At 40.8% G+C, this 144,179-nt stretch overlaps 7 protein-coding genes and 2 long non-coding RNA genes across 13 annotated transcripts; 7 read left to right on the forward strand and 2 right to left on the reverse strand.

Annotated features, from left to right (window-relative positions):
- The first annotated feature begins 11,792 nt into the window (after positions 1-11,792).
- On the forward strand, positions 11,793-89,357 carry LOC309703079 (Fc receptor-like protein 5). The gene is made up of 16 exons (XM_082527783.1): positions 11,793-12,241; positions 12,976-13,055; positions 14,067-14,102; positions 14,336-14,602; positions 15,994-16,260; positions 48,834-49,112; positions 72,225-72,488; positions 72,573-72,782; positions 74,137-74,418; positions 85,233-85,340; positions 85,458-85,473; positions 85,568-85,653; positions 85,815-85,865; positions 87,214-87,273; positions 87,503-87,562; positions 87,716-89,357. Exons 2-16 carry the CDS (start codon positions 13,019-13,021, stop codon positions 87,802-87,804), a joined length of 2,112 nt encoding a protein of 703 aa, XP_082383909.1. The 5' UTR covers positions 11,793-12,241; positions 12,976-13,018; the 3' UTR covers positions 87,805-89,357.
- Positions 19,160-22,713, forward strand: LOC309702809 (uncharacterized protein). The gene is made up of 5 exons (XM_082527445.1): positions 19,160-19,347; positions 19,525-19,575; positions 20,484-20,543; positions 20,880-20,939; positions 21,093-22,713. The coding sequence occupies exons 1-5, from the start codon at positions 19,290-19,292 to the stop codon at positions 21,179-21,181; spliced, it is 318 nt and encodes a 105-aa protein (XP_082383571.1). The 5' UTR covers positions 19,160-19,289; the 3' UTR covers positions 21,182-22,713.
- On the forward strand, positions 25,126-38,166 carry LOC309702778 (Fc receptor-like protein 5). 4 transcript variants are annotated; one of them, XM_082527402.1, is made up of 20 exons: positions 25,126-25,194; positions 27,235-27,319; positions 27,478-27,513; positions 27,709-27,975; positions 28,487-28,756; positions 28,847-29,113; positions 29,202-29,474; positions 29,561-29,836; positions 32,528-32,806; positions 32,903-33,178; positions 33,290-33,667; positions 33,783-34,067; positions 35,016-35,258; positions 35,738-35,845; positions 35,969-35,984; positions 36,070-36,167; positions 36,309-36,353; positions 36,456-36,515; positions 36,734-36,796; positions 37,035-38,166. In XM_082527402.1, exons 2-20 carry the CDS (start codon positions 27,283-27,285, stop codon positions 37,040-37,042), a joined length of 3,285 nt encoding a protein of 1,094 aa, XP_082383528.1. In that variant the 5' UTR covers positions 25,126-25,194; positions 27,235-27,282; the 3' UTR covers positions 37,043-38,166. The 4 variants fall into 4 exon arrangements, with proteins under 4 accessions (XP_082383528.1, XP_082383527.1, XP_082383526.1 ...); XM_082527401.1 differs by lacking the exon at positions 25,126-25,194 and adding an exon at positions 25,229-25,324; XM_082527400.1 differs by lacking the exon at positions 25,126-25,194 and adding an exon at positions 27,104-27,154.
- Positions 45,923-48,926, forward strand: LOC309702804 (uncharacterized protein). Its single transcript, XM_082527437.1, has 4 exons — positions 45,923-46,048; positions 47,467-47,502; positions 47,727-47,993; positions 48,445-48,926. The coding sequence occupies exons 1-4, from the start codon at positions 46,012-46,014 to the stop codon at positions 48,732-48,734; spliced, it is 630 nt and encodes a 209-aa protein (XP_082383563.1). The 5' UTR covers positions 45,923-46,011; the 3' UTR covers positions 48,735-48,926.
- LOC309702785 (low affinity immunoglobulin gamma Fc region receptor II-like) lies at positions 51,634-63,349 on the forward strand. Of its 2 annotated transcripts, none has more exons than XM_082527412.1 (8): positions 51,634-51,931; positions 53,407-53,709; positions 59,207-59,470; positions 60,750-60,989; positions 61,261-61,368; positions 61,494-61,559; positions 61,831-61,881; positions 62,189-63,349. In XM_082527412.1, exons 1-8 carry the CDS (start codon positions 51,892-51,894, stop codon positions 62,212-62,214), a joined length of 1,098 nt encoding a protein of 365 aa, XP_082383538.1. In that variant the 5' UTR covers positions 51,634-51,891; the 3' UTR covers positions 62,215-63,349. The 2 variants fall into 2 exon arrangements, with proteins under 2 accessions (XP_082383538.1, XP_082383539.1); XM_082527413.1 differs by having other exon boundaries at positions 61,264-61,368.
- An 11,587-nt stretch (positions 89,358-100,944) lies between the features above and the next one.
- On the forward strand, positions 100,945-104,862 carry LOC309702820. Its single transcript, XR_014275751.1, has 2 exons — positions 100,945-104,113; positions 104,159-104,862. It is a non-coding gene; the product is annotated as an uncharacterized lncRNA (long non-coding RNA).
- An 18,890-nt stretch (positions 104,863-123,752) lies between these two features.
- LOC309703867 (prolyl-tRNA synthetase associated domain-containing protein 1-like) lies at positions 123,753-126,259 on the reverse strand. The gene is made up of 4 exons (XM_082528788.1): positions 125,853-126,259; positions 124,221-124,346; positions 124,058-124,147; positions 123,753-123,972 (listed from the first exon to the last, which is right to left on the reverse strand). The coding sequence occupies exons 1-4, from the start codon at positions 125,859-125,861 to the stop codon at positions 123,760-123,762; spliced, it is 438 nt and encodes a 145-aa protein (XP_082384914.1). The 5' UTR covers positions 125,862-126,259; the 3' UTR covers positions 123,753-123,759.
- On the forward strand, positions 125,369-126,971 carry LOC309703868. The gene is made up of 3 exons (XR_014276057.1): positions 125,369-125,479; positions 126,648-126,742; positions 126,882-126,971. It is a non-coding gene; the product is annotated as an uncharacterized lncRNA (long non-coding RNA).
- Positions 126,972-133,455: 6,484 nt separating this feature from the next.
- Positions 133,456-136,396, reverse strand: LOC309703080 (uncharacterized protein; the record flags this gene model as incomplete). The annotated part of the gene is made up of 2 exons (XM_082527784.1): positions 133,456-135,027; positions 135,484-136,396. The coding sequence occupies 2 exons, from the start codon at positions 136,394-136,396 to the stop codon at positions 134,513-134,515; spliced, it is 1,428 nt and encodes a 475-aa protein (XP_082383910.1). The 3' UTR covers positions 133,456-134,512.
- Positions 136,397-144,179: the final 7,783 nt, after the last annotated feature.

A 144,179-nucleotide genomic window follows, 5' to 3' on the forward strand; every position in this document is an offset into this window, starting at 1 on the left:
GTCACGTTTTCTGTGCAGCCTTAGTCAGCCTAAGAAGTGTGATTTCACCAGAACTGCTGTAATAAGTGAAGAGAAACACAAGGAAACTATGTTAAACTTAAGAAAGGCAAGTCTACACAGCAGGACACACAGTGTGGGAGCCAGGTTACTATAGTTCAATTTATATTTGCTGTTAAACTTATTTTGGGTAATTAGTAATTTAATAAGTAAATTCATGTTTATAGTGAAACTAAAATTATTTTATTGTGTTTTGGCTTGGTAAAGTAAAACTTTGAATATGTTCACTTTAAAGGCTAGGTTTATACTTTAAATCTATGCATCATGGATTTATGCAACTAAGTGCACACGGTGCTGAGGGGGTGGGGACATAGCAGAGGCAAGACGCTGCAGAGCCACACGGTTTTTCTACCGTAGTTTGTTTGTTGTTGAGGGTAACTTAAACCTCATTACGCCTGTAAGACAATTTACATGCTCTGAATTATATTTCTGTTTGTATATTTTCATATCGGAGTCCCGTGGAAGGTTTTTCCTCTTCAAATGAACATACACGAGTGAAGGACGGGGAAACACACAGTACCCCACAGAAACAATTTGCTTGGAAGTTCTATTTTTATAAACGAAAAGAAAAATTGCTGACAGGACTACTAAAAAGAGGAACGATGCTGCCCAGTCTATGAGTTCTGTTCAGGATGAGGAATAATGAAACTATATCCACAGACAAAACATGTTTAAGTGGACAGATTACAAACTGTACAGAGCTTCATCTGTAGACAAAATCAAAATAGGACACGTTTTTATTGCTGTCAGGTTTAAAAAGTCCAAAAGGAATCAATACTAAGAAAACTGACTTATGAACACACAAGTGTTGTAATGATCCAGGGAACACTAGAATACACACAGCTAAGTATCTGGGTAACAAGAGCAAATACACAACAGAGGCAGAAAACTGAAAAAGCGACGGAAGACTGAGACAATAACTACAAGAGGATATGAGGCGAGTAGAAACAGGTGGGGAACACAGTGGGAACAAGTAGAATTATTACAAGTTTACAAATATTATTATTACAAGTAGATGAGATGGCGGTACGGCAACAGCACGCAGCGACCACTCTGGACCAAACAGTGCTGTTTTTGTGTTTTTTCTATCGCCTTTTTATCGTGACCTCTGAGCCACATGGACACCACAACGAGAATAATCGGTGTTCGGGTTTACCAATGGCATAGGTAACACTAATGTGCGTGTTTCGAATACTCCCAGATCAAAAAAGGCATGTCACCCAAATTTGACACCAAAGAGCTCAATGATTTGGACCAGTAGGTTCGGCTACGTACAGGAGAGGCGAACTGAATGAGACTCAGACAACCGCGAGTTTTGAAAAGTTACCGGAGTTGTATTTTTCTTTTCATTTAGAAACAACAGAACATTATGATAAACATTCAAAACATTTACAAATGAAATTATTCCCTTTCGGTACCAGTACTCTCTTAATGATACCTTTTGGCAAAATCACAGTAATCACTCGATGAGAAAGAAATCTTACCTGGGTGCACCCTTTCTAGAAGTACAGTTCACATCCAACAATGAACCACAATTTCAATCATCAGCATATAAATGTTAACACTTACTTGCATTTTCACAGATTTCGTTACAATTAGCAACAGTTAATCAGCTGGAGGGTTATTTCCAACCGCTCACACTCACTTTTGTTCACATTTATGGAATGTACAGAGTCCGTGAACCCAAGTCCTTATAACAACCCACCCGCGAGTCCAGAGGGATGTATGTGAAGAAGGGGGACTACTAGTACAAAATGGCGTGGTGTGTTTCTGTTTTGTTACATCTGGCCTACCACACTCTGATGTGCAGGACAGAACAAAGTCAATTGGTCCTTCAACGGGGTTGGCTCGCTATCAATTTCAGGATCCGTTGGAATGCACCAGGAAGATACAAACCAAAGAAACAAAAAACAAAACCAAACAACAAAAAAAACCTGACCTGTCAAGGACAGTGTCATGGGACATATTAAGTTCCTCATAAAATCACAATTCACACATTCGCTTCAACTACTGGGTTTCAGTAAATTGAACAGTTTCCTACAGAACATTCCTAAACAATTATCATTAAACACTGGAACATTTTACTTGCAAGGCATTCATGAAACACAGATAAATAATGAACAAGTAAAATACTTTGCTCACCGATCTCAGAATTAGAAAGACGGAGCAGCGCGAGATGGCGCACGACCGATGAAATGGCGTCGTCTCTAACTCCCGACCTTTCTCGACTAAGCAATGTAAAAAGAACCAGCTAATTACTCGTCTTAGCAATATACAAACAATAAAATAGTTTTAGTAAACGGTGAGTGCTAACTCTCCGCCTATATTACTCTTTTTCATACCTTGTCTCAATAATTCGCCGTGTCTCGTTTCCTTACTAGCTTGCTCATGGAAGGTTCGCGAGCGAAAAAGAGAGAAGAGAAAAATCTGTGTCCTCCTAGGCAGGGGCGGCAGGCGGAGCCTGTACCATGTTTCAGCAGCTCATTGGCCTAGAGTAACACGTGTCTAAACCAGAACAGTTAACTCCTTAACTGCTGCACCTATAGTTTATTCATTATAAATGAAGTGTGCTGCTTAGATTAATGATTCTTTTCTCATTCTGGCATATTTTATCTAAGCCATACTCAAATGTGGGTTACACCCTCCCCACGTGATGGTATGCACGTCCCTGTGCATCTAAATGGCTAGACTGCATAAAGCTTGAAATGGCTTCGTTTAGGCTATTAAATACTGCATTAACAACAGTAAAATACCTTAGGTAAGGGGTTACCTAAGGTAGAATACTGCAACCTTTCTGGTGCTTGACATGACCTTTGAGATCGACGAAGAACGTCATGTTCTTCCTGAGAGCTGTTCTGTGAACCAAGCGAACTAGGCTGCTCAGTTATGACTCCTTCTTGGTCATTAGGACGCTCTAGCATCGTCTCATCCACATTGGGCAGGACTTGCTTGCTAGGTTGCTGGGTTCTCTCCACAGGATCTTCAACTTGAATGTTGGTCTCCAGCAAGCTAGGCTCAGGTAAGTCCACATGTTCGGGTAAGTTTTCAGTTGCAGTTTCAGGTAAGTTCACAACTTCCGTTTCCTCAATTTCCTCTGATTGTCTGTCACGTCCGATGGGATTGTCACATTCGGTGGGATTGTCACATTCGGTGGGATTGTCACGTTTGGCTTCATCATAAGCTGGAAACTGTCTTTGCACACTTTCAGTGCGGGGCACAACGAGAGTTGGCTTGACAGAGCTGGTAATGGAGATTGGTATCCAGGTAGGTACTGGTAAATACTCGGAGTCGAGGTCGTCGTCGTCTTCCTGAACAACAGTTTGCCTTCTGTTCCGCCGAGCTTGGGGCTTTTTGGGACTGTTTTCAGTTGACTCCGTGACCGGTATGAAGCTACAAGGAAGGAGCAGGTCTCTGTGCAATGTTCGGACTGGTCTTTCTTTCGCTTCCGGTTCAACCGTATAGACTGGTAGTTCGCCTGCTCTTTTCAGAACTACGTACACATCATCTTCCCATCTGTCTGCCAACTTATGCTTTCCCCTCAGTTTAACATTACGCACGAGAACCCTGTCACCCACGTTCAGAGTTGAGTCAACCACTTGCTTGTCAAAGCGGGTTTTATTGCGCTCAGCATTCTTTTGTGCGTTTGAGGTTGCGATCTTAAAACTCTCCTCCAACCTATGTTTTAGATCACTGATGTACTGGGAGTGCGACTTCTTCTGGGCATTCACAGGCAACCCAAATACTAGATCAATGGCCTTGGTTGTCTCCCAAACATCAGCACATAAGCGAATAGCCCGTCACATCATTCTTGGTACAATTATATGCATTTACTAGAGGTTTTACATACTCTTTCCAATGCAACTTCTCATTGTCATTCAAGGTGCCAAGCATTTGGAGAAGTGTTCTGTTGAACCTCTCAACTGGATTGGCTCTGGGGTGGTACGGCGTTGTGTGTATCTTTTTCATGCCAATAATTGCGCAGAGTTCTTTTATTGTCTTCGATTCGAAATCGGGGCCTTGATCACTTAAAAGTCTCTCTGGGACACCATAATGAACAATGAAGTTCTCCCAGAGGGCCTTTGCAACAGTGCGCGCTCATTGGTTTGGTGTAGGGACAGCTACTGCGAACTTAGTGAAGTGATCAGTCATAACTAATACATCCTTAGTGTTAGACTGATCTGGCTCAATAGATAGATAATCTATACAGACCAGTTCAAGGGGCCTGCTTGTCTTGATGTTCATGAGGGGAGCTGCCCTCTCTGGCCTACACTTCCGGCGAACACACCGTTCACACGTGTTGATCATTTTTTCAACTGACGTCTTCATTTTTGGCCAGTAAAACCGAGTTCTGACCAGGTCAATAGTGCGGTCAGTTCCTAGGTGGCCCATGTTACTGTGGAGGTGTTGGAAGACTACTGGCCTCAACTCCTCGGGTAACACGAGTTGAAAGGAGATGTCTGGACTGGTTTGCCTCTTTCGGTAAAGAACTCCATTCTGCAGTTCAAGACGACTGAGCTCATGCAGTAACAAGGGAAGCTCAGGTAGTTCTGCTCTAAGACTGGGAGGTGGGGTCTGACCAGTTTCTAACAGAGTGACTATAGCATCGAGAGCTGGGTCTAGCCTCTGTTTCTGTCTGAGCTCATCCTCTGCCATAGGCGGGGGAAGAGGAGAACCATTCAACAGCTCTTCTGCAAAGCTATCAGGGACAGCTGTAGCATGTAAGGCTAAGGACTCAACTAAAGCCAAACCTGGGCAAGTGAATGACTCTGAATCCAGGCCTGCTGAATTAACTGAATGCCTTTCGCAGATGGCCTGTACAACCTCCCTAGAAACCATTTCTTTGTCATCGCCACTGAGGTGAGTGAGGGCGAATTGCCGGATCCTTTCACTTTCCTTCTGTGAGACAGGATCATCACCTGGGCTACCATGGGGACGACGAGACAGTGCATCCGCGTCTACGTTTTGTTTACCAGCCCTGTACTGGAGTTGGAATGAAAAAGTAGACAAGGCTGAGAGCCAACGGTAACTCGTTGCATCCAGCTTCGCTGATGTTAGGATGTACGTTAACGGATTACTGTCCGTCACTACTGTGAATTCCGTACCATACAGGTAGTCGGAGAACTTTTCGATGACAGCCCACTTAAGAGCCAAGAACTCCAGCTTGTGGGCTGGATATCTCATCTCACTTCTTGAAAGTCCTCTGCTAGCAAAGGCTATGGCCCTCAACTGTCCATCCTGGAGTTGGTACAGAACGGCACCAAGGCCAATGGTACTAGCATCCGTGTGGAGGATATATGGGAGTCTGGGGTCGGCAAAACCCAACACTGGGGCTGAGGTTAGCCTACCAATGACTTGTTCAAAAGCCTCTTGACACTTTTGAGTCCACCTGTCACCAAATAGCTCTTTCGGGCTATGGTACATGGAGCTTTGTTGCTTCGTGGGTCTTTTCTTTCCTTTTCTCAATGGTGGGTAACCAGCGGTTAACTCATTCAACGGCCTTACAATATTAGAAAATCCCTGGATGAATCACTGGTAGTACCCAGCAAAGCCCAAAAATGACCTTAACTCTTTAAGGTTGGTGGGAACGGGCCAACTCATGAGGGCTTTGATCTTCTCTGCATCAGTCTCGACTCCACGCTCTGACACCACGTGGCCGAGATACTTAACAGAGGTTTGGAAAAATTTACACTTCTCGGGTGCTAATTTTAACCCAAACTCTTTCAACCGCAACAGGACCTTCTTCAGGCATTGCTCGTGTTCTTCAAGAGATGATGAAAAGATGATGAGATCATCAATAAAGACAAGGACTTCCTTAAGATTCATCGGACCAATACACCGCTCCATGAGCCTTTGAAAAGTGGAGGGTGCATTGGTGATCCCTTGGGGCATCCTATTGAATTCCCAAAATCCTAAGGGACACACGAAGGCTGTTTTCTGTTTGTCTGACTCTGACATTTCAATCTGATAATATCCCGACTTGAGATCCAGGACCGAGAACCATTTTGACCCTGCTAGAGCGGAAAAAGCTTCTTCCAGATTCGGGAGTGCATATGCGGCTTTGATGGTTTGGAGGTTTAACCTCCGGTAGTCAATGCACAAGCGAACTGAACCATCTTTCTTTTTGACTACTACGATTGGGGAAGCGAATGGTGATTCAGATTCCCGTATCACTCCCGCGTTGAGCAGTTCCTGCAGGTGCTTCCTCATGGCCTCCACATCGTGTGGATGTATTGGTCGGGGTCTGGACTTGAATGGGGTTTCATCACTAAGCTTGATGTGATGTTGCACCTTCTCTGTGTGTCCAAAATCCAATGCATGCTGCGAAAATACTTCAGGCATTGAATTTAGCAACTTTGTGACACGATTTCTCCATTCATCAGGTAAGTCATTTCCAAAGTCGAAACTGATTTCTTCAGGTTGAAAATAATTTCCTGAGTGGTCTGAAGAGTTTGACATCTTCTCTGTCTGTTCTTTACATATGACTCTGGTCACGGCATTAATGTCGGCTAGCACACGGCCTGACGGGACAACAATGTCGTGGTCGGTTTCATTTTTCACTACAACCGGCAGTTTACAAGGCTGCTTGGCTGGCAGGTTGACAAGACCAGTTAACACAAGCAAACCACTGGGCAAGGGAAAATCTGATGACGATTCGACAACTGCACATTTCTCATTAATGGAGTTGGGAATATACACCGAAGCTTCTAAAACTGCCGTCTGCCCTGCCGCCACCACGGCTTGCTTTTTACCCGTTAACTTTGCACACCCAAGGCTGCAATTGCTAGCGGATTTTCGACGTACTCCAAGGATTTTGAGGAGCGCTCTGAAACCATGGGGGACGGGCTGAAAGTTCGCACTGGACTCATGGAAGTCCGCATAAAGGGCATCTAAGGTATTTGTACCTATCAAGATCTGTTCTCGCGCCTCGGCTCGCAGAGGGGGGATAACTAATGCTAGGGTATTAACACTAATATCCGAACCCACAAAGTTCTTGGGAAAGGTGATTGAGAGTTCTACATAACCTAGATAAGGGACGGATTGGCCGTTTGCACACTCTACGTCCAGGAGATCGCCCAACGGGTTTATAGGCAAGTCTGAGAGATGCTTCTCATAAAAACTCTGAGGCACGGTTGTCACTTGTGACCCTGTATCAAGAAGACAGTTCATTTCTCTGCCAGCGATGTTGACAGTAGCAGAAGTTTTGGTTCCGACCAAACCCTTTGGAAGGTGTATAGATGGCGCTTTTGACTGAACTTCCTTTGAAAAAGCACATTGTGGCTTGGGACGAGAATTGTCTCCGGCAGCCCCCACTTGTCCCACACTGGAGGCTGGGATTAGTTTAAAGGCGGCTCATCACTGGCCCTAGTTGATGCTTCCCAACTAGATTGCCTTTCTCTCAGCTGTTTTCTCTTCGTGGCCACTAAGGATGGATTTAGTTCGTTTTCACATGATGAGGCAATATGACCGTCCTCACCACAGTGAAAGCAGTACCAAGGACGCGGCTTTGCATTGGCTTTTGCAAAGTTCTGTGTGGTCGAAGCCTTCCTTTTCGTGGGGTAAACTTCAACTTTGGCATTAACTGTGTGGCACTTTGACTTTGAGTGCTTGGGCTGATTTTGCTTTTGGCTTTCTATTTTCCAACTGTTAAGTTGTGCACTCAAATCAGCAATTTGTTTCTTTAACACATCGAGGTCGGACTCACAGCTACTTGCTGTTTGTACATTTGACATGGCCCGGTGCTTTGGATTGCTAGGGCCAGGTTTGCTCTGACCAAGATGTTGTCTCATACGACGGACTTTTGAGGCTTGCTTGTCCTCTTCCGTGCGTAGAAGCAAGAGTAGCTCAGAGAACGAAGGTGGGCTCTCTTTTCTTTGTCCTAGCTGGAGGTCACTGATGAGACTGTCCTCCCAACAGCCACGAATAAATTGCTTTAACAATTGCTTGTCAAAATTTGACATATTGACACCTCCTCGTCGCATTGCTTTGGTCAAACAGACATGTAACCTTTGCAAATAGGCTGATGGTCTTTCTCCTTCATTCTGTAGTGTGTTCATGAATCGCGCATAGAGCTCATCGCCATGTTCGACGGCTCCAAACGCAGAATCGAGTACTCTCAGGTACTCAGAGGGTCTAGCATTTGGACCTAAATGCTTAGTGACGTCTGTGGCAGGCGACAGGAGACTGTCAAGTATCCTCTGTGTGCAGTTCAAGTCAGAAACGACTGGATCACTCATGAGGACTTCAACACTTGTGCGCCAGGCGTCGCAATCAGCTTCACTGTTAGGGCGGGGAATGCGCCCAGAGAAAGCTCTAATCCTACTCGGCATGGGCGAGTGTGAAGAAACTTCACTACTGCGCACCACATGTTCAACTACCACCCGCCAGACATTGGGCGGGTTAAGCTCAAGTGTGGGATGGAACTGGGTCGGTGAGTCAAGATCGATCAGGTTTTGATTTAAGATTGGAATCGAATCCGTAGACTGTGAGAAATCGGCAGCAGGTTGACTGGGGGAATGATCACCCTGTGCATGCCTCTGTCAACAGGGGGAGAAACTGTAGGCTGAGAGGATAGAGGGGGCGCGTTTAAGTTAGCTAGCCCCTCTTTGAGCATGTTTTCTAGCGAGTGGCCACTAAGATTGGCCATTTCAGACAGTTGTCTCATGTATGCTCTGGTGACATTCCTTGCATTTGCTGCATACACCACAGTTAAACTCCTAATCTCAAACGTGACTTCAGGCTGAGCAAACCTTTGGATAGTCTGCGGCAAAAGGGGATTCAAAGTATCCATTGTGCTGGCATGATTGAATTCAGCTATCATCTGCCTGTGAAATTCAGAATGCGGATCATCTATACGGATGTGGCGGTTAACTGAACCGTGTTTCCCCAGGTAAATAGCTACTTCGTCATCGAGGTCGCTGTTAGTAAGCCCTTTTATGATTACTGCGTTAGGGATTTTAATTGCCTCTTTAAGTACTACGTCCATTTTGTCAAACTAGGTTTTGATTGTTTCTTATCGTTGTAATACTTAATAAGATGAGTCTCATGCAGTTTCACAATAACTCCTGGCTGCTGGCTCGCCAACTGTGCGCCAACTCGCCACTGTTGTGCTCATTACAGCAGTGTACATCCCACCCAGCGCTAATACTAAGGAGGCGCTCTGCGAGCTGATCAGTGAGCTCCCGAACTCACACTCCGATGGACTGTTTATTATCGCCGGAGATTTCAATCACGCAAAATCTCAAGTCAGTCCTCCCAAAATTCCATCAACACGTTGACTTTGCCACGGGGGGCAAAACATGCTGGATTTTGTTTACACAAACATTCCCAGTGTGCAGAGAGCGAAGCCCCGCCGCCACCTCAGACACTCAGACCACTGGTCTATTATGCTAATTCCGGCATACAGACCACTCATCAGACACTCCAAACTGGTTCTGAGACAGGTGGGAACTTGGCCTACTTGAGCTCTCTCTGCTCTCCAGGACTGTTTTGAGCACACTGACTGGAACATGTTCAGGGAGGCTACAACAAATGGCGACTGGACCAACTTGGAGGAGTACACATCATCTGTGACTAGCTACATCAGGAAGTGCATCGATGATGTCACTTACTCCAGGGACATTGTAATACAGACCAACCAGAAAGCGTGGATGACTGCAGAAGTGCGTGACCTGCTAAGGATTCAAGACTCTGCCTTCAGAGCAGGTGACAAGGGGGCCCTGGGAACAGCAAGGGCCAAACTGTCTCAAACCATCAAAGCAGCGAAGCGCGCGCATGGCAGAAAAATCCGCAGCCACTTCCAGGACAGCGGTGACACGCAGCGCATGGTTTGATCCCCAGAATGATGTGCTGGTGAGGAAGTTCAACCCCCATCATAACGACCAGGTTCTCTGTCTGACCTCTGCTGATGTGAGGAAAATTCTTTGCAGAGTTAACCCACATATCCAGATAAAATTCTAAGCTGCCTTGTATGAAGGCATGTATGTATTTATGTTGAAGATGCCTCGTTCTGTTTTCTCTGAGGCTGCTGTGCCCTTTGGAGCAAAAATGAATATAAAGTTTACAGCATATCTTGTCACTGGAAATTGTTTGCACTGTTTATATATTTATATTATTTACTGTAGGTATTGGTGAAAAAAGCTTTATGTTGTGAAAAACTGAAATCTGGACATTAGAATTGTTGTGCCTTATTTTGTTGATCTTTTTACATATATTCCTTTTGAAAATGGTCAAATTTGTATATTTATTTATTTCTGTTTGTCTGATAGCATTTATTTATAAAATAAATCGGACATTTCAAACAGTTACTCGCTACTTGAGTAGTCTTTTCGCCAAGTACTTTTTTACTCTTACTTGAGTAACTTTTTTGACAACTACTTTTCACTTTTACTTGAGTAATAATATTTTAAAGTAATGCTACTCTTACTTGAGTACAATTTTTGGATATTCGACCCACCTCTGATACGATGAGGAAGTATACTCAAAAACAAACTACTGATAATCAGTTATAATATTTAAATCCCCGCTAAGATGGATCAATTACAAAAAACCTATAGATACAAGAGTAAATTTTCCCAACATGGCTGAAAATACTATTTAACGTGCAGCTTTAGATGACAAACTCATTATACACATAAAACAAAATCTCTACAAACTCTAAAAGACAAAATGCAGCAACACAATCAGGGAAACACACAGCAGCAGGCCTCTCTTCATCCCTGTTTAGCACAGGTGAAAAACACATAAATAGGTGTTATAATGGATAAAAGTCAGATTCAATTACTATTTTTCCCTTTAAAAGTAATCAAAAGCACTTTGGGGACATTTAGCTCTAAGAACTAACACTTAGTAAAGCAACACCAAACTTAAACTTATAAGTTAGTACAGGGAGAGGACCTACAGCGAATGTGCCTTACCAGTGTGGAGATCATGCAACTCTGTCTGGGAACCTCCACATATGCAACATGTTTGCTAGCGGTGTCCCACTGACTAATGCCCCCGACAACATTGACATGTGGAACCTTATTATTACAAAAATTCAATTTAAATAATAAAAAATAAAATCTATGCAATGCAGTTTTGTGAAAGTTCACTGTGACTCACACACTATTACATAGTATATTATAGCTCCAGCTACATACTACATATATACATATAAATATATAAATAACATTATGATTTATGATTTGCTTCAAGATATGTTCTCTAACTGCACCTTTAGAAGCTAATGTCTTCCGTCTCATTCTCTCCGTCACTACCCAGAGCTTGTGACCACACAAGGGTAGGAAGATAAATCAACCTGCCAACAGACAGCTTCACTTTCACACTCAGCTCTCACTTCACTACACCACACTGGTCCTGCATCCATATCACTGCAGATGTCACACAGTATCATCCAATCCACCTGCCAATCTCCCACTCCGCTCTTGCCACAAGATCCTTAAAATCCTGTGCTTTGGGCCAGAACTCATCCCTAAACCACAGTTATGACTTCAACAATTATCCAGTGTCAATCACGGCTCAGAGTTGGAGGTGCTGATTCTCATTCCCTCCTCTTCACACTCAGCAGCAAATCGCCTCAATACGAGCTCGAGTCCACCATCTTATGAAGTAAAGGGTGCAGGAAGCACAATTGTGTTTCACCAATAACTGTACGTTATCAGATTGCCATGCTAACTCTGCCTTGCTGAACTGCTTGCTTCCTCTTATTGCTTCCTTTATTTGACTTACAGCGTTAATTCTGTAAAACACATTCAAGTATATAAACAGCTGCTTTGTTTGCAGCTGTGCTCTGCTATCTAAAAATTTAGCCATGGAAATGAGTAACTAAGTGTGTAAGTGTGCTTTTTAGTTACTAAGTGAAGCTAAAAGGCACTGTCGTTATTTATTAATACAGCAGTTACAACTACTTGTAAGAAAACAGAGAGGAGCTGAGAAAGGGGGCAGGACTTCATCTGGTCTCACGGTCACTTCTGGTTAAGGACACATTTCTATTTTAACTAGTGCACGCTTACTTTCTGTGAGTAAATTTATGACTAATCTAAGATGTCACCACAGTGGAAAGATATGTTAAAGGAGTCTGCATTAGTTCAATGAAATAAAAATAAAATTACTGTCAGTTCTTGATTTCACTGCTGTGTGGGAAAGTGTGTGGATTACCAACATCTGCTGTGAACATTTGCTGTCAGTAAGTATGACATCTCTGTTTATCAGCTGGTATGGGGGCTCACCTCAAATCTATTTAATGTATATTTGAAGCAATGTAATGATTTTGTGCATCAATATTTAGTGTATCGTCATCTCCTTGTAAAGGAGCAGCAGCAAACTCAATGACTACATCTGTGACAGGAAGGGAATGGTAAAAGTTTATTGTCTTGGTTGTGTTTAATCAGTTGTCTTCATTTATGCATCTACTGCAGTTTAAAACGATCTGAATGATGTATACATGTAGTGTTTATGAGGGTAATTATTACTGGTGATAAAGCTCATAATAATCAAACCAAGCATACAAGCAGCAGACAAAGGCAACAAAATATCCGTCGCTGTTACTTTAATATCTAATGCCTGATAGATACTTGTTAGCAATCTGAATCTGAACAATGTTTCTCGTTGTGTTTCTGGGCTGTAAAATGAACTAAAGTACTTCACAGTTAAATCTCATTTTGGGCACTCAGTCAAGCTATTATTGTTTAGTTTCAGTATATATATATATATTTTTTATCGCCATTCTGATAAAAATCTGCCTGATATGTTTCTGCAGGAGAGTATAAATGTATCACATGATGTGGTGGTCAGACTATGTTAAGTTGTTATTTCTGTGTAAAAGGAAGGAAGCAGAGAGAAGAAGTATTAAAAAGTCATTGTTTCCTTCACAACTCTTTGGTATCTGCTGTGCTGCTGCTTCACTCTCTCTCTTTACAGAAAGTTGTAGAAGTTTTCAGACGTGTCACTGCTGGATGTGAGGATGGGAGCCACTTTGCTCTGTGAGCTGGGCCTATTCTGTGAGTACATCACTGACTTCTATTGTTTGATTCATACTGATCCATAAACATGTTTTAGTAAGAAGAACAGAGCATCAGTCATTTGTACCATTGCAGGTCATGTGATCAGAGGACTCTCATGTTTGTTACCAACATGGTTGTTTGTAGACTGGATTAGATTTTAGTGCACTGACTCAGATCAGAGTTGAGCTGGTTTAGTTTATCTAAGAAAGGTTTGTTTCTCCATCAGTGATATTTTGATGCTTTTGACATCGTAATATAAAATGTAACCAATCATGGTTACATTTTATTAAACACATAAAGGCAGTAATTAAAGCCAGTGCTAGATTTAAAAATAGGCCTTTTAATGCAGACTAACAGAAATTTGCTTCCTTAGTCCAGGTAATCCTACTCCTGACTAAATGAAACTTGCTTCCTAAAGGAAGATTAGAGCTCATCCAGCCATAAATGGAGATTAAAAAAAAAAACTCCCAGTAGGCAGGTTTAAATGTAGAAGACACATAAATTAGTTAAAATATGTCAATGTTGATCAACAAATACCTCCTTCTAGACAAATTCTTGTTGACAGAAGTGACCCACTGCAATTTGTCAATGGCATTAATTTTTGAGATTTTTTTCTAATATACAAAGTAAATACTGGGGAGATCATTTCCCTTTTGGAACCCAGTCTTTCACTGGCTGCCCAAAGAGGATGGCCTGTACCATTTCAGGTCATATGATCAGAGGACACTCATGTCTGTTATCACCATGTTTGTTTGTAGACTGGATTAGATTTCAGTGCACTGACTCAGATCATAGTAGACATTGAAAATCTCCAAGTGTTTTAAGGAGCTTGGTAAGAAAGCGACTGGACTTTAAACCCTAGTGGGATTGTTCCTTAAGAAGGTCATTAACTGACTATTGATCATGTGCCTCAAGAAATGAGACACATCATTACCAACAGCTTTTTATTTATGTTTCATTTTGGTGTCTTTAGTTTGATAATATCTGAAGTTTCTGTCTTTATTGTAGTGCTCTGTACGCTCCTCTGCAGTGGACACGCTCAAGGTGACTGAACAGTTTTCCTTTTTCAATTTCTTCCTTTTTATTTAATAAAGATTATTCTCAACCTGTATGACTCTAATGCAGATCCTATTTGTGTTTCTTTTTATTGATTTATCACTGTATTTTCATTTTGTGTGAATATAAATAAAGTGTTATCAATCAATGTCTTGCCTTGAGCATTAAATAAGTGTTTCAGATTGTCTGTTGTCTGATTGTCTGTTTGTGTTGGATTCTAGCTGCTGTGCTAACTATTGAACCCAAATCATCCAGTTATTTCATTGGAGAGTTTGTTACCTTCAAGTGTGACATGAATGAAGGAAGAGACACTGACTGGTATTATGCAATCAACAAGGATGGTCGAGACTTTGTCCGCTACAGTGAATACAAAGTCTACACATTAGAAATGGGATCTACAGATCGCAGTGGTAAATACCAGTGCTATGGCAGCTCAAAGTGGTCAGATTATACAAAGAACAGTAATACTGTCTCTGTAACTGTATTAGGTAAGTCCTCAGTGATTAATAATGTGATGACTCCAGTTAAAATACTCATCTGAATTATAAAAAAATATGTGTTTAATAAATGTTTCATTGAAACTATTTTATTTCCAATGTATTGAAACTTTAAACTTTAACCAAGATCCTTGCATTTTACCTAACTTTGTTGACAGTACACACTACAACCAAAATACTCAGACAATATATTTTTTGTCATTACAACATGTGCATGTTTTAATGTATAACAAGAATAACTGTGGATGAAATGTAATTTAAATAATGAAAAAAAAGAAACATCAAATCTCCATATAATTTAAGGTGACGATGTTTCTGTTATCTAAATGTGAAACCAGGCAGATCCCTCTGAACCCATCGTGTGTTTCCTTCAACAGTGAACTTCATTAGTTTACATTCAGTGTGACTTCTTCAGGCCAAAGAATGGACAAACATTTGTACTGTGCTTATTTAGAGATCTACAACCTGAATTACCCGACTAACCTCAAAATTGTAGCTCTCTTACTATGTCAGAAAAAATTAAAATGATCTTAAACTGTATTTAAAAAATAAATTTAATTAGGATTAGCATTCAACTTTATTGTCATTACACATTTATAAATACAGGGTAAGGAAATACAGTTTGCATCTGATCAGAGTGCAAGAGTAGTAAGTGCTAAAAAATGGGAGCAATTATATACAGATAAGGGTAGTATAAATAAATGGTGGGATAGTTATGAACAGATTATATACAGAGAGAGCAAATATACAGATGACCTACAGACATATGTACAGATATACAGATGATCTATATAGTATACAGATGTTCTGTATTGCTATACAGACGGGCAGAAATACAGATGTACTATGAACAAATATAAAGCTTTGCTAAATATATACAGATGTGCTACATATGGTAAACAGATCTACAGAGTGCTATGAATATATTCACAGTGGAAGCGTAGCGCTCTGAATAGACTATAATAGTAAACAGTGTACGCACTATACCAGAGACTATACTGGTTCAGTGTCCTAAACTATAGCAGTAACCAATGTAAGCATATGGTGAATGTTGAGAATGAATGACAGTCATGATCATGGTCATTAGGAGGGATAAGTGGGTGTGGATGGAAAGGTTCAGCAGGGGACTGAGTTCAGTAAGGTGACAGCTGTGGGGAAGAAGCTGTTCATAAACCTGCTGGTTTTAGTCTGTAGGGTCCGGTAGCGTCAGCTGAAGGGGAGGAGCTGGAAGAGTTTATTGGCAGGATGAGAGGAGTCCCTGAGAATGATGCGTGCTCGGCAAAGACATCTCTTCTTGGAAGTTGGAATTTAAATCAAATGAAAGCATATTTTAAAATGTTGTTCAATGGCTTTGTGTTTTCTTTTTGTCTTTTTGATAACAGAATATAGACCCTGGGCCACACTGACAGCAGGAACAACAATCATACCAGCAGGGGGCAGTGTGACTCTGACCTGCTCTGTGCAGAGCTCTCATGGATGGAAATATGAGTGGTTCAGACGAACCCAAACAACCTATGAAGGTAAAATCAGAGATCAACAAAACAGAGATATCAGAGTATCTGAAGGAGGAATCTACAGCTGCAGAGGAACAAGAGGAAACCCAGTTTACTACACTTATGAAAGTGATGATGTCACCATTGAGAAAACCAGTGAGTTCAGTAATTTAGTTTGAAATATACATTCACTCATGATTATCAAACATACAATGTAAAGTTTTCTGTGTTGATTTCATGTTTCTGTTTGTATCTCAACTGTTAATATGTGTAAACAGTTTCCAATAAAGTTGTTGTAAAACAACAACCCAACTGGCCTCAGATATTCAGAGGTGAGACGATCACTCTGACATGTGAGGTGCAGGAAGGAGGTGAAACCACTGAGTGGTGGTATGAATGGAGACGACCCAGGACACCCCCACAGTGGACACACAATAATGATGTGACATTCAGAGTTTCTGAGTCCAGCAGTGGAGACTACATGTGTAAGAGTCGACGCAGAGATGACTCATATTCTTCAACAGAGTGGAGTGAAGCCTTCACATTGTCAGCATCAAGTAAGTCATGTTTGTTGTGTGATCTCCATTTGACAAATGTCATAATGGTCAGCACAGGATGAATTCAATGGTCTACAAAGCATGTTACATTGTTAGTCAGACAAAGAGCTGCAGCTGATAGTAGCCTCATTGTAGACAGTTTGTCACCACTTTGTGTCATGAACCTTCAGCTGGTATAGAGACGCCAATGCTGACCTGCTGCTCCATCACCTGAGGACAATAATGACAGAAAAACAAAAACAGAAAAAAACTGACAAGGTGGAAAAATTTATTATTACAAACAAACACTGAGGTGATGTCTGTGGAAATACAAAGTGGACTAAATGTGTGGGCTGAAGATGTAGCATATTAGCGATATTAAATTAGCCAACATTAAGAGATAGTAAGATTAATGTTTTTTCTTTAATTACTAGTTTTCTTTGTGATTACAAGAAGTAATGCAATATTTTCCTGGTTCAGTTTCATTACTCTGGGGTGAGGCATCCTAGAGAGAGAGAGATTTGGTTGCATCAATCAACATTTTTAGTGACTGGTTTGTTTTGCCAGCTGAGGTGAACTGTGTGAAAAATGTTCTTCTTTCTTTTTTTGTCATGAAATTGATGCTTTCAAACACTTTATTTAAGAACAGTGGTGGATAAATTAATGCATTTTGTTGTATTAATGGAACAAACAGTGATGTGGAAGTTTTTGATATTAGTGTGTATGTGTTCAACAGGAGGTTTATAGAGACAGAGATATGTTGGTATGTTTCTTCTGATCATGTATGAAGAAGACTATTCCCTAATCAAAGCAAACTTATGATGAAAAAATATGCTAAACAAATGAAAATGCTTTATGAAAGTCTGAAATTAGAAGAAATCTCATAAATAAGTTCTGTGTCTTCTGTTGTGGTAATAAGAAGGAATCACACAGAATAAGCACAAGTATTATTTTATAAATCCAAAGAAGAATCATAATGAAACAGAAAAAAATAAACACTAAAAGAATAAAATGCATTATAGGCATCTGTAAGATTACTCATACCATTTCAGTTTAGTCTTATTCCTTCCTATGTGTTGTTGGAAACTGGAGAGCAGGTTTACAAGAGGTAACATCAATGGAGACAACATCAGGGCCGTGTGATCCCTCATGTGGGGTATATATTCATATTTTCTTTGTGTCTTTGTTTAAACTCAACAGCAGATCAACCAAAGGCCCAAATAACTTCTGATATGAGAGACATCCCAGCAGGGGGCAGTTTGACCCTGACCTGCTCTGTGAACTCATCATCATCATCATCTGGATGGAAATACTACTGGTACAGAGATGAGAACTCGTCTGAACCTCTGACCACACAAGATGCAGTTTTCCACTCAAATGGACAAATCAGTGTCTCACAGGAAGGACTCTACAGGTGCAGAGGAGGAAGAGGAAACCCAGTTTACTACACAGAGGACAGCCAGTCAGTCAGGATTGATCGCAGGGGTGAGTTTTTTTCTTCTTCTAGAAACACAAAATGTGAAAAGTTAATGATCTGACATTTACACCTTTAGTGGATGTATGAATGGAAAACGACCAAACTTCCAACAAAAATGAATTCAGGAAGTTAAATATGCTTTTAAAACCCGATGATGCAGAATACAACTGTGAGGGGAGAGTGCACACCAGGGTTCAACAGATTAGCGTGAATACTTCAGTTTGTCAGTATTCATTATGTTTTTATACAATACTTAGAATAGATGAAGATGTGAATCTACTTCTATGCTCACTCATCATCTACTGTATAATTATAATGATAATTATATTACTGAAAAATTCACAGTGTCTGCAAACAAACGTAAATGTTCTTCTGAGCTTAAACATATTAGCACAGAGCTTTAAAGTATAAATACAAATTGATAAAATAGCGATATATACTTTTGTCTCTGTAAAGCTGACATTATGTATTTGAATTAGAAAACTATTCACAGAATTTATCACCACTTGCATGAATCAAAATATGCTGCTGGTTTAAAGACCTTTGTTCATAAAGGAATGATAAACAGGTGATGTGAAATTCAAAAGGTTTTTTTTAAATCACTATTCAGGTAAATAGTCACCACAGAGAAATATGATAGTAAAACAAATAGAATATTTTCAGTTATTATTAGGAATAGTGATATTGTAAATAATACTATATTTTAAAATGTTCCCATGTGAATTATGTTAATAATCTGTTTAAATGCATCTAATTAAAGCCTGGTATTATTACAGCAGCACCTGAAAGCTCTTCATTTCTCACTCCTTTGATCGTTGGACTCGTTTGTGGAGTTTTACTGATTCTTCTTCTTCTGCTTTTGTGTCGCTTCAAACAGTCAAAGGGTGAGACCATTAACCGTCTGATATTAAACTGAATATGATGTAAATAATAAAAATCACAGATGTATCCTGAACGCTCAATGTAAAATTTTGCACCACAACAGGTTACAATAAAAAATGTAATTGTCTTTTCTTACAGATTCATTCTTTGTCAGGTTGGTTCAAATCTCCCCTCTCCTGTACTAGAACTACATCCTGTGTTTCTTATTAAATCTATTGGTTTACTACGTTTGTTTTTTTTGTTGTTTTTTTTGTTCCACCAGGACTCGGAGCACAAATCAGAGCTCTGCAATGAACCACATGATCAAGGATGAAGCTCAACACAGTCAAGATAACTCTACTGTCCAAGGTCAGCCTGATCCATGACAAGTTTTGTTGTTGTTGTTGTTGTATTTATTAATTTATTTACTGACGATTTTTAAACTCCAGGTCCAATATATCTGTTTCTAGTTTGCTGATTTAGAAGATAATCAAACCCATACATAAGAAATTCAATTTTTAACCTAACATTGGCTTGTTTTTGTAGGTGATGCTTGTGTTTATGAATCAATCAAAGACCATGATGACACACAAAATGGTAAAGTAGATACAGTAGCATTGACATATGAAGACTATGTGATTATTTATGTTTAAACATTGAAGTTTTAGAAATCAGCTGCACACAGATAAGAAAACAAAGAGGTTGGACACTTGGTCCTTCCAGTGTAACACAGGGTCAGTTCAACTTTAAGATCAGTTTGTCCTACAAAACGTAAACCACTGTGAATCTGTTTTATGAATCCATCTCATTCCTCCTGACTAATTGTTTTCTAGTTTCACTTTTTGCTGGTGTTCCTGTCACTACTAACAGTATGAGACAACAACCAGTAATCAACCTCATGTCTTCATTTTTTAACTCTTTGCTTATATCCTTTTTTTGTTTGGTTGTTTTTACATTTCAGAGATTAATATTTTTTTCTTTATTTTGGTATAATTGTTTTTTAAATGTCATTATGTTTTGTTTTCATTTTTCTTATGCCAAGTTATGTATTAAACATCATTGTTATTATTGTTATTCTAATATTTTAACCTAGAAGAATCACGTGGAATTAATTTCAGCGCTGTTTCAGATAAGAGATTAGAAGAAACATTTGAGGAGTCTGTTGATTAGAGCACATTATCTTGTTTTAAGAGGACATAAATTGTATGAGTAGTGCAGGAGTATAGAATGGCAAAGATGGAGGAAAAGTGAACGGTGATCCTTAAGGTTTGGATTTGAGCTTAGTGGAAGGGTCATGCTGAGCAGGGTTGACCTGATGTGACACTGACTTGAGGGTTGACAGGTTTTCATAGAAAAGGTTTTTAAACATGACAGAAACATCTCATCTTTAATAGACCTTCAATAGGTTTCTATGATCAGTGTGTTGTTGACTGACAGATATATAAATGTAATGAAAATGAACACACTTAACCTTTTATCCTGATCATCTGTCCGTCCTCTCTCAGATGACAGTGTGCTGTATGCACAGATCTCCCACGATAGATCTAAAACCAAGAAAGACAACGGTGAGTAAAGTAATATAATATATAACTTTTTTCTTGACTTCATTGACTACACCATTATTTCATCATTTTAAGAGGGTTATAATGATATCAGTTAGATATCATTGGATTATAGGGTCACTGACCTTAATAACCAGGGTGGAGGAAGCTTGAAGTGATCTGACACTGAAATGAGATTTAACAGTAACAGGTTGTCATAAAATCTCGTCTTCAATAGAGCGAAAATCTCCTTCAGTCTGTTCCTGTGATGAGTTACTGTAGGTGTTAACTGACAGAAAATATAAAGGAAATTAAAGCCACTCATTTTTTAATGCTGCTCATCTGTCCATCCTCTTTTAGATGACAGCCTGTTGTACGCACGGGTCTATTACACTAAAGCGAAACCTAAGAGACACAAAGGTAAGTAATGTAATAAAATGAGTACCTTATTTCTTTTGTTTTGGGTTTTACACGTTTTACACACCAAGGAAAACCGTATAAATAAATCAAGTTGTCACTTTGAACAAAGAGGCACTTGCAATGACATTTGACAAATCATTTCTTTATTTGCAGGAAAACCAGCTCCTGCAGCAGCTGATGAAACAGTTTATTCTGAAGTTAAATCACAAACAGCTCTGGGTTACTGTGCAGAAATAAAATAGCTTACATGTTGCTGTAACGATGAACTTAAATACTAAAGTTTTTAAGTTTTTAGGGAGTAAATTTAGTTCTAAATCACCTTTAATGACTGAATTGTGCTGCACCATTTCTTTCAGATTAATAACAAGATCTGCAAAACCAACCGGATCAGTGACAAGACTGAGTTAATTCCATTAGAAGTAAAGAGCTCATTGGAGAAAATGAGATTATGCACTGTTTTGTAAAATAAAATAAAGTCAAACAAACTTTCTTTCATCATAATAGCACCAACTGATGATCTGGCTTTGAGACCAGGATGCTTTTTAGAGTCGTTTTACATTTAGATTGCTCAATAAATAAACAACAAATAAAAAAATAAAAATAAACAACATTTGGAAATGAAAGTCAACAACCTACAGAGGGCTAAATGCAGAGACACATCAAAGTGACAAAATAATGCAGCAGGTTTGTCCATTTTGTCAAATGTTCATTGCACCAACTCAGAATGATACTCAGTTGTCAGTTTGGCCAACGTGTGCTTGTGTGCATGCCTGACAATCTTGGAGCATATGAATAATGAGTCAATGGTGTCCTGGGGATCTCCTCCAAGATCTGGACCAGGGCATCTGAGCTCCTGGAGAGTCTGAGCTGCAGCATGGCAGCTTCAAATGGAGAGAAGCATAATGTCCCAGTTGGATTTTGGTCAGGCGAGTGTGGGGACCAGTCAGTGGTATCAATTCCGTAATCCTCCAGGAACTGCCTGCATACTCTCAACACATGATGGTGGTCATTATCATACCAGGAGGAACCCAGGACCCACAGCACAATAGGGTCTGACAGTGGGTGACAGACTCTTGAGCATGCACTGAATTGGCATCCTAGAGGAGTTGGACATCCTGTACAACCTCTGTAGCATCCAGGGATCGTCTCACCCTGCTGTACCTAGTGTTAACTACATTTTCTGCTACTTCATCGAGGATAGACATTTGAGTGATGTGATGCTAAACACTGATTAAAAATAATTCCTTTAATTTTTTTTGAGCAGTGCATGTTTACAGATGTTTCCTGTATTGTTTCTAAAATCATTTGATGTGTATGATAAGCATACATGTTTCTCTTCCCCTGCATGAATTAAGCATCACTTGACATTTTTCTATAAAGTTGCTTTTCTTCTTTTAACAGCTTTAGGAAAAGATCAACTTTAAATTTTATTTTATGGAAGCTGCTTGGAGAGCTGCAATTGTGTTATATGAATATGTGTTTCCTATAAGATATTTAATCTCAAATATTGTTACATCTACAGTCTTGTTTGTTGAAAAACAATTTTTCTTGTTTTCTTGTTTCTGCGCTTCATTGCTCCAGATAGATCTAATTCACACATGGCTGATATCATCCACATATTTTAGTTTCTGTCAGTGTAAGATTTAGTTCTTCCTCCCAGCTGTTACCAGGTGCTTGTTTAAAGCAGACTTTTTATTTTAAGGTGATTATCTTATAAAATAAAGCATTTTGAGGCGGCTATTATTGTGAGTTGTTGTTAAATAAACAAAATTGATTCAAATTGACTTGAACGTTTGTGTTCTAAACACTAAAGTAAGTTAAGTGCTATCAGATCATACATGGCTCAGAGTGGGGAATGTTCATGAACAGCTGTACATGGGAAGAGAAAGACAGAAATAATAATTATATGTACAGTGTGACTACAGGATTTACTCTACTGTTAAAAATAGGAGCCTAGATATTGATCTTCAGAGGTACCAACAAATACACAGATTACTGTCTTGCAACTGCTGATGCCTTGGGTGTTGATGAGGGTACTTGTTCATCAAACACACTCAGTGATACAGTATTTATTTGTTTGTTTATTTGTTCAGTTTTACAACAAATACATCATCTGGTTATTTTATAAAAATAGAAAGATTGTCTCATTCTTGGCTTTAAAAAAGGAGCAGGATTGTGAAAGTGTTTAGACAGCAGATATGATGATTCAAAGGTAATAGATAAAAACACTAATAATTACAGTACATCAATTTAAAATTATAATAATATTCTAATGACGTTTTGACTGTCTCAGCTTAGAAAGAACACCCAATAAGTTATTGCACTCAGTAACTGAAGTAGACCCGTAGACTTTTGTTTTCAATAACTTTCATAGTGTAAAAGCCCTTTGATTACTTTATCATTTCTTACTGGTCTATATCCTGTTCTTTTTGTGCAAATACAACATGCCCAGTGTGAGTCATCTACTCATCCATCCATTTGCTGTAGATTAAAATTTCCATATTCTTCGGTCACAGAGGGGCTTGAACCTCTCAAGGCAGGGTGTAACCTGGAGAGGTCACCAGTCTATCAGAGAGTCAACAGAGAAGGAAAGAGAAAATCACTCACAGCTCCAGGGAATTGCAAATCACTGATTGACCTAACATGCATATGTTTGGAGGAAGCAGACGTACTCTGAAAGAACCCACACAGGTATAGAAAGAGCCAATCCAGACTCTAGTGCAGCAGTGCCACTGTCAAGTTAAATGCTGCTGTTCTCTGACATGAATACCTCGTCTTCCATGTAGTTCCATGGTAACAAGGTTGTGCCAGATAAACCCAACAGTTTCCTGACGTGGTCCCCAAGTTTCTCTTGTGATGGCCTGGCTTTTGTCTCTTTCTCTGTCTCCTGTTGGTGTTTGTGTGTGTGCTTGTGGACATGTGTGGACATTAGTGATGGGACGTTCTGTATCGAGGCTTCGGAGCGTGTGTCGAGTAATGGAGGGGGCGTTTCCGCGAAGCGCGTATCGAGGCTTGCTTCATTTATGGGAGGAGCTGAAAATGATGACGTCCGAAGCCTCGCTGCCCGGCTGTACCACGTGACTGGTTCATGAAGCGGTTCGAACTTTGCCGCAAATAATCATTTTCCATACTGCCAGCATAAATATACACAGTATACTGCCATCACTACAATATACATGTTTTACACACTCCTTTTGTTGTTGACATTTACAGGCTGTGTGCAAAATGCCACACTCTTCAAATTCATGCCAGCTATTATTTTTACGTCCAGTAGGTGTCCTGCTAGAGCAAATGAAGCTTCATGAAGCTTCGCGTTGGGGTGAACCAATTGGATGAAAAGCTCCAGTGCTTCATGGGGCTTCATCTGCCCATCACTAGTGGACATGAGCTCCACTCATTTTCTCTGCTGCCCCATTGGCTGCTCTCCTGTAGAGGATCAGCTGATCAGATTCACCTGCTTCACCATTTCTAATCAAGCTCAGTATTACGACGGAAGCAGATACTCAGCTGTTGCCATATTATTGTGTCAGTGAGATATGTGCTCTGCTTCTTTCTTATATGAGTTTCTGTTTGTCTTTCAGTGGAATAATCAGTCTCTCTGTGTGTATCAAGCCCCCTGAGTTTCAAACAACAGTGCTTTCCTTGGAAAGCCTCAATACTTTCACCGGTCATTAACAAGAGACTAGAACTTGAAAGAATGCTGAGGTGGCAATTCAGCCATTTGATTCATGTCACAGCAGCTCATGAGTGAATGAACGTGGTGCAATAAAATTGCTTTAAGAAGTAAATTATTCCAAACAATTACATTTATTGTAAAATTACATTTTACAATAAATGTAATTATTGTAATTTTACAATTACAATAAATGTAATCCAACAAGACTCCAACAAAGACAGAAAGTCAAGATAAAGTGAGAAAGCAAAGCTCAGGGTAATCAAATTTAGAAATGTCAAACAAATAGTCATAAGTAGGGTTAGGGCACAGGTGTCAAACCCCAGGCCTCGAGGGCCGGTGTCCTGCAACACAGCTGATTCAAGTGGCTAAATTACCTCCTCAACATGTCCTGAAGTTCTCCAGAGGCCTGGTGATGAACTAATCATTTGATTCAGGTGTGTTGACCCAGGGCGATATCTAAAACCTGCAGGACACCGGCCCTCGAGGCCTGGAGTTCGACACCCTGGGGTTAGAGGTTGTAACCTCAGCATGCAGTCGAGTTCAATAATTTCTTGCTAATGACCTACTAATTTTATTCAGGTGTGTTGCAGCAGGGACACATTTAAAAGTTTCAGGACAGTGGCCCTCGAGGACTGAAGTTTGTCACCCCTGCATTAGAGATTCACCAGCTGCTTTGTCTGTTTCTATTCACACGTGAACAAACCCGTCTGTGAGTGGGTCTATCATTCTGCCGATCCATGACATCGCCACCAATCTAATATTGTCGTACAACTAGGGTTAACCTGAAAGCATTATACAGGACACCAAGTGTCTATTCAGCCTAGTTATAGCTTTGCTCCAAGTGTGTTTTTGAAGGGGGAAAAACCTCCGATTAACAATCTTGCGACCTCAGTAAAGTGCTATCATCAAAGCACATGGTTTTGGGTAAATTGTCAGTGGGAGCTAACAAATAATTGTTAATAACTTTCAGCTTCAAATATAACAACATTTTAAAATACAAACATACTAGAAACATATATGTGAGGAGTAGTCATACACAAATAAATCACTAGATACTGAGGTACAACCCCAGGCTTGGGTGACTTTGGTATATTGTATTCTTTTGATGTTGCATTTTGAGTTTTGTATTTGCTAACTTAAAGATTTTATTACTAGTTCGTTTAATTGAATTTATATTCTCTGCACTTAGTTTTAGTTATCTGGGTTCTCTTCCTGGTCATAGTTAGTTATATTTTGTTCCTCTTTTTCACTCATCTTGCTTAAGTCTTGTTACGTCAAGTGTCAAGTTTTGATGTTTGAGCAACAAATATTTATCTGTGCCATGTAGTATTTTTGTCCTTAAAAGTTAAAACTGCATATGTTACAGCTGTACTTTTCTAACCTGCATTCGTCTGCTACTGTGCATGACATTTAATTTTGAACATAAAATGTGGTATTTTTGCTTGAGAATTCTGGTCGTGGGATGAGTTTCTCTGACAAACCTGCCACGCAATGGATGACTATGTTGTTCCATTTGTCATTCTGATTTCCTAGTAGGTGAAACAACTCATATATTTCAGTATCTTAGTTGTAGTTTTTTAATGCAAAGACCTTTATTCCACTGTCTTGCATGAAGCAACTATTTTCTAACATTTCACTCTACACTTCCTCATTTATATATATAAAAAAACACAACAGCGGACTTTTTATTCAAAACCACAGGAGTGTCAGATGCTGTAATACTTTTATAAACCCTGTTGATCTTTAACTGTATAGCATTTTTAATTGCACATCTTTCCTGAATGCATTATAAATATATAAAGAAGTTTCTTTGCATACGTATAAAGCTCAATGTCTGAGATGATGTCAAAGCCCTGATCTAGCAGCACATTGCAAGGTGTGAAAAAGAAGTTGAGCTCATCAACCACATGCTAACCGTCAGTGTCATGGTCCCCTAGTCCTCCTAAACTTCCTGCTCCAAGTTTAGTTTTTCTCCCTATCTCTCTCTCTCTTCTGTGCATGTGTGTCTGTCTGTGGGTGGGACCCACTACAGGTTCCTGCCTCTGGCTGAATGCAGCTGCAGCAATCAGCCACCCACATCATCTCATCAGGAAGCCACTACATAAAGCATTAGCTGAGGCTCCTTCTTTTTTCTGTTTTTTTTTTTTAAAGCATTGTTGTTCTAACAATCTGCCCCTGAGAAAATCTACATTCAGGCTTGAATTTATTTGCTACCTCCTGTTTGAACCCCAGATTTTAAGTAGTCTAAGACATAACAATGATAAGTTGTTCCATTTTTTTTCTTTGAATTTGTTTTTAAATTAAACCGTTGGTGACATTCTGGTGATCTTAAAATCCTACGACAAATCACTTTCCCAAACATTATTATCTGAGCAGTTACAATTTAGTTTCAGAAGCAGGGATCATATATCATGTCAGCTCTGCATACTGTCCACAGTAAAACAGGAAGTGTCAACAGTTAAAAATAAGATCTGTCATCAGTGTCCTAATGTAGGGCTAAAAGAGAAGTAGCAGTGAAAGGCTGAACACATAAAACGAGGTAGCAGAAAGCCTCTACTCCCATAATCAGGTGAAACATTACTATTTTCTCACATTCTCTGTTTCTCACTTCTGTTTCAGTGTTTCTGTTGTCAGTAGCAGTGACAGAATTTCAGGCTCATTGTGAGGATGGGGCTCACTGTGCTCAGCGTGCTGTCCTTATTCTGTGAGTATAAGTAACTTCCTTTATTTGACCGATAAAGACTGAACTATATTGAGTGCTAAATGTTTGTCCAACTATTGATACTACTGGTAAAATTCTATTCATTAAAAAGGCTTTTATTTGCGACATGTGACCACTGATGATTGAATGATATGTTACAGTGCTGAATATTACCCTCTGCTGTGGAGACGCTCAAGGTAAGTGAACAGCTTTCTTCCTTTTTATTTTTCTATGGATTGATGTGTGAATAACATTCTTGTTTTTTCTTCATTTTTGCAAATTATATTAAAAATAAATTAATAATTGCTTGTAAAGTGAGAAATCTTCCTCTGCATTAAGACAAAATCTGGTCTGAACTTTTTCTGTGTGTTTATGTTCATGTTGGATTTTAGATGCTGAGCTGAGCCTTAAACCAAACGTGTCCCATTTATTTGCTGGAGAGTCTGTAACCTTCATCTGTGACATGAAAGAGGGAAATGCCACTGACTGGCTTTACAAATTCAACTGGAATGATCAAGAAATGATCAGCTTAACTAAAAGTAGCTCCTACTCACTTTACCTGACAGTAGAGCTGAGTGGGAATTATCAATGTATTGGTCGCCGCAATGGCTTAAAAGATTTTACAAAACAGAGTAATAACCTGACTCTGTCCATATCAGGTAAGCTACTGTATCATATTTATTAGACTTTCATTCAACAGTAGCACAGCTGTGTTAAATCCAGCATCAGAGTTTCAATTTATGTTATTCCAAAGTTTCTGTTAAGTATTTTTCTTTTATTCTTGCTGATATAATGATCTCTGCACAGCAGGGAGTGGACAGTAACATTAAGCAGAAATTTCGTGCTAGGTTACAAACTCAGAGTCGACCTGTTAAGGCTGAAAATGTAGCAGGAAGTAAATAGATAAAGTAAGATGTAACTTTCAGCTGAGCGTTGTGAAAACTGGTGAAGATGACACCAAATTAGGAAGCAGTGTGAACTTTAGCATAGTGTATGTTATATATAGTATGATGTATGAGAGAAGTGAGAAGAACTGGTCACATGAGATGCTGCCTTGAGGAATTACTTCAGCCTTTTATTCTACATATTATGAGAAATTGTTAACGTTGAGTTTTTCCCAGAAAAAAAAAAAGCATAAATAACAAAAACAATGTATTTTAAATCAAACAGCACTCAGACCCACGGCGACTATAACAGCAGACAGGACAACTATTCCAGTGGGGGGCTCGGTGACACTGACCTGCTCTGTTCAGGGCTCTGCTGGCTGGACATATGATTGGTTCAGACAAGTACCAGATTCTCGTGAAGTAGCAATTAATACAAACACTTTGCAGAACTTCATTAGTGTCTCAGACGAAGGCATCTATCGGTGCAGAGGAAGAAGAGGAAACCCAGTTTTCTTCACAAACCTCAGCAAAGTGTATCACATTCAGAAAACATGTGAGTTTGATAACTTTTTGTAAGAAATAAAAGGACAAAGATTTATGATGACCAACCTTTTCTGTATTAATTCATTTTCGGTATGAAAAGTGTCCAACAGGGCCTTTGTGACTCTGCAACAGAACTGGACTCAGATATTCAGCGGTGAGATGATCACCATCAAATGTGAGATCCAAGGAGGAGAAAACACTGAGTGGCAGCATGAATGGAGAACAACAAGCTCAAAAACACCTCCCACACACAGTGAATACAACATCAGCAGTGCTTCATTTTCCTACAACGGGCAATATTGGTGTAAGGGTAGAAGAGACTTGTTCTTCTCTACAGCTTGGAGTGATGCTTTTACACTAAAAGTCTGTAAGTAAAATCACCTTTGAGTTTATTATCTACTCTTATTCATCTGACCAGCTATAGAAAAACATCTCTATTTTACTCTAACAAACAGCAAACAAACCCAGACCCACAATCACTGCTGAGAGAAGAACTATACCAGCTGGAGGCAATGCAACACTCAGCTGCTCTGTGGGGAGCTACAATGAGTGGAAATACTTCTGGTTCAGACGTGCCTCAGTCTTCTCAGAAATTCAGGTGATTAGAAACGACGAACCAGATCAAATGATCACTGTCACACAGGGAGGTATCTACTACTGCAAGGGAGGGAGAGGAAACCCAGTTTTCTTCACAGAGGACAGTGATCCAAGCACTATTGAAAAAAGAGGTGAGTTTAAGCGTTTTCATTTGGATTAACATGGGATGCAGAAATATTTCAAACTGGACCAATTAGATTTTTGTTTTTGTAAACAGTTTCCAACAAAGCAGTTGTGTCCCTGGAGCCCAGCTGGCCTCTGATATTCAGTGGCGAGAAGATCACTGTTAGATGTCAGATTTCTTTAGGTGGAAGCACTGAGTGGGAGTATGAGTGGAGCAAACCCGACTCAAGCACAGTTATGGCAAATAATGCATACTTAAATCTTAATGCATCTGTGATCAGCAGTGGAAGCTACAGGTGTATGGGTAAAAACAAACAGGAGCTGTATTCTGTGACAGAGTGGAGTGATGTCATCACACTGACAGTCTCTGGTAAGAAAGTTTCATTTTATTATGCCTATATAAGGCACAAGCGTAACATTATATAATAACTACATAGTGTAAGGCATTAATGATCTATTGGTGCATCGTTTATTATTTATAAAAACCTTATGGCATAATAAACATTACAACTAATAATGATGAAATCATTATTCTTCATTAATGGGTCATAGCATGTTTAATGAGCATTTTTGTTGTTTATAAAGTCACTGAGTAAGTGAGGTTAAATCTTTCAACAAGATGAAGACATTAGACTCATGAATATTAAAACCACCAACAATTTAAAGTGATCATAATTCAGGGTTATTTCACCCACAAACTCTGCAAATTCCATTTAAAAATCTTAGTGGTAGATCAGAGTGCACAGCACAGTATAAATGTCGACATTGGAAACTGGATTTGAAAACAGTTGCTAACCCCCACCTCTGCCAGTAGTGCAAAGGGAGCTGAAAACAGACAAGAGAAGGTAGTTGTAAGAATAGGCTGGACTCACCAGCACTAAGACAAGCATCTGTGGGAAACATAAAATCCTGTGAGGTGAAGAATTCATTTAACAGAAAAGCCTTATTTGTTAATGATCTACCATTAATAAAAGTCAAATGAAATATCCTCTCCTCATATTGTAGTGGGGTGGCTTAGTGGGCGAAGATTCCCATAATCTTCATTTGCCTTGGAAGAAGAGTCTCCACTGACAAGTTCAGTAGAGCCGGATAGACAGGTTAGATCCATCGAAGCTCCAGTTATAACAGAGAAGATGGAGAAGACTGAAGGAATACTTTGAAGAACTCATGAATGTAGAAAATGACAGAGAAGATGGAAGGGGAAAAGTTAGGAAGTGCAGAGGATTAGTAGGGAGGAAGTGAGTGCAACTGATAAGCAGATGAAGAGTACAAAGGCAGCTGGTCCTGATGTCACATCAGTGGAGGTATGGAGATGTCCAGAAGAGAGAGCAGTGGGCCTTTTAGTCACATTGTTTAACACAAGCCTGAGGAATGGAGAACTGTATTGGTGCAGATTTTCAAGATCAAGTGTGAAACGTAGAGCTGTAGTAACAGTGATGAAACTGATGAGCCATAACATGAAAATATGGGAAACAGCTGTTGAAGCTAAGTTGAGAAGGGCGGTGATAATTAGTGAGCAAGCAGGATGGAGTGATGGCTAGAAGAGCATTGCAGATGTGATATTTGCTTTGAGAGTGTCGATGAAAAGGGTAGAGAACGTCAGAATTGAATGCAATTCAATTTAATATAAATTTGAACAATACTGGGAGATCAAAGTAATATAGTTATACAATTAAAAAGGACTTTGGGGAATTATCTGCAATATGTACCTCTTAAAAAGTGCAATGTCTTGGGGCACTCTCATATTTATTTCCTGTGAAGTGAGAGTGAACACAATGAGATGTGAAGTGAAGTTCTGACCTTCAGTTCTAAGGTCAGAACTTAGTAACCTTGGGGGATACTCCCACTGGGTTTAAATCTGGGACTCTTCGCCATTTAACCTTAGAACTGAAGAAGCTTCTCGGATGAGAGGTGAAACGTCTTCAAGGAACTTAAAGAAGTCCAGTCGCTTTTCTTTCCAAGCTCCTTAGACCACCTGCTGTTAAATTAGTTTCTTCTACCAAAATAAATAATAACAAAAGACTTTGATATGTGAATATTCCTTATTAAGAACTGAATATTCAATGTGCGGTCCTAATTTTTTCATAACAGTGCATTTGTTACCAACAGATGACTGCAAAAATAAACTGAATTTGATAAAAGCATATAACTGCAAATGTTAATATTTCATATATGTGATGCAAACATACATACTTGGTACAGGCTTAGTGCTACTGAATAAGGCTACGTTCACACTGCAGGCAAAAGCGCATCAAATCCGACTTTTTTGAGCCTATGCGACCCATATCCGATCATGGTATGACAGTTTGAACAGCACAAATCCGATATTTTCAAATCCGACCTGGGTTTCTTGCGTATGTGGTACTGAATCCGATACATATCTGATGTTTTAGAAAGCGACTGCTGTTTGAACGGTCATGTCGCATTAAATCCGTCTTTTACGTCACTGACACAAGACAGACGCCAATTATCAGCGCCCGAGACGACACTCCTGGCCATCCCGTGTAGATGTCAGTGAAACTGGTGGGAAGACAACGTTGGAGAAACGTGAACATTTTATTTGTACTGTATAATCTGCAGATTCTGACAGAAATCTGCAGCTATCCTTTGAAGCACCGCTCCTCTAAAACAGCAATAAGGATCATTATTAGGCCATATGTAAATAACAAAAATTATTTTATAACTTAAAGCAAAATTGGGAAACATAAAGTCTGAAACAAGTCTTTATATTAAAGCCATCAGTCAAACAATATTGTTTGGTCTGGGTCTAAACAGAGCGCGTTGTGTGTGACGTCTTCTTTTGCGCATGCGGGCCGCATTGAGGGTTCACCGTAGAGCGCGTTTGCTATCACATTTTATCTTTAGTGTGAACAAGCAGACAAAAAAATCGGATTTGATCAAAAAATCTGAATTGAGCATTAAGACCTGCAGTGTGAACGTAACATAAGATATACTATGTATCGTTTAAGAATTGCTTGTAAAATTGTAATTGTCTCTAAAGCAAAGGGGAAGTAATTGTTTCACTGTAATTTTATTATACTTTTTTTTCTAAATTAAACAGGAAACAGACCAAAGGCCAGCATCAGTGCTGACAGTAGAGTCTTTCTAGAAGGTGATACAGTCACCCTGACTTGCTCTGTGACACCATCTACAGCTGGTTGGAGTTACTACTGGTACAGAGGCAAGAAAACCTCAGAACCACTGACGATGGCAGAAGTTGTTCTCCACTCTGATGGACAAATCGGTGTATCACAGGAAGGAGACTATTGGTGCAGAGGAGGACGAGGCAACCCAGTTTACTACACAGACTACAGTGATGTGATCAGTATTAAAAAAACTGGTGAGTCATGGTGAATTTCCCTTTATTTAATTAATGGAAGATGTTAAAAAGTAGTCATTTATTTTTATTATTATTATTTTTTTATCTGTTTAACAGTTAGAAACAGGCCTGCTGTGACTCTGCATCCAAACTGGCCTGAGGTATGCAGCGGAGAGACAATCACTTTGAAATGTGAGATCCCAGGAAGAGACACTGAGTGGGATTATGAGTGGGCAACAAGCAGCTCACATCAACCTCCAAACCAAAATGAATACAAGATTAACTCTGTTTCTGCATCACACTATGGGCACTACTGGTGTAAGGGCAGAATGAGAAGTGCACAACAGAATTCAACAATGTGGAGTGCATCCTTTGAACTAAAGATAGTTTATGGTGAGTGAATTATAAATGTAATGTGAATTGTATGCTTGCATTTATTAACAGACGATCTGCCCTTAAGGTTCTTGTTCTTGATCTCACTCTGAAAATATATTTTCCCAACAGAACGTCATCCTGTCCTCACTGTGTCTCCATCATGGCTGAGTCCTGGAGCCTCAGTAACTCTGAACTGTGAGGTTGAACATCCGTCTGCAGGATGGAGCTTCTACTGGTATAAACTTATTAAACAGGAGTCAGGCATGTATCACCCCTACCTCTATTACCCCTATGACTATTACTCCAGACACAGACACTGGATTCATCATAATAGAATTAATCGCCTCTACAAGTATGAATTATTACCTGGAAGCATCAGTGGGACTGCACAGGACTCCTACATCATTCATGGACAGACACACACAGCAGGATATGTGTGCAGAGCTGGAAGAGGAGACCCAGAGTATCACACTGATCACAGTCAACCAAAGTTTGTCTGGTCTGCAGGTCAGTATTTTTGCTCCTAATTTAAAAAGGAAAAAAATAAGTGTTATTATTGCATTCACAGTCTTCAATCTATTAATCTCTCAAGAAAAAAATGACAGTTCTTGTTTTTCTCTAGATGTAAATTCAGCAGCCTCTCTCACAGTCAGTCCTAACAGTGTGCAGCACTTCATTTATGATTCAGTATCTCTGAATTGTTCTGGAAACTCTTCTCAGTGGAGAGTTATGACATTTACTCAGGACGGCTATCTGAGAGAACTCCGGGAATGTGGAAACCGGGGGATAATGACTGAATCCACATGCAACATAGATCTTCACTGGTTCCGCCGGTACCAAGATGCTGTGTCCTGGTGTGAGTCTGAATCAGGACAGTTCAGCAATGGAATCAACATTACTGCACCTTGTAGGTCTTTACATCCCTAATTCTAAAGAGTTTGGATGCTGTGTAAAATATAAATTAAGAAAGAAAACAGTATCTATGTTTAAGCTTTTAAAATGAGAAACTGTATAATTGCATGAAATAAGTCATTTTAAATGTGGTGGCAGCAACGCATCACAAAAAAGGGAGAGGGCCACATTTACCACTGTGTAGCATCTCCACTTATTTTAACAGCAGTCTATAAACATCTGGGGACTGTAGAAACCGGCTGCTGGACCTTTGGGAGAGCAATATTATCCCATAGTTTTCTGATAGAGGCTTATATCTGCTCAACAATCCTGGGTCTTCTTTGTCATGTTTTTCATTTTGTGATACACAAATTGTTTTCAAATGGTATAGTAACCTTGAAACACTGACTAATCTGCAACAAAAAAATCTATCCTTGCTGCAAGTCATCTTATTACAATGTGTATACAGCAGAATAGAACATGTATTTATACAATGTTTGACATGTTTCATTATATGGTTCAATATCTACATTTTTGAAATATATTTTCCACATAATTACCAAGAGTTTAGTTTTCTATTAAGTGGCACCAACAGGATTTAAATTCACAGTACAGCCATTGCACACATTGTGCTCATTTCTGAGTTATTTATTTATTTACAAATAACTCCAACACTGCAGAGGATGAAGCAGAAATGTGAGCCCATGATTATAGGTGTGGTAATAGCTTTGTGTCATAACAGTATTCATAATTATGAGACGACGTAGCCAAAAATGCATCTGAAATCCAGCTATAGCTTAAATGATCATGCTGTGGTTAAAAGTGTGAGGAAAAATAATACTAATAAAACATAACAAAGAACAGGATTAGAGCTGTTGATGCCACCGTCTTCATTTACCAAACAAGGATGGAAACAGTAGACTGTATGTTGGCAAGTTCTCTCATATTTTAATGGCTTTTACAGATACTGATGTGATCCTGGTGAGCCCTGTCCATCCAGTCAATGAAGGGGACTCTGTTGCTCTTGGCTGCAAGTTGAGGACAGGAAACTTCAATTCCACTGTTGCATTCTACAAAAATGGGAAACTAATTCAAAATGATGACCGAGAAAAGCTAAATATCCCTGCAGTGTCAAAGTCTGATGAAGGTTTCTACAAGTGTGACTATTCAGGGCATGAGTCACCAGAAAGTTGGATGTCAGTAAAAGGTAAGTGTGAACGATACAGTTGTAGACAGAAAAGAAATACCCTGTTGTCTCTGTTTCAAAAGATTTAAACAAAAGGCTCATAAAATAAAACCAGCCGGCCAGTAGTGACAGTCTACAAAATCTAAGTGTGAAAATGAAGAAGATTAAAAGGTTAAAAGAAGGTTAAAATGGTCCTGCCCACGTAAAGTATGCAAACCCTTATTTTGAACTAAAACTGTATTTTATAGTTTGTATGTTTAGCCATTTTTATAAATCGTTGATTATTGCATCTTCCAGTCATTACTGTGTAACCCTTTACAATATTTTTCATCTCCACAGTTTAAAGAGATGACTTTCTGATTTAACAAAACATTTACAGACATCTTCAGACACACCAGAAAATGCCTGTCAGGTTCAAAGTGTCCTTTGCCCTTGATGTATCCCATTGATTGGGTTATATCATTATAGATTAAGCTAATTTTTACCCTTTATCATTACAGGATCCAGATCTTCACTTTCTGTCTCTCTAATCACGGGGCTGGTTAGTGGTATCTCACTGATTCTTCTGCTGTCCCTGCTGCTCTGTTGTTGGCACAAAAAATCAAAGGGTGAATTTTTTATTTATTTTTATTTCATATATTAACTGCCAGACACTGCCATGGTATGGACAATTATTGTGTTTATTTGTAATACTCACCCATTTAATATTATTACTACTGTCTTCTCCATAGGTGCACTTTGTATCAGGTTGGTAAAACACTCTTGTCTTGTCTCCAGTAAACAAACACTATGTAACACATTCATTGTAACTTGAACCTGTTTAAAACCTCAGACCAGCCCAGTCTCAGGAAACCAGTCAGGCTGCTGCTACAGTTCAAACTATGAGCCAGGATGAAAATCAGCAGCAAATATATTCCTCTCTTCTTCACGGTCAGCCACACACCTGTTACAAAATAAGAGCATTTACAGCTGAACCTTTCTATACTCATGTTCACAGTTATAATATAGCTGTAAGTTTACTGCACACAGAGTGATTATTTTGTCATTGTCTTAATTCTCACTGACCCAAAGGTGACATGAACGTCTATGAGTCATGCAGACCTTCTGAAAACACTGGTACAGTATAAGATATGTCTTTGTTTTTATTAAAGATTAGATCAAAATCTTATTTTTACTGAGAAATAAAAAACTAAAATAGTACAATTGTCCTCATTTTAGGTGGACGGACAGATGACTACAGAAATATCTCTCTTCAGCTCAGACGTGTCGAACAGAGGAGTGAGTACAAAAAATATGAAAATACAAAACAGATTTTGAATTATAAATGTAAAGACATCATGTAGCCAAAAGCATGTGCACTTTTGAAATCATACCTGTAAATATATGTAACATTTAAGTTTCAGTGAATAAAATCTCATTTGTATACTGTACCATTTAAATTTTCAAGGCCCTTCAGAGTCATGATACCCACATATATTTTCCGTGTTAATATACAGGAAAGCGTGATGATCCAGAGGAAACTTCTGACTACCATAATGTAGATCCAAACTCAGCTACAGGTACAAATATTAAATGTACCAAATATTTAGTTTCAGGGATGAAATATGTATCACATATGCATGTTGGGCTACATGTGTGTTAACTTCAAGGGAGCTTTAATTAGATGTCCTAATAAGAAGAAGAAACTCATTTGTAGCCCTTTTAAAAACACGCCTTCAGTATCATTAAACCTGTTCTTTAGTTAGTTTTACTTTATTCTGTTTTCATTTATTTCATTTTATTTATTTACAATTGAAGGTCCCTAAAGAGAGGCACGGCATCAATAAAACAAGAGAAGGTCAACAGCAACATGAAAAAACAAACAAAAACATAAAAAAAAACATTATGTCAGTGATATGGCAGCATATGGCTTCATGCTGAGAAAGAAGTATAAGGAAGGTCAGAGGGAGCTTCACTGTGTCTTTGTGGATCTAGAGAAAGGATATGGTGCCAAGCGTGTGGGGTACTGCGTGAGGATGTCAGGAGTAGCTGAGAAGTATGTGAAGGTGGTGCAGGACGTGTATGAGGACAGTGAGACAGCAGTGAGGTGTGTGGTTGTAACTTAGCAGTTCAAGCTGGGGGTGGGATTACATCAGGAATCAGCTCTGAGCCCCTTCTTGTTTGCAGTAGTGATGGACAAGATGACAGATGAGGTCATGCAGGAGTCTCTGTGGATTATGTCGTTTGCAGAAAACATTGTGAGGTGTAGTGAGAGTAGGGAGCAGGTGGAAGAGAGGCTGGAGAGGAGGACGCATGCATCGGAAAGAAGAGGAATGAAATTCAGTAGAAGCAAGACAGAACACATGTGTATGGATAAGAGACAGTGAAGCTGGAGTAGGAGTAGAGGAAGTGAAGGTGGATAAATTCAACTGAGAGCCCCAAAGAGACTGCAGCAAGGGTGGGTAAAGAGTGGGCAGGGGTGATTTGTGACATATGGACAGCAGCGAGATTGATAGGGAAGGTTTACAAGACTGCACGACTATTTATTTGTAAATGATCAATTAATAAATTAATTGTTATTGTAATAATTATTATTGTAATTCTATAAATGTTTACAGTATAATTCAGAGTTGGATATCAAACTAAAGGAAAATTACAAAGACACTTCCAACTCTAACAATACTAAGCTCCTAAGTATCATAATTGTACTGGTGACCATGTCACATGATCACCAGTATAAACATGCTCATGAGTATCATGATGAGTAATTCTGTGTGTAAATATATACGAAACATATAAACATGAGGAAGTTTGAATTTTGTAGAAGTGTTTTTATGATGAAAATATTGTATAAAGTATAAAGTGTATTAAGTAGTTTTTCACATTGAACTGTATCCCATTTTCTCATTATTGTAATCGTGTTTCTACTAAAATAAAAAATATTAAATTACTTAAATGTTGTTGTAGGAAGCTCCATTTCTTGCACTAGTCGCTCTATCACAGTAACATTATAAAAATTTCTGTATTTCCAACCATGTTTTGTTTCAGTCTTGGAGACTTAAGTACTTGAGCTTATATTTATGCTTTGTGTTTGATTTGACTCATTAGATTACGACACAAGATGTGAAGTATTTTCTCAAGCCAGGTGCTCGGCTGTGTGTTGACTCACACAGGTGGTCCTCTTGGGGTACAACATATCTACCTTCCTCCATCATATCTCCTTGCTGTCTTCCTTTAAAAGTCAGAGTTCCATTTAAAGTTCCTACTTTCTTCTCCAAACTCTTGTCTTTCCTCTCTTGCTGTCCTCAACACACCACCTCTGTCTCCCCTTCCTTTGTCTATGGAAAACAGTAGCACAGTTTCTACTGGCACCTTGTTGTCTTGCAGCACCAGAGGAGGCCCCAACCTATGTAACATGGAAACCACATTTTACATTTATGATGCATGTGTTTGATTTGGCAAATATTTTATATTAGACCAGTGGTTCTCAAACTTTTCACACTGAGTAAACCCTCATAAAATATATGGCTCTTGAAGTACCACCCTTATGACCAACATTAAAGCACAGTAGTATAGGCCTATTTAACACCATATACAGTTTACATGAGACAAATGTATTTGTTATATGAATATGTTTATTTTAACTGTCATAAACAGGATGGGAAAAGTAATAATAATAATAAGAACTGTACTGCATTAAAACATTCGCAACAGGTGGGATATCCGGTCTTTAAGTAATGACGTATGAGCCCTGCTTCCAGGTCAAAACTAATCTGCATTTATTAAGGCTTTGTGTTTTTAACATGTTTTAATGTTTTGTATCTTGTTCTATTTGATCATTGATCATTGTCGACCTCTCTCGGTTTTCATTACAGCTATTCATTTTAAAGCTGAGTTTTTAAAACCTTACGATGTAACTACAGCCCAGCCCATGCAGCAGTATATGAATGAGTAACCTTGTAATGTGGATGGATTATCTCAGTTGTTCTCCTGACTGAAGTTTTGTCCGTTTATAGCATCCTGCCATGCGATTGCATTTGTCCCTAACCTTCGGGAACCATCACGTTAACTTTCATCGAATGGAAAAATGTTAGCGTTCACCCTCCAGTTTCACTGTTTATATTATGCTAACATAGCTGTGTCGCTAGCCACTACATAGCCCAACTTCAGTAACCCTACAAACACCACTGCTGTTTAGTTTTCCGTCTTCATTTATGTTAAAAGTGATAGCAGAGCTGTATGTTTTAGATTTTGCTGTGGCAGTTAAGCCAAGAGAAGCATTGCCAGGAATTATTGAAACTCAATGTAAAAGCACAAGATGGTGATGTGGTAAATTTTGACACAGATTATGCACAGCTTTATATCAGCTGTGTAAAAAGACACAGATCTGATTAAGGTCATTAAGTCCCCAAAACAACTAACATTAAGATATAATTTAGTTTGTGACACAAGTAATTAAAACCATCTGAAACCACAGGAAAACAAAATAAAAAGAAACTAAAAGCACGCAGCCCTGGACACTGAGAACGACCAATGCATCAGCGGGTGATGTTCTGAGAGAGGTGGTCTAAGATCTGAGCTGACACACAGACAAACAGCCACACACAGTCACAAACGTGCATTCCCACCCTCATGCACGCATATGCAAATACTCGCACACACATGGAGAAACACAGAAATGAACACAGTACACACACACTCCCCATACATGCTCTATACCCTCAAGCCTGTGGAACATCAGAGGCAGATGATAGATATGGACAGGCCAAGTGGAACACAGCTTGGCTGAAGCAAAACTCGGGTGTGGGAGGCACACAGTGCAGGTGGAGCATTGATGACTTTAACTGAGATTATTGTTGGGCTGTGGATGTAATACTTCGAGGACTTCCTTAGTCCCACTAACATGTCAATGCTGTTTTCATCCCGGTCGCGGAACAGCGGACCAGCGGACCAGCTCTTTACCCTATCAAGTTTGCCCAACCAGTCTACATGTATTTTGTGGACTTGGAGAAGGCATTCGACCGTGTTCCTCAGTGTGTTATGTGGGAGGTGCTTTGGGAGTACTGGCCCATTGCTATGAACCATTTGATCCTTATACAACCATTGCAAAAGCTTTGCCTGCATAACCAGCAATAAGTCAGACTTGTTTCCATTGGGTGTTGGACTCCGCCAGGGCTGCCCTTTGTCACCGTTTCTGTTCATTATATTTTGTGGACACTTGGGCATGCTAACCATCTTTGAAATGTTTCCTGTTCATGAATGGCAGTAAATAATTTGGAATCTTAGTACTTATTTCTTTTCTAATTAATAAACAAGAGTAACTGGGGGCCACACAGCAAAGCTGGGTTCTCTAATGTGTCTCTATCCTTTCTTATACTTTTTCTTCTTCCTTTTCATCTGTCCATCCCATGAAGTCTACAATAAAACATTTAAAATGTGGGTACACAGTGATGTGGGGACAAACTGACTGACAAGTATAGCTTGACACATTTACATCCCTGTCACTTTGTTGAGCAGTAGTTAAATATGTATAAAGAGATGTGAGTCAGAAAATCACAAGAAGAACAAATATAGTATTTGTACAGCAGCTGTGTTTGCAGCTCTGCTCTGCAAATATCAGAGTGACAGAGTCTTGTATGTGGTCAGCAAAACAGCTGTAAAATCTGAATTTATTCCAATTGTTCTCAGTGCAAACAGTTTATAGAAGAGACACATGGTATTTTAATCAAATGGGTTTTGGATTTCAATAAAAGTGTTCTGTATTTGTAGCTCACTGTGCTTCAGTGTGCTTTATAACTAAATAATTATGTCCTGTAGTTTGAACAGCTTCCTGTTCATTTTTTTTTTTTTTTAAATTTCAGCAGCATTTCCCTTTGAACCTTTTGAACTGGTGGCCCAGTGGTTACTAAGTGCTAAAAAACAAAACAAAACAAATCAAAAAATCTTAAGGATTACAACAGTTACAGCTACTTTTATGGGCACAGAGATAAGCTGAGAGAGTGGGAAGGAATTCACCTCGTGTTCACTTCTGGTTAAGGACTCAATTTCTGTTTTGCTTCAGCTGACTCATTTCCTGTGGATGAATTTATGAAAAACTACAACTGAACTATAAAAGAGTTCATGTTTGTGGGAGACTTTACATCAATGAAGCTCAGCTTAAAACTAAAAGGGAAGTATTTTTAGTTATAGTTTTAACTCTTGCATTAAAAAGTGCAGGATTACCAACAGCTTCTGTGTTTGGTAATGATTTTGTGTGCTGGTGATTAGAGTGCACCAGCAGTTTATGACTGCGAAGTAGCAGGTGGCCTACTAGTTGATCACATCGATGACAGGAGGGAAATAAAAGTATGTTGTCTTCCTTGCTAATATTTTTTATCTCTGCAGTTATACCTCTATGTCAGTTTGAACCCATCTAATATATGTATTTTTTTAGACTTCAAATGTAGAGTTACCTCAATGATCCAACAGCAAACGCTTGTGAGAGTAATTCTTTTTTGGTGATAAAGCTTCTACCAAACAAAGCTAGCAGGCAAAGATGAGACACTTGTGTGATGCTAGTAATGGTTTATGACAAAGTGAATTTCACATGTCAGCATACAGTGCATTCAGTCTTTATATGGTATGTGTGCATTTACTTTGCCTTATGGTAGACACTGTGAATAATGGCTTATTTAGATTTCTCTGGTGAATCTCTGTAAAGCCTATGATGTAACCTACATAATTTTTTGTAGGTTGTACAACAACCATAAGAATTTATGGTTGTGTGTGATACATTATGTGTTCCTGTCCTGCTGTTTTATATGTGGCAGCAATCATGATGGAAACAAACAATCTTTATAGGGATCTTTATTTCCCTTTTTTTGTTCATTTGAATCCTAGGATTCTACTACAAATGTGTGTTCTTCCAGTTTTTATGTAACTATTTGGTAGATTTTCCAAGAAACCCCACCTTGCTGAGGTCAGAATTTGTTATTTCTGTGTAAAAGGAAAGAAGCAGAAAAGTCATTGTTTCCTTCTCAGCTCTTTGGTATCTGCTGTGCTGCTGCTTCACTCTCTCTCTTTACAGAAAGATGTAGAAGTTTTCAGACGTGTCACTGCTGGATGTGAGGATGGGAGCCACATTGCTCTGTGAGCTGGGCCTATTCTGTGAGTACATCACTGACTTCTATTGTTTGATTCATATTGATCCATAAACATGTTTTAGTAAGAAGAACAGAGCATCAGTCATTTGTACCATTGCAGGTCATGTGATCAGAGGACTCTCATGTTTTGTTATTAACGTGTTTTGATGGTTGACTCTAATCTGAGTCTGTGAGTGGAGCTGGTTTAGTTTATCTAAGAAAGATTTGTTTTCCCCAAAAGCCAATAAAATGTATTTTTATTGGAAATGGTTTTAGTGGGCGACAGAATCAAATAATGGACATGGACATGAATATTGTAAACTCAAGCTCTTTTAATTTATGGGGAAAAAAAACAAACATTTAAAGTGCATTTCGATTCAAAACAGAGAAACACAAATAATATCCCTGGCCAAACCTGGGCAGACTTAAAAATAAAGTTCTATTTACTTTGAGTACATTTTCAAAATGGTATTGTTTTTAAATAATAATAAATTTCAACAAAAAGTGCATTTTTTCTTCTTAAAAAAATAAGGCATAAACATAAAAGGTTATTTGACCAGCTTCACCTTTAAAACTATGACTTCTATTAAAAAAAAAAACCCAGAGTAAATCTGAGTAACCTTAGCCAATATTATTTTTACATGAGGCTAAAACAGTTTGATCGTCCAACATTTTAGTGCAAAAAATGGACTCCATGCCATCTCTTTCAGCCAGTTACTTTGACAAACTATCCTGTCCAAATTTTCAGAGCTCAGCAGCTCTCTTTTTTGTTGCTATGTGACCTTCAAGTGAAAACAGTCTCTCACATGGGACAGAAGTGGCAGGACTAATCAAATGCGTGTGGGCCAGGACAGACAGCTGTGGGTGGGTCCCTGCTTGACTGGACCAGCATGCAGTGGCAGTCTGTCTCTCTGATGGTGGATTCTGCTCTGTAGAAGCTCAGGGCCCTGTTACACAGTGCTTGCTTATCTGAATCAGAGTCTAAAGACAATGAAGAGAGGAGGAGGCTCTTTGTCTTTGCTGGCTCCTTTGTGGTGGCATCTTTACACTGTTCCTGCAGCAGGGCCTCAAGGCTGGGCCAAACCTCTTTTTGCTCTCCCCTTGCAAGACACTTTAAATCCTTAAAGCGTGGAAAAAAAACCAGAAGAGAAAACAAACAAAAAAGAGCAACATAATAAATACAACACCATCACAATAAACTAGCTAACAGTAGATAACAGTAGATACTTAATATTACATGTTATTGTGCAGCACACAAGACTGACAGCGCACAATGTGCTTTGAGGCAGCAGCCAAAAAAGATGTATTTTGTGTCTGTGAACACCCGTGTGTACACCTGTGTACACCAGGAGTGAGCCGCTACATACATGAGTGCCCAGCCCCAGACACCAAGAACCACCAACGCACCCACGTCTGAGGGCATCAGCCACCAGCAGGGAGTGTGGTGAGGGGACATAGGACTCCATACATACTGAGATGTTCCCAGAGAGGTGGAGTCTAAGACCCAACCTGACATATAGACACAGACGTACAGGCACTCACAGACACAAACGTGTATTCCCACCCCCATATACACATAAGCATGCTCTCAAATTTTACAGCCCTATTAAAACAAATATCAGTCTGTACACGCTTCAGATAGCTTTTCTTCAAATTCTTTAATTGTCACTCTCTTTTGCAACTTTGTACTTTTGTGTTATTTGCAGCAACAACTCCACCTCATTGTTCGTCCATTTAAAAACTTGGTGCTTTTCCACGATATTTTGCCGCAACGTTTCAAAGAGCCAGAGAGTAAATAAACGGCAGACAGAACTGAGGCAGGTCGAATCGTCTTGCGTTTCACGCCAGGGCAGGACTGGAACGTAAGCGTTTTCGGCCGATTCAATGTGGACGCACAACTCTGTGAAAACGACTGAAAACAATAGTGTGGACGCGGAGCGTTTTCAGATGAAAACACCGTTTTCAAATCTATCCGGGCTAGTTTGGACGTAGCCTTAAATTTCACCATGTAGTTTGAGTCATCATTGCAGACCTCCATGGTGTGATGCAGGTGTCAGAAAGCACCTGAACATGAGACACATGTCTCACCTCCAAGAAGCTCAGTCACAAACCTGTAGTAGACAGTTCAAGAAAGGAATTATTAATGTTAGAGTCAAATTGTTAAATGTTGTCATTGTGTTACTTAAATTTGTAAGTCTTAGTTCAAGCAGCATGATCAAAGACATTCCTTTGTCTCTGACCACCTCTCCAACCAGTTTGTTGGTGGGGGAGGCTGAAGCGTTTTATTATAAGGACATCTATGTGAGGGTTCTGTTTTCTTGCTTAGTGAACTTCCTGCCTTTATGACCCTTTTGGTAAGCAGGTGGTCACACAAACGCACCCCCAAACACAAGCATACACACTCACACACGCACACACTCGCACACGCACACACTCACACACACACACACACACACACACACACACACACACACACACACATATGTGTATATATGAAATATATACAAAAATATGTGCATCAGGAAACCAAGCAAGAAACACAAATATAGCATTCACACGGTGGCTCTGTTTGCAGCTTTGCTCTGCTCTCCAAACATCAGACTTACAATGTTTTGTATGTGTTCAGCTCAAACAGGTGTACATTTTGGATTTGCTTTAATAGTTCTCAGTGGAAACAGTTTATAAAAGAGTCAGAGTTTTATTTAAATTTCAGTTTAAAAAAACAAAAAACAAAACATTACTCACATTTCCCAGGAACCAGCCCACTGTGTTGTCACTGACACAGCTTACATCACCATGGAAACAGCAGCACGTATAATCTGAGAGAGAGGGCAGGACTTCCTCTTGCTTCATGCCCACTTCTGGTTAGGGACACTATTTATGTTTTGCATTAGTGTAATGAAATACTTTAAATGAGTCAAGCTCAGCTTTGTCAGTTAAGAAAACCTTAATATTGTATGAATCTGTTTTCTTGGTTGTTTATAAAGTTCAGTGTCTCAGGTGGGCTGGAGCCTATCCCAGCTGATGAGAGGTGAGATACACCCTGGACAGATGACTGTATTTGTTCATGGAAATGTATTAATTGGATATTTGAAGCAATGTAATGATTTTGTGCAGCAGCCTTTAGTGCAACATTAGCATTTTGTGTCTTTTTATGTATGTTTCTGTATGATGATGCTTCGATGCTGTGATTTGATGCCTCTAATGGTTTATGACAAACAGTATTTGGTGTGTGTGGTGTGTGAAGGTGCAGCCAGAGCTGTGTTCTTGTTGTGTTTTTGGCACGTAAGATAACCTAAACACTTCACATTTAAAAGTTATCCTGAAATTGTGATCTTATTTTGCCTTTTTACCTGCTCAGTCACGCTGATATTTGTATAATAAATTTTACTGCATGTCTGTTTTTGTTCAGTTTAGTTTTTATATTACAGGCCTTTTCATAAAGAAAGTACCTGATGTTTCTGCAGCAGCAGGAGAGTATAAAGATGTCACACCATGCTGTGGTCAGATCTTGTTAAGTTGCTATTTCAGTGTAAAAGGAAGGAAGTTGAGAGAAGTTTTAAAAACTCTTTGTTTCCTTCACAGCTCTTTGGTATCTGCTGTGCTGCTGCTTCACTCTCTCTCTTTACAGAAAGTTGTAGAAGTTTTCAGACGTGTCACTGCTGGATGTGAGGATGGGAGCCACTTTGCTCTGTGAGCTGGGCCTATTCTGTGAGTACATCACTGACTCCTATTTTTCGATTCATACTGATCCATAAACATGTTTTAGTAAGAAGAACAGAGCATCAGTTATTTGTACCATTGCAGGTCATGTGATCAGAGGACTCTCATGTTTTGTTATCAACATGTTTTGATGGTTCATTCTAATCTGAGTCTGTATGTGGAGCTGCTTTAGTTTATCCAAGAAAGATCTGTTGTCATGGTTTTCTGTGTGGCAGGCAGGATGTTTGACTCGTAAACAGAGGAGTAAACTCAAAACGATAGCTTTAATGCTGGAAAACTTCATCCAAATACAAAGCAAAACTAGAAACTCAAACACTAGAAAATAAACGAGGAACTGAAAACTAGGAATTGACTTGGAACAGGGAGGAAAGAAACACACAGCATTATGAGGGTGCGACATGACAAATGACAGGACTTAAACACACAGGCAGGACAACAAGATGATGGGGAACAGGTGGCAACACAGCCGGGACAAACCAGACTTAACGAGAAAAGGGAAGCAAAGAATTACCTTCATTAAAAGACTCCAGTTTGATATATTTAGTGAAATTTGGGGTAAATGGAAACACTACATCCGGTTAAGGAGACCCGATCTTGTTTGAATCTCTGTAACTATATATGCCACATTTCTGAATCGTTATGTGTTTATATGTATATGTTAGTATGTATGAGACTACAAGTGAACACATATGTAAGTAGGTATGTGTATGTATGCTTAAGAATATGGGTGTGTGAGTGAATATGTGTGTGCGAGTACATACACACTAGAGGGTACACCCGTCTGTTTTTCTTATTTTTATTTATTTTATTTTTTTTTTATTTACGTCTGTTCTTGATTATATGTTTATTTTGGATTATTTGTGTTTATATAGGTTGTTTAATAAAAAGAGAATAACAAAAAAAAAGAAAAGGGAAGCAAAACTGGACACACAGGACAGGCACAGAGGCACGACGTTGACACTGAACAGAGGGAACACAGAGCACAGGGACAGGAGTAACAAACTGCGACATGAGACACGACTGACTGGGGAAATAAACAAGAAGACAGAACCTTAAACCTACACTAAACATGAGGGGCACAGGAACAAATCCCAAGAACTAGAAATCACAAAACAAACAACAACTAAAGCTAGAAATACAGATCCACAAACAATAAGACTAGTAATAATAAACCAGGGGGAGGTACCTGGTTGCCTTTGGTTGCGTTTAGTTTAGTTTAGTTATGTTTCACTTAGGTCTTCTGTGTTAGTCTGTCATGTTTCCTGTCTTCTGGTTCATGTTTTCAAACTTGTGTTGTCATGTCTGCTTTCCACTCTGTTTCCTGTTTTATGATGATTGACAACCTACAGAGACATATTTGAGTGTCGCTACTTTGATAATGTCTGAAGTTTCTGTCTTTGTTTTAGTGCTCTGTACGCTTCTCTGCACTGGACACGCTCAAGGTGACAAAACACTTTTCACTTTTTTTGTGTTTGTTTTTCATTTATCTTACTTCTGTTTACATACTACTGTTTCAGTCTTAAGCACTTTACATTTTTTCTTTTTATTTATTTATTTATATATCTATCACTATCTTTATAATTTTGTGAATATAAACAAAGGTTGTGCCTTCAATAGTACATGAAGTGTTTCAGATTGTTAACTGTGTGGTTGTGTTGGATTCTAGATGCTGTGCTAACTATTGAACCCAAATCGTCCAGTTTTTTCATCAGAGAGTTTGTTACATTCAAATGTGACATGAATGAAGGAGAAGACACTGACTGGTATTACAAAATCAACAAGGATGGTCAAGAAGTTTTCTCCTACAGGACAAACAAAGACTCCAAATTAGAAATTACATCTACAGGTTACAGTGGTGAATATCAGTGCATTGGTGACAGGAAGAGCTCACATGATAAAAAGATCAGTAATACTGTCTCTATAACTGTATTAGGTAAGTCTTCAGTGACCGACAGCATAAATGTATGATCCCTGTTCAAATACTCAACTGAACAACATTTAATTAAATTTGTCATTGAAACTTGAACTTTAACCAGGACCAGTGTAAAGTCAGTGCGTCAATACTCACAAGTTGTCATTAACAAAATTAACAAATTGAGTTTTAACAACAGAGTCAATCGTGGATGAAATTAAATTTAATTACATTTCTAAAGGAAAAGAAGAAACATGAAAAGCTTCATGAAGTTTAAAGTGATGATGTTTCTGTTATCTAAACCAACTAATCAGCATTAGTTTACATTTAGGGCCATAGAATGGACAAACATTTAGACTACGGTTATTTAGAGATCAGCAAATATTAATGTAAATATAAACTGTGTTTTTTTTAATGTTCTTCTGTTGTTATAATGAAAAACATATTTATTTTTCTTCCTCTTTCATAACAGCATATAGACCCTGGGCCACACTGACAGCAGGAACAACAATCATACCAGTAGGGGGCAGTGTGACACTGACCTGCTCTGTGCAGAGCTCTGATGGATGGAAATATGAGTGGTTCAGACGAACCCAAACAACCTATGAAGTTCAAATCAGAGGTCAACAAAACAGAGATATCAGAGTATCTGAAGGAGGAATCTACAGCTGCAGAGGAACAAGAGGAAACCCAGTTTACTACACTGATAGAAGTGATGATGTCACCATTGAGATAACCTGTGAGTTCAGTCATTTAGTTTGAAATATACATTCACTCATGATTATCAAACATACAATGTGAAGTTTTCTGTGTTGATTTCATGTTTCTATTTGTATCTCAACTGTTAATATGTGTGAACAGTTTCCAATAAAGTTGTTGTAAAACAACAACCCAACTGGCCTCAGATATTCAGAGGTGAGACGATCACTCTGACATGTGAGGTGCAGGAAGGAGGTGAAACCACTGAGTGGGAGTATGAATGGAGAGGACCCAGCACAACCACACAGTGGACACACAATAATGATGTGACATTCAGAGTTTCTGAGTCCAGCAGTGGAGACTACATGTGTAAGAGTCGACGCAGAGATGACTCATATTCTTCAACAGAGTGGAGTGAAGCCTTCACATTGTCAGCATCAAGTAAGTCATGTTTGTTGTGTGATCTCTATTTGACAAATGTCATAATGGTTGATAGGTTTGTAGCTTGAACCCATCCGCTGGAACGTTGAAGACAATATAATTACACTGCAAAGCAAGACACAAGTAGGCAAGCTTCTTCATGTTTCTCGTGCACGGGAGAGAACCGGACAGGCACCGTTCCTTCGCTTGACACCAGTTGCTCTCGTCCGTTCTCCCGTACCACTGTTCTTTTATTGAGGTTACATGAATATGCATAAGTTCATTAACATATGACGTCTACATACACACAAAGAGTACCTTGCCTGTGTGTGTGTGTGTGTGTGTGTGTGTGTGTGTGTGTGTGTGTGTGACTGCTGATCAAAGGGTCAAACATCCTTGGTCAGGAAGAGGGTAGCCTCCCCCTCACCCTAGATGGTTCATCCTAGATAACACGGTGAGGAAGTCCTGCAGTTCATCTAAACAAAGGGCACTTAGACTAGAACAGACGCAACTACGTTAATCCTACCATAAAACAATAAGACACGGTATGACCTCTCATGCTCCCAAAGTGCTGTCTAATACACACAAAGTTTGCAGACTATCAAGGATCAAAACCTCTACCAATCTACAACTAATTACAAAACTCTAAGCATATATAAGTAAATATTTCTAAGCATAAATGACAATCAACAATACAAATCTAACAATGGTCAGCACAGGATGAATTCAATGGTCTACAAAGCATGTTACATTGTTAGTCAGACAAAGAGCTGCAGCTGATAGTAGCCTCATTGTAGACAGTTTGTCACCACTTTGTGTCATGAACCTTCAGCTGGTATAGAGACGCCAATGCTGACCTGCTGCTCCATCATCTGAGGACAATAATGACAGAAATAAATAGGATCGGAGATGTATTATTTTTCAACTCCTTCAACAAATAACCACAAATCTACAATTTCTATTAAAAAAAACAAGGTCATCTTGGCCTAGCATCTTATGCAAATACTGCAATCTCTTACAGTACAGAAAAAAGTCCACTGTTTAATTCACCATGACAAATACAAGCTCCATGGTGGCTCAGTGGTTAGCACTGGTTTCAAATCCACCATCTGGCCGAGATCTTTTTATGTGGAGTTTGAATGCTCTCCCTGCTTCTGCATGGATTGTCTCCGGGTTCTCCAAGTTCCTCCCACAGGGTACTGCACCACTGTCTGGCATAGGGTCCAATATCTTGTGACCCTGAACTGGATCATCAGAAGAGATGAAAACAAAAACGTAAAGATGAAGAATAATATTTGGAGCTTCAGTGAGAATATTGAGAGCTGCAGATGGAGGAAAATTGAGTAAGGGAAGCTAAAATAATGTTATGGTTGTTATTACCACAAACTTCACTACCTCCAGACAGCTGCAGACAGTGTGTGAATGTGTGTGTGAATGGGTGGATGACTGGATATGTAATGCGCTTTGGGGTCCTTAGGGACTAATAAAGCGCTATATAAACACAGGCCATTTTACCATTTAGCTGTAACAGGAGACTATTGAGATTACACTAGTTCTGCGAAAAAAAAAAAAGTAGGCATTATTCATTATTTTTAGATTGCAGTATTTATGCTTCTCTTTGATTATTTGTTTTGGTTACTGATAGAGCTACAAGAAGTGATTTAATGTTGTCTTTGTTCAGCTGGATTATTGGATTATTGGATTATCGGGCATCCTAGAAAGAGAAATAGTGACTTGATGACGTCTGCAAATGGTCTACAGGGTTTATTTTGTATGAATTTTGAACATATTTCTTATGTGAAACAAGCATTTTAAAACCCACTGCAATTTACTTACTTTTTTCCGAAGAGCTAAAATGTGTAAAAAAAAAAAAAAATTTCCCCACTCGCCTCTGTGGGCAGTCCATCCTTCAAGCTCGGGTCCTCTACCAGAGGCCTGGGAGCTTGAGGGTCCTGCGCAGTATCTTAGCTGTTCCTAGGACTGCGCTCTTCTGGACAGAGATCTCTGATGTTGTTCTCGGGATCTGCTGGAGCCACTCGCCTAGCTTGGGGGTCAGTGCACCGAATGGTCCGAATACCTCGGGGACCACTGTTACCTTCACCCTCCACATCTTCTCCAGCTCTTCTTTGTATTTCTTCAGCTTCTCGTGTTCCTTCTTCCTGTTGCCTTTTGGTATCAATACATCTATCACTATGGCCATCTACCTCTGCTTCTCTATCACTACTGTGTCCGGTTGGTTCACTATTTTTTTCCTCTGTATTTGGAAGATCTTAGCTCAGTCATTCTCGACCACCCTAGTGGTCGTCTGCAATTTTGACCTCGGGACTTCCAGGCCATACTCTGCACAGATGTTTCTGTATACTATGCCGGCCAAGTGGTTGTGGCGTTCCATGTATGCCCCGCCTGCTACCATCTTGCACCGTGCTGTTATGTGCTGGATTGTCTCAGGGGCATTTTTACACAGCCTGCACCTGCAGTCTTGCCTGGTGTGATAGAGCCCAGCCTCTATGGCTCTTGTGCCCAGAGCTTGTTCTTGTACTGCTATGGTTAGTGCTTCCGTGCTGTCTTTCATTCCGGCTTTGTCCAGCCACTGGTAGGATTTCTGGAAGTCAGCCACTTCTTCTATCTGCCAGTGGTACATACCGTGCAGGGGCCTTTGGCCAGCTTATTATCCTGGCAGGTTACCTGATCACAGGCAGGGCTTAGATGATGACAGCCCGGATTATGTTCTTATCGTTCAGCTGATTCCACAGGACTTGCTTGACGCACTGCAGGTACTTGGTGGTTGCAACTTTCCTAGATGCCTCTTCATGGTTCTGTTTTGCCTGTGGGATTCCCAGGTGCTTGTAGCTTTTGATGCGATCCCCACAGTTCTGACTACCTTCCCTCTCTTTGTTATCATCCAACTACACTTCTCCAGTCCGAATGGCATTCCAATGTTGTTGCTGTATATCCTGTTGGTGTAGATCAATGAATCACTCTTGGCATACAGCTTGATGTCATCCATGTAGAGGAAGTGGCTGACAATTGCTACATTCCATAGTCAGTCTCCCGCTGTGTGTCAGTGTTTATTTAATTGTGAGTTCTTGTGCCTTGTTGCCCCTCGTCTTTTATTCCATCGTGTTTATTCATGTTTCCCCAGCCCATCGTGTCTGTACTCTCCTTCATGTTCCCTCGCTCCATCTCGTCTGCCTCTCTTCCACTCCCTCATCATGTTTCTTGTTTTACTGTGAAGGTCCCATATTTTTACGTTCATTCTATTCAGTCTAGCTTCCCCTGTCTCGTTATGATTATTCATTATTATTCATGTGCTCCCACAAGGTAAGAACTGAACTAAAGTTCAGTTCACCTGACACTCGTACCGGTGGCCGCCTCGGGTTTCTCCTCTAGCCTCCCCTTTCTCTCATCCACCTGCTGGCCTCTGTGTGCTCCCACATCCCATGTTCCATTTTGTGAGGTATTGATATTTGTTGCTGTGTTTTTAAGAGGAGTTTTAGGGAGGGATACGGAGGGTATCGGAGAGCAATGCTGATATGCTGCTCCCTCACGTAGTACAATATTGAAATAAATAAACTAGCCATTTGTAATTTCAAACGCCCTGTAACTATGAAAACAATTATGATTTTGCTCAAAAAAGAATAAAAGTCATCCTGCCTTATCATCTCATACAAAATAAATAAAACACACAGAAACACACTGTCTGTTTCACTATGACTTTAAGTGTTTAACACAAAACACATAAATGATGAAGAAAAACATCAAAAATATTGTTCCTGTGTTACTTTGGTTATTACTACCATCCTCAGCACCCCCAATCACCTCCAGACAGCTCAAGCAGGAGGCTTGCATCTTAAGATGATAATACACCCTAAAAAGAGCCAGTTTATTACAGACTGACCGACCAATTTGGTCTGATACTAAATATTACTCTAAGCAGAATCTGAGCTCATTTATATGGGAAGAAAATCAGAATGCAAAGAATGTATGTGTGTGCGCGTGTGTGTGTGGAGATGCAAAAACCTGATGATTAAGTTTGTTTTATTGATGATGTGATTTATGAGATTTTCAATTTGTCAGCTTATGTGCATCTCCTCCTGTGAGGTCTGGCATCTGAACTTTACATTAATAAGAAGTCTTGTGTTTTCTGGTAAATCTGTTGTTATGATCAGTATGTCTGAGAGAAGCATCATCCAGATCACAGGAAAAGAATAATTTATGAACTGACAAAAGTGTGATAGTTAAATGGACTAAGAAAAAATAAACTATATCATATTCACACTGTAATGTGTTTTCATAATGGGAAATGTCTTTCAAGCAGATAAACCCCGTCCTGTCCTCACTGTGTCTCCATCATGGCTGAGTCCTAGAGCCTCAGTAACTCTGAACTGTGAGGTTGAACATCCGTCTGCAGGATGGAGCTTCTACTGGTATAAAGCTGTTCCTGATCTATCAGAGAAATCCTCCAGTTATGAGCTGCTACCTGATGGCAGTGGGACTGCACAGGACTCCTACATCATTCATGGACAGACACACACAGCAGGATATGTGTGCAGAGCTGGAAGAGGAGACCCAGAGTATCACACCGATCACAGTCAACCAAAGTTTGTCTGGTCTGCAGGTCAGTTTGTTTCTGTTTATTCCAATGAGCTGAAGTTATGTCATTTCTGACTATGATCAAGCCAGACTGAATTTATTTGTTCCTTGTTTTGTAACTCTTTCCTTCATCAATTACAGTGATAGCAAAAAAGAAAAAATTAATATACAGCAATGTGCAAAAGTTATGAGCCACTCCTCATTTTCAGTCAGACTTTTTTGTCATTTTTAACTCTCATGTTGCATTCTGGTCAAATTCACAGATTTAAAAGTTGGACAGACACACGCATACATGCGCATATATACACACACATACAGTGGGGCAAAAAAGTATTTAGTCAGCCACCGATTGTGCAAGTTCCCCCACCTAAAATGATGACAGAGGTCAGTAATTTGCACCAGAGGTACACTTCAACTGTGAGAGACAGAATGTGAAAAAAAAATCCATGAATTCACATGGTAGGATTTGTAAAGAATTTATTCGTAAATCAGGGTGGAAAATAAGTATTTGGTCAATAACAAAAATACAACTCAATACTTTGTAACATAACCTTTGTTGGCAATAACAGAGGTCAAACGTTTACTATAGGTCTTTACCAGGTTTGCACACACAGTAGCTGGTATTTTGGCCCATTCCTCCATGCAGATCTTCTCGAGAGCAGTGATGTTTTGGGGCTGTCGCCGAGCAACACGGACTTTCAACTCCCGCCACAGATTTTCTATGGGGTTGAGGTCTGGAGACTGGCTAGGCCACTCCAGGACTTTCAAATGCTTCTTACGGAGCCACTCCTTTGTTGCCCGGGCGGTGTGTTTTGGATCATTGTCATGTTGGAAGACCCAGCCTCGTTTCATCTTCAAAGTTCTCACTGATGGAAGGAGGTTTTGGCTCAAAATCTCACGATACATGGCCCCATTCATTCTGTCCTTAACACGGATCAGTCGTCCTGTCCCCTTGGCAGGAAAACAGCCCCATAGCATGATGTTTCCACCCCCATGCTTCACAGTAGGTATGGTGTTCTTGGGATGCAACTCAGTATTCTTCTTCCTCCAAACACGACGAGTTGAGTTTATACCAAAAAGTTCTACTTTGGTTTCATCTGACCACATGACATTCTCCCAATCCTCTGCTGTATCATCCATGTGCTCTCTGGCAAACTTCAGACGGGCCTGGACATGCACTGGCTTCAGCAGTGGAACACGTCTGGCACTGCGGGATTTGATTCCCTGCCGTTGTAGTGTGTTACTGATGGTGACCTTTGTTACTTTGGTCCCAGCTCTCTGCAGGTCATTCACCAGGTCCCCCCGTGTGGTTCTGGGATCTTTGCTCACCGTTCTCATGATCATTTTGACCCCACGGGATGAGATCTTGCGTGGAGCCCCAGATCGAGGGAGATTATCAGTGGTCTTGTATGTCTTCCATTTTCTGATGATTGCTCCCACAGTTGATTTTTTCACACCAAGCTGCTTGCCTATTGTAGATTCACTCTTCCCAGTCTGGTGCAGGTCTACAATACTTTTCCTGGTGTCCTTCGAAAGCTCTTTGGTCTTGGCCATGGCAGAGTTGGGAGTCTGGCTGTTTGGGGCTGTGGACAGGTGTCTTTTATACAGATGATGAGTTCAAACATGTCACGGAGGAGCAGGGAGGACTCGGCGCAGACTGAAATCTCAGAAAAACAGGTTTATTTACACACTCCAGGTGCACTATATACAGGTGAAGGAGAAGGGGGCCAGGGTTCCCAGGGGTGCAGAGAGGGGTCGGGAAAAGCGTCCAGAGTCCCCAAACCAACCACGAGAAATCTGCATACAGAGAACAAGAGTTAGCACGGAACTTTCACGGACAGAGCTCAAAACTGGCCGAGGCTAAAGTAGCACTGACGAGCGTTACTCAATAGTCCAGCGGCGAGGTGCTCTCAGTCACTGCCTTAAGTAGCGGGAGCAAACAAGGTGAGGAGCCACAGGTGATTGCCTACAGGTGGTGGAGGCCGGGAGCTCACAATGAGCTCCACCCAGGCAGCGAGCAGAGAGAGAGGAGAGAGAGAGAATAGACAAAACATAACATGTAGCCACACAGGGCCAGCCGAGCAGGCACGGGGACCATGACAAAACAGGTGCCATTCATACAGGTAACGAGTGGGGGACAGAAAAGCTTCTTACAGAGGACGTTACAGGTCTGTGAGAGCCAGAGATTTTCCTTGTTTGAGGTAACCAAATACTTATTTTCCACCCTAATTTACGAATAAATTCTTTACAAATCCTACCATGTGAATTCATGGATTTTTTTTTAACATTCTGTCTCTCACAGTTGAAGTGTACCTCTGGTGCAAATTACTGACCTCTGTCATCATTTTAAGTGGGGGAACTTGCACAATCGGTGGCTGACTAAATACTTTTTTGCCCCACTGTACAAGCACCTTGGGTTCTCTGGTAGCCACTTTGGTAATTGCTGTCCACTAGAGCCTCTCTTCCATGGAAACAACTCCTGTGTTGGCATTTCTCACAGACAGCTGCAACATTGTTTCAACAGCACTGAACTGTTCTTGTAGCTTTGATGTATAATGCTTTTTTGAGGTCTTACTCAAAGGTCACTGTTTGGCAACATCATGGCAGGTTGATATACCCTATGTGAGGCTACTTGATCACCACATTAGTGAGGACAAATGTGGCCAGGAAATTGACAGTGAGGATGGATTAGATAAGGAAGTGTCAGAAGCTGAAGACGGCAGGGAACATAATCTGTGCAATCCAGACCAAGAAATGACTGATCAGGAGGAATCCAGTGATGAAGAGTTTGCTGTCAGATTCAAGTAAAAGAATGGGAACTTATCCCCACCTGAGAATTAAGTTAGTTTTCAGCTGAAAATGTCATCAGGATGACCAGAGCACCAACAAAATTTATTGTGTCCTGTATTGATGACATCAAATCCTGCTTTGAACTATTCTGGACTGGGTCCATCAAACCCAGTGGTAAACATGACCAACTTGGAGGGGAAACAGATTTACAAAAAGAATTGGAAGGAGGTAACCCAGAAAGAAACCAAAGCATATATGGGTGATGTGTATAGATCCAGAAATGAATTTACCAGCAGTTTCTGGGATGCAGAAACTAGTCAGACAAGGGTCAGATGTACACAAATGAAATATTCCCGGTCACTTTTGACTGGAAACATAACAAATGTTACTTTATGTGACTGTATAAAAATTTTAAACGGTTTCAAAAAATGTCCTTGGTGTGTTTAACCCAAAGTAGACGGTGATAAATAGTACAGTATGTTTCGTCTGATTATTTCTTTCATTCAGAATCATCCAGAAATTCAGGTTTTTTTTAGAATTTAAGGCATTTAAGCTCAGATTAATGAGACATACAGGCCATAAATAACAAACAGTCCAAAATCTAACAAACGAGTAGTGATAATATATTTATTATTTTAGTTTTTATGATGAGTCTTAATGGAAAATTCACAAACTTGTTTAACATGAAATGTGCACCACAGAATAAATTCTTAAAATAACAAATGAAATAAACATAATGCAAAAACACAAGAAAATTGAGAACGCTGGGTCATAATGACCCAGGACCATGACAAGTTGCCCCCCCATCAATTGTCCTCATTCTTAGATACACATAGTATTCTGGATAAATATCAGTCTAGTTTCTGAGCCTTCCATAGCACAGAGTCTGCTCTACTGAAGGTGTTCAATGATATGCTGGTGACTCTAGAAAAAGTACAGTTTTAATTCTTCTAGGCCTGAGTGCAGAATTTGACATGGTTGACCACACAATCCTATTAAACTGTTTGAAGACATGCGTTGATATTCAAGGTTGTGCTCTAAAATGGTTTGCCTCTTCCTTAGAGAGCAGAGCATACTCCGTGATGCAGGGAAAGAAATACTCTTGCCCTGCTTACACTTGCTTGTGGAATGCCTCAGGGCTCTATTCTGGGCCCTGTCTTATTCTCCCTATACATGCTCCCATTAGGCTCTATTTTTCAGAAACACCAAATTTCCTATCACTCTAATGCAGATGATACACATCTCTCTTTAAAACCAGGCATTGATAGCACATTGCAGAAAGTTTCAGATTGTCTTAGTGACATAAATTGCTGGATGTCTTTGAACTTTCTCAAACTAAACCATGACAAAAGTGACATTAGAATTTTTGGCAAACAAGACTCTGTTAGTCTCATAAGAAATGACTTGGGCCCACGATCAGCTAATCTACATCCCCATGTTAAAAATCTTGTTTTCATTTTTGATTCTACAGTTGTTTGTGGCAGTTTCTTCCAGCTCAGGAGCATTTCTAAACTCAAAACTATCTTGTCATCTAAAGATCTGGAAACCATTATCCATGCCTTCATTTCATCACATCGTGAATAGTGTAACTCTCTTTATTTACGCGTCTGTCAATGAAGCCTGTTCCGCCTGCAACTTGTTCAAAATGCGACCGCAAGGCTCCTGACGGACACCAGAAAGAGAGACAGTATTACTCCGATACTCACAGCTTTACATTGGCTGCCAGTTATATACCAAATTGATTTCAAGGTTTTATTATTTGTTTTTAAAGCCCTCCATGGCTTGGCTCCAGCTTACATTTCAGATCTCCTTAGCCTGCACCTACCCACTCGAACTCTGCGTTCCTCCAGTCAGATGCTTTTACTGGTTCCACGCTCCCAGTTAAAATCCAGAGGTGACAGGGCTTCCTCCATCGCCACTCCGAGACTCTGCAACAGTCTTCCCTCTTTTATAAAATCCTCTTCCTTGTAATTTTTTTTGTAATTTTCAAATCAAGTTTGACGACCTATCTATTTTCAAAGGCTTTCGGATCTCTTTGACACCACTTTTATTTTAGTTATTCTGGTGTTTTATCTCATTGGATGATGTATGCATGTGTATATGTATACATGTATTTGTGTCCACGTGCGTACCTGTGTGTGTGTTGGTGTGTGTATATACATATATGCATGTTAGATAATAATGGAGATGCACTTGTTTATTCTTCATACAATAAACAATTTGATAGGGTTCCCAACAGAGACCGCTGTGTGTTTTTCAATCCAGATATTCTTTTACGACACTGGTAGTCTGTTTGGCATCATTTTAACTTCTTTAAGTACTATTCCGGAGGACTAGTTAAATAAATTACAAGACATTTTGCATACGAGAGTTCAGCTTATGTTAAAAAATAAAGGTGGTAATACCAAAGTTTTACTTTATTTATGCACACAATCCTTGTCTTATATATGATACATTCATTTATGTTTGCATGTTTCCATTTCCCGTTTTCCTTACAAACTATTAAGAAATGAGGCATGGCTTAAGGTTTTGAATAGTGTTGTTTGAGATTTATTTATTTGTACACATAACAATGCTGCCATTCTTATCCAGGGTACAATTTTTAGGTTGACCAAAACGAACATCTTGTTAACTTATAACTTATTAGCACATAGTAAAAAAAATATACCAGATAAATTAAAATAATATTTAACATCTCTGAGCTTTGACTCTTCGCTGCATGTTGTTTTCAGATGTTCATTCAGCAGCGTCTCTCACAGTGAGTCCTGACAGAGTGCAACACTTCACCTCTGACTCTGTCTCACTGACCTGTGAGGGAAACTCTGCCAAGTGGAGAGTGAGGAAGTTTTCTGATAATGGCCAACTGAACTCTTCTAACTGGAGCAGAATGACTGGATCTACATACAACATCAACACATCAAAGTCAGATACTGCAGTGTACTGGTGTGAATCTGAATCAGGAGACTTCAGCAATGCAGTCAACATCACTGTACACGGTATGTAAATGATTACCCCAATAACCTGGTGTAAGTCATTGTATGTGGCAAAGAAGACCTAAATATTTTCCTCAATGGTTCAGAAATTTCCCCTCTGTGAATCTCCACTTTATCACAGTGGAGGGGTTTGTGGATTCCAGTGATCCTAGGAGCTATGTTGTCAGGGGCAATTTTGCTTGATGGATTTAGAGAATGCATTTGATCACATCTCTTGGGGTACCCTGCCTGTTGTCACAGCGTATTCAGTCCCTGTACAACAACAGTGAGCCCATAGAAGAGTGGCCAGGGGAAGGAAGTCTGCACTTCTCTGCCTAGACTCCTTCCTACAGAAAACCCCAAAGTTAAAAAATCTGGTACACTAAATTTATATTGCAGACTCACAGGCAGGACACAGGAAACATGTGGATAACACAGTGATTTTTCATAAAAAAAAAAATGCTGATTATTCTTGGGATTTCCAACATTCAAAATCCGAAGTAAATAAAGAAATGATGCAATCCAAATATCAGAAATAATGTGGAGCACTCATGAAGTACACGGAAAACAGACCTAGGTAACACACACCTCCACGGACGAAACAAGAAAAGATAAAAATAAAAAACTATATACAAGAGATAGTGAGGGGAAATGAAACAAGCAGGGAACCAGACACAACTGAAAACAATCAAGAAATTCCTGAGAATAAGGACAGGAAATAAAACTAGACAAGATAAACAAGATCAAACTGTAACTAAAAAAAAGGAAAGAAGACAATTAGATGGAGAAAGAAGACTAATTTAACACAAGGAGGAGAGAGGAAGGTCTGGGAATACTGAAAGACAGAAACACAGACAACACAGAGACCATAAAGTGATCAGTGACTAAAGCTGAGAACATAAAAAAGTAATGATCACCTCTCTCATTGAATTTTGAGTGTTTTAATCAACCTTGTTAAACCTGTGGTGTTCCCCATCAAAAATGACCACCATAGGAAATGAATGGGAATCCACTCACTCGCTCACTCACTGAATGACCCCCTGAATGGCCCAGCGAATGACCACTAAAAGATCCACTGAAAGATCCACAGGAACTGAGTTTGGTTTTCAAAAATGTCTTTTGTGCTAATTTAAGAGCAGTTAAAACGGACCGAAAAACACTAAAGTAAGGGACGAGAGGTAAACACGACAGGAGGGTTTTAAAAACTCTAACTTTGTGCAATTCAGTTTGTTGTTGTTGTTGTTAAGGCTCTTTCCATCCCTAAAAGTGTGACCAGAACTAATGTGATTTGCCTGTTTTGCAGATTATGATCCTATCCTGGTGAGTCCTGTTCATCCTGTGACTGAAGAAACGTCTGTGAGTCTGAGCTGCAGTTCAAGAGAGAAAATACTTTCCAATGTGATTTTTTATCACAATGACGAAATTATTCAAAATGATCCCCGAGGGGAGCTGAAGATCTCTGCAGTGTCAAAGTCTGATGAAGGTTTCTACAAGTGTCAGTACTCAGGAAGAGAGTCAGCACAGAGCTGGATGTCAGTTAAAGGTGAGCAGGATCAAAACACTTTATTTTTCATGACCTACTGTAGGTGGCTTATCCAAAAAACATTTACAGTAGATACCTTGTCTACTGCACTATAATATGATCTTAAAACAGGCATGTATTTTTTTTTCAACAATACTGTGGTTAACACAAATGCCTAACATGTATACAATTCCCTGGTTTGAGAGTGATAGCAGATATAAATCCCTGAGAATTTAAACAGCAAGTTCAGTTCAGTTTATTGAAGTTAACAGTTCATTTTCCTTATTTGCAGTAGCTGTATCCAGTTCTTCATTTCTTGTTCTGATGATCACTGGACTCATTTTTGGAGTCATATTTATTTTCCTCCTGTTCCTGTTCAAAAACCTCTACAGAAAGAAAGGTGAGACTCTTTTCACTCTTTAAAGTGTTTGAATGGGCAACGTTCCTAAACTGGAAACCATTTGCAAAAATGTATAATACATAACCATGTAAATGCAATATTTTCATTTTAAATTGTTAATAAAGGTTCTGCCGATGAGCAGAGGGTGAGTCAGGATGAAAATCAACAGGTCTACTCCTCTCTTCTTCATGGTTAGTTTTTCATCTAGTTTAAAATATCCTGATGCTTTTCTCTGCTGCAGCTTTAACACTGTTGAATTAAACAAAACTAAGACAATAACAACATTTAATCATGTACAGCATTTATAAGTAATAACAAATTTTCCAATTTCAGGGTATGTTTGTGCTTACACTGACAACAAAGCTTATCTCATTGTATTTTAATATAAATGTTACTGACAAGAATACTTGTGTTCACATTAGTATCACAGACATGTGGTGAATCATTTTCTCTGACTTGTAGGTGATCGTTGTGTCTATGAGACAATCAGAGGCTCTGGAAATACTGAAAATGGTACAGTGTCAACTTTAATGTATAGTTAGTGGAAAATGTGTGGTTATAAAATAACAGTGATTATCATTAAAATCAATACTAACATTATTATTTTAGTTTGGGCAGAAATTGATTACACCCACAATTTTAATGTAGTGCACAGCTGTTTCAGACTGAGAGTGTATTATACAGATGTTCAGTGTTGGTCATTAACGCCCTGAAAGAGAGCATTCACCTAATGTGCTCATTATTGCAATTCTGCTCATTTAAGCTGAAGATATTTGAAATTGTAAATTTATCTTTAATTTATTTGTGGTTTGCTCTTTAGGAAACTGGGTGACCCATGTGATGTAGGTCCAGAGAGCAGCATGATCCTGAGCTGTTCTGTGGACAGCTCTACAGGCTGGATGTTCAGTCATTTTCAAGATCAATTTGACCAGATTAAACACATATTTTCTGTCTGAGTTCACTCTGCATGGACATCTTCATCTTTCTGTATTGATAACAATTCATAAGGATTATCAGTAAAGTAGCTACCATTATGGCCTGTGGCCTGTATTTATATAGCGCTTTAATAGTCCCTAAGGACCCCAAAGCGCTTTACATATCAGTCATCCACCCATTCACACACACATTCACACACTGGTGATGGCAAGCTACATTGTAGCCACAGCCACCCTGGGACGCACTGATTATTACATCATTTATGATTAGCTGTTAATAGCAAGTGGTGGAGGAATTTTTTAAACCATTCCTTCAGGAAAAGAAGTACTCAAATACTATGAAAATATCCCACTAGACTCAAGACTCAAGAAGTTTACTGTCATTTCGTATGGTGTTACCCAGCCTGAAACGAAATACTGTTTCTCACCAGCCTCTACAGTGCAATAAGCAATTGTGGAGATCAGGGAAATATTTTACTGCTACTATTCATAACCATCATTACCATTACATTAATTATCATTTCATCAAAGCATTTATTCAATAGATTACACATGTTCTTAGTTAAGATTATTACACCTATCACAGAGAGCTTCTGTCTGGTAAAAGGTCAGAAGCGTCAACGGGCGGGGTGAGGCCGAGTGCATTTTGAGGTCGAAACACACACACACACACACACACAAACAGTAGTTAGACTCATGTTTAGGTAAGAGTTCAAATAATAGTTTGCAAAAGCTTGTGACTGCAAAATTGTGTCTGCCTAAGGGACAGTTTGTTCCAGGAGATAAGCGAGAGTTAGAAGATTAATAGGAAGCACCTGGCCTCGAGACGGAGAAGATGTCCTTTTAAATGTGTCAAAAGTCGTCAACAGAACATTTGTGGTTTTGAAACTTATGCATGTATTGTATCTGCTTTGACGCATGAGGCGGCGTCATAAATGATACCCTGATGTTATAAAAACAACTGCTTGTGTATTATTGGGCGGAGATCGATGCTGTCTGCGTGCAGTGTTCATCTCCCCATGCGTGTGTTCATTAAAATCATTGTTTGACCGACTCTCCTGGACCAATTGTTGTTTTTTTGTGCTCACGCTCAATATTTGAACCCGTAACACAATACAGTTTAAAAAGAATACATTTTAAAAAGAGCAGCAAAAAAGGCATAAATAGCATAAAATCTAAGTTCTAAAACAAACTCCAGTCACATTTGTTTGGGTAGATAGCAGCAGTCCTTTCACAGAAGGAATACTTTCACTACACACACATCAACATTACTGCTTCATATATTTACATTTGAGCTCATTTTAAATACTTCATATTCTATTTCTTTCATCATTATTTTTTTTAAATATTTGATTTTAAAAAATATGAATCAAAAAGCTTAAACAGTGTGTGAGAGGGGCACGCCCATTAAAAGAGAGAGAGAGAGAGAGAGAGAGAGAGAGCTATCCTATGAGCATGAAAAGAAGTGGAGGTTTCAGTGACAGTAACCGACTGTGGGACACAAGATGGCAGTAATGTAAAGGATCACTTTACTGGGACCAAACAGCAAAGCAGGCTTCTTCATCGTATTTCTACCTTTTCTCGTATATCTTCTTCTTCTTATCCCTGCGAAGTGTATAATAAAATAATAATAATAAAATGTCTTAAACACCAATATGAGGACAAGCTATCAAGTGTAGTATCACTCAGTTACATCTCTTTTGCTTTGTTAGGCTGCAGTTTAACATCTATAAAAAATATGTGCATCAGGAAACCTAACAAGAAACACAAATGTGCTTACAATATTCATACAGTGTTTGAAGACTGTGCCATTTTAACATCAGTTCAAGTTAGATTTCTGAAATATTTCCCCCTTTGGAAGAGGCTCACTGTGTGGTTTATTAAGATAAGATAAGATAAGATAAGATAAGATAAGATAAGATAAGATAAGATAAGATAAGATAACTCTTTATTGTCATTGCACAGTCATACATAGTACAGTAGTACAATGAAATTGGAAAAACTGTCCTACGTCGGCACTACATATAACACAACACGACACGATATGACACATCACAACGTAACAAACAACACAACACAGTATATTAACTTAGTATAAAAAAGAAGAATAAGTGTATGTGTATTAAAAACAACAACAACAACAACAAAAAAAAAAAAAACCCACTCATTCTGCAATAATGCAGCAGCTACTTGTCAAGAAAGAGAGACAAACAGAGAGAGGGGGCAGGACTTCATTTTTGTTTGAGGACTCTATTTCTATTTGTTTTAGCTCATTCACTTCCTGTGGCTGAATTTGTGACCAAAGCACAATTTCACCTGAATGGAAAGATTTGTATCACCGTGCATTAGTGTAATGCAATAACTTACATTAGTAAAGCTCAGCTTTGTCAGTTGAGATAAAAATTAAATAAAGGTTATGTGTAAATTCAATGAAGAAGCTCTATAATCACACACACCCACATTGTCAAGCTGATTGCGACATCACTGGTCTTGTCCAATCATCTTTCTGCCACCCTTCTTAAGACAAATAAGCCTTCAGTCCACGTACTTTAAATGTCACTGCACATCTATCATTCTCACTTGCAGATGCCTTCATAATGATCGTCTGAATATATGGACAATAAAGAACTGTGGCCTGACCTGACTGTTGAGCAGGCCAGAGAGAGTCGAGCTGTACATAGTTCTTCTATGTACAGCTCAACCTGAAACTGCAATAAATTGTTTCAGAATCCCATTTGGACCTTAAATTTTGCATTTCACTTAGTGAGTCATTCAAAACTACATTGTTAAGTTTAGAAAAGGGAAAGAAAGTTCTAATTTAATTCCATATTCCTCCTTTAGTGCTGTGAAATGGTCAGCATATAACTAGCTAAATTTCATCATCTGTAGTATAACAGAACCCTGTTATTAGTGTTGGTTTATACAGTACAAGAATTTCCCACCCAATCATGTCTTCATTACTTAGGAATTCTGCTTTCCTGCTGACTTGCTCTAAAATTACACATCTAAAACACAAGATGGTGCCGAGGCTCTTCAACTTCAGTTTTCATTAAAAAAAATTATTGTATCTTATGTTTAGACTTCACTACTAGTTCACTATATCTGTGGTTCATTCAATATACACAAAATGCAATTTTTTTTTATTCAAACAGGGTTTTAGTGGGCAAGAGAATCAAATAATAGACATGGACATGAATATTGTAAACTAAAGCTCGTTTAACTTATGGAAGAAAAGCATTGAAACTACATTTCAATTCAAAACAGAGAAACAAAAATAATATCCCTGGCCAAAATTGGGCAGACTTAAAAATAAAGTGCTATTTTAAGTACTTTAAGTACATTTTCAAATGGTATTGTCTTTAAATAATAACACTAAAAATTTCAGCATAAATGCAGTTTTTCCTTCTTAAAAGAATAAGGCAGTGTTGTGGAAGTTTTCCATTTAATAAAGCCTGCAGACAAGCTAAACCAAGCTTAGTGAGAGAATGCATCATCGCGGGACAGACGATCAGCAGAGTCTGTAAGGCTACGTCCACACTAGCCCCGATAGATTTGAAAACGGCGTTGTCATCTGAAAACGCTCCACGTCCACACTAGCATTTTCAGTTGTTTTCACAGAGTTGTGCGTCCACATTGAAACGGACGAAAACGCTTACGTTCCAGTCCTGGGGATTAAAGAATTTGAAGAAAAGCTATACGGAGCATGAATAAACAGATATTAATCTTTAACAGCGCTGTCAAAATTGAAAGCAATCAAAACAACTGCTGTATAAAGCACTCCGCTATCTTTGTTTAATTGGTCACATGACTGTATCACATGACTAAAATGCATCATCGATTTAGAAAGTCTGCGTTTTGGAGTGTCCACACTGTGACCGGACAGCTCTGTTTTGAAATGTTTGTGTTTTTGAGAGCGTTTCCAGGACAGACAGCTGTGGGTGGGTCCCTTCTCAACTGGCCCACCACTGCAGCGGGCAGTCTGTCTCGCTGATGGCAGTTTCTGCTCTGTACAAACTCAGGGCCGTTTTACACTGGGCTTCCTCATCTGAATCAGAGTCTGAAGACAGAGGAGGAGGCTCTTTGTCTTTGTTGGCTCCTTTGTGGTGGCATCTTTACACTGTTCCTGCAGCAGGGCCTCAAGGCTGGGCCAAACCTCTTCTCGCTCTCGCTCTCTAGTCAAGACTGCCTAAACCAAGACCAAGACAATACCAAGACCAGAGGGTTACAGACCGAGTCAAGACCAAGACAAAGTTGAGACAAGACCAAGATAACAAAGTCTTTAAACCGCAGCCAGATGCTGCTTCGTTTACGGGTGTCGGGCATATTTATGTGTTTTTGCAATGCACTCGCACAGCCCTCCTCACTGCTGTCCACTGTCTCACTCAGAAGAGGATAGACCCATGCTCTACTTGACTGTCGCGTCTCTCACCCTCTCTGTTTTTCACATAATGATATTATCCTATATCCTCATATGTGATTGGCCACAATATGGAGGGATTGGAGCATAGCTGAGCCACTGTGTGAGAGCTGAGCAGCGAAAGGAAATTAAGTGAGGAGCCGGCTCTCGCTCAATGGAAGTCGACTCTGATTCACTACAAAGCACTCTCTAAGCACGGGTCTTAGAGCTAATGCTTTTACGCATGACACATTATTGTATGTTACGTTGTGTGTGTCATGGATACTGTTGACTCCAAATCTCCCGACCACTATGTCGATCTGAGACAGCAAGACCGAGACAGTGAGACCAAAACAAGACCAAAGTCCATCGAGACCAAGACAAGACCAAGACCATGTAAAAGTGGAGTCTCGAGACATCCAACTCTAATAGCTACATGGTTGGGATAGGTCCTTTGTGAAGGCAGTCTTAGGGTACGGCCACACTAATACGTTTTCGTTTGAAAGCGCATCTTTTTCTCTCTGTTTTGGCCTCCCGTCAACAGTGAAGGAAAAAAGCAACGTTTTGTAAATGCATACATTTGAAGACGGTGCTTTCGCGTCGCAGTGTGGACAGCAAAAATGGAAACTTTTTGAAAACAATGACACATTTTAGTCATGTGATGCAGTCAAGTGACCAATTAAACTGAGATAGCGGAGGGCATTATACAGCAGTTGTTTTGTTTGCTCTCAATTTTGACAGCCCTATTAAAGATTAATATTGGTTTGTAGATGGTTCAGATAGCTTTTTTTCCCAATCCTTCAATTCTTACTCGCAGCAACAACTCCACCTCCTTCTTAGTCCATTTAAAAAACTCGGTGCTTTTCCTCGACATTTTGCTGCGATGTTTCAAAGAGCCGGAAAGTAAATAAGCAGCAGACAGAAATGAGGCAGGTCGAATCTTCTTGTGTTTCACACATGCGCAGGACTGGAACGTTAGCGTTTTCGGCTGATTCAATGTGGACGCACAACTCTGTGAAAATGACTGAAAAAGATAAAATGGACGCGGAGGGTTTTCAGACGACAATGCCGTTTTCAAATCTATCCGGGCTTGTGTGGATGTAGCCTTAAATTTCACCATGTAGTTTGATCGTTGCAGACCTCCATGGTGTGATGTGGGTGGCAGAAAACAGGTAAAACCACTGAACATGAGACATATGTCTCACATCCAAGAAGCTCAGGCCCAAACCTGTAGTAGTTCAAGAAAGTAATTATTAATCTACACACTAACTGTCAACTATAGAACTTTTTGAAGAAACAGTAAGAATAAGTTAAAAAATAGTTTTATTTGCCTGCATGGCTCCAGGACAGTCACCAGCTTTTGGAGAAGCAGCCTCTTGATTCTTTAGTGGACGAGAAACCATATCCAGTGTTGAAAACTGGTTGTGGATGTGAGGTTTTTAAAGTATTTAAAGTGTACAAAATAAAATGTTTTATAAATGTGGCTTGCACTATTAGTGTTTAATAGTCATTAAAACTAGAAAAGTGCTGCATAAACCCCACTCTGTGGTATTTCTTCTGAAACTGAGATGTTATTTGATCCTGAGCTTCTGTCTCTTGGCAGAAAAGGGGAAACACCTGTTAGGTTTTGTATTGTTGATTGTCATTTATGCTTAGAAATATTTAACCATATATGCTTAGAGGTGTATAATCATTTGTAGATTGAAAGAATGTCTCATTCTAGGAGGTCTGTAACAACTCTGTGTAGCATGAAGAGGGGGGTGCGTTCACTCCTCTACAGAGTGTTCTGGCATAGATCACACACCTCCTAGGAGAGGTCGTATCTTCTCTTGCTGATATATGGTATAGCAAACACACGTATATCTCTTTAAGTATAAGAGCCTTTTGTTCAGATGGACCCGCTAGACTCCTGGCACCAGCTTTGGGGAGTCTTCACAGGGTCACATCTTGACCTCACACAAATCACACACACACACACACACACACACACAGGCAAGGTACTCTTTGTGTGTATGTAGACGTCATATGTTAATGAACCTATGCATATTCATGTAACCTCAATAAAAGAGTAGTGTTACGGGAGAACGGACGAGAGCAACTGGGGTCAAGCGAAGGAACAGCGTTTGTCCGGTTCTCTCCCGTGCACGAGAAACATGAAGAACATTGCCTACTTTGTGTCTTGCTTGCTGTGTAATTATATTGTCCTCAACGTTCCAGCGAATAGGTTCAAGCTACAAACCTATCAACCCACTGCCCATGAGTTATGCTGTTTGTACTAAATGGGTGTGCTCTGTTATATATATATATATATATATATATATATATATATATATATATATATATATATAAAATACATACAAAAATATGTGCATCAGGAAACCAAACAAGAAACACAAATATAGCATTCACAGGGTGGCTCTGTTTGCAGCTTTGCTCTGCTCTCCAAACATCAGACTGACAGTGTTTTGTATGTGGTCAGCTCAAACAGGTGTACATTTTGGATTTGCTTTAATAGTTCTCAGTGGAAACAGTTTATAAAAGAGTCAGACAGTGTTTTATTTTACATTTCAGTTTTGATTTTAAAAACATTACTCACATTCTCCAGGAACCAGCCCACTGTGTTGTCACTGACACAGCTTACATCACCATGAAAACAGCAGCACGAGTAATCTGAGAGAGAGGGCAGGACTTCCTCTTGCTTCATGCCCACTTCTGCTTAAGGACACTATTTCTGTTTTGCATTAGTGTAATGAAATACTTTAAATGAATCAAGCTCAGCTTTGTCAGTTAAGAAAACCTTAATATTGTATGAATCTGTTTTCTTGGTTGTTTATAAAGTTCTGTACGTAACATAACCTAAACACTTCACATTTAAAAGTTATCCTGAAATTGTGATCTTATTTTGCCTTTTTAGCTGCTCAGTCACGCTGATATTTGTATAATAAAACTTACTGTTTGTCTATTTTTTTCGGTTTAGTTTTTATATTACAGTTCTTTTCATAAAGAAAGTACCTGATGTTTCTGCAGCAGCAGGAGAGTATAAAGATGTCACACCATACAGTGGTCAGATCTTGTTAAGTTGCTATTTCTGTGTAAAAGGAAGGAAGCTGAGAGAAGAAGTTAAAAAAGTCTTTGTTTCCTTCTCAGCTCTTTGGTATCTGCTGTGCTGCTGCTTCACTCTCTCTCTTTACAGAAAGTTGTAGAAGTTTTCAGACGTGTCACTGCTGGATGTGAGGATGGGAGCCACTTTGCTCTGTGAGCTGGGCCTATTCTGTGAGTACATCACATCTATTACATCTATTGTTTGATTAATACTGATCCATAAACATGTTTTAGTAAGAAGAACAGAGCATGAGTTATTTGTACTATTTCAGGTCATGTGATCAGAAGACTCATGTTTTGTTATAAACATGTTGTTTGATGGTTCACTCTAATCTGAGTCGGTGTGTGGAGCTGGTTTAGTTTATCTAAGATTTATTGTCATGGTTTGCTGTGTGGCAATTCAAAATCCGAGTAGAAAAAAGTTATATTTTTTACTGTAAAACCCACAAACATGTTTAACGAATCATTTTCATAACTTGAAATGCAAATAGAAATTCTACATTTCTAGAAAATTATGCACAAGTTTTGCAAACAAAGTTCTTTAATACCATTTACCTAAAAATGCAGCCAAGGCCTCAGGCGTTTTTTATATAACCATTTAAATCTATTTACAGAACAATCAGGTGTGCTGCATCAAATAAGAAGGCACACAAATTACTTGTGCCACTTCAAAAAAAATAGTTTATGTTCAGTATGAGACAGAGGAGAACACCACAGGCCTAAACCCTGCAGGTCCGACAGCAGGAGGTGCATCAGTCCAGTTGTCCATGTGGAGACAGCGTTTACACTGGAATCTGCCTTTGGTGACTTTTTTGGAGCAACACAGGCGGGACAAATCAGACCTAACAACACAAGGGAAGCAATACCAGACACACTGCACACAGGACAGGGGATATCAAAATAAAACAGGAAACATACGACAGGCACAGAGGCACGACGTTGACACTGATCAGAGAGAACACGAAGCACAGGCACAGGAGTGACAAACTGCGACATGAGACACGACTGACTGGGGAACATGAAAATAAACATGAAGAGCACACACATTCTGTAGACATAGATAAATACATGTCTATCTATCTATCTATCTATGAATGACAGAACTAAACATGAGGGGCACAGGAACAAAACCCAAGAACTAGAAATCACAAAACAAACAACAACTAAAGCTAGAACTACAGATCCACAAACAATAAGACTAGTAATAATAAACCAGGGGTAGGTACCTGGTTGCCTTTGGTTGCGTTTAGTTTAGTTTAGTTATGTTTCACTTAGGTCTTCTGTGTTAGTCTGTCATGTTTCCTGTCTTCTGGTTCATGTTGTCAAACTTGTCATGTCTGCTTTCCACTCTGTTTCCTGTTTTATGATGATTGACAACCTACAGAGACATATTTGAGTGTCGCTACTTTGATAATGTCTGAAGTTTCTGTCTTTGTTTTAGTGCTCTGTACGCTTCTCTGCACTGGACACGCTCAAGGTGACAAAACACTTTTCACTTTTTTTGTGTTTGTTTTTCATTTATCTTACTTCTGTTTACATACTACTGTTTCAGTCTTAAGCACTTTACATTTTTCTTTTTATTTATTTATCTATATAACTATCACTATCTTTATAATTTTGTGAATATAAACTAAGGTTGTGCCTTCAATAGTACATGAAGTGTTTCAGATTGTTAACTGTGTGGTTGTGTTGGATTCTAGATGCTGTGCTAACTATTGAACCCAAATCGTCCAGTTTTTTCATTGGAGAGTTTGTTACCTTCAAATGTGACATGAATGAAGGAGAAGACACTGACTGGTTTTACAAAATCAACGGGGATGGTCGAGAAGTTTTCTCCTACAGGACAAACAAAGACTCCAAATTAGAAATTACATCTACACGTGACAGTGGTGAATATCAGTGCATTGGTGACAGGAAGAGCTCACATGATAAAAAGATCAGTAATACTGTCTCTATAACTGTATTAGGTAAGTCTTCAGTGACCGACAGCATAAATGTATGATCCCTGTTCAAATACTCAACTGAACAACATTTAATTAAATTTGTCATTGAAACTTGAACTTTAACCAGGACCAGTGTAAAGTCAGTGCGTCAATACTCACAAGTTGTCATTAACAAAATTAACAAATTGAGTTTTAACAACAGAGTCAATCGTGGATGAAATTAAATTTAACTACATTTCTAAAGGAAAAGAAGAAACATGAAAAGCTTCATGAAGTTTAAAGTGATGATGTTTCTGTTATCTAAACCAACTAACCAGCATTAGTTTACATTCAGGGCCATAGAATGGACAAACATTTAGACTACGGTTATTTAGAGATCAGCAAATATTAATGTAAATATAAACTGTATTTTTTTTAATGTTCTTATGTTGTTATAATGAAAAACACATATTTATTTTTCTTCCTCTTTCATAACATCAGATAAACCCAGGGCCACACTGACAGCAGGAACAACAATCATACCAGTAGGGGGCAGTGTGACACTGACCTGCTCTGTGCAGAGCTCTGATGGATGGAAATATGAGTGGTTCAGACGAACCCAAACAACCTCTGAAGTTCAAATCAGAGATCAACAAAACAGAGATATCAGAGTATCTGAAGGAGGAATCTACAGCTGCAGAGGAACAAGAGGAAACCCAGTTTACTACACTGATAGAAGTGATGATGTCACCATTGAGAAAACCTGTGAGTTCAGTATTTCTTTTTAAAAATGTATTTTTTTGATTTCATGTTTCTGTTTGTATCTCAACTGTTAATATGTGTAAACAGTTTCCAATAAAGTTGTTGTAAAACAACAACCCAACTGGCCTCAGATATTCAGAGGTGAGACGATCACTCTGACATGTGAGGTGCAGGAAGGAGGTGAAACCACTGAGTGGGAGTATGAATGGAGAGGACCCAGCACACCCACACAGTGGACACACAATAATGATGTGACATTCAGAGTTTCTGAGTCCAGCAGTGGCCGGCATCACCACTGTTTTATTCAGAAAAAAAACATTGCATGTAGTTTTTATCATAACTCTGGTTTTACGTGGCCTATCAACACAATTTAAAAACTGGTATATAGTTTGAAGTCCGCACGTTCGACCCAAGTTGAAATGGAGACTCTGGGCCCGTCAACCACAGAGGGTTAATCAAAAAGCCTTAAGTTGGCTAGTTATGTAATGGGCTAATGTTTAAAGCTTTGACTTGAGTAAAGTAACTCATATTACTGCTACTGCTAAGTAATGTTAGCAAAGTTCACAGGATATTCCATAAATCTCCATGCCGTAACTAACTGTATAATAGCGCTGCCGTATTGTATCACACTCAGTGCATTTCAATCACTTCTTCAGTGTGATAGCTAGCAAAATAATAATCATAATTTTTAAAAATAGCATGTGTAAGGTACACTTACTGGAAAATGATTTACTAGGACTCACCTATCATGCGACTGGAGAGCGCAAACTACGCCATTGTTGTTTTCCATCAAATACTCATTAAAACAGCAACCTACAGGTATGTTAGCGCACTCATTCCTGACTGTTAGGGGGAGGGGCGGGGTCACATGTTGAAACAGACAGAGGTGCAAGGCAGCACATTTTGCAACTCATTTTATTTTTCTATCTGATAAGAAAACTATTCAATCAGATAGTTATTTGTGGTGAAAGAAATACAGTTACACTTCCAAGCACTTTTAAGCACCACATCTGAAATTCAAACTGTTGAGTCTGTGTTTCCACAGGCCCCACTAGTTTAGAGACTTATTCCTCATGAAGAACGGAAAACAAGACCGTTCTTCATGAACATCTTCAACCAGTCTTTAACTCGCTAATGAGGGAGAGCTTTGGTCAGAACCAGGCAGTGGAGCAATGCTCCTCACCTGTCTCTAGCCCAAATCCTTCAAAGAGCAGCTCTCCTCGCAGCTATTTATTCCCATGACAGTTACAGTTTACACAATACAACACAACACCTCCTACCGTAAAACTCCCCAATGGTTCTAAGACAAGGCATTGTGTGTGTGTGTGTGTGTGTGTGTGTGTGTGTGTGTGTGTGTGTGTGTGTGTGTAAGCACCTGTATGCATGTGTATGCATGTGCAAAAAGAGTTGAAGTGAACAACATGCTTATTAACACCTCTTTTATCATTCTTATTTAAAAAAAATTAAAATAATTGCTCTCATACCATTTCAATTTGGCCTCATTCTTTCCTATGTGTTGTTGGAAACTGGAAATTTAAGAGGTAGTATACAAGATGTAAAATGAAGGCATACAACATCAGGGCAGTGTGATATTGACCTTTGTGTTGGGTTTAATATATATTTTCTTTCTGTCTTTGTCTAAACTCAACAGCAGATCAACCAAAGGCCCAAATAATGTCTGATATGAGAGACATCCCAGTAGGGGGCAGTGTGACCCTGACCTGCTCTGTGAGCCCATCATCATCATCTGGATGGAAATACTACTGGTACAGAGATGAGAAATCCTCTGAAGCCCTGACCACACAAGATGCAGTTTTCCACTCAAATGGACAAATCAGTGTCTCACAGGAAGGACTCTACAGGTGCAGAGGAGGAAGAGGAAACCCAGTTTACTACACAGAGGACAGCCAGTCAGTCAGCATTGGGAAAACAGGTGAGTTTTTTCTGAACATGAATAAACAAACATGACTTTTATAAATCTACAACATATCTGGCTTCAGATATACAGAGCAGAGGCAGTAAGAAGTATATGAAAAATACACAGAGTGGGAAGTATAAATAAAAAAACTACAAAACATTGAAGGAAAAGTGTATTGAGGAAGCTAAAAATTTCACTGCATGATAGAGACTACAGGTGTAAAGAAAAACTGAAAAGTGCACAGCAGTTTTCTGCAGACTGGAGTAATTACTTCATTTTGACAGTATTAATTTTGTTCTCTAGACAATATTTAGATGCCAATATGATTCTACATATTGTCTGGCTCCATATCTATACATTACTATACATATCCATATGTATAGTTATTATTGTTAAAAATTTACACTGGGTGCAGAAAAATGCAAGAGCTCTTCTGAATTTAAACATTTTCAAAGTTTTACACCAGCACAGTGCCATGTTTACTGTGTAAATACAACATGATAAAGTAGCAGTATAGTTTGTTTGTTTTTTTCTCTGCAGAACTGACATTAACTGTATTTGAATTACCAAGAGTGAATCAAAATATTGTGTCGGTTTAAAGAAAATCTTTGCTCTAGTTACTATAGCAACAGGAAACAATATGAATTACATAGACAAAAGGTAGGTTTTACTAGTCTTAGACTTCATGGCTCAGTTGCCATGCAGTAAAAGTAATTGTATATTGCACTGCACTAGCTGGAACCTATCCTGGTCCTTTCTGTTACAGTGCGTTCACACCGAATGCGATAGACGTGACCAAAAAGCGCCAGACACCCCTAGCTGATCTCGTGCACATTCGCACCTCGAAGCGCGTCCAAAGCGAACTGGTCGCACGTGAAGCGGAAATGTGGGAGGAAGTAGTGTCAGACACAGTAGCGGTTTTTGATACGAGCAATACGGGCGGTTGCCCGGGGCGGCATCGTGGTGGGGGCCGGCATCACGGGCATCGGCAAAAAATAAATAAATTTGCTCGTACTCATGCTGCCCTGATGTCATGTTAGCGCATATAGAGATTGACAGACCACGTGACTTTCGCGCATTGCCTTGTGGGTACGAGTGGCAACAAAATCAAAACACTGCATCAAGCGCTAGCATTTCCAGCACCGGTAATTATTAATTCTATGGTTTTAATCCCTACTTGCATTTTATTTGCCCCAAAAACAGTTATGTACAAAATGAGGTCCGTACAAAGACAGACTTGACGAAAAGGCAAAAAAAAAGTACGAGGAAAAAATCAAAGGAGTGAAAGGGTTAGACCCATACGAGCATACAGAGTGGAGTAAGGACGTTAGTGTGCTGCCCAAGTTTCATCACACACATATTTATTATTATATGGTCCAAAGTGTGAGTGCATACACTCACAAAATGTTTGGTAACTTGAGATCCCAGCCCAGGTCCAGTTTACTTTGGTGATTTGGACTATTCCATTTCACAGCTGTTGTTAATTTTTTTTCCTTTATCTCCTGTACAGGCCAACACAATCTATGTGTCGTTTCAGGTTGTAGTATTACACAACATTTTCAGATCTAATAGAAATAAAATATGTGTTTTGTAATTCATTCATTTTATTGTCTTTATTTATAACTGGCATTATTGTTTCATTCTATTATACAGTCTTACAGGAAAGAGGCAAAATTGTAAAAATCCATTATGCTTTATTAGCTGCTTCGGTGAAAAACAAATCAACAATGCAAAAAAAAAAAACAATATCAAAACAACATACTGGAAAACAGTTATTCATCACTTGATTGCTTCAATACAACACTTGGGCACATATATGCAGGATGTTTCGTGGCTGTTTTGATATCGCTCTCTCTCTTAACCGATCAAATCTCGCTGTGGTAGCAGCTTTAAACTCGGTATGACCCCGGTTGATAGAGGGTGCCCAGTCTGGATCGCATTCCAGCATTTTGTAGGCTGGTTTTCCTACAAAACACTAGTGGTATGCGATACTGCATATTTTGGTATCGATCCGATACCCATTAAATACGGGCCAGTATCGTATTGGTATTGGTAAATATTAATACCAATACCAATACTTTTTAATAAATAAGGTGGATGTGTCATTGAATTGCTTAATCTTAATTAATTTTCATGACCTTAAGTGTTTTTGTGTCTTTATTATTAAATAGCTGAAACCCAGGACATAATTAGGACAAAGTTTATAATTAAATAGAAAATGCTTTTTTAATGTAGCTGGTCTGCGATGCCACTGCAAGTGAGATGGACTCACCTGCACTGCATCTAAAGTCACGCCTCGCCAGCTTAAAATCTGTGCTCTGCTTGTGTTGTTGTTGTTGGTGATGTGTACGGCCGGCAGCGGGAGCGCTGCAGCCGTTGAATGTACTGTTACAGCAACCATTGCATTTTTGTAAGGGTGGAAAACCCTGGGGAAGGACTGGCTCAGGGTGAACCAGAGGTTGGTGCGCCAGCGGGACCTGCCAAGCTGCAGACCGAGGTGCGCGGGGGTACTTCCACGCCCGAGGGTGGCATGCTCTCCTCCAACAGAGGCCAGCACGCAGCGTTGTCCTGCATGCCGGCCGCCTGCCCAGCTGCCTGTGAGCCCCCGCTCACTTCAACGCCTGCTGCGCCGCAGCTGTTTGTTGAGCTAAGTCACTGGCAGTGTTGGTCAAGTTACTTGAAAAAAGTAATCAGTAACTAATTACTGATTACTTCCCCAAAAAAGTAATCCCGTTACTTTACTGATTACTTATTTTCAAAAGTAATTAATTACTTAGTTACTTTTTAAAAACACGATTTACAACCTGAAGAGGTGATAAAGCGATAGATCTTTCAGCCCAATTCTACTTTTTCTGCATAATCCATCATACAAAATGTAATCAAATGGAAGTCTCTTTTTTTTTAACTTGTTTTATCAGTTTTAATCTTTTAACTTTATGCATCAAGCAAAAATTTAATTATATGCAACATTCTCTGACTTGAATAAATTAGTTTAACATTTAAACCTATTTTCTACACATTCCAGCACATAAAATAAAATATTTTTTGTGTTTACACTCACTCTTTCAAATAGATGCAAGTAAAACACAGCAGAAAATAAATAAAGTCAAAGACTAGCGGTCCTGTTGCTCTATTTTCACCTGTAAAGCAGGACTACAGTAGGCGGAGGTTTACCCTGGTGCAGGTGTGCCACGGTCAGTTGAAGGATACGGCAGTTTCTCTGTGAGTTTCCCATTACGTCGTTGCGCACTCGGTGCTTGCTTGGAAGTTTAGGGGGTTTTTTCCACTGTAAAAAGAAGTTTTCTTCCCACGCACGATGGACACTAATGTTTTTGTCACTTTTTATGGAATCAAACTCAAAGTAAGGTCAGTACTTCCACGCTTTAAACGCTGCACGCTCATACTCTCTCCCACAATCGATATGTGATCCATTGTTGATCTGCACACAGCTGTTGTCACTAACGGCGCACTCGCTTACGTCACTGTCATGAGACATTCTCGCAAAAATCACGGTTTTAGTAACGCAGTAATGCAGCGTTCCTACGGGAAAGTAACGGTAATCTAATTACCTTTTTTGCAATAGTAATCCCTTACTTTACGCGTTACTTGAAAAAAGTAATCAGATTACAGTAACTGCCCGTCACTGGTCCAGCTCCGGGGCTGCCGCTGGAGGCGCGGGTGGCCCCCAGAACCACCTCGTCACCGGTGCTGGTGGATGTGCAGGCGACCGCCAGAGTGGACACTTCCCCGTGGCTGGGCAGGGGGCTGGGGCGCCAATTCCCCCGCCTGCTCGCCTCAGTCGGGTGAAGGGGGTATGTGGCAGGTTGGGTTCTGTGATGCTGCTGAAGGTGAGATGGACTCACCTGCACAGCATCTACAATCACGCCTCGCCGGCTTAAAACCTGTGCTCTGCTTTTGTTTTGTTTTTTGGTGGTGATGTGCATGACTGGCAGCGGGAGAGTGGCAGCTGTTGAATGTACTGTTACACACAGCAAAATCTCCAGTGTTAAATTAACACTGGAGATTTTGCTGTGCAGCAACGATGTAATTATTGCAAGAATAAATGATGCTGCAAAGCATGAAAATGCCATCGGGTCTGCCGTGGTGGTTTAGTTATCAAGTTGTTTTTGTTGGGGTTTTTTAAAAGAAAAATCTTAAATAAAAAGTGCACACAAATAAGTAAATAAGTTAAAAAGGGGGAGAGGGAGCAAAGTGTGCCTGCTCTGCGCTGACACAGGAGCAGCGAGTCTGGCGACCTTGCTGTTTTGTCTTTGCCGAAAGCACAGCATCGCAAACAACAGCAGAACTTAAAGTAAAGAATCGATCTCACCAGGCTAGTATCGATCCGATACCGATGCCGACTTGTTATCGATACAATCGATATTTGGATCGAGCCGCCCACCACTACAAAACACAAAAAACATTAGCCCGCAAAGCCGCATTGAACAAAGCAGCATAGTGCAACGAATTCAATTCAAATCAATATAAGACTTATTTGTAACCTACAAATAAGTCTTATTGCAAGAATAAATGATGCTGCAAAGCATGAAAATGCCATCGGGTCTGCCGTGGTGGTTTAGTTATCAAGTTGATCGATTCCTACAAATAAGTCTTATTTGTAGGTCAACAATTATGTTATGATAAATTACTTAATAACTACAACAAAAGACTTACCATTGTTGAAATGCTTGGAGCAGACTAACATGTGAGCTGGAGTGTTTTGGAAAATTATATTTGGTCTGCAATCCAGGCCATCTGTTGGCTCTTTGTTACTTCGGAAACGTGACTCGAACAATTTCTCTACCACGACATAATCCGATAAAAACCGATCACTTTACCCGTCGGCTTCCCGTGGCTGTCATGCGACCAGTGTTGTGCCAAAAAGTGATTGTGTCTGTGTATTTTTTATGTGTAATATCTTTACGTATGTTCGTAAATAGACTTCGGTGAACAGGTTTTACAAAGGGGTTATATAGAGAATTTAAAAAATATCTGTTTTTAAAGTATCTTTACAACTCTCTGCTATTGTACTTACATTATAACCAATCCGGTCCTTTATCCCCACTTAAAATATTTTTACAGAACTATTGTAATATTTGCTGCCATTTCTGCTGTCCTCTTGGCCAACTTACTCTTACAAAAGACATTTTTAATGTTAATGAGATTTTTTTAACTGCATAAATAAAGGTTATATAAAAGTCACTGCCAAAAACTGATTGTGGCTTCTACCTTGTTACACGGATGTTGTTTGTGGCTCAAGATGACTTTATGTCATCCATGAGGGATGCATTTGACATATGTTTCACATATTATAGCCCAACAAGTTACTTATAGCAGTTTAAATACGAGGAATCAGTTTTTGGCAGGCAATTACTTTTTGGCAAAACACCGGCTATAGCAGTTAATAATACAACAGCTTCTTGCCATTCTTAGAGTTTCTTTTTATCGCTGTTCGACTGTTTTCATGTAAAAGCTAGTGGTGGGCGGATCGATCCAAATATCGATAGTATTGATCCCAAGTCGGCATCGGTATGGGATTGATACTAGCCTGGTGAGATTGATTCTTTACTTTGAGTTCTGCTTGTTTGCCATGCTGTGCTTTCGGCAAAAACGAAACAACCAGATCGCTGGACTCACCGCTCCTGTGTCAGCGGAGAGCACTTTGCTCCCTCTCCCCCACTTTTATGTTTCGGTGTTGCACTGACACGTCACGTGACTTAGACACTTTGGGGGTTGTTAAGTTATTTACATATTAATTATATATATTTTTTGTTTTTGTTGTTGAGAATTTTAATGGTGATTTTTTTGTATTATAGTTTATCAACAGTATTTGTTTTAATTTGTTTACTGGTTTGCGTGCACTTAAGATAAAAAAAAAAGAGTGCCACCACGGCAGACCCAATGGCATTTTCATGCTTTGCAGCATCATTTATTCTTACAATAATCACACGGTTGCTGTAACAGTACATTCAACTGCTGCAGCTCTCCCGCTGGCAGCCGTACACATCACCACCACCAAACCTGCAGGCTGCATGGTCCTGCGTTTCGGCACGCATGACCATGCAGGACCCCCGCGCACCTCGACCTCCGTCTCCAGCTTGGCAGGTCCCGCTGGCGTGCCAGCCTCCGGCTCACCCTGAGCCGCGCGCTGTCCACCCTTACAGTGATCACCCGGTTGCTGTAACAGTAGCCTACAATCAACGGCTGCAGCCTTCCTGCTGCCAGCTGTACACATCAACACCAAAAACAACAACAGCACAAGCAGCGCACAGGTTTTAAGCCGGCGAGACATCATTGTAGATGCAGTGAAGGTGAGTCCATCTCACCTGCAGCAGCATCGCAGACCACGGCCCGCCACAATAATAAAACATTTTTTTATTTAATTATAAATAAATTATTTCTCCTAATTATGTCCTGGGTTTTAACTAATTAATGATACCAAAGGAAACATCACAAAAAACACTTAAGGTCATGAAAATTAATTGCGATTTAGCAATTCAATGAGGCATCCACCTTATTTATTGAAAGGTATCGTATCGGTATTGGTATCGGCGATACTGGCCCGAATTTACTTGGTATCGGATCGATACCAAAATATGCAGTATCGCAAACCACTAGTAAAAGCCTGTGTGCGCTAGTACCGCTTGCCACTTGTACCTATAATCCTTTGCGGTTTTACCCCAAAATGACGTCATATTTTCAATCTCTATTGGGAATGGTACAGGCACCGATTGGTTTTCTATCGCCCATTTGCTGCGAGGCGTCCTCCGTTTGCGAGGTGCGCCTGCTGCTTAGCGGCACAGGGAGGAGAGGGCGAGGCGGCGGGGGATTCTCTGACTGGCTGGAGCAGCATCTAATAACCAACTCGCAAAATAAAACAAAATAAAAACAAACCAACAAAATGATAGAGACTTATAATTTGCACCGATGTTTTTTCTATACACGAAAGGCGAGTGCGAGAGCCCTCGGTGTGCCTGCTGAAGTCAAAGTAAACTTTATTGTCATCTCCACTACATACAGTCCAGTATATAGAGAGACGAGACGACGAGGCAAGCAAACAAACAATAAATATAAGAAGAGTTAAAAAATATATACACACTTTAGGACTCGGGGTAAAGGGATCAATAACAATGTAAAATTTATAATTTACAGTTTGAGGATTTAAAGTCTCACACAACCTGTTGACAGAGGAGGGGCCGGCTGCTTCCAAATAGAGCACATTTCATTCATAATGTTGTAAATCCAAGCCCATTATGTATTCATGATTTGAATCCTGGGTTGTGTGAAATCAGTCACCAGGGCCCTATTTCAGGAAGCCGGTTTAGAAAACTCAGAGTGAAAAACGATACTCAGGGTTGAGTAACCCCGAACTGTCCAACTCGGAATATTCGGTTTCAGAAAGGCTGATAACAATTAGTTCAGTCAACGCGGAGTTGCTTTAACCCCAAGTTAAGCGCGTGCACGAGGATACATAAAGCCCTGATTAGTGGAGCACAGATTAAGCGAGTCACCATGGAGACGGAGGGAAAGAAGGCGCGGTCAATGTATTTTACAGCGCTTGAGGCCGAAATTCTGATGATGGCAGCATATGCCGATAACATGCAAATTATGCGGAAAAAAAGTAACACAGCCTCAGCTGCAAAAGAAAGGGAGCATGCATGGCAAAACATAGCCGACAGAGTCAATGCGTGAGTGTTAATATAAACATTGATCTAGGGATTTCCACCCATTTAACACGTTATTTTATTTTATTTTATTTTTTATTTTATACATTTTATTTTGTGATGTGATTTGAGCGCAGGTGCAACCCAACAGGCCCCAAACGTTCCTGGCAGCAAGTAAAAATGAAATATAAAAATATAGTCCAAACAGGTAAGGTGTAATTGTATTATGAGCCATAGTGCTTGGTCTGTTTGTCCTATGTAAATCAATTGCAGTTAGAGGCTACATTAATTTCCCCTCTGTAAGCACTTATTGAAATTATCTGAGCACATTACAAGTACATATTTGCTTACTCTGTATGCTCAAATGTGGCCCGTTATAGCCAACAGAAAAAAAGCGGAGGCCCGAAAAACAGGTGGGGGTCCTCCACCACCACCACTCACAGAGGCTGAGCAGTTGGCTTCCACATTTGTGATAATGTTGGCAGCATCACAGATGATCTTCACAGTGCAGAGAACACAAATTAGCATCCATTACTATAATGAAATAATGTGTTAGTTTGAAATGCTACAGGGAACTATGTACCTGTACATTAATGCTGTGGAAAGACTTCCTGTTCACATAGTCTCCTTCATTTACTGAAGGAGCAATGATTGGAATGTGAGTGCCATCTGTACAGCCAATCACGCCTGGGAACCGTGAGAATAAATGTAACATTTAAGTAGTAGTCCAAGTATCACCACATCATGAATTAAATTTTGTTCATCCTGATACCTGCAATTTTGTGGCATCCCTCTTTGATAAATCTTGTGGGTCTATGATCGGGGAACACCACAAACGAGTACAGGAGACGTTTCAGTGCAACTGTAACATTCCTGACTGCCCGACAGACGGTAGCCTTGGAAACATGCTCAGCGTCACCAATATTATACAGAAAGCTCCCGTTTGCAAAAAACCGAAGTGCAATACAAATAATGTGTACAGAACTGAGAGGATGTCCGCGATGTGTCACATGAGCAATATTAGGCCTGAGGATGTTATTCAAATAAATTATAGATTGTGCTGAAAAACGGTAACGTTCACACAGGAAATCATCAGGAAATGATAAAATGTCCAAACGCGCTCTAATCACTCTCTCCCGGCAGAGAGCTCTGCGGAGGATTTGGGCTTCAACATCTACTGGCTCTTCAAGGAAGGAGCACGCCATGTCTGACACTTCCTACAGTCAGGTTTCCGACAAAGAGGCGGAGACAGTCAGGGTTAGTTGAAGTAAACCTGCTAGGGGGCAGGTTAGCTTCACGGAGTGTGTCGTCATAGTAACTCACTCAGAATTAATCTAAACTCGCTTTGTGAAACCGAAAACCCAGAGTTTTCGTTAACTCAGGGTATACTTACTCAGAGTTTGCACTAAACCGGCTTCCTGAAATAGGGCCCAGGTCCTCAGTTTAGAAAAAAGAGAAAAGAAGAGGAGGAGAAATGAGCAAAAGATACCGGAAAGCTGATGTGTCATTGGATAATAGCAGGTCATTTATCCTGACAGTCAGACTCATAATCAGACTTACACTTTACTCATTAGAAAAATTTATTTGAAATAATATTAAGATGCTCAAACAGAAAAACATTAAACATAAATATAACTATTTACAGAGAGGTGGGAATAAAAAGGACCCAGCTTAAAGTGGAAGAGCCTCAGGGAGAAGGAGGAGAAAAATAAGAACATTGTTTCTGCCGTGGAAAGCCTGCTGCCTCATCAGAAAACTACTGATTGCTAGAATGAATGGCTTTGGCTGGACCTGCCCCTTTGAACTAGGTCAGAGCATCACATCACCAGGCCCCTGATTGGTTGTCGCGGTGCGACTTGACGCTGGAGTTCAGATTTTTCCAACTCGAGCGGTAGATGAGATAAGCGGGAATGCACAAAATGCACCACACAAATTGCAGCGTGGATTTTACTTTGTGCTTCAAACGTGTCAGTCGTGCTACTTGGCTCCGCGAATCAGGCAGAAAAGCGCTTTCGCGATGCAAATCTGCTTCTGAAGTTTCGCGTGACCCCCAGTCGTGCTTCATCGCGCTCCTCCATTGACTTTACATGTAAACCTGAAGCTCTGGTCGCGTCTATCGCGTTCGGTGTGAACGCACCATTACTGAAGGATATCCTGTCACTCTGGGCTCCAGGCTGGGCTGGACTGGGACAAAAAAATCAACCTTGGCATTTTTGGTCCATGGAGCCTACCATGATTGCTAACTAAACGTACACTTTAGCTATCAGCAGTGACTTGTGGTCAAAGTAGCCATTCATTTTTACCTGAATCTTTGAGTGTCTCCCTTCCTAATTATGCTTTTTTTGCTTTTATTAATGTTTTTATCATTTAACCTTCAGTCTTTGGGCTCGTGCCTACTATGCCTGGTATATCATTGGTTAGTTATATCTCCCACCTGTCAGTATATTTTATTTGTATTTATTTTATTTTATTAGTTTATTTACTTGTATTTATTATTGCTCTTAATTGGTTTCCATGAAGCACTTTGGCATACATCTGGTTTTTAAATGTGCTATATAAGAAAACTTGTATTGTAATTGTATTGTATGTCCCTCCAGGCCTGGAGCCAGAAACATCCAGTAACCAGGTCTCATAGACTCAGGAGGCTGTTCTTGCTAGCACCAGCCATAAAAAAGTAGATGGAGTGATATAATTAGGAAGCGAGATTCAAGGATTCCAGTTAAATGAATGCCTACTTTGACCATCAGCCACTGTTAATAGTGAACTGTCACATATATAAGTATGTATGATACGTATATCACGCAGGGCCACCTGGGCCAAAAGTGCCAGGGCCAATTTCTTGTCCAATCCAGCCCTACTAAAGGTTGAGAAGATAATTTTTTCTTTCTCATGTGATTTTCCATAGAAATGACAAACTAATCAAAATGATATGAGATAGGAGTGTTGAACAGGTGATGTGACATTCAGATCAAAGTTTCTTTTGTATCGCTATTCAGGTAAATAATCACCAGAGAGCAGGATGGTGTAAAACAAGTGCAATCTTTCACTTTTTATTAGGAATAGTGATATTGTAAATAGTACTATATTTTTATGTTTTAAAATGTTCCTAAATTATGTGGATGAATCTGTATAAATACGTCTAATTAAAGCCTGGTATTATTACAGCAGCACCTGAGCCTGAAAGCTCTTCATTTCTCACTCCTTTGATTGTTGGACTTGTTTGTGGAATTTTACTGATTCTTCTTCTGCTGCTGTTGTGTCGCTTCAAAAAGGGTGAGACCATTTTCTGAAGTGAATATAAAGTAAATAATAAAATTCACATATGTAACTTCAACACTCCATGTACCAGAACAATTTACTATATAACACTGAAATTTTCTTTTCTTCCAGATTCATTCTTTACCAGGTTGGTTAAAATCTCCCCTCTCCTGTACTAGAAGTATATCCTGTGTTTCTTATTAAATCTACAGGTTTACTACTTTTTCTTTTTGTTCCACCAGAACTCGGAGCACAAATCAGAGCTCTGCAATGAACCACGTGATCAAGGATGAAGCTCAACACAGTCGACATAATTCTACTTTTCAAGGTCAGCCTGATCCATGACAAGTTTTGTTGTTGTTGCTTTTTTTATTTACTGACAGATTTTAAACTCCAAGTCCAATTTATCTGTTTCTAGTTTGCTGATTTAGAAGATGATTCATACATAAGAATTTCATTTTTTAATCTATCATTGGCTTGTTTTTGTAGGTGATGCTTGTGTTTATGAATCAATCAAAGACCACGATGACACACAAAATGGTAAAGTAGATACAGTAGCATTGACATATGAAGACTATGTGATTATTTATGTTTAAACATGGAAGTTTTAGAAATATGCAGCACACAGATAAGAAGAAAAAGAAGTTGGACACTTGGTCCTTCCGGTGTAACACAGGGTCAGTTCAACTTTAAGACCAGTCTGTCCTACAACCACTGTGAATCTGTTTTATGAATCCATCTCATTCCTCCTGACTGATTGTTTTCTAGTTTTGCTTTTTGCTGGTGTTACTGTCACTACTGGTAGCATGAGATGGTACACCACCTGCAGTCCATTCAGGTAGACCAGCTCGTTCAGGGCGACACATTTAGCGCACTCTCAGGAAAGTGCTGTGACATACTAGGAGATGATCTGTAACACAAGCAGAGCTGAGCATCAGGGCCATAAGGGCTTTAACCAAGCAGCATGTGCATGTTTCTGGTCAACTATAAGAAACAGACTCCCTGTTTATAACCTGAGAGACTAACATCTTTAACTAATACCACAGCCCAGCAACGTGCCACTCAGGTGGACAGTAGCACAAAGGAAAACTAGAGAAAAATAAGTCAGGAGGGATAAGGAGAGAGCGATGACCTGTGGCCACCACCTGTACAAACACTTATTTTTTGGCAGTTGCCTTGTTGTTGCCTCTCCAGTGCACCTCTTGTCACTTTGATTTGCACCAAAGCAGCTAAAACGGATTCAGATGGGTTTACACTTCCTAAATAGACAAATTGTTGTTCTTGATGTTTATCTCACTCTGTGTTATGTCGGTTTGGTAGATTTTGGTATAGTTCAATAAAATTCCTTTTTTTTTTTTTACCTCTGTACTATCTAGCATGTAGGTATGTAGATATGTAATAAACATTATTATTATATTAGTGTGAGTGTATTATTTTCACCTATAAGCATTGCATGTAATTAATTTCAACCCTGTTCTTATCAGAAATAAGAGAATAGAAGAAACATGTGAGGAGGCTGTTGATTAGACCAGATTATTGTTTTCAAAGGACATAAATGGTATGAGCTACATTCCCTCACTGGAATTTAGGTTCTGACAGAGATGGAGGAAAAGTGAAGAGTGATCCTTAAGGTTTGGATTTGAGCTTAGTGAAAGGGTCGTGCTGAGCAGGGATGAAGGGGGGTTGAGCTGATGTGAAACTGAATTGAGGGCTAACAGGTTTTCATAGAAATGTTTTTAAACATGACAGAAACATCTCATCTTTAATAGACCTTCAATAGGTTTAGATGATCAGTGTGGTGTCGACTGACAGAGATATGAATGTAATGAAAAATTAACACACTTCACCCTTTTTTTTTTATCTTGATCATCTGTCCATCCTCTTTCAGATGGCAGTGTGTTGTATGCACAGGTCTCCCACGATAGAGCTAAAACCAAGAAAGACAACGGTGAGTGAAGTAATAAGATTTTTTTTCTTTTTTCTTGTTTTTTATGCATCAAGCAATCCTCATTGACTACACTATTATTTCATCATTTTAAGAGGGTAGTGATGATATTGGTTACATAAATACATAAATTTCCCTCACTGGATTATAGAGTCACTGACTTTAATGACCAGGGGTGGAGGAGGGTTGAACTGAAGCTTTTTATCCTGATCATCTGTCCATCTTCTTTTAGATGACAGCCTGTTGTATGCACAGGTCAATTACAATAATGCGAAACCGAAGAGACACAAAGGTAAGTAAAGTAATCAAATAAGTACCTAATTTCATGCTTGCTTTGAGTTTTAATTATTTTTACACAAGAAGAAAAAGTTGTAAAAATAAATCAAGTTGTCACTTTGAACAAAGAGGCGCTTGCAATGACATTTGACAAATCATTTCTTTGCAGGGAAACCAGCTCCTGCAGCAGCTGATGAAACAGTTTATTCTGAAGTTAAATCACAAACAGCTCTGGGTAACTGTGCAGAAATAAAATAGCTTACATGTTGTGATTTGTTGCTGTAACGATGAACTCAAGTACTCAAGTTTTTAGGGAGTAAATTTAGTTCCAAATCACCTTTAATGACTGAATTATGCTGCATCATTTCTTTCAGATTAATAACAAGATCTGCAAAACCAACTGGATCAGTGACAAAACTGAGTTTCATTTGAATTTAAGAGAGCTTTAGAGAAATTGAGATTATGCACTGTTTTATAAGATAAAGTAAAATAAGTAAAATCTTTCATCATAATAGCCCAAGTGATAATCTGGCTTTGAGACCAGGATGCTTCGCACACATGAACACTCACTGAACTGCAAGTGTTGTTACATGTTCACTGCTAAATAAATAAAATAAATAATAAATAAATAAATAAATACAAATACAAATAAACAACATCTTGAAATCAAAATAATCAACCTACAGGGGGCTGAATTTTGATACACATCAAAGTGAAAAAAAAAATGATGCAGACCATTTTGTTGAAATTTCATTGCACCGACTCAAAATTATACTGAGTAGTCAGTTTGTCTTCCATGGACTTGTATGCTTTCCTGACAATTTTGGAGCATACTCCACAAGAGATGATGGTGTCCTGAGGATCTCCTCCCAGATCTGGACAAGGGCATCTGAGCTCCTGGACAGTCTGAGCTGCAGCATGGCAGCTTTAGATGGAGAGGAGCATAATGTCCCAGTTGGATTTTGGTCAGGCGAGTGTGGGAACCAGTCAGTGGTATCAATTCCTTAATCCTCCAGGAACTGCCTGCATACTCTCGCCACATGAAGCTCGGCATTGTCATACCAGGAGAAACCCAGGACCCACAGGCACCAGCGTAGGATCTGACAATGGGTGACAAACTCTTGAGACTGTGCTAGCAAACCTGACAATTGCACGCATTGAACTGGCAACCTAGAGAAGCTAGACTGCCTGTACAACCTCTGTAGCATCCAGGGATTGTCTCATCTCATCCTACCAGTAACGATGATCACTCTAGCCAAAAGTAAAACTAGTGAAAAAGACAGAAAATATGAGAAAGGAAAAAATGTCAGTAACCTCTAGTTGTAAAATGATTCCTGATTTGGGATGCACCTTTTGTTAACTGCATGTTTTGCTACTTCACAGAGCAGAGATGTGTAAGTGGTGTGATGCTTTACTTGAATTAAAAGTAATTCTTTAATTTTTTTTTGAGCAGTGCATATTTACAGATGTTTTCTGTGTCTTGTCTAAAATCATTTGATATGTATGATAAGCATACACATGTTTACATGTTTATTTTCTCCTGGATGAATTAAGCATCACTTGACATATTTCTATAAAATTGTTTTTCTTCTTTTAACAGTTTTAGGAAAAGATCAACTTTTTGTTCTTTTTATTTTAGGTAAGCTGCCTGCAGAGGCAGTTTTATTTTCTGTCAGTGTCAAACTTAGTTCTTCCTCTCAGCTGTTACCAGGTGCTTGTTGTTTATTGCAGGGTGTTTAACTTACAAAATCAAGGCATATTAAGGTGACTGTTATTGTGAATTGTTGTTAAATAAACAAAACTGATTTAAATTGACTCAAATGCTTGTGTTCTAAACCAGCAAAGGAAGTAAAGTGGTATCAGATCATACATATCTTAGGGTGGGGATATTCATAAACCCCACAACTGTACATGGAAAGAAAAGGACAGAAATTATAACTTTATGTACAGTCTGACTATAGGATTTACTCTGTTAAAAATAGGAGCCTATATACCTCTGATATCAATTTTCAGAGGTAACCAACAAATAATTGTATTTTTGATCAGAAGGTTGGTGGTTTGATCTCTGCCTCCCCCAATCTGCATGCTAAATATCCGAGGGTAAGATACTAATCCCAAGTTGCAAGTCCCACAGTCTTGCAACTATTGATACCTTAATGTTGATCAAGGTACTTGTTCTTTAGACGCACTCAGTGATACAGTATTTATTTATTTATTTATTTGTTTATTTGTTCAGTTTCAGAAAAAATACATTATCTGGTATTTTCCTGTAAATATAAAAAGATTGTCTCATTCTTGGATTTAAAACAAGGAGCAGGATTGTCAAAGCGTTTAGACAGCAGATATGATGAATCAAAGGTAATATATAAAAACACTAATAATTGCGGTACATCAATCTAAAATCATAATAATAAATGAAGTTTTGACTTTCTTCTCAGCTTACAAATAAACACCCAATAAGTTAGTCTCACCTCTAACTGAAGTAGAGGCGTGACTTCTGTTTTCAATCATTTTCATGTAAAAGCCCTTTATTATTTTATCATTTCTTATTTGGCTTCTCTGTGAAATCCTGTTCTGTTTGTGCAACCACAAAATGCTCAGTGTGAGTCTTCTACTCATTCATCCATTTTCTGTGGGTCAGAATTTCCCAGTTCTTGGGTCACAGAGGGGCTAGAACCTCTCCCACGTGCCATCTTTCAAGATGCAACACCGCACCTTTTCTTAACTTTTTTTAGACTAGGCTTTCAAACTTTATTTCACCTTCCTCTAGTTTCTCTACTTATACCTCTTAGATATAGCGATACAAGATACTTGAAATGTGCAATTCACTTGTATTTTTATTTTTTATTCCTATTTATTCTATTTATCCCCTTCGTATATTTTATTTATATATGTCTCTGTATTTATATATGTGTGTGTGTGTGTGTGTGTGTATATATATATATATATATATATATATATATATATATATATAATATTCTGTAACTCTGTAACTTCTGTCGGTGCTGTGCTTTTGGAAATAGAATTTCCCAGAGGAACCCACCCGAGGGATTAATAAAGTTTTATCTTATCTTATCTTATCTTATCTTATAAGTTCAGGACATGGTGTACCCTGATCTGGTCAACAGTCTATCACAGGGACAACAGAGAAAGAAGGAGACACCTCTTACTGTTGTTCTCTGACATGAAGACCTTGTCTTCTGTGTAGTTCCATGGTAACATAGTTCTGCCAGAAACCAAACAGTCTCCCTGTCACGGTCCCTGAATTTCTCTCACGATGGCCTTTGGCCTCTTTCTCTCTCTCTCCTGTTGGTGCTTGTCTGTGTTTGTTCGTGGAGGTGTGTTACCTTTGTACAGAGGTAGCTCCGCTCATTGTCTCTGCCTCCTCACTGGCTGCTAACCTGTAGAAGATCAGCTGATCATACTGATGTACAGCTCGTTGCTCATCAAGCTGACTATTTCAGACTGACAGAAGCAGACACTCAGTTGTTGCCATATTATTGTGTGAGTGAGGTACGTGCTCATCCTCTGTCTTGCATGATTTTCTGTTTCTCTTTACGTTGAATTAATCAGTCTGTCTGTGCAAATCTCTCTGTGTGTATCGAGCCCTGTGAGATTAAAACAACAGTGTGTATTTACTCTTGGAACACCGCCTCTCCCAAATCTTTAATGCATTCACCTGCTGCTTTGCCTCTGTTTTATTGACTTAGCTATAAATAACCCTGTTACATATTCCCCAGTGCTCTGTGAGTGGGTTTATCATTCTGCTTTTCCCCTTTTTTTCCGTATTTAGCAAAGTGAAAATAAAATAAAATAAACAATAAAAGGTGAATCAAATGGACCATTACGGCAAGGCTGAGATGGTCCATTTGGTAAAGTAAATCCGTTGGGCATCTTTCTTCGCCTTTAGGCAATAATTCTGATGGCAAAAGAGCCAAACGGGACAGGCAAAAAATAAATAAATAAATAAATCATGAATTAACTTACATTTTTTGGAAAGCTGGGTTCAAAAAGTAACACATCCTTCATTGATCTATCAGTCTGGAAAGGGTTACAAAGCCATTTTTAAGGCTGGGAAAAAAATGGGAAAAATTTAGAAACTTGGAAGAGTGGCAAACCGTCCTAGAAGTGGGCGGCCTACCAAAATTACTCCAAGAGCGCATCAATCCCTCACTTAGGAGGCAACAAAAGACGACTGAACAGCATCCAAAGAACTGTAGATCTCACTTTCCTAAGTTAAGTTCAGAGTTCATGATTCAACAATAAGAAAGGGACTAGCAAAGAACACAAAATGTCTCATAATTATCAGAAAGGAGAAGAAAAAAAATAAAAAATAAAGGAGTTTGGATTTGTGGGACACTTTACATTCATAAAGCTCAGCTTAAAATTTAAAGGGAGGTATTTTTACTTATAGATTTAACTCTTGCATGAAAAAGTGCAGGATTACCAACAGCTGCTGTGTTTGGTAATGATTTTGTGTGCTGGTGATTAGTGTGCACCAGCAGTTTATGACTGCGATGTACCAGTGGTGGCCTACTGGATGATCATATCGATGACAGGAGGGAAATAACAGTCTATTGTCTGGTTTGCTAATATTTTTTTTTATCTCTGCAGTTATACCTCTATGTCAGTTTGAACCCATCTAATATATGTGTTTTGTAGACTTCAAATGTTACCTTAATGACCCAACAACAAATGTGTGTAAGGGTAGTTTTTTTTTTTTTTTTTTGGTGATAAAGCTCCTATCAAACAAAGCAAGCAGACAAGTAGGAGGCAAAGATGAGACACTTGTGTGATGCTAGTAATGGTTTATGAAAAAGTCAATTTAACACATCAGCATACAGTGCATTCAGCCTTGTTATGGTATATAAGCATTTAATTTGCCTTATGGTAGACACTGTGAATAATGGCTGATTTAGATTTCTCTGCTGAATCTTCATAAAGGCTATGATGTCACCTACATAAGTTGCCAGCAGTTATGGTTGTGTGTGGTACATTATGTGTTCCTGTCCTGGTGTTTTATATGTGGCGCCAACCATAATGGAAACAAACAAAATGCCAGAATTGTTATTTTTCCTTCTTTTTTTTGTTTTGTTAATTGAAATCCTGGGATTAAACTGTTTGCTTGTTTTTTAAAGTTTGCTTTTCCAAAGAAAAACATGTGCTCTCCCAGTTTTTCCACTTGTTTGTATATTACCCTTGTACTGTGTACCTGTTTGATAGATTTTCCAAGTAACCCCACCTTGCTGAGTTGTAATTTCTGTGTAAAAAGGAAGTAAGAGAGGGAAGAAGTAAAAAAAAAACCTATTGTTTCCTTCACAGGTCTTTGGTATCTGCTGTGCTGCTGCTTCACTCTCTCTCTTTACAGAAAGTTGTAGAAGTTTTCAGACGTGTCACTGCTGGATGTGAGGATGGGAGCCACTTTGCTCTGTGAGCTGGGCCTATTCTGTGAGTACATCACTGACTCCTATTGTTTGATTCATACTGATCCATAAACATGTTTTAGTAAGAAGAACAGAGCATCAGTCATTTGTACCATTTCAGGTCATGTGATCAGAGGACTCTCATGTTTTATTTATTTCATATTTGAGTGTCTTTAGTTTGATAATGTCTGAAGTTTCTGTCTTTATTGTAGTGCTCTGTACACTCCTCAGTGGGGATTCTTTCCAGCTACTCTATACAGGGAGTGCAGAATTATTAGGCAAATGAGTATTTTGTCCACATCATCCTCTTCATGCATGTTGTCTTACTCCAAGCTGTATAGGCTCGAAAGCCTACTACCAATTAAGCATATTGGGTGATGTGCATCTCTGTAATGAGAAGGGGTGTGGTCTAATGACATCAACACCCTATATCAGGTGTGCATAATTATTAGGCAACTTCCTTTCCTTTGGCAAAATGGGTCAAAAGAAGGACTTGACAGGCTCAGAAAAGTCAAAAATAGTGAGATATCTTGCAGAGGGATGCAGCAGTCTCAAAATTGCAAAGCTTCTGAAGCGTGATCATCGAACAATCAAGCGTTTCATTCAAAATAGTCAACAGGGTCGCAAGAAGCGTGTGGAAAAACCAAGGCACAAAATAACTGCCCATGAACTGAGAAAAGTCAAGCGTGCAGCTGCCAAGATGCCACTTGCCACCAGTTTGGCCATATTTCAGAGCTGCAACATCACTGGAGTGCCCAAAAGCACAAGGTGTGCAATACTCAGAGACATGGCCAAGGTAAGAAAGGCTGAAAGACGACCACCACTGAACAAGACACACAAGCTGAAACGTCAAGACTGGGCCAAGAAATATCTCAAGACTGGTTTTTCTAAGGTTTTATGGACTGATGAAATGAGAGTGAGTCTTGATGGGCCAGATGGATGGGCCCGTGGCTGGATTGGTAAAGGGCAGAGAGCTCCAGTCCGACTCAGACGCCAGCAAGGTGGAGGTGGAGTACTGGTTTGGACTGGTATCATCAAAGATGAGCTTGTGGGGCCTTTTCGGGTTGAGGATGGAGTCAAGCTCAACTCCCAGTCCTACTGCCAGTTCCTGGAAGACACCTTCTTCAAGCAGTGGTACAGGAAGAAGTCTGCATCCTTCAAGAAAAACATGATTTTCATGCAGGACAATGCTCCATCACACGCGTCCAAGTACTCCACAGCGTGGCTGGCAAGAAAGGGTATAAAAGAAGAAAAACTAATGACATGGCCTCCTTGTTCACCTGATCTGAACCCCATTGAGAACCTGTGGTCCATCATCAAATGGGAGATTACAAGGAGGGAAAACAGTACACCTCTCTGAACAGTGTCTGGGAGGCTGTGGTTGCTGCTGCACGCAATGTTGATGGTGAACAGATCAAAACACTGACAGAATCCATGGATGGCAGGCTTTTGAGTGTCCTTGCAAAGAAAGGTGGCTATATTGGTCGCTGATTTGTTTTTGTTTTGTTTTTGAAGGTCAGAAATGTATATTTGTGAATGTGGAGATGTTATATTGGTTTCACTGGTAAAAATAAATAATTGAAATGGGTATATATTTGTTTTTTGTTAAGTTGCCTAATAATTATGCACAGTAATAGTCACCTGCACACACAGATATCCCCCTAAAATAGCTAAAACTAAAAACAAACTAAAAACTACTTCCACAAACATTCAGCTTTGATATTAATGAGTTTTTTGGGTTCATTGAGAACATGGTTGTTGTTCAATAATAAAATTATTCCTCAAAAATACAACTTGCCTAATAATTCTGCACTCCCTGTATACTTCCCACAGTCAAGAGAGTTAGTGGGAATAGGTTAATTGGCAAATGTAAATTGTAGGTACATACGCAGGTACGCTTGTAGGTACATGTGAATGGGTAACAGACCTGCCTAGAATGTGGTCCAATACCTTGTGACCCTGAATTGGATCAGCAGAAGAGATGAAAACAAAAATGTAAAGATAAATAATTATATTTGGAGCTTTAGTGAGAATATTCAGGGCTGAAGCCACACAAAAAAAATAAAGTATATCATATTCACGCTGTAACATGTTGTCATTATGTGAAAAGGTCTTTCCAGTTGATAAACCCCGTCCTGTCCTCACTGTGTCTGCATCATGGCTGAGTCCTGGAGCCTCAGTAACTCTGAACTGTGAGGTTGAACATCCGTCTGCAGGATGGAGCTTCTACTGGTATAAAGCTGTTCCTGATCTATCAGAGAAATCCTCCAGTTATGAGCTGCTACCTGATGGCAGTGGGACTGCACAGGACTCCTACATCATTCATGGACAGACACACACAGCAGGATATGTGTGCAGAGCTGGAAGAGGAGACCCAGAGTATCTCACTGATCACAGTCAACCAAAGTTTGTCTGGTCTGCAGGTCAGCTTGTTTATTCATCCTGTCATTTCAATGAGCTGGTGTTATGTGATTACTTTGATTCAACAATATCTCTTTTTCACTCAGATGCACCCCTTTAAAAACTTATTCATATGAAAAGGCAAAACAATCTTTTCATTTCTGACTGTGATCCAGCTAATCTGAGTTTACTTGTTTCTTTTTCTTAACCTTTTCCCTTTTCACTTACAGTGATAGCACAAAAGACTAAAGGTATAAACAACAATCAGAATCAGAAAGACTTTATTTATCCCCGAGGGGCAATCAAGATACAACAGAGCAGCATGACATTGAAAATGAGTACAGAGCATAAGCAGGTAATAACAGAGAGATAAAAAAAATACACAGAATATACAGTATATACACAGTTTTAAGATTGCACAGTTTTATCCTTTAAGTGACTTAAAGGGGAATAAATAACTGTAAGTGAGTAAAAGTGTCAGTAGTATAAAAAGAGTGTAGAGTAGTTTATGTTTATGGGTGTGGGAAATGTTCTTATCGAGTTAAAAAGCAGAGTGGCTTTGGGGACAAGGGTGGCTCTCCTCCTCTCAGTCCTGCAGGAAATGCAGCAGAGGCGTCGCCCAGAGGGGAGCCATTGAAATGCGGGGTGAAGAATGTGGGAGGGGTCATTGATGATTTTGGCTGCCTGTCTAAGGGCCTGTTGGCTGAAAACCTGGTACAGGTTTTCAGCCAACAGGCCCTTAGACAGTAGCAATCTACTCCTCTTGTATTTGTTAAAATAGTCTCGAGAAAAAATTCTCTGGTCTTTCTGGAGGTCTTTCAAAGTTCTTCTTTGGATGTTGTTAAGCCTTTTATTCCATTCTGTCAAGATGATGCCACACTGCTCCAGTAGTCTTGAGTTTTGGGTTCTGAGTTGACTTTTCTAGACTAAATTCAAAGTCTAGAATTTAAACGAGTTATTTGAGGCAGAAACAACATGAACTCAGTTTCCTGTTAGAAAACGATGGAGATGGGATGTTCATTAAATTGTTTGTTCTTCAATTAACCTATTATTACTTTGATTCATAAACACATAGAAGGTGTAGACTATAAACTTGTAGACTAAATTTCCATTTATATTTATACATGTTATGTCATTTCACCAATTTTACATTTTCCTTAAAACTATAAAGAAATGGAACATGGCTTAAGATTCTGGATAGTGTTGTTTGAGATTTTTGTTATTTATTCGATCCATCCATCCATTCACTTCTGCTTATCCTTTTCAGGGTCACGGGGGGCGCTGGGGCCTATCCCAGCTGTCATAGGGCGAGAGGCAGGGTACACCCTGGACAGGTCGCCAGTCTGTCACAGGGCCAACACACAGAGACAGACAACCATTCGCGCCCACATTCACTCACAGATTCACACCTATGGGCAATTTGGTTTAACCAATTAACCTATCCCCACAAACTGCATGTCTTTGGACGGTGGGAAGAAGCCGGAGTACCCAGAGGGAACCCACTTAAACACGGGGAGAACATGCAAACTCCACACAGAAAGACCCTGGCCTGATGGTGGAATTGAACTCGGGACCTTCTTGTTCAAGTTAAAAAAAATAAGTTCACTAAAAACAAAAAAAAAAAAAAAAAAAAAAAAAAAAAAACACAAATTGTTAAGTTATCAGCACTGACCATCAAAAAATACCAGAAACATTTAACATTTCTGAGCTTTGTGTCTTCACTGCATGTTGTTTCCAGATGTTCATTCAGCAGCGTCTCTCACAGTGAGTCCTGACAGAGTGCAACACTTCACCTCTGACTCTGTCTCACTGACCTGTGAGGGAAACTTCACTGAGTGGAGAGTGAGGAAGTTCTCTGAGGACGGCCGACTGTACTCTGACTGTAGCAGAATGACTGGATCCACATGTGACATCAACACATCAAAGTCAGATACTGCAGTGTACTGGTGTGAGTCTGGATCAGGAGATTTCAGCAACGCAGTCAACATCACTGTACACTGTATGTAAATGATTGCCCCAATTACCTGCTGTAAGTCATTGTATGTGAAAACAAAGACCTACATATTTTTCTCAGTAGTTCAGACATGCCCCCTCTGTGAATCACCACTGTATCACAGTACAGGGGTTACATTCTGCTGGTAGACTCTCAAGGCAAATTGGTCCTGGGTGGGGTGCCAGATGTAGAATAATTCTGAAAACTCTTATGATGCCCACCTACCAGAAATCAACAGTCAATTTTATCATTTAAATTTTTTGTATATTCTGGACAATTGGGTAAAGAAATGAGCTGAACTGTCAACTGATTACCACTTTTGAGTTGGTGAAACCATAAGATGCTGGACACCTGTCAAAGAGTCCTGCATCCTATCCCTTGAGGGTAAGTGGGAATTTGCCCAACCAATCTGCATTTGCCTTGTGGAATTAGAGAAAGCACTGTTTGCATCTCTCGGGGTATCCTGCATGGGATACCTGGCTCATTGTCACAGCCTATTCAGTCCCTGTATAACCACAGTGAGACCATGGAAGAGTGGCCAGGGGAAGCAAGTCTGGACTTCTGTCTAGACTCTTGCCTACAAAAAACAAAACAAAACACCAAACCTCAGATTTGGTTCTCTTTGTCATATTCAGCTGAATGTAGAGTAAATTTAAATTCCAGACTTGATATTGTGCAATATCCCATATATTAATATATGGGATATTGCACAGTGGCAGGAATGAGCAGCAGTACAAACTGAACAGTGCAAAAGTTCTTTTTTTTGAGGGGGGGGGGGGGGGGGGCAGTTGTTACAGTATTGCACTTTTATAAATATAAATACCAATAAAGTGGAGTGACCAGCGCAGATTATACAGAGTACTTGTGAAGCTGCAGGGTAGCTTCTGAGTGCATCCTGTGGAGTGTGTGTGTTTGTTTAAGTGTTGTGGTTGAGGTGTCGGATGGCTTGGTGGTAAAAACAGTTTTTAAGTCTTGTAGTCCGAGCAGACAGACTCCTGTAACGTCTGTCAGATGGTAACAAGGAGAAGAGCTGATGTGCTGGGTGGCTGTGGTCCTTGATGATGCTGTGTGCTTTACGGAGGCATCGCTGAAGAAATGTCCTGAATGGCAGGAAGCCTCATGTCAGTGATGTGCTCTGCTGTCTTCACCACCCTCTGTAGTGATTTACGGCTGCTGGCAGAGCAGCTTCCGTACCAAACTGTAATGCAGCTCGTCAGCAAGCTCTCGATTGCTCACCTGTAGAAATTTGAGGTGATGTTGGCATTCATGCCAAACTTCCTCAGCCTCCTCAGGAAGTAGAGTCGCTGGCGAGCTTTCCTGATAGCAGTGTGTGTAAGGGTCCAGGAGAAGTCCTCGGTGATGTTGACTCCAAGGAATTTGAAGCTGCTGACCCTTTCAACCTTGGTACGGTTTATGTGGATGGGCTGGTGTTCCATGACTGGCCGTTTCCGGTAGTCCACTATCATTTCTCTAGTTATGCTGATGTTGAGAGTCAGGTTATTTTCCAGACTCCACTCGTACAGTGCCATCGTCTCCTTTCTATAGGCCGTCTCACTTCTTATCGCTAACTTTGTGCAATTGATTTTGTTGTTGTTGTTAAGGCTCTTTCCATCCCTAATAGTGTGACCAGAACTAATGTGATTTGACTGTTTTGCAGATTATGATCCTATCCTGATGAATCCTGTTCATCCTGTGACTGAAGGAAGTTCTGTTAGTCTGAGCTGCAGTTCAAGAGAAAAAAAATACTTTCCAATGTGTTTTTCTATTGTAGCGAGTAAACGCCACCGAATAACTGCTAAGGGCCTCTATACTACTTGTGCAACCTTTCAGGCCCAAAGCTCTCACAGGAACGAGCCCAGAACAAACAGGACAAGAGGGTCAATATCGGTCAGATATGTTAAAATTTATTATTTTAAAAGAACACAAAGGGTTTGCAAAAGGCCTAAAACATCAAAATGGAAAAAGTCACTAACGATCACAAGATAGTGTTATTGGTGCAACCTGCCAGCAATGCAACTATCACCTGAGGGCTTGCTCTCCCTTGGCGGTCCCAGATGCTCGTTGCTTTAAAAGAAACAAATCCACCCCAAATAAATACGAGCCCAACAGAACACTTATCGCATGCACTAAGTGTTTTAGTTCAGGCAATAATGGGTGGCACTAAAAATCACTCTTAATAAAACATTCACTGCAAATCCACACGGAGCACCTCTAAAAGACCTAACTCCCCTAAGGTAAGAGCCCAGCTCAGGGATTGCACATTGCCCGACTAATATTGCACCAGCCCAGTAGAAAATAAAAACAAACCTGGCATAAAAACAGTTTTAAAAGGTGACCCTACTAAAACCAAAAACGCAACAAAAAGGAGAAGGAGAAAAAAAAAAGTGACAAATTCACATGTGCAGCCTGCCCTGCAGGAGGCAATACAATATAAAATAGATTATAGTGCATAAATATACTTTTTTAAATGTCCAAATATATTAAGTTAACATACCTCCAGCAGAGGTATGCTGCACATGTGGCTTATCTTGGCTTATCTTCTGAAATCACTACTAAAAACAAAATACAATAAACATCAAATACATTTCAACAAATTAAAAAAAAAAAAAGCACTAAAAGAAAAACAGCCTGTACCTCGAACCTCTGCTGTAGAGGTTTAAAACAACGGTTTGTGTAGCAGACAATGAAAACTTCTCAGGCTCTTCACCTACTCACAAAACCATTGTTCACAGCCGCTCATCAGTGGAAATGAAGAGCAGCTGCTGCTACTTCCTCTTTTATACCCTCCATTGGGTCCCCTGGGTCCTAAAGCCTTCCCCATTACACTATCACAATGACATACTTATTCAAAATGATACCCGAGGGGAGCTGAAAATCTCTGCAGTGTCAGATTCTGATGAAGGTTTCTACAAGTGTCAGTACTCAGGAAGAGAGTCAGCACAGAGCTGGATGTCAGTTAAAGGTGAGCAGGATCAAAACATTTTATTTTTCATGACATATTGTAGGTGGCTTATTCAAATATATTTACAGTAGATACCTTGTCTACTGCACTATAATATGATCTTAAAACAGGCATGTATTTTTTTTTCAACAATACTGTGGTTAACACAAATGCCTAACATGTATAAAATTTTGCAGAAAGACTGGATTTTCTCTTCAGTGGGAGAAACCCAACACTTACAGTTTTTTCTGATTGCTTAAGCACATTTTTTGTAACTATTGGCTAATTTTGCAAAACTCTTCACACAAATAAATAAAACCTGTCACCCAATTATCAAAACATTTTAGTTCTCTTGCAAAAGCGAACACAGCTAGATTAACCCTTCACACCTTTGTAAAAATGGTGTTTCCGTATCAAACAGTACACACAAGCCATCATCTACTAAGCACACAATGCGCCAACTGCACACTTATGGTATGAATACAAAACAAATCTGGCTTTTGCTTTCTCTGTGCACAAGGTAGGCTATGTCAGTTTGAGCTCATACTTCTGTCATAGATCCATAAGCATAGAGGGATCCAAACTTCAAGTACTGGTGTTTATTCAAACAAATCAAAACAAACACAAGTGTTTATTTCCAAGTATAGTGTTACAGGAAAAATGATTCTATGTTTCTTTACCTTCTTTTAAATGTACAAAGATGCCTTTTGTCTGCCCTTTGCCTATGGTTAGATTAGTTTAGAATGATCTTTTTAGACTTTCCCAGCAAAGACATCTTGTTTCTGGGACATATTGTTTTAGATTGTTTTATCTCTCACAGCCTTCTCCCAGCTCTCTGCTGACGAGACTAGCGCCACATATGGAGTTGTTTATTTTATTTGTTTTGTATTTTCTTATCCTGTTCTCACTGTCTTTCCTATAAAAATTACCAAGCCACTGTGCATGGTGTGAGTTGTTCTTAGCAGCTCACCCGTGTACACATTTGATAAAGAAAGTAACTTTGTCTCATTGTGTCTTTATTTCTCCTGGGTCTTTTACAGAGTTTTCCCCCAACATTTCTTGGTCCTTCGAGCCGGATCGCCTCCATCGTGTCCCATCTCCGTGACCAGTCCACGTTGCTCGCCTGTCGACAGCTCACATACTAGGTGTGTGATAAAAGACCAAGAGCGTTAAATTCGAGTCTTGGCCAACGTTCTTAGAAAGCGACCCACGGTGGTGGGGCCCGATCGAGGTGGACCAGACCCGGCGACACTGACCAGGTAGATACAGACACACTGACACAATCTTGCGTAAAAGCGCATTTTGAATTCAGGGAATTTAAAATAGCGGAAGTAGCTCGTCGACTGGTAGCTTTGGAAGCTCGTCGACTGGTAGCGTAGCTCGTCGACTGGTAGCTCTGGGAGCTCGTCGACTGGTAGCTTTGGAGCTCTGGGTAGCTCCCCCAGCTGGGTCTAGACTGGGTCTAGGGAGTAAGTAGCTCTGGGAGCTCCCCTTATTATAAGGGTTCCGGTCGCGCGCGTCGAAGCTGTGAATGTGAATGTGTGTGTGTGTGTGTATTGTTTTAATTAATGGAGCAAGCTGAATTTTCACGGTCCAATAAGAGACTGAGCTGCTCCTACTGTGTTTTTCTTTTACTGCTATTCACTGACGTGCTGGTGAGTTGAGAGAACGGTCGAGTTCCGTCTCGTAAAGTTCACACCGCTTTTGGAAATAGTCCGAAAGTAGAAGGGCGTGTGAGCAACCACTCTCGTCTCTAATACCAGTGAAGGTGATAGCAGCTGTATTGTGTATATATTACTTAAACAAAAAATAAGTAAATACATAAATAAGATGGGTAATCAAGCAAGTGAAATTAAAACTCACTCCTGCTGACGAGCAGTGGTGAGAAAAGAAAAGTCCAGACGCCGGACAAAAACAGTGTCTGTAAACTGAGAGATTTAAGAAAACAAAATATAAACAGAAGAACAGAACTCAACTGCCAGTTTAGTAAAACCAGAAGACGAGACACTGTGCAGTTCCCACAATCCTTTTAGTAAACCATCACTCACTCCTGCAGCCGCATCTGCAGCAACACCCATATCAGGAAGAACATAATAATCCCTTATTAAGTGAAAACTAGAGATCACAGTAGTTTTGTAGTAGTTTAAAAGGGTTGAAAACAGACCCCACTGAGTAGATATAAATATAAAAAGTACGAAATAAAGATGAAGGGAAAATTACAGTAGAAATTATCTTTAGAGTATTTGAAATTAATAATAGCAAGGATAACAACCTGTAAAGTGATATTAACAATGAAACACAGTTGGCATGATGACCATGCCCAGCATGTATAAAATGAATATAAAGCAAATAATTCACACGAAAATATTTTACTAAAATACATAAGGTATATTAAGGCTGTGTCATTGTTCAGCCAAGGACAGTGTGTGAAAAGGTAACTGTCTCCACCTTGGGAAAAGGATGATTCTGCAGGTCATCTGAAGCCCTTGATGGATACAAAATGAAATATAAATAATATATTATAATAGAACTGCCTGGTCCGCCATGCAACAGAGAGAACAAATGTGACCGCAGATTGGATGAATTCAAAATTATCTGTTTACTGAATAAGATGATCCTAACTATCAAATTGGCTCAGTAGTAGTATAGTGGTACACACTGATAAAATATTATAATATGCTATTGCTGTTATATAAGACAAAGAGGATAATATTAACAATGACATAATATTAATATGAAGAGGCACCTTAATCGGTTATGATGTGAGGTGAATAATTGTTAAGCAGTAGTCTGCATCAAGCTTAAGGTTTGCTGAAACTCAGTGTAATGACATGTGAGATGAAGACAATACGGAGAATAACTAAACTAATGAAGTGCATAGAGGCACTTGACCAGCTTGAAACTTATCATCCTAGAATGACACATTGCTGAGATATAGAGCACACCTATAATAACAACCAATAAGCAAAACCCTGTAGACAACAGCTAAAACTACAGGATTGAGAAGCTGAATTAAATATGTAGACACTGCTAAGCTGATGAGCATGTTCCACATTTTCTTTTCTTTTTATTTATTTGTTTCTTTTAGAGCAGAAGCTGCTGTAACACACCCAAAGAAAGACTCTAGGTCTGACCAACCGTCTCAGTCGTGGGCAAAAAGATGTCAGTCAATAAAATTCTAAAAGATAATTTATTGACAAAAACTATATCAAGAGATAAAAGATAAAACAGTCCAGTGTCCCACTTAAGAATTGTATAAAAACACACAGTCCCAAGGCCAGAGCCAGCTATGCCACACAGCCAAGTTGCACTCCACATGTTGCACTTTTATCCCTGATGGATACGAAACTGGAGGAGACATTTATGAAGCTTTGCAGAATTTGACCGCTCTGCAAAAATATGTCACTGAACACACACCTGGAGCAGCTACAGCACAAAGCTGGCTGGACTGGCTGTTCAGCGGTTCATGGCTGGCTGCTGTAGCAAAGCCATTTTTCCTTCTAGGTCTCATCATGATAGCACTGCTCATATTAGTGTTGTGTGTGTTGCCATGCCTAAGAGTAATGATTTCAAAGATGATAACAACTACAATGACTGCTTATGTTGCCGTGCCTCAAGAAGAACAACATCCCGTTGCAATTCTGTTAGAGGAGAACTTGTACTAGCTGCTAATAAATGACGTGGTGATTAAAAATGACTTGTCAAGTGATCATGCACTGATTAAAACATTAGTAGGTTATGCAAGTTTTCATGCTTTTATTTTTTTTTGAAGTCTTGACTTTTAAACATAAAGTTTTTCATTTTTATAACGTTTTCATACTTTTATTTTTTGTAAGTTTTCATTTTAAATATAAGGTTTTCATCCTTGTATTTTTTGAAGTTTTCATTTTACATATTAGGTTTTCATCATTTTTTTAAATACAAAGTTTTCATTTTAGTTTTCATCCTTTTATTTTTTGTAGTTTTAGTTTTATTATTTTTTCTTGTTTATTCCACTTGTTATTTCATTTACTATGATTTTCATTTACTATGTTTTTCTTTTATTATTTTCTTTGTTTTATTCTTTAGACCAAATGACTGCCATTTCTGCTATGCTGACATTTTGAAAATTTTGGAAATTAAAAAAATTGCCTAAGATACTTAATAAATAACCTTCATAGACAATTGTTGTATACATTTAAAATAAGTTAAAACAGGAGGGAATGTTACAGGAAAAATGATTCTATGTTTCTTTACCTTCTTTTAAATGTACAAAGATGCCTTTTGTCTGCCCTTTGCCTATGGTTAGATTAGTTTAGAATGATCTTTTTAGACTTTCCCAGCAAAGACATCTTGTTTCTGGGACATATTGTTTTAGATTGTTTTATCTCTCACAGCCTTCTCCCAGCTCTCTGCTGACGAGACTAGCGCCACATATGGAGTTGTTTATTTTATTTGTTTTGTATTTTCTTATCCTGTTCTCACTGTCTTTCCTATAAAAATTACCAAGCCACTGTGCATGGTGTGAGTTGTTCTTAGCAGCTCACCCGTGTACACGTTTGATAAAGAAAGTAACTTTGTCTCATTGTGTCTTTATTTCTCCTGGGTCTTTTACAGAGTTTTCCCCCAACATATAGGATTATTTGCAATCTCCATAATGACTATATGGATTACTTGGTCTGCAGTGAACATGCTTCCTCTGCCCCCAGCATCTGGTCATCTCGCAATTCTGTAAAGTCACAATTTCAGTATTTTTACATCAATGGTATTGGTGTGTTTCTCATTGGCATATGGCAGTGCCACAAATCTTTGTGCGAAGTGACTGTACTAACCGATTCTCATTTCAAGATGTCCTTATGGTACTTGCTACAGTGTAGCGGCTCGAGTTGGGCTGGACCCGTTGGCCAGTTACCCTCAGGGTCATTCCACGGTTGATTACATGGTCCACTATTGTAGCTCTGATGTCATCAGCAATTCGATTTCTTACTCTTCCTACCCTTCCTCTCCCCCCTCCTCGTCTTCCTCTTGCTCCTCCTTGTCCTTGTCGTCCTCTTCATCCTACTTCTTGACCTCCACGTCCTCTTCCTCGGCCTCCTCTACTTCTCACTCTTTCTGCTCCCTCCATTGTACTCCGCACACACAGCTTACCTGTATTATAGTGCTTAGGCTGATTGCAAAGTGAACTAATTATCTAAAAAAGATTTCACATGTGAAAGTGTGCCAGACAGTTGGCAAGTTAGTGTTAATGATAGCCATACATGTGTATACTGTTGCTAGGAGTGTGTTGGAAATTTGGTAATTGAGTGTTGTGCAGTGAATTGTGCCTACAGTTTTGCAAAGTGGCTGTTACAAAATTGCAAACTGAGTGCAAAGCAGTTTTTGTGCTTTTAGTTTTGCAAACTCAGTGAGTGGTTTTGCTATAAGTCTGAATAGTTTTAGAGGTTGTGCTACAGGAATCACAGTTAGGGTTTAAGCATTCAGAAAAAACTGTAAGTGATTAAGGGGTATTGCAAGCTTGGAATAGTCTTTTATAAACCTCCTGTAATATCCAGTGAACCCAAGGAAAGACTTAAGCTACTTGATCTTAGCTGGTCTTGGCCAGGTAGTGAGGGCAGCTGGATCTGTTTTGACCCCTTCTGATGATACAACATAGCCGAGATATTGGACAGATGTCCTGAAGAACTGACATTTCTCTGGCGACAGCTTTAAAGTAAATTCTTTCATCCTATGGAGGACCTTCAGCGATCGTTCCTCATGGTTCTCAAGTGTAGCTGAGAAAGGAGTGACATCATCAAGAAAAACCGAGACCTGACTCAAATTCCTGCTGCCTATACACTTTTCCATAACATAAGAGGAAACAAGAAGACTAGAACGCCTCCTTATGCTGTTTTTAATAGAGAACACTTGGGCATTTATTTTAACACAACACCTAACAGTCTTACCTTCTCTTATCAGTAAATCAAATGATTTGCAGAATCTTGACAGTACTTTTGGGACGAAAGCTCAATATGACCCTGCCTCACCCAGTTTCTATACTGGTCCATTTATGTCTGTTGTTACAGTTGCGCAGTTTCATGTTTGAGTACACTTTCAGTTTAGATTTTTTTTCATCTTCACGTGGTGCACAGCTGCTGGGGTGTCCTTTGCTAAATCTTTAGTGCCTCTGAACTTGAGATTCAACACCTTACTTTCTTTTATTTTGACATTGAGGAAAAGTTGCCTACACAGAACTTCTTATGTTGAAATAGCTCAACAGGCACTGCTGGGATTTGAACCCAGGATCTCCTGTTTACAAGACAGGTGCTTTGACCGGCTAAGCTACAGTGCCTCCTTCAGGGAAGGGAAAAACCAAGTAACCTCTGCAGACACAGGTTTGAATCAGTTCGTCACATTTTTCCCCACCAGCTGTTGGGCAGTAGCCAGAGGAACACAGCTCAAGGCGCTGTGGCTTAGCTGGCCAAAGCGCCTTTCTCGTAAACAGGAGATCCTGGGTTCAAATCCCGGCAGTGCCTTACCTCCCTACCAATGCCATTACATTTCATTAACGGGTGCTGATGGCGGGAAGCATTGGGAGTTATGCTTTCTCTCCTTCGTTTCCAAGAAGAGGACACAATGATGGCATGGCACAACACAGAAGAGCCACCTCCACAAGACAAGACTCAGCTGTCCATCTGCATCTTAAGGATAAAGGACACTCTTTCGAGGATGCCAACGTTGCCATTTTGGACAGAGAGGACAGATGGTTTGAAAGAGGAGTGAAAGAAGCCATCTATGTCCACTGTGAGCGACCATCTTTGAACAGAGGCGGGGGTTTACGACACCAACTCTCTGCCATCTATAATCCAGTTTTGAGATCCCTTCCCAGACGCCTTAACACCCACTCACATCCTGGGCCATCTGACCTCAGGAATTCGCATGATAAGGTGGGGCCAGGTTTCACAATGAACACAACCGAAACTCTGGCTGATGGGGACCCACACCCAGTTTCACACCTTGGCTCAGGCGATTAGAGGATCATCAGGGGGTCCTTTTGTCCCTCTGTGGGGGGTCACTCCCACTAGGTTTATATCTGGGACTCTCCACCATTTGACCTTAGAACTTAAGAAGCTTCTCGGATGAGAGGTGAAACGTCTTCAAGCAACTTAAAGAAGTCTAGACGCTTTTCTTTGCAAGCTCCTTTGACACAATGAAGATTTAGACACGCCCAAGACATCAATATTGGGTGAACAACCCTCAGAAGCTCCACTAGCGGTTTAATGCCTGGGACACCTCCAGCATTTGTTCTAGAACTGAAGAAGCTTCTTGGATCAGGATGTGAAAAGAAGTTTTTAAAGCTCTCAAGAGTACCGTGAGGTGGATAACTGAGGACATACACAGACTTTGAAAGATTTCCCAACTCCAAGATTAACAATGCAATCAACACTGTGAAGAAGATGGTTTCAAATGGTAATAGCAAGGCACTGCTGGGATTTGAACCCAGGGTCTCCTGCTTACTAGACAGGCGCTTTGACCAGCTAAGCCACAGTGCCTCCTGCGGTGAGGCAAACCGGTGATACCTGGTATTACCTGGTACTGCAGAAGGAGACAAGTTCAATCTTTTTAACCTTTGTGCACTATAAATGTAGGATATGGTCAAATAGTCCAACAAGTAACTTCCTGTTCTTCACTTCTTCAATGACCTCAGTGGAAACATCATAAGGTGAAGGAGAATCTTTTGAGACTGATTCAACAGGGTGAGTCTGAACAAGTCCTCAAAACAACTCTATTTCCCTTGGCAAGGGTGGATTCCCGCACTTGACTGTCAAACCTTTGTTTGTTTCGCAAAGCACTCTTTTGACTGTGCTCAATGGCTAACTGGTAGCTTTCTGCAAGACTCTCTCAGCTCTCCAGATCTAATTTCTGTTCACGTAGCCAATCGGAAAGAGACATCTGCTTCAGGGGGCATGGCCCAGCTACATCAGTTTGACAGAAATCTGCTGGTATTGCAGAGGCTCCAATAGCCAAACATTGTACTCGTGCAGACGATGATACTGCTGCCTCCTCCTCAAGAGTTGAGGAATACTCATGTCTCTTGCATACTGCCTTTACTGCCTCGGTTGGAAAATCAGGCTCTTTGTTGCGGCGCAAGAGCTGTGCAGTAAAGCCTTCAATGGCATTTTCCTCATCATTAGAACTCTGATCAGATATATCACAGGCATGCCGATACGGACGTCTCAACAGCCCATCTGCATCTTGGTTGTTCTTCCCAGCGCTATACTCAATGTCAAAATCAAAACTGGAAAGTACGGCCAACCAGCAATGCCCTACTGCATCCAAGTTTGCAGATGTTAAAACATATGTGAGTGGATTATTGTCTGTCATCACTGTAAATTTTGCTCCATAGAGATAGCGGAAAACGTTCTGGGTGACAGCCCACTTCACAGACAGGAAGTCAAGCTTGTGTGCAGGGTACCTTTGCTCGGACTTGGAGAGACCCCTACTGGCACAGGCAGTGACTCTTAACTTGTTCTCCTGTTCTTGATATAAGGCTGCACTGAGAACATGGGCGCTTGCATCGGTGTGCACAATATAATGTCTCTTTGGATCTGCAAACCCAAGAACAGGAGCTGTTGTGAGCTTGAGAGTCAATGTCTTCAAAGTATCTTCAGCGGTTGGGGTCCATTTTTCGTGAAAAGGTTTTTTGAGATCCGCACTGGTAGAAACCTTGTGGTTTCTGCCAGACAGACTGGATTTTCTCTTCAGTGGGAGGCAACCAGCACTTAAGTGATTAAGGGGTATTGCAAGCTTGGAATAGTCTTTTATAAACCTCCTGTAATATCCAGTGAACCCAAGGAAAGACTTAAGCTACTTGATCTTAGCTGGTCTTGGCCAGGTAGTGAGGGCAGCTGGATCTGTTTTGACCCCTTCTGATGATACAACATAGCCGAGATATTGGACAGATGTCCTGAAGAACTGACATTTCTCTGGCGACAGCTTTAAAGTAAATTCTTTCATCCTATGGAGGACCTTCAGCGATCGTTCCTCATGGTTCTCAAGTGTAGCTGAGAAAGGAGTGACATCATCAAGAAAAACCGAGACCTGACTCAAATTCCTGCTGCCTATACACTTTTCCATAACATAAGAGGAAACAAGAAGACTAGAACGCCTCCTTATGCTGTTTTTAATAGAGAACACTTGGGCATTTATTTTAACACAACACCTAACAGTCTTACCTTCTCTTATCAGTAAATCAAATGATTTGCAGAATCTTGACAGTACTTTTGGGACGAAAGCTCAATATGACCCTGCCTCACCCAGTTTCTATACTGGTCCATTTATGTCTGTTGTTACAGTTGCGCAGTTTCATGTTTGAGTACACTTTCAGTTTTGATTGTTTTTCATCTGCATGTGGTGCACAGCTGCTGGGGTGTCCTTTGCTAAATCTTTAGTGCCTCCAAACTTGAGATTCAACACCTTACTTTCTTTTATTTTGACATTGAGGAAAAGTTGCCTCTTATTTTGAAACAGCTCAACAGGCACTGCTGGGATTTGAACCCAGGATCTCCTGTTTACAAGACAGGTGCTTTGACCGGCTAAGCTACAGTGCCTCCTTCAGGGAAGGGAAAAACCAAGTAACCTCTGCAGACACAGGTTTGAATCAGTTCGTCACATTTTTCCCCACCAGCTGTTGGGCAGCAGCCAGAGGAACACGGCTCAAGGCGCTGTGGCTTAGCTGGCCAAAGCGCCTGTCTCGTAAACAGGAGATCCTGGGTTCAAATCCCGGCAGTGCCTTACCTCCCTACCAATGCCATTACATTTCATTAACGAGTGCTGATGGCAGGAAGCATTGGGAGTTATGCTTTCTCTCCTTCGTTTCCAAGAAGAGGACACAATGATGGCATGGCACAACACAGAAGAGCCACCTCCACAAGACAAGACTCAGCTGTCCATCTGCATCTTAAGGATAAAGGACACTCTTTCGAGGATGCCAACGTTGCCATTTTGGACAGAGAGGACAGATGGTTTGAAAGAGGAGTGAAAGAAGCCATCTATGTCCACTGTGAGCGACCATCTTTGAACAGAGGCGGGGGTTTACGACACCAACTCTCTGCCATCTATAATCCAGTTTTGAGATCCCTTCCCAGACGCCTTAACACCCACTCACATCCTGGGCCATCTGACCTCAGGAATTCGCATGATAAGGTGGGGCCAGGTTTCACAATGAACACAACCGAAACTCTGGCTGATGGGGACCCACACCCAGTTTCACACCTTGGCTCAGGCGATTAGAGGATCATCAGGGGGTCCTTTTGTCCCTCTGTGGGGGGTCACTCCCACTAGGTTTATATCTGGGACTCTCCACCATTTGACCTTAGAACTTAAGAAGCTTCTCGGATGAGAGGTGAAACGTCTTCAAGCAACTTAAAGAAGTCTAGACGCTTTTCTTTGCAAGCTCCTTTGACACAATGAAGATTTAGACACGCCCAAGACATCAATATTGGGTGAACAACCCTCAGAAGCTCCACTAGCGGTTTAATGCCTGGGACACCTCCAGCATTTGTTCTAGAACTGAAGAAGCTTCTTGGATCAGGATGTGAAAAGAAGTTTTTAAAGCTCTCAAGAGTACCGTGAGGTGGATAACTGAGGACATACACAGACTTTGAAAGATTTCCCAACTCCAAGATTAACAATGCAATCAACACTGTGAAGAAGATGGTTTCAAATGGTAATAGCAAGGCACTGCTGGGATTTGAACCCAGGGTCTCCTGCTTACTAGACAGGCGCTTTGACCAGCTAAGCCACAGTGCCTCCTGCGGTGAGGCAAACCGGTGATACCTGGTATTACCTGGTACTGCAGAAGGAGACGAGTTCAATCTTTTTAACCTTTGTGCACTATAAATGTAGGATATGGTCAAATAGTCCAACAAGTAACTTCCTGTTCTTCACTTCTTCAATGACCTCAGTGGAAACATCATAAGGTGAAGGAGAATCTTTTGAGACTGATTCAACAGGGTGAGTCTGAACAAGTCCTCAAAACAACTCTATTTCCCTTGGCAAGGGTGGATTCCCGCACTTGACTGTCAAACCTTTGTTTGTTTCGCAAAGCACTCTTTTGACTGTGCTCAATGGCTAACTGGTAGCTTTCTGCAAGACTCTCTCAGCTCTCCAGATCTAATTTCTGTTCACGTAGCCAATCGGAAAGAGACATCTGCTTCAGGGGGCATGGCCCAGCTACATCAGTTTGACAGAAATCTGCTGGTATTGCAGAGGCTCCAATAGCCAAACATTGTACTCGTGCAGACGATGATACTGCTGCCTCCTCCTCAAGAGTTGAGGAATACTCATGTCTCTTGCATACTGCCTTTACTGCCTCGGTTGGAAAATCAGGCTCTTTGTTGCGGCGCAAGAGCTGTGCAGTAAAGCCTTCAATGGCATTTTCCTCATCATTAGAACTCTGATCAGATATATCACAGGCATGCCGATACGGACGTCTCAACAGCCCATCTGCATCTTGGTTGTTCTTCCCAGCGCTATACTCAATGTCAAAATCAAAACTGGAAAGTACGGCCAACCAGCAATGCCCTACTGCATCCAAGTTTGCAGATGTTAAAACATATGTGAGTGGATTATTGTCTGTCATCACTGTAAATTTTGCTCCATAGAGATAGCGGAAAACGTTCTGGGTGACAGCCCACTTCACAGACAGGAAGTCAAGCTTGTGTGCAGGGTACCTTTGCTCGGACTTGGAGAGACCCCTACTGGCACAGGCAGTGACTCTTAACTTGTTCTCCTGTTCTTGATATAAGGCTGCACCGAGAACATGGGCGCTTGCATCGGTGTGCACAATATAATGTCTCTTTGGATCTGCAAACCCAAGAACAGGAGCTGTTGTGAGCTTGAGAGTCAATGTCTTCAAAGTATCTTCAGCGGTTGGGGTCCATTTTTCGTGAAAAGGTTTTTTGAGATCCGCACTGGTAGAAACCTTGTGGTTTCTGCCAGACAGACTGGATTTTCTCTTCAGTGGGAGGCAACCAGCACTTAAGTGATTAAGGGGTATTGCAAGCTTGGAATAGTCTTTTATAAACCTCCTGTAATATCCAGTGAACCCAAGGAAAGACTTAAGCTACTTGATCTTAGCTGGTCTTGGCCAGGTAGTGAGGGCAGCTGGATCTGTTTTGACCCCTTCTGATGATACAACATAGCCGAGATATTGGACAGATGTCCTGAAGAACTGACATTTCTCTGGCGACAGCTTTAAAGTAAATTCTTTCATCCTATGGAGGACCTTCAGCGATCGTTCCTCATGGTTCTCAAGTGTAGCTGAGAAAGGAGTGACATCATCAAGAAAAACCGAGACCTGACTCAAATTCCTGCTGCCTATACACTTTTCCATAACATAAGAGGAAACAAGAAGACTAGAACGCCTCCTTATGCTGTTTTTAATAGAGAACACTTGGGCATTTATTTTAACACAACACCTAACAGTCTTACCTTCTCTTATCAGTAAATCAAATGATTTGCAGAATCTTGACAGTACTTTTGGGACGAAAGCTCAATATGACCCTGCCTCACCCAGTTTCTATACTGGTCCATTTATGTCTGTTGTTACAGTTGCGCAGTTTCATGTTTGAGTACACTTTCAGTTTTGATTGTTTTTCATCTGCATGTGGTGCACAGCTGCTGGGGTGTCCTTTGCTAAATCTTTAGTGCCTCCAAACTTGAGATTCAACACCTTACTTTCTTTTATTTTGACATTGAGGAAAAGTTGCCTCTTATTTTGAAACAGCTCAACAGGCACTGCTGGGATTTGAACCCAGGATCTCCTGTTTACAAGACAGGTGCTTTGACCGGCTAAGCTACAGTGCCTCCTTCAGGGAAGGGAAAAACCAAGTAACCTCTGCAGACACAGGTTTGAATCAGTTCGTCACATTTTTCCCCACCAGCTGTTGGGCAGCAGCCAGAGGAACACGGCTCAAGGCGCTGTGGCTTAGCTGGCCAAAGCGCCTGTCTCGTAAACAGGAGATCCTGGGTTCAAATCCCGGCAGTGCCTTACCTCCCTACCAATGCCGTTACATTTCATTAACGAGTGCTGATGGCAGGAAGCATTGGGAGTTATGCTTTCTCTCCTTCGTTTCCAAGAAGAGGACACAATGATGGCATGGCACAACACAGAAGAGCCACCTCCACAAGACAAGACTCAGCTGTCCATCTGCATCTTAAGGATAAAGGACACTCTTTCGAGGATGCCAACGTTGCCATTTTGGACAGAGAGGACAGATGGTTTGAAAGAGGAGTGAAAGAAGCCATCTATGTCCACTGTGAGCGACCATCTTTGAACAGAGGCGGGGGTTTACGACACCAACTCTCTGCCATCTATAATCCAGTTTTGAGATCCCTTCCCAGACGCCTTAACACCCACTCACATCCTGGGCCATCTGACCTCAGGAATTCGCATGATAAGGTGGGGCCAGGTTTCACAATGAACACAACCGAAACTCTGGCTGATGGGGACCCACACCCAGTTTCACACCTTGGCTCAGGCGATTAGAGGATCATCAGGGGGTCCTTTTGTCCCTCTGTGGGGGGTCACTCCCACTAGGTTTATATCTGGGACTCTCCACCATTTGACCTTAGAACTTAAGAAGCTTCTTGGATGAGAGGTGAAACGTCTTCAAGCAACTTAAAGAAGTCTAGACGCTTTTCTTTGCAAGCTCCTTTGACACAATGAAGATTTAGACACGCCCAAGACATCAATATTGGGTGAACAACCCTCAGAAGCTCCACTAGCGGTTTAATGCCTGGGACACCTCCAGCATTTGTTCTAGAACTGAAGAAGCTTCTTGGATCAGGATGTGAAAAGAAGTTTTTAAAGCTCTCAAGAGTACCGTGAGGTGGATAACTGAGGACATACACAGACTTTGAAAGATTTCCCAACTCCAAGATTAACAATGCAATCAACACTGTGAAGAAGATGGTTTCAAATGGTAATAGCAAGGCACTGCTGGGATTTGAACCCAGGGTCTCCTGCTTACTAGACAGGCGCTTTGACCAGCTAAGCCACAGTGCCTCCTGCGGTGAGGCAAACCGGTGATACCTGGTATTACCTGGTACTGCAGAAGGAGACGAGTTCAATCTTTTTAACCTTTGTGCACTATAAATGTAGGATATGGTCAAATAGTCCAACAAGTAACTTCCTGTTCTTCACTTCTTCAATGACCTCAGTGGAAACATCATAAGGTGAAGGAGAATCTTTTGAGACTGATTCAACAGGGTGAGTCTGAACAAGTCCTCAAAACAACTCTATTTCCCTTGGCAAGGGTGGATTCCCGCACTTGACTGTCAAACCTTTGTTTGTTTCGCAAAGCACTCTTTTGACTGTGCTCAATGGCTAACTGGTAGCTTTCTGCAAGACTCTCTCAGCTCTCCAGATCTAATTTCTGTTCACGTAGCCAATCGGAAAGAGACATCTGCTTCAGGGGGCATGGCCCAGCTACATCAGTTTGACAGAAATCTGCTGGTATTGCAGAGGCTCCAATAGCCAAACATTGTACTCGTGCAGACGATGATACTGCTGCCTCCTCCTCAAGAGTTGAGGAATACTCATGTCTCTTGCATACTGCCTTTACTGCCTCGGTTGGAAAATCAGGCTCTTTGTTGCGGCGCAAGAGCTGTGCAGTAAAGCCTTCAATGGCATTTTCCTCATCATTAGAACTCTGATCAGATATATCACAGGCATGCCGATACGGACGTCTCAACAGCCCATCTGCATCTTGGTTGTTCTTCCCAGCGCTATACTCAATGTCAAAATCAAAACTGGAAAGTACGGCCAACCAGCAATGCCCTACTGCATCCAACTTTGCAGATGTTAAAACATATGTGAGTGGATTATTGTCTGTCATCACTGTAAATTTTGCTCCATAGAGATAGCGGAAAACGTTCTGGGTGACAGCCCACTTCACAGACAGGAAGTCAAGCTTGTGTGCAGGGTACCTTTGCTCGGACTTGGAGAGACCCCTACTGGCACAGGCAGTGACTCTTAACTTGTTCTCCTGTTCTTGATATAAGGCTGCACCGAGAACATGGGCGCTTGCATCGGTGTGCACAATATAATGTCTCTTTGGATCTGCAAACCCAAGAACAGGAGCTGTTGTGAGCTTGAGAGTCAATGTCTTCAAAGTATCTTCAGCGGTTGGGGTCCATTTTTCGTGAAAAGGTTTTTTGAGATCCGCACTGGTAGAAACCTTGTGGTTTCTGCCAGACAGACTGGATATTCTCTTCAGTGGGAGGCAACCAGCACTTAAGTGATTAAGGGGTATTGCAAGCTTGGAATAGTCTTTTATAAACCTCCTGTAATATCCAGTGAACCCAAGGAAAGACTTAAGCTACTTGATGTTAGCTGGTCTTGGCCAAGTAGTGAGGGCAGCTGGATCTGTTTTGACCCCTTCTGATGATACAACATAGCCGAGATATTGGACAGATGTCCTGAAGAACTGACATTTCTCTGGCGACAGCTTTAAAGTAAATTCTTTCATCCTATGGAGGACCTTCAGCGATCGTTCCTCATGGTTCTCAAGTGTAGCTGAGAAAGGAGTGACATCATCAAGAAAAACCGAGACCTGACTCAAATTCCTGCTGCCTATACACTTTTCCATAACATAAGAGGAAACAAGAAGACTAGAACACCTCCTTATGCTGTTTTTAATAGAGAACACTTGGGCATTTATTTTAACACAACACCTAACAGTCTTACCTTCTCTTATCAGTAACTCGAATGATTTGCAGAATGTTGACATTACTTTTGGGACGAAAGCTCAATATAACCCTGCCTCACCCAGTTTCTATACTGGTCCATTTATGTCTGTTGTTACAGTTGCGCAGTTTCATGTTTGAGTACACTTTCAGTTTTGATTGTTTTTCATCTGCATGTGGTGCACAGCTGCTGGGGTGTCCTTTGCTAAATCTTTAGTGCCTCCAAACTTGAGATTCAACACCTTACTTTCTTTTATTTTGACATTGAGGAAAAGTTGCCTCTTATTTTGAAACAGCTCAACAGGTACTGCTGGGATTTGAACCCAGGATCTCCTGTTTACAAGACAGGTGCTTTGACCGGCTAAGCTACAGTGCCTCCTTCAGGGAAGGGAAAAACCAAGTAACCTCTGCAGACACAGGTTTGAATCAGTTCGTCACATTTTTCCCCACCAGCTGTTGGGCAGCAGCCAGAGGAACACGGCTCAAGGCGCTGTGGCTTAGCTGGCCAAAGCGCCTGTCTCGTAAACAGGAGATCCTGGGTTCAAATCCCGGCAGTGCCTTACCTCCCTACCAATGCCATTACATTTCATTAACGAGTGCTGATGGCAGGAAGCATTGGGAGTTATGCTTTCTCTCTTTCGTTTCCAAGAAGAGGACACAATGATGGCATGGCACAACACAGAAGAGCCACCTCCACAAGACAAGACTCAGCTGTCCATCTGCATCTTAAGGATAAAGGACACTCTTTCGAGGATGCCAACGTTGCCATTTTGGACAGAGAGGACAGATGGTTTGAAAGAGGAGTGAAAGAAGCCATCTATGTCCACTGTGAGCGACCATCTTTGAACAGAGGCGGGGGTTTACGACACCAACTCTCTGCCATCTATAATCCAGTTTTGAGATCCCTTCCCAGACGCCTTAACACCCACTCACATCCTGGGCCATCTGACCTCAGGAATTCGCATGATAAGGTGGGGCCAGGTTTCACAATGAACACAACCGAAACTCTGGCTGATGGGGACCCACACCCAGTTTCACACCTTGGCTCAGGCGATTAGAGGATCATCAGGGGGTCCTTTTGTCCCTCTGTGGGGGGTCACTCCCACTAGGTTTATATCTGGGACTCTCCACCATTTGACCTTAGAACTTAAGAAGCTTCTCGGATGAGAGGTGAAACGTCTTCAAGCAACTTAAAGAAGTCTAGACGCTTTTCTTTGCAAGCTCCTTTGACACAATGAAGATTTAGACACGCCCAAGACATCAATATTGGGTGAACAACCCTCAGAAGCTCCACTAGCGGTTTAATGCCTGGGACACCTCCAGCATTTGTTCTAGAACTGAAGAAGCTTCTTGGATCAGGATGTGAAAAGAAGTTTTTAAAGCTCTCAAGAGTACCGTGAGGTGGATAACTGAGGACATACACAGACTTTGAAAGATTTCCCAACTCCAAGATTAACAATGCAATCAACACTGTGAAGAAGATGGTTTCAAATGGTAATAGCAAGGCACTGCTGGGATTTGAACCCAGGGTCTCCTGCTTACTAGACAGGCGCTTTGACCAGCTAAGCCACAGTGCCTCCTGTGGTGAGGCAAACCGGTGATACCTGGTATTACCTGGTACTGCAGAAGGAGACGAGTTCAATCTTTTTAACCTTTGTGCACTATAAATGTAGGATATGGTCAAATAGTCCAACAAGTAACTTCCTGTTCTTCACTTCTTCAATGACCTCAGTGGAAACATCATAAGGTGAAGGAGAATCTTTTGAGACTGATTCAACAGGGTGAGTCTGAACAAGTCCTCAAAACAACTCTATTTCCCTTGGCAAGGGTGGATTCCCGCACTTGACTGTCAAACCTTTGTTTGTTTCGCAAAGCACTCTTTTGACTGTGCTCAATGGCTAACTGGTAGCTTTCTGCAAGACTCTCTCAGCTCTCCAGATCTAATTTCTGTTCACGTAGCCAATCGGAAAGAGACATCTGCTTCAGGGGGCATGGCCCAGCTACATCAGTTTGACAGAAATCTGCTGGTATTGCAGAGGCTCCAATAGCCAAACATTGTACTCGTGCAGACGATGATACTGCTGCCTCCTCCTCAAGAGTTGAGGAATACTCATGTCTCTTGCATACTGCCTTTACTGCCTCGGTTGGAAAATCAGGCTCTTTGTTGCGGCGCAAGAGCTGTGCAGTAAAGCCTTCAATGGCATTTTCCTCATCATTAGAACTCTGATCAGATATATCACAGGCATGCCGATACGGACGTCTCAACAGCCCATCTGCATCTTGGTTGTTCTTCCCAGCGCTATACTCAATGTCAAAATCAAAACTGGAAAGTACGGCCAACCAGCAATGCCCTACTGCATCCAACTTTGCAGATGTTAAAACATATGTGAGTGGATTATTGTCTGTCATCACTGTAAATTTTGCTCCATAGAGATAGCGGAAAACGTTCTGGGTGACAGCCCACTTCACAGACAGGAAGTCAAGCTTGTGTGCAGGGTACCTTTGCTCGGACTTGGAGAGACCCCTACTGGCACAGGCAGTGACTCTTAACTTGTTCTCCTGTTCTTGATATAAGGCTGCACCGAGAACATGGGCGCTTGCATCGGTGTGCACAATATAATGTCTCTTTGGATCTGCAAACCCAAGAACAGGAGCTGTTGTGAGCTTGAGAGTCAATGTCTTCAAAGTATCTTCAGCGGTTGGGGTCCATTTTTCGTGAAAAGGTTTTTTGAGATCCGCACTGGTAGAAACCTTGTGGTTTCTGCCAGACAGACTGGATATTCTCTTCAGTGGGAGGCAACCAGCACTTAAGTGATTAAGGGGTATTGCAAGCTTGGAATAGTCTTTTATAAACCTCCTGTAATATCCAGTGAACCCAAGGAAAGACTTAAGCTACTTGATGTTAGCTGGTCTTGGCCAAGTAGTGAGGGCAGCTGGATCTGTTTTGACCCCTTCTGATGATACAACATAGCCGAGATATTGGACAGATGTCCTGAAGAACTGACATTTCTCTGGCGACAGCTTTAAAGTAAATTCTTTCATCCTATGGAGGACCTTCAGCGATCGTTCCTCATGGTTCTCAAGTGTAGCTGAGAAAGGAGTGACATCATCAAGAAAAACCGAGACCTGACTCAAATTCCTGCTGCCTATACACTTTTCCATAACATAAGAGGAAACAAGAACAGTAGAACACCTCCTTATGCTGTTTTTACAGTTTTTTCTGAATGCTTAAACCCTAACTGTGATTCCTGTAGCACAATCTCTAAAACTATCCAGACTTATAGCAAAACCACTCACTGAGTTTGCAAAACTAAAAGCACAAAAACTGCTTTGCACTCAGTTTGCAATTTTGTAACAGACACTTTGCAAAACTGTAGGCACAATTCACTGCACAACACTCAATTACCAAATTTCCAACACACTCCTAGCAAAAGTATACACATGTATGGCTATCATTAACACCAATTTGCCAACTGTCTGGCACACTTTCATATGTGAAAACTTTTTTAGATAATTAGTTCACTTTGCAATTAGCCTAAGCACTATAATACAGGTAAGCTGTGTTTGCGGAGTACAATGGAGGAAGCAGAAAGAGTGAGAAGTAGAGGAGGCCGAGGAAGAGGACGTGGAGGTGGAGAAGTAGGATGAAGAGGACGACAAGGACAAGGAGGAGCAAGAGGAAGACGAGGAGGGGGGAGAGGAAGATGAGGAGGGGGGAGAGGAAGGGTAGGAAGAGTAAGAAATAGAATTGCTGATCACATCAGAGCTACAATAGTGGACCATGTAATCAACCGTGGAATGACCCTGAGGGTAGCTGGCCAATTGGTCCAGCCTACAGTGGACCCACTGTAGCAAGTACCATAAGGACATCTTGAAATGAGAATCGGTTAGTACAGTCACTTTGCACTAAGATTTGTAGCACTGCCATATGCCAATGAGAAACACACCAATACCATTGATGTAAGAATACTGAAATTGTTACTTTACAGAATTGCTAGATGACCAGATGCTGGGGGCAGAGGAAGCATGTTCACTGCAGACCAAGTAACCCATATAGTCATTATGGCGATTGCAAATAATCCTATACTTGGAAATAAACACTTGTGTTTGTTTTGATGTGTGTGAATAAACACCAGTACTTGAAGTTTGGATCCCTCTATGCTTATGGATCTATGACAGAAGTATGAGCTCAAACTGACATAGCCTACCTTGTGCACAGAGAAAGCAAAAGCCAGATTTGTTTTGTATTCATACCATAAGTGTGCAGTTGGCGCATTGTGTGCTTAGTAGATGATGGCTTGTGTGTACTGTTTGATACGGAAACACCATTTTTACGAAGGTGTGAAGAGTTAATCTAGCTGTGTTTGCTTTTGCAAGAGAACTACAATGTTTTGATTATTGGGTGACAGGTTTTCTTATTTGTGTGCAGAGTTTTGCAAAATTAGCCAATAGTTACAAAAAATGTGCTTAAGCAATCAGAAAAAACTGTAATAGAGAACACTTGGGCATTTATTTTAACACAACACCTAACAGTCTTACCTTCTCTTATCACTAACTCGAATGATTTGCAGAATGTTGACAGTACTTTTGGGACGAAAGCTCAATATGACCCTGCCTCACCCAGTTTCTATACTGGTCCATTTATGTCTGTTGTTACAGTTGCGCAGTTTCATGTTTGAGTACACTTTCAGTTTTGATTGTTTTTCATCTGCATGTGGTGCCCTTTGCTAAATCTTTAGTGCCTCCAAACTTGAGATTCAACACCTTACTTTCTTTTATTTTGACATTGAGGAAAAGTTGCCTACACAGAACTTCTTATTTTGAAACAGCTCAACAGGCACTGCTGGGATTTGAACCCAGGATCTCCTGTTTACAAGGCAGGTGCTTTGACCGGCTAAGCTACAGTGCCTCCTTCAGGGAAGGGAAAAACCAAGTAACCTCTGCAGACACAGGTTTGAATCGGTTCGTCACATTTTTCCCCACCAGCTGTTGGACAGTAGCCAGAGGTACACAGCTCAAGGCGCTGTGGCTTAGCTGGCCAAAGCGCCTGTCTCGTAAACAGGAGATCCTGGGTTCAAATCCCAGCAGTCCCTTACCTCCCTACCAATGCCATTACATTTCATTAACGAGTGCTGATGGCGGGAAGCATTGGGAGTTATGCTTTCTCTCCTTTGTTTCCAAGAAGAGGACACAATGAAGATTTAGACACGCCCAAGACATCAATATTGGGTGAACAACCCTCAGAAGCTCCACTAGCGGTTTAATGCCTGGGATCCTCCAGCATTTGTTCTAGAACTGAAGAAGCTTCTTGGATCACGATGTGAAAAGAAGTTTTTAAAGCTCTCAAGAGTACCGTGAGGTGGATAACTGATGACCAATGTTCCTTCTAAGCTGCGCACGTGCACAATTGCGCACTGCTGGCACGGTCTCTGCGCACAGAAAATCTGCGTTGCGCACAAAAAAAATCTAACCTGAATTGAATTTAAAACTTCTGTTTTGCAGTGTTAGTCAGTGAGTGACTAGCTGCTCCCGTATGGGATTAGAACGATGCCACCTTATCCCATAGTCCAGCCAATAATGCGATTCACATTACACATCTAATCGACGTCATTGACAGGCTATGACAGTGTCTTTATGTGCCGACACCGGTGTTTTAGCTAGCAAAGCGGCGTGGCTGATGTGGAGTGAAGCCACGTTAATGACAACGTGTACAACCATTGGAGATGTGAGCAGGACAGACGGAACAATTGACGGAAAAAGTGTAAAAGTGTTGACTTTATACCAGTTTTTAAATTGTGTTGATTGGCCACGTAAAACCAGAGTTATGATAAAAATATCTGCAATGTTTGTTTTTCTTCCTGAATACTATCGTTATTTACTGCGGGAAGAAACGGTAAAAACGGCGTTTCATAAGAAAAAAGGCTTGAAAGCCTGTGAGCAAAGACAAACTCCACCCCCCTCTCCCTTTCCTATTCGTCCAAAAAAGTACCATTCGACCAATCAAAAAATGATATGGCAACGTGGCATCTAGTTGTTAAGGGAGGGGGAAGTTTTAGGAGTGACGGCGGTGTTTTGAGATGTGAGAGATTTGCGATGTTTAGCCAAAATCTTGTGTAGTTAGTGTGTAGTGTAGTCAATAGTTTTGTTGTGTGTGTCAGAACAATGAGGCGACTGCTGAATGTTACAGGTGTTACAGCAGTGATACATCTCCTGTTGTCAGGCCTGCAGGGATCAGGCTGTTGTTCTCCTTCATCTCATAGTGGACAGAAATTATTTTTTGGAGCGGCACAAATAATTTGTGTGGCATCAGATTTGATGCAGAACAGCTGATTGTTCTGTAAATAGTTTAAAATGTTTATTTAAAAAAACGCCTTGGCTGCGTTTAAAAAAATAGCTGCAAAAAACTTTGTTTATTTGCATAACTCAGTTACTTTTTTGAAGAAGTAACTATATAATTAATTGCCCAACATTGGTCATTATTTACTGTATTTTGCAGACAGAGAGTTACAGGACTCTCTCCCAGACCACAGACTTATAATACAAGTCAGAGCTTTATAAAATTTTTAAAAAAGAATTAAGTTGTGTTTTCAAAATTGGAGTTCAAGTTATTTTTACTTCCAATAGTGTTAACATACTACACAGGTCAATGACTAGAATTTTTTAAGTTTTCATTGTAAGAGGGTTAAAGCAGTTAATTAAAAGTAGTCTAACATAAATGTAAATGCTATAATTTGATTATTTTAATAAACCATGTAACTTGGATGGATTAGATGCTGGTGTGACCACAGTGCACAAGTCTGATGTCGCTCACAGTGGTCAAAGGGATCGCTCAGGGAGTTTGTGTGTTCGCTCAGACACATGAAAAATTAGAGGCAACATTGCTGAGGACATACACAGACTTTGAAAGATTTCCCGAATGCAATCAACACTGTGAAGAAGATGGTTTCAAATGGTAACAGGAAGGCACTGCTGGGATTTGAACCCAGGATCTCCTGTTTACTAGACAGGCGCTTTGACCAGCTAAGCCACAGTGCCTCCTGCTGTCAGGCAACCCGATATTACCTGGTTTTACCTGGTACTGCAGAAGGAGACAAGTTCAATTTTTGGGCACTATTGTTGGCATTCAGAAAATAGTGCTTGAAAATTAAAGCGGATTCTTAGCTTGCCTCCTGGTTACTCACCAAACCCTTTAAATACTGTCAGAACCATGTAACTTGATTCTTATCTGTGTAATTATTAAAATAAGTAACTCTTTGACCCTCGTGTTTTACCTTCTTACAGGCTGTTTCTTTTTGTTAAGGTCAAAAGATTAAAGCATATTTCTGATAAACTCTTAATTTAAAACCAAACAGAGATGACAAAGCTTTTTATTCTCTCGCTTTACATTTGCAGGATAATAAATAACATCCAGGGTCAAATTTCAGTGAATAAATTTTAATTTTGGAGACTTTGCTAAACATGACAGGCTGTTAGTGAAGAGCAGTAGGACCACCACCACCGTCGAATGATGCACAGAAGACAAACGGTGTGCTCGTCCGTGTGAACTTCAGATGTCATGAGAAGCTGTTTAATGTTCAGGTTGCAGATTTTCATCGCTCCACACAAACACGTTTTTAAAATGTTTGTTTTTACACTTAGAGCCTAGCATGAAGCTTCTCAAGATCCTCGGCGGCAGACGGCCGTATCCTGCTCTCAGCCCGACCAGGACCGCCCTCGCGTCGCTTTTAAACCAGGCCCGGGTGTCCGTTTTACTCGAAGCACTTCACGATTGGCTCGTGTCCCGTCTCCTTGAGGAAGCACAGCAGGTCGTCCGGTCTGAGCCCCATGGTGGCAGCGTTGGTCATCGGGTGGAAGTAGACCATCTTGTGGCCTCCTTCCACCAGGTCCCGGTCCAAGACTAACTTCACGCTGTGACCCTGATTGAAGAGCAGTGCAAGAGCCGTCGCACAGCCCTGACCCACCTGAAGGAGAGGGGAGGAGGAGTCTAAAGCTGTGACCTGTGAATCCAGCTCAATAATTGGCCCTCCCCGTTTTGATCCTCCCTACCTTCAGCTTTTCCAACATGGCTGCCTCATCTGCGAAGCACAGATTTCCACTCTCAACACCAAGCTTCTTGGCGAGGTCATTAAGGTTCACCTGCAGATGGAACGAGAGGAAGTGAGGTGTTAGTCTTTAGTTTTTAAGTCAGAGGTCATGTGGAGGAGCTGACCTGGCGGTCATGGCGGGCCGGCACCAGCCACAGCCCCTTCTTCTTCTTGTCCTTTAGGAACAGGTTCTTGGTGACGGCGCCATTCACGCCCTGCAGGTGAGGCATCATCTCCTCCACCGTGAACACCTGCAGGAGGAGGAAAGTGGGTGAGAGCGGGTTCTTTGTGGAAGCTGGGCATGTAGTACCTCACTGTATTACTAACATCAAAGCCTCCTGCAACTCTTCCTGGTTTCCTACATTAAAACAGCTTCTAAGTTCAGTTCAGTTTATTAAAGTTAGCAGTTCTTTTTCCTTATTTGCAGTAGCTGTATCCAGTTCTTCATTTCTTGTTCTGATGATCACTGGACTCATTTTTGGAGTTGTTAGGTTTATCTATTCACAAGGAATATGACCCTGTGAATGATTCCCAAGATAGCTGGGCCAGAGAGTGCAGCAGTTCCCCTAAACAAAAGCCTCTTTTACTTAAACAGATACAGATGTGTTTGCCATAGCATATATCCAGAGATGGGCAGTTACGCGTTAACGCATTACTGTAATCCGATAACTTTTTTCAAGTAACGCGTAAAGTAAGGGATTACTATTGCAAAAACGGTAATTAGATTACCGTTACTTTCCCGTAGGAACTCTGCGTTACTAAAACCGTGATTTTTTGCGAGAAGGTCTTATGACAGTGAAGTAAGCGAGTGTAAAAAAGTAAAAAAGAAGTAACTAAGTAACTAAGCAATTAATTACTTTTGAAAATAAGTAATCAGTAAAGTAACGGGATTACTTTTTTGGGGAAGTAATCAGTAATTAGTTACTGATTACTTTTTTCAAGTAACTTGACCAACACTGTATATATCAGAGAGAGAAGATACAATCTCTCTTATGACCTTAGGATGTGTGTGAGGTATGCCAGAACACTCAGGAAAAGAAGTGTACGTCCTACCATCTCATGGTACACAGAGTCTTAAAGACCTACTAAGGATGAGACATTCTATCAATATGGAAACGATTATATACCTCTAAGCATATATGATTATATGTTTCTAAGTGCAAATGACGATTTTTCGGTTTCAATCCATTTTTCAGTTTCAATCTGCTGGCACTGTTTTGGCGTCCGGGGGCGCGCTGGGGGGGGGGGGGGGGGGGGGGGGGGTTCCGGCCCGCATGTATTTGCATAAATTATAGAGGCCACTAGTGCTGACCAAGCTGCCATCTTTCTCTCTTCCCGTCTTTCAATGGCTGCTTCAATTTCAGCTTGAACCTCCAAACCGCAAGTAAGTAATCATTTTTTGTCATCTTTTCTTGCTGTCCCACTGGGCTGGACATTAGTTTAGTTTTTTTAGCTACATCTGGTGAAGTTGTGGTAAAATGCTGGTATTAGCCTATTCGTCGTAGCAAGCTAGCCTGAAGCTAATATTTGCTCAATTTAGGGACACCCGTGTCTCTTCAGGAGTTGGAGGCCGGTGTTCTAGGAGCGGATCTCAGGATCTCAACAGGCAGTGTTGGGCAGTAACATAATACATGCACCGGCGTTACGTATTTAAAATACAAAATATGAGAATGTATCCGTTACAATTACTGTTCAATAGGTGATATTGAGAATACAGTTAGTTTGTTGAAATAAATGGATTACATGGCGGTATTTACCTGTTTCATATGTTAGGCTATGGTCTCTCTATTTTTGGTAATTCCACACCGGTGGAAACCCAAACAAAACACGCAATAAGAGCCTCTAAAAATTATTATACAAAAATGATTTAATATGAAGGCAATAGCAGAGTGTTACAGGCATCGCCCTGAACAATGTAGCCTCATGGGCAGTGTAGTCCGTGCTGCAGGGAGAATGGACTGCCATACCCGTTATGTGTCTGTGAGCGAGGGAGGGAGAGAAAGGAAAAGTACAGCTGTCACGGAGCAGAAACGGGAGCTGGAAGCATGTAAATATAATAATAACCACTAAAGCCAAAAAGAGTGCCTGACGAGCCCAGCTGTAAGTAAGCTGTTAAGACTCGACTGTACACCGTATTCGTGTTTTCCTCCGAAACAATAAGCAGCCTTTCAACGCCTCTCTGTCTCTCGCTAGCAAACTTGACCCAGACAACAAAGTAAAGCTAGTTTTCAGCTACGAGCCTGACACGAACTGGAGGTATTAGCCAGAGGTCCCTTTACTACGGTTCGGAGCCGCTGACCTGTTTTATATACGCGCGGAATAGTTTTATATATGAGATCGCTGCAGCCTTACCTAATGTCCACCTACTGTTACTCATTTATATTAAGATTTTAACATCTAGTTGGTGTTGGTATGGCGAGTAGCCTTCAGTAATAGTAATAAATCACACAGCAATAGCACATTCATGTAGTTGTAAAGTATTCAGAATACATTACTTCTATAATCTTTGGTGAAATACATTTCAAAATTAACCTTCCCAACACTGTCAACAGGTTAGCACCTCATACCACAGTGCAGCAAAGCAGTCTCATGAGCGCTGGGAAGGACAAGCCCAGAGCCCAAAACAGACAGTGCAGGGGATGACAAGGTTAGTAATTGTATGGTGAAAATTATACTTTGTTATCTTGATTGGCAAAAGAAAAGTAAATACAAAATCTGCTTCTCACATTTAGGGCATTTCCAAGATTTTTTTTTTTTTTCCAAAACTTCAATTTCTTTCATTACAGCTGTCCTGTGCCAGAAGTTCTGTTGACCCACAGTGGGAGGCATCATTTCAGAAACACCAGGAAGATTGAAACTCGTCGCCAGGATCAAGCAGGGCTCGTGATCTTCACCAGCAGCTCCCTCACAAGAAGGATAAACCCAGCATTTCATGAACACTGATGGAGACCTTTGCTTTGTGTAATGTTAGAAGTACTCAGATAATCCTCAGAGGGTCTGGACTTTTACATAATATAATAGAATAGAATTCAACTTTGTTGTCATTGCACATGCACAGGTACAGGGCAACGAAATGCAGTTTGCATCCATCCAGAAGTGCTTTAGCCATGATATAGATATATTACAATATATATTAGCAATAGTATAGATATGTAAGTATATTACAGAAATGGGTCTATTATGGTACGTTACAATGTACACGGTATGAAGTATGTTGTGAATATTCTATAACTATAAGTATGTACAGGCTGTAGTGAGTACAAGCTATGTACAGGATATAAATATGAAAAACTACAGAAATCTGAGATATACAGTTATACAGAAATGTGAACTATACAAATTATAAACAGTTGTAGGATTAAAAATCATATGTACAGAATGATTATTTACACAGAACTATACAGTAGTGCAGTTAAGTAATAGCTATAAGCTATAGTAATAGCTTTAAGTCCTGTAGAAAGTTAAATATGTTGTGCTCACTGGTTACTCTGGTATGAATGACTCTGAATTACTTTATGATAAATAACACACTATTGTCAAAAAACAGTGAAAGAATTCCAGATCACAAGTTTTTAGTTCAAATACAAGTAACAACCTTTGACTTTAATCAGGTTTTATTTAATTGTGTCAGAGAAAACATCATGTGCTCTTCATGTAGCTGAGTACATTCAGTGTTTAAAACAGAAGTTGTGCAGGTCTGAGATCAGCAGTTTTCTGAAACACCAAACTGAGGTACTGTTAATGCTGATGTATAGTGACACAGTTACAGGGGTGATTGATCCTTGTGACTTTTTGTCTTTAAATTGATCAATAAAACAGCTGCAGCTTTCACTGACAGCACATGTGGTACTTTAACCTTTGTACTGTTTTCTTCAGTTAATTTTGGAGTTACTACAAAGATTGAAGATATAGGATGATCTGTCTGCTGTCACTGGGTGGTGCTGAGGTCTGAATCTGAGGACAGCTCCTGTAACCACAAACAGAACAGAATCATCACAAACTGAAATATAAAGTTTATCTCTCAAATCTGAAATACAGCTGATCCTACTCGGGATCTGAAGTTATTCAGTCCTACAGTTCTGCCGACAGCTGTTTATTTTTTTATTTGTTTTAAAGGCTTTACTAACACATTTTCTAATATCATGTTTACCTTTGAGTTGTTGATGCTTTATAAATGGACATCTGCAAAGATGAGATGATGGAGCAGGTTTCAGTCAAGGTTCAGTCTGCTACTGCATCCTGGTCACAACATACAGAGGTGTTATCAGCTCAGTATTGAACAAGAAATATTAATGTTTCAAATTATTTGTCCTAAAGGATGCAAGCTGTACAGAGTACTGCACATGTGACTTTGTGAACATAATTCATTAAAAATAATTTGGACAGTTTTTTAACCTGAATATTTGTAACAAACTCAAAAAAAAAAAAAAAAAAAAAAAAGCTAAAAAAGTACATAAGTATCAGGCTTTGCTATTTAATCTGTAGCTATTGACTAATGAGGGGAATTTAAAAGTTGGCTTTAATGTCCTTCCACATGTGGAAAGCGACAGAAAACAAGCAGAGTGAAGCTGACCCCCCACCCACTTGAAACGTAAAGGCAAACAGGCGGAGCGGTTAGTGCTACGTTTGTGCAGATTTGTGCAGGTAAAATTAGCGTTTGTGCTGCTACAGTATCTGAGATATTAAAAGTTATATTTTTTGCTGATGACATCACCATCCCCCCAGACTGCTCCAAAACGGGCCAAAATGGTCTACTTTTTTAGTGCTACGTTTGTGCAGATTTGTGCAGGTAAAATTAGCGTTTGTGCTGCTTCTGTTTCCGAGATATTAATGAAAATGAAAAGGTCAACCAGCCCCCCCACATTACCCAAATCCAACAAAAGTGGTATCAAACGTTTGTGCTACGTTTGTGCTGCATAGATTTTCGTTTGTGCTGCTATCATTTTAAAGATATTAATAAAAATTTCTAGAGGTCATCAGAGGTCAACCAGCCCCCCCACATTAATTAAATCAAACAAAATGGGTGTCAATCAACTGTGCCACGTTTGTGCTGGTTTGTGCTTCTAAAATTTTCGTTTGTGCTGCTTCTGTTTTAAAGATATTAATGAAAATGTAAAGGTCAAAAGGTCAACCAGCCCCCCCACATTACCCAAATCCAACAAAAGTGGTATCAAACGTTTGTGCTACGTTTGTGCTGGTTTGTGCTGCAGAAATTTGTTTGTGCAGTTATTATTTTAAAGATATTAACAAAAATTTCTAGAGGTCAACCAGCCCCCCCATATTAATGGAATCAAACAAAATTGATGTCAAACGTTTGTGCTGGTTTGTGCTGCAAAAATGCTTGTTTGTGCTGCTAACATTTTAAAATGTTTAATAAAATAACGTCTTGATGCGTGCTTAATCATCCAGGTAAGTAAATCCCAAAAGGTTGATTCTGTTCATCTGGACATTTTCAGTTGGAGAAACGTTTCGTCACTCATCCAAGTGACTTCTTCAGTCTCAGCTGACTGCAGGTTTCCCCAACCATATAAACAGTACATTTGCATAGTGAAGGAAACTAGCGCCACTGAATGAACAATGTGCCGGGGGGTTAATTCCATGATTGTTAGTATGCAAATTCTTATGACCATTGATCAATGACAACTAATCAAAGCCTATTGATCAATGGCCATGAGTACCATTCACAGAAAGTGGGGAATGGCTACAATCACAGCATTGTAGGATGGCGAAAGATGTACCCTTGGGCCCCCCTTCTCGATTCAGAGATGGTCAGCATCCTGACAGCCCAATGGACGAAGCCGTCTCTCAGTCTGCTGGTTCTGGCCCGGAGGCTCTTCAGTATCCTTCCTGATGGCAGCAAACTGAAGACGCTGTTGAAGGGATGAGTGGAGTCACCTGTAATGGAGAGGACCTTCCAGATGAGGCAGGTGCAGTAGATCTCCTGGGGAGGGAGGCAAGAGAGGTCCCCACAATGCTCTCAGCTGCTCTCACTACCCGTTGTCATTTTTTCCTGCAGAACCCAATGCAGGAGTCATACCACACAGTGATGCAGCTGGTGAGGATACTCTCAACTGTGCCTCTGTAAAAGGTGCTCATAATGGGGGTTGGATCTCTTGTGCTTCTCAGTTTGCAGAGGAAGTAGAGTCGCTGTTGGTCTTCTCCACATTCAGGGACAGGTTGTTGTTGCTGTACCACTCTGGCAGATGGTTAACTTCACCCCTATAGTAGATCTCGTCGTGGGTCAGCAGAGTGAAGAGAAGGGAGCTCAACACACATCCTTGGGGAGCCCCCGTATTCCGTGTTCTTGGGCTGGAGGTGTTGCTGTTGACCCGTACTGTCTGCTGTCTTCCTGTCAAGAAATCTAGCAGCCCGTTATACAGCAAGGTGCTGATCCCCAGCAGATCCAGTTTGTGAATGAGTTGCTGGGGAATGATGGTGTTGAATGCTGAACTGAAGTCTATGAACAGCACTCTGACATATGAGTCTCTAGTGTTCAGATGTGTGAGGGCTGAGTGAGGGGCAGTTGAAATTCCATCATCGGTTGAGCGTTTTGACCAGTATGCGAACTGAAATGGATCCAGGTTGGGGGAAAGCGATAATTTGATTTGATGCATGACTAACCGTTCAAAGCACTTAACTTAATAATGATGGAGGTGAGTTTGACAGGACGGTAGTCCTTAAAGCAGGAGATAGATGACTTCTTGGGTTCAGTAATGATGGTGGAGGGATCTCCACACACTGTCTGGGGATTGTGTCACCACGGTCTGTAGAGTGGGCTTGTAGTCTGTGATGGTTTGTATTCCTTGCCACTGCCTCCAAGTATCTCTGCTGTCGCTGAAGCTTTGCTGTAGCTGATGCCACGTGACAGGTTTGCCCTTGCTGTTCTTAGACTCACCTAATTCCGGCTCTGAAGGCTTGCATTTTTCAACTTTAGGAGCATTTAAACCTGACCTGTGAGCCATGGTTTCTGATTGGCCCAGACAGTGATAGTCCTGGTCTCTGTGACATCATCGATGCATTTTGGGATGTAGGCAGTGACAGTTTCTGTATATTCCTGAAAGTCTGTGGTGTTGTCGTGTGTGGCGGCCTGTGGTGGAAAAGCAGTCCCTCTGAGGACCCTTCTGGCCACACCTGTACCTGCTTACGAACTGGTTTGTTGACTTTGAGCAGGGGCCTGTGGGAACCCATGGCACACCTAGATTTCTGCCTGTACTGACCCTTATGCAAAATAGGTGGTGTTATGGTTCAAAAATATTGGAGATGGACACCAGAGGAAAAACCCACAATAACAACACTGGTCCGGTCGGGTTGAGTCAAACGATGATTTAATGATCACACACGTGGGAGATGGACACTGTATGCAGACAGTCTCAGATCTCATCTTAAAAAACACATTTCCATAGTTTTATGAAATCAGGGTATTAGAACGCCCCCTCATGCGTAGTGACAGGTGTAATACAATCAATGTTGACAATTTTATTTAACACAAAGAATAACATTGTCTCCTTCCCGAGGGCAGACGCTAACTGCCCCCCTTCTCCTGGAACCGTCTGTACCCTGCTGAGACACAACATGGCAACTACAAGGACTCTTTCATTTATTAAGACCATCAGTGTGTATTGCTCTAAATCAAGTATATAATATTAAATGAATATTGCTGGATCAGCTACTTCTACTTAAAACATATTAAAACATGACTAAGCACAAAATCACCAAGAATGACATCTTATAAGTGCTGTGTAAGCGCGTGCGGCCTTCCAAGCTCAAAGCCTTTGCCCTCCATAGATCAGCCAGACTCACGCTGGCTGTAGCTTTTAACCTTTAATTACCTTGAGCACAACTCTAGAATGAGCAACAAACTGCAATGTGTATGGAATGATCATGGTTACATCTGCAATGGAAAATCATGTTATTATTCTGGTACCTGTAAGAAAGATCAGATTAAAGTTATCACCATCACTGTAATGCAAAGAATAATGTAAGATCAAAAACTTCAATTTATGCTTAATGCAAAGCTGGTTATATACTTCTAATAAACTACTAATGACATATTAAAATATTAAATGATAATGAGAAAAACATCCCCTCCTTATTCTACAATTCCCTCTGTTGACCTCTGGAGAATCCAGAGGTCACAAACAGTTGTGTCCCTCCTTGGCCTACACATTCAGCTCCACATGCATCAATGGCATCATGGACATTGGAGTAATGACTCCAGGGTCCACTGCCCTCACAGACATACTTTTGAACATTCGTCTGGCACAAGGGATGAGACAACAACAAATAACCATAATACCCACCACAATAGACAAAGAAAACATGACCGAAGCGATGACCCCCTTCCACCGTCCGAACACTGAGGTCAGCCAGCCTTCTAACGGATTACCAACACCGGAGTGATCATGCATAGTTTCAGAAAGGCTCTTTAGGCCCTCCAGAGCCTTGGTTACCGACCCATCTGGAGCAGTATTGTTTGGAATAAAGGTGCAACACTGGTCAGCAAACATAGCACACACGCCCCCCTTTTCCGCTAACAACATATCAAGGGCCATTCTATTCTGCACTCCCATTAACGAGGTCGGACCCACCTGCTCCGCTAGCCCCTCCAATCCGTCTCTGGTCAGGTTAGAGAGCCTCAGTACATTGTAATGAACATAATTAATCCTATCTACATTCTTGTTTGGAGTCACTGGAAAGAAAGCAGAAATTATTGGAATATTTTCAAACCCGGCTGCTATTTGATCAATAAGTTTAAATTCATTTGGAACCCCCCTGGGCACTCCAATGGAGTCGATCCAGGTGGGGGAATTCATTCTAGGGTCATAAACATTTGTGTCTTGTATTCCTCTCTTTCTCAAAATGTGTCTTTTGCGCTTGGCTGCCAAAGTGCGCGTATTGTGTGAGGGAATTGATTTTACCTTATTACCGATTAGCATAAGTGGCGCTCCTAGTCTCACCATCGCGCATGTCCCCACGCTCCCAAGAGGAACACGTACCAGTAGAGTCCTGTGCCCGCAATAGTAATACAGCCCGCTCCTAGCCCAAGTCCCAATTAGGGTGGCTGCATCACTCACATTGTTGGTGGTCCTCCCAATCTGGGTGACCGAACACCAACTGGGGTCAATTTCCCCCAACCGATATTTAACTTTATCTGTGGTAAACTTAAAGCACGTATAATTATCTTTCCGGGGCATAAACGGCCCTACTTGCGTGAGCTTGCCAATAGGGGGAAATAGACTGGACAACACAGTGCAGTTCCCCGTATTCACAGCTCCTCTAGTTATTTGCAACATACAATTATAGCCCCACTGATCCTCTGAATGCAGAGGTGCAGGCTCTATAAATAAACGCGGCCTTGCTGAAGCGCAGGCTACACAATTAGCCACTTTTTGTTCTCTAGCATTTTGGGCTATCCAGTCCAGCCAGATGTTACTGTCACTGAACCCGGTAGCACGTTCAATCAAATCCTGAGGTTTCAGGGTGGTGTAGTCCACCGACACTACTCGCCTCTCCCTTGGTTCGTGCTCCTCTGGTGTAGCTTCCGATGACCCGCTCCCCTCCTGCCCTGTAAAAGATGCAACAGAGCTGGTGGGAGTAGAAATCACACGAGTTGTTATGTCTTCTCTACCTGACGGTACGCGATTAGTTTTTTCTAGGAAATTAACTTTAATTAACCCTTTTGGATCAACCCCCGCTATTTCCACCCCCAAAATTAAATACATAGATTGTTTGCGATGCCAATTCCCCAATGATAAAGTTAACGCGTTTCCAGAGGGGCTAAAATCCCTCTGTAGTTTAAGCCCGTTTTCTGATCCTGATTCTAACGGTTCCCAATTTTGCCCAGTGTAACCCCTTACCTGGTCCCAATTACGGCACCAGCTGTCATAAGGACGATTTCCCCTCTCGCAGTGCGTACTCACTGAATAATCCCAACAGACCCACACATTGTATCCCCTCCAAGCACTGCCGACGTCCCTGCAATTAACAACATCACACAGATCAAACGTAAAGGAAGTTGTGGAGCCAATAACATAATCTAATTCTAAACCACCATATGTGCTGAGACACTCATCCTTTTTACCAGAGACCTCGCGCTTCACTCTTGCCCGCAACCTTAAATCACTATGGACCACGTGTGATGTACTTGGTGTATCAAACAACGCCGGACTGGCATGGCCTCCGTGCTCAGACTGGTTTCCAGGGTCGGTCTGCAACAAACAAATCAAAAAACAAATAGCCATGATTAGCAACATAGTTAACATCAAACTCATAATAATTTTGAACATTGTGATGGCTTTTGAAACTCTTCTTTCATCACCAGTGTCTAATTGTTGTGATGGCATGGTGGTATGTGAATGTTATGGTGTAGTAAAAAGTTCAAAGCCCTTTGTCAGAGCCTCTCTCTTGTTTTAGGTGTTCAGTGTGGTACCGCTCCTTTTCGTTGGCGCGGCGATCTCCTCCTTGGCTGCTCTCCTTTCTTTGACCTTCCGGGTAGACTACCGGTCGGTCCGTTGCACAGGTGTGAGGGATTATTGTGCCGCTCAATTTCACCTGCGTCGAGTTGAGATTGATCCTTCCTCACCAAGCCCTCGTGCGCAGCTGCGCACTGCGTCCAGTGATACCAGGTGTCGCCTTTCCCCTTCAGTTGGACCGCTGTCGCCGTCCGAGCCGATACCTCATATGGACCAGTCCAGCGGGGCTCCTTCCACTTTCGTTTGATGACTCTCAGCCACACTGTTTTCGCGTCCGGGACCTCTCCTTCTCCTGTGGGCCCTTTACAAGCCGCCTGTTTCGTGAAACTGGACACTAGCGCCTTTAGCTCGTTCCAGTAGTCTGCGTGGGACCGGTTCCCCTTTTTGTCCCGTTCACCCGAGCCCACCGTCCAAGGTGCCGGAAACTGTCTCCCGGTTTGCAGCTCGTATGGTGTAAAACCTGTGGATTGATTAACAGAACATCTTATGGTCATCAACGCAACCGGCAGGGCTGCGACCCAATTTAGCCCTGTTTGCGCGCAGATTTTTGCCAATTTGTTTTTCAAATTTAGATTCATTCTTTCTACTTTCCCCTGAGACTGAGGATGATAGACCGTTCCAAATTTATGCTGGACGCCCAACATTTTTTCTACTTTTTCCAAATCTTGATTTTTAAAATGGGTTCCATTATCTGATCTAATTCTTTTCGGGAACCCATGACGGGGAATATAATGATTGATTAAACACTTAATGACAGTCTTAGCATCCTCCTTTTTTGTAGCCCAGGCCTCTGGCCAGCCGGTCAAAGCGTCAACACACACTAACAAATATCTTACACCGCCCGGCCCGGAATCAATCATATCAGTGAAATCAATAACAATCTCCTCTCCCGGCCTCTCAGGGGGCCGAAACTTACCCACTTCCGGTTTTACTGCTGGCTTAGGATTGTGTGCCCCACAGATTAAGCACATCCTGGCCTTCTCCCTTATCATTCCTCGCAGCTCAGGATGCCACCAATGACACAAATTTCTTTCCATCTGGGCTCTCCCCACGTGGGCAAGTCCGTGGGCTTCATCCACCTTCTGTTCTGCCATTTTGGCTGTCAGCACGGGGCGCCCGTCTGGCCCCCTCCACAAATGTCCATCCTGCCAGGCTCCTTTGTTTTTCCACACCCCCTTTTCCTCTGGGGATGCCTCCTCCTGGGCCCGTTTAACTTCCTCAATCAGGTCAACAGGTATCTCTTCTTCTGATGTTACCTGTATCATTTCTCTCTGTCCTTTGTAGCCTGCGGCCTCCTTTGCGGCTTCGTCTGCTCTCTGGTTTCCTTTTTCCACCATACTGGTTCCTTGGGAGTGAGCTTTGCATTTTATAATGCTCACCTCCTCTGGGTCAGCCAAGGCCTTTTCCAGTTCCTCCATTTCATGTTTGTGGGAGATAGGTGCATTGGTTGCTGTTCTGAATCCTGCTCTTTTCCACTGAGGCAGCTCCACATGCGCTGCTCCAAACGCATATGCCGAATCGGTGTAGATGTTCACTCTCCTGTTCTTGGCTAGTCTCAAAGCTCGAGCTAAGGCTATCACTTCAGCTCTCTGGGCCGACTGCTTTCCCTCAATCCTTCCTGACTCTCTGACCTGATAATCTCCTTCTACTCTGCAGACCACCGCATACCCTGCTTTCAGTCCTCCTTCGTCTCGGTGGCAACATCCATCGGTGAACCAGTCCTCAGCTCCCGGTATGGGTTCGGCCTTCAGGTCCTCTCTAATCTTTTCCTCGATCTGTGCTCTTTTGGCGCAGTCATGTGGTTCCCCTACACCCATTAAATCTGCCATGTTAATTCCTTCATGTGTGAATGTCAAATTTGGGGCCTCTAAGACTTTGCTCAGTCTCTGTTGTGCCCGTGGTGACATACAAAATGCTTGTGAATTTACGTATGCCACTATGCTATGTGTAGTGAGTATTTTTAGTGGGTGTTCTCTCACTACATGTGCTGTTTTTTGGATAATTCTAGCAACCCCTGCTGCATGTTGTGTGCATGTAGGATGCTTTGCTTCTGTTGGATGTAGTTTTACACTAACATACATGAGCACTTCTCTACCCCCCCCTTTTTTCTGAAACAACACTCCATTTATAATTGAGTTTGTTTCAGAAACATCTAAATAGAATGGCTCATCATAATTGGGTGTGGCTAAATCTGAGGCCCTTGACAAATCCTGTTTTACCCTAATAAATGCGGCTTCAGCTTCAGGCGTCCAAGGCAACTCAGCCTTAAAGTTTCGAACACCAACTTGCTTCATTAGGCCCCTTAAAGGGGCAGTTTTGCCTGCATAATCCGGAATGAACTGCCTGCTGTAACCTGTTAAACCAAGAAAAGAAAGCATTTCTCTCACAGTTCGCGGTTTTGGGTGTGTCAAAATTTGGTCTCTGTGTGTGTTCATCAAACCCACTGATTTGTGTGCGATTACCCGGCCCAAAAAGGTCACTTCAGGGCGAACTAACTGCAGCTTGTCTTTACTTACTTTAAAGCCACATTCCGCCAACCTATTCAACACAACGAACGATGCCGCTGAACAATCCGCTGCTGACGGGGCTGCAATGAGAAGATCATCAACATATTGTATTAATGTACAATCATTAGGCAAATTACATGACGACAGGGCTTCTTTAAGCACCTGATTGAAAATGCCTGGAGAAAGTGCAAAGCCTTGTGGCAAACGTGTGTATCTGAGTTGTTGGCCTCTGTATGTGAATGAAAAAATGTCTCTGAGTGACTCATGCAGAGGAAGACAAAAGAATGCATTTGCCAGGTCAATGCACGTGAACCACTTTTGGTCACATGTGATAGCTGATAAAGCTGTGTACGGATTTGGTACCGGTGCAGTAGTAGAGAGCAATACTTCATTAATGGCTCTCAAATCATGTGCCATACGGTATTTTCCTGTTCCATGTTTCTCCACTGGTAGAATTGGTGTGTTCCACAGTGAGTGAGAGGGCTCTAACACCCCGGCCCTTAGCAGGCCTTCTATTGTTTCTGTAATTCCTGCCTCTGCTTCAGGTTTGTGTTTATACTGTGGTCTATTGATTGGTGTGTGTGACTTGAGCTGGAACAAGACAGGAGGACACTTAGCTAGGCCAACATCCGTGGGCCCTTTTGACCATAGACTGTCAGGCAGATTCGACAGTCCAGCAACTGCGTGAGGATGATCTACACACTCCTCACCATGTGTTTTTGAAATTTCTTTATGTTCCAAGATCACTGTATCCTCGCAGGCACAAGTTATGCGATAGGTTTTACAATTTGGAGCATAAAATAAGTTAGGAATTTGGGTTCTTTGCCACCCTGTGTCGTCCAGTGCTCGCCTGACCATTGGACCTAGATCACCTGCACCATGACCTTGGTGGACCGCCAATGTAATGTGAGGGGTTGAATTTTCTTCCACATTGTACCAAGGCCGTTGTTCATCAGTTAATTTCACAGCCGCGGCTACACCTTCTGGTCCGATGTAGATGTCATGTGTTTGCACATTCCACGTCTGACCTTCAAGATCAGATTGAAATAATTCACGATAGGTGTCGTCATTCTCTTTATCATAAAACAGGGTAACGTGGTAAGGGTCGCGCGGAGGGGAGTAAACTGCCAAGCTCATTATCCAGGGTCTCCACAGCTGAAATTGCCTCAGAACATCCTCTTTCACTAATCTCCCCCAGTAGATGTTGACTTTTGCTCTTTCACAGTCTTGAAGCAGATATTGAGTCTTTGAACTTGTTCCCAGGCACGGAAAATGCTGGCCCCCTGGCAGAGTCACAGATAATCCATCTGCTGAACATGTGATTGTGGCGCCCAACTTCACGAGCAGGTCCCTGCCCATAAGATTTACTGGCGCTTGCGATGACACCACATAGTTGTGTTTCAAAGTCTGCTTGCCCAGCTTTGTCAAAGCTGGGTCAGTCACTGGCAGAGTTGTCGGGATCCCGGAAAAACCCACCACGTTCACTGTGTGGCAGGACAACGTTGCACTGTCTGGTGCTGCTCTCAAGGTTGAATATGTTGCTCCAGTGTCTACTAAGAAGGGCAATTCTGTCCCTTCTATAGTCATTAACAGCATGGGATCTGCCATCCCCATACTGTTTGGTCCCTCCGGGTCCCTTCAGTACTGGTCCTCCCTCCAGTCAGCCACTGGATACTGCGCGGCTGGTGCTGCACTCGGGTTTGGGGCCTGATATGCTCCCCTAGAGCCACCTCTTGCTCTCGGAGCTCCACGTGCCTGGGATTGGTAGCCTCTTCTTTGATTGTTCTGACGACGTTCTGGGCAATCTCTGCTCCAATGACCCTCTGCTCCACACCTCCAACAGACATTCCAAGGCACACTGCTGAGATTCCCCGTGTCACGAGCTCTTTGTACTCCCCCCGCTGAGCCACCACGCCCTCTGTACGATCCACCGGTTCCCCAATTCCCTGTGGGTTGGTTCTGCCTTGGTGCATTGGCGGGCCATCCGTCATTAGTGCAGGGACCCGGGCCACTATCTGGCCATTCAGGCCCAGGACCAGGCTGGGTCGCAACTATCATAATTTTTTCTGTTTTTTCTTTTTCCTCTTTTTTCTTTTCGCTGGCTTTGTTTCTGGCCTCCACCAACTGTAATTTGAGTAGAGACGCTTGTGCCTCCTCCAACTCTTTTTTCTGCTTGTTCGCCCTGTCCTGCTCCAGCTGCAAACGATGTGAGACGTGTCTTTCCCACTGCACCGAATCTGCTACGGCAAAATCTGGGTTTTTCTGTAGATCTTCTGTGACCTGGTTTGGCAGCCCTGCCAGCACCGCTGAGCGAAACCATGCCCGATGTTCACCTTCTCTACCCGGATGGGTACCTGTTTCTAACAACCACTGATCTCTGGCTTTTTCTAAAAACTCTCTAGGTGTGTTTTGGGGGTCCCAAATTATTTTAGGTATGGCTCCTGTATTAGGGGTTGGGTACTTTTCACGGACTGCGTCAGACAAAGCACATTGCACTTCATGGTAAGGCAAATCATTTGCATGGCGAGTTGTGCGAGCTATAGCCTCTACATCTGCTAGCCCACCACCGAGCATACACCGCGCAGAAATGGCGCGAAAATCGCCAATCGCAAGCTCCTCTCCTTCTGTTAGTCTGCCTAATTCACGCAACCACCTTGCTCCTCCCCCAGTTATAGGTGGAAGCTGTTTAACCAATGCCTCCAAATCTCTTACTTTGTATGCGCGGTACACTGGTTCATTTTTTGCACCAGCCACTAAAGGCAAATTATAATGAGTACCCGCAGCTTTTTCTGCTTTGGTCACAGTTTTACACTGTCCCAATTTTCCCTTGCCTTTTGAACTCTTAAAAATAGGCCTTCTCTGTCCCTGCTCTTTTTTCACCTGTCTTGACCTAAGATTCCTGGCTATACTTGGCTCTGACGCGACTCCTCCTCTGTCGTTATCTTCATCATCTTCTTCCTCCTCTGTGGTAGATGAATCTTTGTCGCTCTCCTCTTCTGCCATGCTTTTGGTCATTTTATCCTTTACGATCTTCAGTGTATTTAATACTTCCAATAGCCCTTGCGGGGCTTCAAGCATTCGTCCGAATACTTCTCCTGCCCATGTGTCTGACTTGGCCATTGCTTTGGAGTGTTTTAACCTGGTTTGGGCCTGCTCTTCTCTTGCTGTTGGCAGTCGGATGAAAGCCGGTTGTGCCATCCTTTCCACCGGTGAAATCATTTCCTCGTTTGTTGGGGTCCAATCCGCTTCTCCAGTCTGGTCTGGCAGGCTTTCTCTTGATGCTTCGGCTTTTGGCCTGTCTCCTCCTTCATGTGAACAAGAAGGCAAAGGCAAGCCTTCCTCTGCGGCTGATGTTATCACTTTCCCTTCCCCATTCAGGGACTGACATTTAACTGTCATAGGCCCTTCATTCTGAAACACCCGTGGTGCTCTGGTGTATTCAACATCAGCTACTCCTCCCACAACCACTGCCGTCTGTCCATCGGGGCCTTGAACTTGTCCTCCTCTGAGGGTCATTACAGGCATGACATATTGTCGTCCTACGGCATTAGATGTTAACGTGGCCCAAGGAAGAATCTCTGCTGTGTGATACTTGTTAGCATCTCCTGGTTTTGGAATCCAGTTCTTCATTTGGTTTTCCAGCTTCTTATTTTGGTCTTTCAGTTGTTTCAAAGCCTCCATTATGCTTTCCATATCTTCTGTTTCAGGTGTGTCATCCTCCTCCATCCAGGAAGATGCTCCGTTCCACAAGAACATCCACTTGCAACACTTTGCATGAGTTTGCTGTAGTTTCTTGATTTGTTGTTTAATCTTCCAGTTAATTGAACGTTTCTCTGCCTCGGCTTGCAGTTGTTGCAATTGCTGCTCACATCTCTCTCCTTCTATTTTGAGCACAAGACTTAGGGCTATTTTGTCATCCAGCCCTCTCTGTTGGGAAGCAATAAGCTTGTTTAGCTCAGCTTCCATTGCTTTGCCTTCCTTCTCAGCTAACCTTGTTGATCCAGGGGAAGCTAAACGAATAGCTTTTTTTAATTGTTGCTGCTGCTCCTTTAGAGGCTTATAGCCTCTGTGCCCAGTAGGTGTCGTGTTCGGGCCGTCAGCCATTATCCTAGAACACAAGCTTACCTCCCTTTTTTGTGACGTTATACGGCTCCTCCTTCTGGATCACTCCGCAATGTCTGCCTGTTAGCTTTCAGAAATACTTTCGCTCCTCCCAGGGTCACTGTCTCCTTGTGATCTGCTTGGTAAGACACACAGCCAACGCAGTGTGTCAAGACTTAACCAAGCCTCTTTCATTATTCACTTTTAATAACTACTTTTCACTCTGTAACATAAATGTTATAAACTCATACACACTGTATGTTAACTTTGGGGCACAAAACAATAACACAGCTCAAATGCATTCACACAGCCTTAAATTTTTCACAGAAAATTGCTCCAAAGCAATATCATGTTTGCTCACAAACTAACAAATTCACTGTGTTGTTTACCGAGCGAGGGAGCAATGGACCAATTAATTCCAAACTCCTCAATAATTAGCTGTACAGCTCGCTCTACTTCAATGCCAAACCATAGTACTGTGATTAGCTTTATTCAAATCAAACCTATGTTTCAAAGCCTTTCAAACACACACCCACACACACAATTTCAACCACGCACTCTCAAGCACACATTTGTCTCCTTTAAATCTACTAATCGCTTGGAGACATCTCCACAGATAATTATATTATTTCCCAAGCAAGCATATCAAAATCAAAACCGTCTAGTACCGACTCTATCATAGCCTGAGCAAAGTGGGCGGCCTCTGTGGGCTCCCAATTTATTTAATTAAATCTTAAATATTTTATACTGATAACACAACTGATTTTAAGTCATATCTTTAAATAAGTAAAGTTCATGAAGTTTTCTGAGCTGCCATGACACAGAGAAAGTGGAGTGTTTCACCCTGAAAGGATGGAATGATGCTCTGCCTTTGTTGTCAAGTTCAAACATAGGCCTTAAATAAATATGAGCCACTAATAAGCGTGACATAATTAATAATTTCAAACAATAAAGCACATTGGGTGAGTGACCCAGATAACAATAATTTATGAGCACGCAATAAAGTGGACCTGTTAGAACCCCTTTGACATTTGTCCCTTCAACAATAAATGATTATATTGTGTCCCATGCACTAAACAGTCCCAATTAATGCTGTTAAATTGTTGTTTAAATAGAATAAGCAAACATGCCTGTGCTTTATTTTGCAACCTGTAACATACAAATAGCAGAGGAAGACGGTCAATTGGAGGTGACCTGTAAATGTCACATAGTGACTGAGGAAGGTGTTTCACCTTATGAGATGACAGTGTGGTCCGTGATTGAGCTGCATGAGCTAAATGCCTATATACAACGTTGCCTATTTTTATTTCAAGGCTTAAAGGAGATGACTGAGCATGAAAATGATCCAAATTGGGAGCCCACAGAGGCCGCCCACTTTGCTCAGGCTATGATAGAGTCGGTACTAGACGGTTTTGATTTTGATATGCTTGCTTGGGAAATAATATAATTATCTGTGGAGATGTCTCCAAGCGATTAGTAGATCTAAAGGAGACAAATGTGTGCTTGAGAGTGCGTGGTTGAAATTGTGTGTGTGGGTGTGCGTTTGAAAGGCTTTGAAACATAGGTTTGATTTGAATAAAGCTAATCACAGTACTATGGTTTGGCATTGAAGTAGAGCGAGCTATACAGCTAATTATTGAGGAGTTTGGAATTAATTGGTCCATTGCTCCCTCGCTCGGTAAACAACACAGTGAATTTGTTAGTTTGTGAGCAAACATGATATTGCTTTGGAGCAATTTTCTGTGAAAAATTTAAGGCTGTGTGAATGCATTTGAGCTGTGTTATTGTTTTGTGCCCCAAAGTTAACATGCAGTGTGTATGAGTTTATAACATTTTGGGGGCTCGTCCTGTGGTATTGGGGTGGACGTGCGAGGTGTGGACGGTCTGAGGTTGTCTGACGCAGTCCGTGAAAAGTACCCAACCCCTAATACAGGAGCCATACCTAAAATAATTTGGGACCCCCAAAACACACCTAGAGAGTTTTTAGAAAAAGCCAGAGATCAGTGGTTGTTAGAAACAGGTACCCATCCGGGTAGAGAAGGTGAACATCGGGCATGGTTTCGCTCAGCGGTGCTGGCAGGGCTGCCAAACCAGGTCACAGAAGATCTACAGAAAAACCCAGATTTTGCCGTAGCAGATTCGGTGCAGTGGGAAAGACACGTCTCACATCGTTTGCAGCTGGAGCAGGACAGGGCGAACAAGCAGAAAAAAGAGTTGGAGGAGGCACAAGCGTCTCTACTCAAACTACAGTTGGTGGAGGCCAGAAACAAAGCCAGCGAAAAGAAAAAAGAGGAAAAAGAAAAAACAGAAAAAATTATGATAGTTGCGACCCAGCCTGGTCCTGGGCCTGAATGGCCAGATAGTGGCCCGGGTCCCTGCACTAATGACGGATGGCCCGCCAATGCACCAAGGCAGAACCAACCCACAGGGAATTGGGGAACCGGTGGATCGTACAGAGGGCGTGGTGGCTCAGCGGGGGGAGTACAAAGAGCTCGTGACACGGGGAATCTCAGCAGTGTGCCTTGGAATGTCTGTTGGAGGTCAACAGAGGGAATTGTAGAATAAGGAGGGGATGTTTTTCTCATTATCATTTAATATTTTAATATGTCATTATTAGTTCATTAGAAGTATATAATCAGCTTTGCATTAAGCATGAATTGAAGTTTTTGATCTTACATTATTCTTTGCATTACAGTGATGGTGATAACTTTAATTTGATCTTTCTTACAGGTACCAGAATAATAACATGATTTTCCATTGCAGATGTAACCATGATCATTCCATACACATTGCAGTTTGTTGCTCATTTTAGAGTTGTGCTCAAGGTAATTAAAGGTTAAAAGCTACAGCCAGCGCGAGTCTGGCTGATCTATGGAGGGCAAAGGCTTTGAGCTTGGAAGGCCGCACGCGCTTACACAGCACTTATAAGATGTCATTCTTGGTGATTTTGTGCTTAGTCATGTTTTAATATGTTTTAAGTAGAAGTAGCTGATCCAGCAATATT

Source organism: Aulonocara stuartgranti (genome assembly GCF_965226115.1).
Source record: "Aulonocara stuartgranti genome assembly, chromosome: 3".
In the NCBI taxonomy this organism is placed as follows: domain Eukaryota; kingdom Metazoa; phylum Chordata; class Actinopteri; order Cichliformes; family Cichlidae; genus Aulonocara; species Aulonocara stuartgranti.

Excerpts from the sequence above, each read along its gene's own strand:
- LOC309702809 (XM_082527445.1), top strand. The coding sequence starts at position 19,290 with ATGAACCACATGATCAAGGATGAAGCTCAACACAGTCAAGATAACTCT. Across the intron at positions 19,348-19,524 it reads AGATAACTCTACTGTCCAAG|GTGATGCTTGTGTTTATGAA; the intron begins GTCAGCCTGATC and ends TTGTTTTTGTAG. Across the intron at positions 20,544-20,879 it reads TAAAACCAAGAAAGACAACG|ATGACAGCCTGTTGTACGCA; the intron begins GTGAGTAAAGTA and ends ATCCTCTTTTAG.
- LOC309702778 (XM_082527402.1), top strand. The coding sequence starts at position 27,283 with ATGGGGCTCACTGTGCTCAGCGTGCTGTCCTTATTCT. Across the intron at positions 27,320-27,477 it reads CAGCGTGCTGTCCTTATTCT|TGCTGAATATTACCCTCTGC; the intron begins GTGAGTATAAGT and ends GATATGTTACAG. Across the intron at positions 29,114-29,201 it reads TGCTTTTACACTAAAAGTCT|CAAACAAACCCAGACCCACA; the intron begins GTAAGTAAAATC and ends TCTAACAAACAG.
- LOC309702804 (XM_082527437.1), top strand. The coding sequence starts at position 46,012 with ATGGGAGCCACTTTGCTCTGTGAGCTGGGCCTATTCT. Across the intron at positions 47,503-47,726 it reads CTGCACTGGACACGCTCAAG|ATGCTGTGCTAACTATTGAA; the intron begins GTGACAAAACAC and ends GTTGGATTCTAG. Across the intron at positions 47,994-48,444 it reads TGTCTCTATAACTGTATTAG|CATATAGACCCTGGGCCACA; the intron begins GTAAGTCTTCAG and ends CTTTCATAACAG.
- LOC309703867 (XM_082528788.1), bottom strand. Across the intron at positions 124,148-124,220 it reads CGGCCCGCCATGACCGCCAG|GTGAACCTTAATGACCTCGC; the intron begins GTCAGCTCCTCC and ends TTCCATCTGCAG. Across the intron at positions 123,973-124,057 it reads CCATGTTGGAAAAGCTGAAG|GTGGGTCAGGGCTGTGCGAC; the intron begins GTAGGGAGGATC and ends CCTCTCCTTCAG.
- LOC309702785 (XM_082527412.1), top strand. The coding sequence starts at position 51,892 with ATGCCTCTTCATGGTTCTGTTTTGCCTGTGGGATTCCCAG. Across the intron at positions 51,932-53,406 it reads TTTGCCTGTGGGATTCCCAG|CAGATAAACCCCGTCCTGTC; the intron begins GTGCTTGTAGCT and ends ATGTCTTTCAAG. Across the intron at positions 61,882-62,188 it reads CTCTGGAAATACTGAAAATG|GAAACTGGGTGACCCATGTG; the intron begins GTACAGTGTCAA and ends TTTGCTCTTTAG.
- LOC309703079 (XM_082527783.1), top strand. The coding sequence starts at position 13,019 with ATGGGAGCCACTTTGCTCTGTGAGCTGGGCCTATTCT. Across the intron at positions 13,056-14,066 it reads CTGTGAGCTGGGCCTATTCT|TGCTCTGTACGCTCCTCTGC; the intron begins GTGAGTACATCA and ends TCTTTATTGTAG. Across the intron at positions 72,783-74,136 it reads CAGTGGCCGGCATCACCACT|CAGATCAACCAAAGGCCCAA; the intron begins GTTTTATTCAGA and ends TAAACTCAACAG.